Source organism: Haliotis cracherodii, unplaced genomic scaffold (genome assembly GCF_022045235.1).
Source record: "Haliotis cracherodii isolate W230 unplaced genomic scaffold, xgHalCrac1.p SCAF_1, whole genome shotgun sequence".
In the NCBI taxonomy this organism is placed as follows: domain Eukaryota; kingdom Metazoa; phylum Mollusca; class Gastropoda; order Lepetellida; family Haliotidae; genus Haliotis; species Haliotis cracherodii.
The window spans coordinates 86045174-86167069 of NW_027266264.1; the positions used below are offsets into that span (position 1 = coordinate 86045174).

General features: G+C 42.6%; 8 protein-coding genes, 1 long non-coding RNA gene and 1 other non-coding gene across 13 annotated transcripts in view; 6 read left to right on the forward strand and 4 right to left on the reverse strand.

The window, feature by feature from the left end:
* Nucleotides 1-9882, forward strand: part of LOC139470254 (uncharacterized) — a 16648-nt gene extending 6766 nt beyond the window's left edge. Inside the window, exons 2-3 of the long non-coding RNA XR_011653765.1 lie at nucleotides 6961-7112; nucleotides 9223-9882. This is a non-coding gene — a long non-coding RNA (uncharacterized lncRNA). The remainder of the gene's footprint in view (nucleotides 1-6960; nucleotides 7113-9222) is intronic.
* Nucleotides 9883-12771: 2889 nt separating this feature from the next.
* On the reverse strand, nucleotides 12772-20646 carry LOC139470260 (uncharacterized). Its single transcript, XM_071252609.1, has 3 exons — nucleotides 20133-20646; nucleotides 18330-18476; nucleotides 12772-13532 (listed from the first exon to the last, which is right to left on the reverse strand). Exons 1-3 carry the CDS (start codon nucleotides 20344-20346, stop codon nucleotides 13372-13374), a joined length of 522 nt encoding a protein of 173 aa, XP_071108710.1. The 5' UTR covers nucleotides 20347-20646; the 3' UTR covers nucleotides 12772-13371.
* A 5405-nt stretch (nucleotides 20647-26051) lies between these two features.
* Nucleotides 26052-29766, forward strand: LOC139470269 (uncharacterized). Of its 2 annotated transcripts, XM_071252619.1 has the most exons (5): nucleotides 26052-26085; nucleotides 26867-26943; nucleotides 28340-28480; nucleotides 28749-28857; nucleotides 29598-29766. In XM_071252619.1, the coding sequence occupies exons 2-5, from the start codon at nucleotides 26904-26906 to the stop codon at nucleotides 29710-29712; spliced, it is 405 nt and encodes a 134-aa protein (XP_071108720.1). In that variant the 5' UTR covers nucleotides 26052-26085; nucleotides 26867-26903; the 3' UTR covers nucleotides 29713-29766. The 2 variants fall into 2 exon arrangements, 1 of the variants encoding a protein (XP_071108720.1); XR_011653767.1 differs by lacking the exons at nucleotides 26052-26085; nucleotides 26867-26943; nucleotides 28340-28480 and having other exon boundaries at nucleotides 28709-28864; nucleotides 29598-29654.
* A 166-nt stretch (nucleotides 29767-29932) lies between these two features.
* Nucleotides 29933-58865, reverse strand: LOC139458219 (uncharacterized). The gene is made up of 14 exons (XM_071239565.1): nucleotides 58614-58865; nucleotides 54923-55074; nucleotides 53713-53882; nucleotides 52441-52601; nucleotides 46752-46916; nucleotides 45555-45657; nucleotides 44969-45098; nucleotides 41127-41445; nucleotides 39363-39523; nucleotides 35146-35315; nucleotides 32692-32852; nucleotides 32005-32157; nucleotides 31324-31414; nucleotides 29933-30607 (listed from the first exon to the last, which is right to left on the reverse strand). The coding sequence occupies exons 1-14, from the start codon at nucleotides 58859-58861 to the stop codon at nucleotides 30413-30415; spliced, it is 2379 nt and encodes a 792-aa protein (XP_071095666.1). The 5' UTR covers nucleotides 58862-58865; the 3' UTR covers nucleotides 29933-30412.
* A 133-nt stretch (nucleotides 58866-58998) lies between these two features.
* On the forward strand, nucleotides 58999-66810 carry LOC139470279 (bifunctional peptidase and (3S)-lysyl hydroxylase JMJD7-like). Of its 2 annotated transcripts, XM_071252643.1 has the most exons (8): nucleotides 58999-59025; nucleotides 60053-60487; nucleotides 60832-60998; nucleotides 61580-61749; nucleotides 62899-63059; nucleotides 64044-64208; nucleotides 65301-65403; nucleotides 66385-66810. In XM_071252643.1, the coding sequence occupies exons 2-8, from the start codon at nucleotides 60201-60203 to the stop codon at nucleotides 66526-66528; spliced, it is 1197 nt and encodes a 398-aa protein (XP_071108744.1). In that variant the 5' UTR covers nucleotides 58999-59025; nucleotides 60053-60200; the 3' UTR covers nucleotides 66529-66810. The 2 variants fall into 2 exon arrangements, with proteins under 2 accessions (XP_071108744.1, XP_071108736.1); XM_071252635.1 differs by lacking the exon at nucleotides 58999-59025 and having other exon boundaries at nucleotides 59908-60487.
* A 619-nt stretch (nucleotides 66811-67429) lies between these two features.
* Nucleotides 67430-67873, forward strand: LOC139458223 (uncharacterized). The gene has a single exon (XM_071239580.1). The coding sequence runs from the start codon at nucleotides 67430-67432 to the stop codon at nucleotides 67871-67873; it is 444 nt and encodes a 147-aa protein (XP_071095681.1).
* Nucleotides 67874-71117: 3244 nt separating this feature from the next.
* On the reverse strand, nucleotides 71118-84562 carry LOC139452652 (bifunctional peptidase and arginyl-hydroxylase JMJD5-like). Its single transcript, XM_071234229.1, has 7 exons — nucleotides 83970-84562; nucleotides 82732-82883; nucleotides 78749-78918; nucleotides 76243-76403; nucleotides 75841-76014; nucleotides 72579-72672; nucleotides 71118-71551 (listed from the first exon to the last, which is right to left on the reverse strand). The coding sequence occupies exons 1-7, from the start codon at nucleotides 84206-84208 to the stop codon at nucleotides 71129-71131; spliced, it is 1413 nt and encodes a 470-aa protein (XP_071090330.1). The 5' UTR covers nucleotides 84209-84562; the 3' UTR covers nucleotides 71118-71128.
* Nucleotides 78418-78526, reverse strand: LOC139480088 (Z30 small nucleolar RNA). The gene has a single exon (XR_011654396.1). It is a non-coding gene; the product is annotated as a Z30 small nucleolar RNA (small nucleolar RNA).
* A 74-nt stretch (nucleotides 84563-84636) lies between the features above and the next one.
* On the forward strand, nucleotides 84637-100711 carry LOC139452733 (zinc finger protein Xfin-like). 2 transcript variants are annotated; one of them, XM_071234435.1, is made up of 2 exons: nucleotides 84637-84660; nucleotides 93823-100711. In XM_071234435.1, exon 2 carries the CDS (start codon nucleotides 93842-93844, stop codon nucleotides 99701-99703), a length of 5862 nt encoding a protein of 1953 aa, XP_071090536.1. In that variant the 5' UTR covers nucleotides 84637-84660; nucleotides 93823-93841; the 3' UTR covers nucleotides 99704-100711. The 2 variants fall into 2 exon arrangements, with proteins under 2 accessions (XP_071090536.1, XP_071090455.1); XM_071234354.1 differs by lacking the exon at nucleotides 84637-84660 and adding an exon at nucleotides 91835-91907.
* Nucleotides 100712-113055: 12344 nt separating this feature from the next.
* On the forward strand, nucleotides 113056-119321 carry LOC139470290 (uncharacterized). The gene has a single exon (XM_071252653.1). The coding sequence runs from the start codon at nucleotides 113056-113058 to the stop codon at nucleotides 119008-119010; it is 5955 nt and encodes a 1984-aa protein (XP_071108754.1). The 3' UTR covers nucleotides 119011-119321.
* Nucleotides 119322-121896: the final 2575 nt, after the last annotated feature.

Below are 121896 nucleotides of genomic sequence, written 5' to 3' on the forward strand. Positions count from 1 at the left end.
TGCGGTGGAGGGGAGGTGAAAATGGGTTTAATGTCGCGTCCAATAATTATTGCACTTATAAGACAACTGTACAAGTCAGGACTGATATCGATTTTTAGACCTAGCCCACTGAGATACCATGCCGCAGTTTAACATGAATACCCCACTCAGGCACAGTATACTGACTCCGAGCCAACCAGTCCTTGTTTTAGCCCCGTAATGCCGAGCGCCAGACACGGTAACAACAAGTACCATCTTTTAACGTCTTTTGGTATGACGCGGCTGGGATCGAACCCCGGACCTTCAGCTCTTCGGGCCGACGCTCTACCGATCGACCACGAAGACGGTCGTTTGGGTGGAGATTCAATATGAGGTCAATGTCATATGTAGATATTTCCAGACATGGCAGTTTATGGTATGCGAAACGTATTTCCAGGTGTTTATATGTGGTTTTCTTTAATCAAGCAACACTACACACAAGGAGAAGTGATTTATACATGGGAGCGTTATCGGTTTACCTTGTTACAGAAAGTGCATCATTTCATTTACCTTTACAAACGTGTGTTGACCACGCCGTTGTTGGGTGATGCCAGCATCTGTAGGTGATTCAAGTATCTATCTGCGAAAAGTAACCAGCATTAGGTATATAGCAGTAGATGTGAGTCGTGCACTGAATAGTATCGAGTCGTCGTTGTCGTCGTTGTCACCTGCTTCACGGCAGGAACTGAGCAATTACTTTCACGGGAGTCATGGCGCTCCCTCTCGGAGATTTAAATAGCCCACTGAGGGCCGTGCTCTCTTATTGACCTAATTGGTGTTAGTTAATAACCTCTTTGTTTACATTAAACAAGATTGAGTGGTGTTTCCATCAGCTGTAATAGACAAGGCATAAACAGGAAAGAACGTAAACAGTGACATGTGTAAAATCTCCTTCCTATACATTTGCAAAAGACTGATTAAATACCTTTGCCATGTAACGTGTAATTAGACGATCAATCATCAAGCGGTCGCCCATTCATTTAGAAAAAGGTAGAAACGTGAAATCAACGTCTATGCGGTTCCTGTCACAACCCCTTTCTCCTCTAGATAGCTTGTTATATAAGACCATTTAACGCCCCTGCCACCCTTCCCCTTCCCGACCCCCTTCACTTCCCCCTTTAAAAAATGAACAAAACAAAAAGTGAACATACTCGAGCTTCCGTGACAATCTGCGCCATCTGGATACAGACGAGACTTAACGAGAGTTACCAAGTCCAGTAGACAGTAACGTCGCCCGCAGCATGGTGTCTGCATCACCGTGACAGTGATAGTTTTTTATATTATTTTTTATATTTATTTAGGGCGGAGAAGAGGGTGAATACGGCACGAGATGTTGTCTTGTACGTTGATTGTGGCGTAGCGCTAGCTTCTTTTCTCTCTCCTCAAAACTCAACTGTCCTTCATTAAAGAAGATGGATATTCCACACCGATAAGACTTTCGTGTCACCCATTCCATGTGTAACACTTTTGAAATATCAAACTTTAATTAATGCAAAGGAAATAGTTTAAACTTGGAATCAGAGAAAATTGGGTTATATACAATATATTGCGCTTTTAAAGGACTTGTGTTAGAATTCCTAATCCATGAAGATTAACATTGCCATCTGGATTTACTCCGACTCAAGCAACTATTTACTGTATCGATGCGCCACGAAAAGCGTAATTGTCGAGAACATCACGTTCGTCGTTTCAAATAAACATCACGCATATGGCAACACTTGGTTACTCTTGCCTCAACCTAATTCTGAAAGTTTACAATTTGGTTTGGGAGCTCTCATGCTTTGTATAAACAGAGAGTCTGTATAACGATAGGAGGGTCAAACTGGACTCCTCTTCCTTAATATCTGGGTCCCCTCTGACGCTACCATTTGATGATGTTGTTGCTGCCGCTGCAGAAGCTGTTGTTTGCGTTGCTCTTAATGTTTTTTGTGTACGGATCTCATAATATTCACGCGCGTAATATGTGTTTTGAGATATTATGGCTCCGTTTTCAGAGTGGGACAAATAACCATTTCACGTTATATTCAGCGACATAAGGCTTTCATGTGTTTAGGGATGAAGTAAAACACTATTTCAGTTGTGTTCATCTTGTGTTTAGTGTATGTATACCATGGACTGTTTCATATCACATCTGATCCCGGTAGCACAATGTTTGAGTACGCCATGTCCGTGTTCTCCGCGCAGTGGACCAAGTGTGCGGAGCTTGCAACACTGTTTGTGGGAAAATCTACAAAACAAGCTTGTATTGTTTGCACCGGATGGGTGTGCGAAGGGATTATCAATGTTTGGACATATAAAACAAAGCTCCAGCAAGGGGTGCTAAAGACGGGCAGCGAGCACAGCCTGTACATAGGATTATTGACATAAACTCGGCGGCCGACAGGGATGCGCTCTTTGTCCTATACCATTAATTGTGTGGCTCCAAAAATCATACTTGTCTTTTGTGATGTGGTATACCACTGACATCAACATGAATGTAAGCTTGACAGACATGTTTTATTGGTGTGTATCAAATGTTTATATTTAACAGGTGCATCGTTTCGAAAATGCGGCAAAAGGGTGTTCGACTTGTGTCCTTCTTAAAAACTCCCCATGAACATTTCTCTTGAGATTTCCTCCCTTAAACACAACGTTCTCACCACCTCTGCCTGTCGCTATGATACGTATCACTGGCAATACCTTACAAGCTAGGAACTGTAAAAGTGCTCAACAATAGAAATATGTTGGACATTAATCTCACAAAACATTTTTGAGGCTGATATCTTCCCTATTTGATAGTGAATCATCAACACATGTCACATGGACACCCTGCGCTCACTTACTGGACGCTAAGAACAAGGTGTCTCAAACAGACATCCTGTACTCGCGCACAAGACACTAAGAACAAGTCGTCTCATGTGGACACCCTGTAAAGAAGCACCAGTCTTTGACAAGCGCTGGCCTATTGGGCGAGTAGCGCTGACCGCTGTCTGCAATATGTACTCGCCCGCTAGTCACAAAGAACACCGACCGCTTGTCTTCACTGTGCACTCGCCCGCTAGTCCCGTCTTCACTGTGGACTCGCCCGCTGGACGTGTAGGCGCCAGACCTATTGGACTTGTATCGACTGATACGGCAAACGGCATGTGCAGGAGATAAATCGTATACACGATGTTATGACCGTTTTTGTAACAGTTGCCTAACTGTACTAAAACAGCCTGGTTCAAAGCGCAGGTCGTTGTGCTGGGGGAGTGTGCATCTGTCCTCATCTTTCACTCGCAGATTAAACCAATCAGACGGGTCGGAGAGGAATCTGCTGACTCATCTGTAATCTGAAACATTTGTTTAAGAGATGTGTGTGTATCATACACGAATGCTATTGCCTTTGTTAAGGGGAGTTTACGGGTTCAGTTAGCAGCTGATGTTTTCCGTTCTAAAGACAGTTCATGGATAACACGTCACTCTCCGAGGATAGATCATACTCATGTAGGTGTCAAGTATCACTGATTAGGAACCGACAATTTATATTCTCTGGAGGGGGGGATAGAAAAAACATCAACTGTTCCAGAAAATACTGTAAAAAATAATTTTGCCTCAGGTTATACAGCCACATAAAATGTTGGCTGGTCGTCTGGGGAGAAGTTTTTATGTCTTAAAGTCGGGGATCCTGTGATGATAGTACTTGGTATCTGACAGGGACCCCGTGGTGATAGTACATAGTATCAGACAGACCACGTGGTGATAGTACTTGGTATCTGACAGGGATCCGTGGTGATAGTACTTGGTAACTGACATAGACCACGTGATGATAGTACATAGTATCAGACAGAGATCCAGGGTGATAGTACTTGGTATCTGACAGGGACCCCGTGGTGATAGTACTTGGTATCAGACAGACCACGGGATGATAGTACTTGGTATCTGACAGGGATCCGTGGTGATAGTACTTGGTAACTGACATAGACCACGTGATGATAGTACTTGGTATCAGACAGAGACCACGTGATGATAATACTTGGTATCTGATAATGGCTCCGTGATGATAGTACTTGGTATCTGACAGGGCTTCAGTGCTGATAGTACATGGCATATGGTTTCTCTGAGGCGTGGAGGGGTGCTCTAGAAACTGAACTTTAATCATCTAACTTTGCACATTCTTGGCTTAGATGTTTACGCAGTGTGATAAAAGCTTGCTTGTAAGTACCTTCACAGGCAGACAAACACAGATCGAGTTGCGGGAGGAATGCGGAAGGGGTACGATACCGCTAGCACCGTGGAGAATTTGGCTCATTCAAGCTCTTTCTTACTATTAGCATCACAGCTAATACTGCAGCAGAGATCGACAGAAGGTGTCGGGTCTGCTTAAAGCGTTAACATAGCAGGCATCAGCTAGACAACTTCAACTAGATATACAAGTCTTCACTGATACATGCATGTACCAGGGCACAACAGCAGGGTATGCACAGATAACCATGGCCGGGAAATATAGACAGATATCACACATAGCAGCACGGATATAGGTGAAAGTATTTTCAGGAATCCTCACTGAGAACTGCAATTTTTGCTTCTTGCTGATTGGCTAGTTCGTTCCTGAAGGTCTATTGTTTTCGTCGTTTGCGAGGAGGCCCATGGTAACGTTACGTCACATAAACGCATATTCACAAATAATTGATCATCACTGTTCATAATCTCACAGACTATTTGTGATTGTGATTGTGCTGATGTCTTCAAATGAAATCAGGAAACCCACATTTTTTCTTAGTTTACTCAGTAGTGAGTGAGTGAGTGAGTGAGTGAGTGAGTGAGTTGGGTTTAACGCCGCTTTTAACAGTGTTCCAGATATATCACGGCTTGTCACCTTAATGTGGGAGGAAAGCCCGAAGTGATGCAGGTCTCGGACGTTTACCACTTCGGTGAAACCCACGAGCAAGGGTATGGTGCTGACAAACCTAGAAACATAATCGGAATTCGAACCCACAATCATAGGTTTCTGGCGTGCCCAAGGAACGCAACTCTGCAAAGCGAATCGCGGCGCCTTTGACGACTGGGCCACTCGTGCCCGCGGTTTCCTCAGTAAAAGGGATTATGAGTATTGAAAAGAATAATCAATTCGGAATGACGGATTATCTATCCCACGTGAATTAATGTTAAAAGTTCCTCACAAAATTATTTCATTCAAGACATCTGCATCTTTCATCTGCAGTTTTTCAAATCTCAGAGGTGATTCTGTAATTATGGTGTGTCTTTGAGCTATTGCAAACGATGGGACAACGACTGTAATGTGACGGCTATAGCACGCCCTTTCTGTTGTACAATTTGATCCCTTTAGTATGACGCCCTTTCTGTTGTACAATTTGATCCCTCACGTATGACGCCCTTTCTGTTGCACAATTTAATCCCTTTCGTATTACGCCCTTTCTGTTGCACAATTTGATCCCTTTCGTATGACGCCCTTTCTGTCGTACAATTTGATCCCTCACGTATGACGCCCTTTCTGTCGTACAATTTGATCCCTTTCGTATGACGCCCTTTCTGTTGCACAATTTGATCCCTTTCGTATTACGCCCTTTCTGTCGTACAATTTGATCCCTTTTGTATTACGCCCTTTCTGTTGCACAATTTGATCCCTTTCGTATGACGCCCTTTCTGTCGTACAATTTGATCCCTCTCGTATGACGCCCTTTCTGTTGCACAATTTGATCCCTTTCGTATGACACCCTTTCTGTCGTACAATTTGATCCCTCTCGTATGACGCCCTTTCTGTCGAGCACGTTCATCTGTCGAGCACGGCCTGTGTGTCGCACAAGAAGATCTCTTTGGTGTGATGGCTATATGATCAATGTCGTTCCATACCCTTTACATTTCAAAATAAATTAAAAGAACATTCCTCCTGGAAAAGACTAATATCTACAGCCAGGGACGCTGCCAGCCATATATGTGAACATTCCATGCACCGTTTATGTTAGCTGTGCTACTAATGGCTGCTGATACCGTACACGTCACATTTAGACGTTCATAGTTAAAATAATACCTCCAGTGTCGAAAAAAATTGTATATATATTCATCAATGAAACCAAAATATTTGACATGTAAATGATAAATAGAGTCATTAATGCCTCGTCAATCAATTACATTCTTGAACGCTCTCACGTGGTGGGTCTTCCTCGGTCACCCTCGGCATCTGTCATCTTCTCAGGGGTCAGCTCAAGAATGTTAATCATCTTATGACTCCTCCTTCATCAATACCGTTATAGACATAAATTATATGCATGGGTTTGAGACGCTCCCCGGAAATCCACGTTCAATCAATTATGATGTATAATAGTGTGATGAGCCTAATTAGAAGGTCACGGTGTCATAATTTGGCCATATATACTAGCGATATATGTACGACGGGCAGATGTGCCCAGGGCATCGAAGTGGACGCTCTCCTGACCAAGCCCTACCCTCGAACATACACTCCTGCCGTAGGTAACTGTTGGAAGATATGTTTGGGATATTTCCTCATTTAGAAATTGGATGTATATTGTCCCATGGTGTACGGCAATCTATGGTACAGTTGTAAAAACGGGCGTGACTCATTGTACAGAGTTGCACCCCTTGTCCGGGTTAGGATCCGAAATATGAACACCAGATACGATCCAGTTATGATCCTCGATCTGTCAGATTCTCGTGCTTTTGGTTTCACCAAAGTGGCAACGTCTAAGACCTGCATCCTGTGCACGTTTCTCCCATATTAAGATAACATGCGGTGATGTCATACTTTTCAAAAGTCGTTAAACCCTACGAACTCGCCTGTTTTTCTTAATCATACATATCTTTGCAATGACTTTAGCTGTAAGGGGTGATCGTGCACTGTTGACGTTCAAACATCAGGGTGACACTGAATCGTGGACGACCATCCCGGGGTTCGTTCGTTACTTCACATCTTCCTTCTTTCATTCCAAGCTGTTTGTTTTCCAGGTGTGAGCGACAGACAAGCTTGATGATGCGACCGTGGTTGTTAGCCCTGTTCCTCATGATTGTAGGAGGGGCCTACTTGGTGCGCGCGCAGGATGAGGTTCAGCCGGAACCCGTCACCTCCACCGCCGAACCGGAACCAGTCTTCAATGCCAGTAAGTTGACGCCACACGGTAAACGTCCTGGTCGTACATATGGAATGGGATCTGTGCAGTGTTCAAAATAGACATGAGCCCGTAGGCCCGAGGCCAACAAATTTGTTCACGGGCTGAAAGTTTTAAATTTCGGCAGCCCTCACAGCCTCCAGTTTATTTAAGTAATTATTTATTGAGCATTAGTTAAGTAATTTGAAAAACATAACTTTCATATTATAAACAGTAGATTTAGACCTTTGAAATGGTGTATGACATGTAGTCGGAGAAATGTTTTACAAGCTGATTACTTCCTGATAAATGTTGTAAATCATAAATTTGAAGATAAATCAATATCAATGTATCAAATATATCTCATTTTCTTCCATTAGCCACATGTTATTCAACATTTCACTTTTATGCGTCATGATCACTCAATATAAACTGCCTTTTGAAAAGATAGAGCGGATCAAAATTGGTATTTTACGAGTGCTTCAATGACTTACTTGCATGGCATAGTTGCTATTGAATGAAGTAGTTCCGTTAATACAAGCGTTCACTTTCTCACGATCTGAACTGCACTGCTTGCCATGTGGTCTTACGTATCCAAATGAGAAACGTTTCTAATTGTTGCTACACGAGTTGGCAGGGCCTTTGAACGCAAAGGAACAAATTTGAAGTATTAATTTTTTTTAAATAATTGAGCATCTCATAATACTGTACTGAGTTTTTATACTCTGTGGACCTGAGCGTTGCCTATAATTAGTAGATTATTTAACAAGGTCACCCAAAGCAAAGACGCCTTTATAGTGGCTGCCGAAACGGGCACTGAATTAATGTGTTTATCGGGAGTTGTGTCGTGTGGTTTGTGTCGCGGTGTCCGGCATGTCATATTGAACAGGCCTGTTGGCCTATTGCTGTCTCAGCCTGTGTAGTGAGTGAGTATGGTTTTACGCCGCTTTTAGCAATATTCCAGCAATGTCACGGCGGGGGACACCAGAAAATGCTTCACACTTTGTGCCCATGTCGGGAATCGAACCCGGGTTTTCGGCGTGACGAGCGAACGCTTTAACCACTAGGCTACCCGACCGCCCTCTCAGCCTGTGTAACAGTGACATACAGTTGTATGTTATATCAGCAATAACGCTCCGTATTTCGGGGTTCCTGCTGTCTTCCCTCATCCTGACAAGTGCATAAACCTCGTGATGCCTTTTCTTAAACCCTTCCACAGAGTACATGAAACTGAAGCTCTTTGAATTATAGAATCACAGCTATGTTAGCATTAAAATACTAACCAAACCAAGCTATTAACGTGGTCATATGTGCATATATTCTGGAAAACAAGTTAGGCCCCATCCCTTCTGTATTTCAATTTATGCCGAACCATCTCTTGGACTTTTACAGATGACATTTATCTGATGTTTATTAGTAGCTAATATGTCACTGATACCTGATAAACAGTTGGGTTTTTTATAAGAACGCTGCCTGTTCCTCCAGATGTCACTAGGACTGAGTCATATCACATGATGGCAAGGGGCAGGGGATAATCAAATAGCTATTGCCATGGTTACACTGCATCTCATTGGCTCAGTACTTTTTCTGTATGTTAATAGGCGTATGTCACTGTATGACATTAAATACAAGATTCTACTTTTACAACGTACACAGGCTATTTTACGTGGATATATTACAAAGAGTGAACATGATTGTGGAATGTTGGTTCCTGTCGCTTTGTGTCAGCTTCACTATAAGGCTGTAATGACGTTTTGTCCTTGTCATTTTGGACCAATCTGAATGATTCACTCAGTTTCTGATAGTATGACCAATCGGTAACTGCTGCTTATCATCCTGACCCGTGAACATCCGGGTTAGAATAGGTCTTCAGCAACCAGTGCTTGTCGTAAGAGGCGACTAACGGGATCAGGTGTCAGGTTCGCTGAGTTGGTGGATGCATGTCATTGTATCCCAATTGCGTAGACCAATGCTCATTGGGGCGGTCGGGTAGCCCAGTGGTTAAAGCCCTGAATTGTGAGGTCCAGACTCGATTATTTACAGACCTCCGTCATAAAGCTGGACTATTGCTGAGTGCGGCGTTAAACAACAAACAAACTTATTATCCAAATTTATGTTGCAGCCGAACCAGAACCGGAATCGACGGCTGAGACGGTTGCCGAGACAACGCCCAGCTCCACCGCGCATGCGTGTTTACACATGCTCAGCTACGTCGTGGTCTTCGTTGTCATGGTGATGGCACAGTAAACCATTTCAGCAGCTACGTCATCGCTTCAAATGTGAAACATATCGCAACAATGTCCTTGCTCATCGAGGAGAGTCGACAATTTCGGAACAGTAATGACGTCATAGGAAGACATCCCGAAATGTCAGAGACGTCACTTGACCTGATCCGGCCTTGAACTCTGACCTCCAAGGAATATCATTCATCTTGTACGACCATCATCGCGCCCATTGAGCCATTCCTTGTCATCACGATATATCCTGTCATGTTGATGTTTGAGTATTTGATCGCACACGTGCCTTTACTTCACGACATCGACAGGCGATAGAAATAGGTACCAGTGTCATTCCGCCATTGTAAATGTGTACTCGATTGTGTCTTGTGTTTAACTTATTGTCCAAGCTATGTGTTTCTGATTGGTTCGTTGACGTGTTGTCGGTGTCACGTGTTCTTTGTAGTAGAAGATCCCATCAACCTGGCCCACGCGGGAAGCCTATGTGTTCAAATGTAAAAAAATATATATACATCTTTTAGATACCTAATAAAGTCAGCTCTTGTGAACTCGTCTCTGACTTGTCCCAGTTCTTTGTGCGGTATCGGGCACTGCGTCTGATGCATGTGTTTTGTGAAAATAGCTGCATCTTTAACCAATGCAGACACATAGCCTTTGCACACACATCTTAAGCAGTTGCATAATCATTATTTTAGCCAATTGGCGCGCGCAAACAGACACACACGAAGCTACGCACGCACGCACGCACGCACGCACGCACGCACACATATACAACTCTCCGGGGACTTGTACACACAGACGAATCTCACTGTATGAACTTAAACACGTACGGTGACACATTCATTTCAGGTACATGTAACTGCTTCCCTGCTCTGCTTAAAAGACGCGCGTATTTATACATATATCTATGTTAACATATATACATTTCTTAGCGGCACGTTCGATGATATATATTTAGATATATTTATAGATATATATTTATTATAAAAAATAAAAATTTATCTCTAGGATCATTTCATGACTGACGTCACTTTTGTAACGCACACGCACACACGCGCACACGCACGCTCATGTTATTGCATATAGTGATTCTGGCAATGAATTTACGATCATCAAACAAACTTATGAAAAATACATTTAATACTGAAAGTCTTGATGATAACAGAGTTATCATAAATAAAATACCGAGGGAAATCGATAATACGTGTGTCTGACTACAGCACGGCGGAACGTAGTGTGTACAAGACCGGGAAGTACAGGCGATGAATAAAATGTTGTGCATATAATGAACACATAATGAACTAACAAAAACATCAACAACAACGTCATTCCTAAGCTAACAATTGAACATCACAATGTACATAAAATATATCACAGTGTTGTTTATGAAAAGAGCATTTAAAGGGCAAGTAAAGTGAAAAGAATAATCGCGATTTTCTTGAGAAAATCAATATTCCGAAATTACTAACATTCTGTGTGGGTAACGAAACACCAGCTGGCCTCTACCCAATACCAGACAATAAATTCAGCGATTAATCCCCTGAGTAAACAACTGAAGGAATTAAATTGTGGTCACGGAAACCAAATGGATGAACAGACAGAACAAAGAAATTGTGTATGAAAAAATCCTAGACAGCGCGTCAAACACAAGGAACCCGTTTTGACCCCATAAAGGAGAATTCCCTCAGTGGCGGAATTGTTCGTTTGGAGGACTATTTCGCCTGTCACTTGTATGGTCTGTTTTACGCTTTTTCCGTTTTTCAAATTTGTGATTACGTATACCCGAAATTATAAGAATAAGCATAGTTGCTATGTTGACTCTACTTGCCCTTCAAGTTTCATCGGAGATGGATTCATGGTAAGTCAGTGACACTGTCGCATGTCCCAGATCATATACCCTAGAATGCCCCATTATATCACATATCTACACAAACTGTAATGTCGGCTTGTTTCCAGGAACCAGGAACAGCGTTACTCTGCATATCACAGCTAATATGATAGATAATAAGCATAGTCTCCGCCCCACACAGAACGTGCTACCATATAGAATCAAAGCACAGCTTAAAGGTAGACATAGACCGCTCATCCCAATCGCAGCTCTCTCCCCAAACGTGACTTACATCATCATGCTATTTGACTTTCTAAACATGTCATAACTGGTAGTGACAATACTGGTGTCACGTACAGGAGGGAATACCACTGTGACGTATTAGGTTACATGTTGATTTCATAGGTCTTCCAGCTTTTGGGCATCGGTTGATGTCTACCTTTAATATAAAGCCTTATCCAATGAGAGTTCGACATTTGAACAAGTTGAGTGCAGTACCGCTCTGATAATGTACCGGCGGTATTAAACACAGCAGGGTGAGCAGCACCTATATTTTATACGCCCTCCTTTTTGAGGGGTTGTCCATACCCTCAATACAGTCGAGTCGGACCATTGTGCAAATTGTCAGATACATAAGGACACACAGTTACCCTGTTTTATGGGTCCGTGGGCTAGGGGATTGGACGTCGTGTCCTGGCCAGCGTCATGTACCTGTGTATGCTCTGCGCAAACATTGATTCAATACTTGTATAAGTACGTTCCAACATATCACATTGGCTTTGACAAGAGAGTGCGTCTGGCACCTGTGGGTTATGTAACACGCTTCACATCTAGATTCTACACTACATGTGCGAACATACTTCAGTAATTGATTATACACATCGCATATTCATAATAAATAAATAAACACTTCTACACGTACCAGATATTCTGAGGAAATCAACAACAAGATGAAAGTTAAATTCAATTAATAGTATTACCATGGTATTATTCAACGGAGAGAACGTTTCTTCAGAAGGGGGATTCCAGTAGTCTTCTCCACGGTATCCGGGAAGCCTTGTTTAACAGATTGAGAAACAATGGCGGAACGTTCCGAGAAGCTTGTGTACCGACATTGTTTGTCCGTCCGTGCTAGGGATTCACTGTTGATTGGTATTGCCGTTCAACTCATTAATTACCACAATTTTTCAATTTCCACACTTTCATGAAAATATGACATCATTTTCCGTGTCACGTGACATCATAGCCCGTGTCATGTGACATCATAGCCCGTGTCATGTGAAGACGTCCTACTTCAATCCACTCGGCTTATTCCGTTACATAAGATTCACGTGATATGAACACGTGACAGTTGGGATTTACCGAGTGACAACATCTATGTCCGTCAAGAATTGTCGGCTCGAAAATATTTACATTATCCTATTATGAAACATGCCTATAAGTTGTGTTTTTTTACATCAATTTAAGATAAGAAAGGCTTACGCCCGTGTTCCCTAACAGAAACAGCTGCCTTAACAGTGGTCTAGGGTAGTACTTACTAAGTCATCCCGATTTACTCAGTCCACCGTGCTCACTAAGTTACATACATGTGATGAGTAAGTGAGTGAGTGAGTGGGTTTAAGGCCGACTAGAACAGTATTTCAGTTATATCCCGGCGCGTCAGCTTGATGTGGGGGAAAAGCCAGTGATGCACAGTTTCGACAAGGGACACCTGTATGGTGCTGACAAACATATGAATATAATCGGGGGAAACCGTGATTCGATCCCAGGATCATAGGTTTCTGGCATATCCAAGGGACGCAACTCTGCAAACTGGGCCACCACCCCAGTAGTGACCACATGGTGGCAAAGGAACAAACATCCACTCTGGCTAAATGACACAACACGGAGCAAGATGTACGTTAAGCGTACTCCACGTGCTTATGTCAAGGTCAAGAAATATAAACGTGTTTTTAATTCGAATTCGAGACGAAATCGCAGGATCCCTTTCCATCAGTTCATTATATCCGAAGTTTGTTGCAAGTGCGGATAACGCCGAATCGTCTTAATATACCCCGTAACACTCGGAGCTGATTCGCACGACATTCCCGACACATTCTCAAATCCATCAATGTTTCTAAAGCATTGGTGCAGTTGTCGAGTAATATATAGCACTGTACAAATATCCAGAGACGTCTACTGGTCACGGCACGATCGCGCTGCCCCTTCAGTCGTAGTCCCTGGGTTCACAGGAGTCGGGGATGAGCAGGGCGCCTGCGATGAGGATGAGGAGGTAGCCGAGGACGGTGAGGCCCATGGAGAAGGAGACAACGTACGGGAAGGGTACATAGGCGAGGCACAGGCACATCCCGATGAAGATTATTATACCTGAAAGTAGGATAAAACAGCTAGGAATCATCACCAGTATCCCCGCTAACATCATCATCATCATCATCATCATCATCATCATCATCATCATCATCATCATCAATCATCATCATCATCATCATCATCATCAATCATCATCATCATCATGATAACCAACCGCCATCATCAGTGTCATCGCAAACATCATCAATAGGTGCGGTAGGGTAGCCTAGAGCCTAAGGTGGTCACTTTGCCGACTGATGCCCAGGATCGATTCCCTCACATTACACGTACAACGTGTTAAACCCGTTGCTGGGGTATTGATAGATTCAAAACGCAACGCGTTCAAAACGTTGCTGACAACGGCGTGAAACAATAGGCACTCATCATCATCACCATCGTCATCAAAACAATAATTATCATCAGTGAGACCATGATCGTCGATTAGGGGAATGGGTAGTGCAGTGGCGTAAAGAACAGTTATAGCCGTATGGTTTAGTGGTAGTGATTTCGAATCCCATTTTAACCACCAACGTCCGGAGATATCAGACAACGGCAGGAACATCGCTACACCACAGAGTGAATCAGAGGTGCGATGTAACTGTCATTACGCTGTGGGGACATAAGATTTGTACACAGGACGTCACTGTTTCTTTTTTAACCAGAATACTCCCGAAACTAAGACAGCTTGAGGGTTGATTATGGTCGATATGGATTTAAATGTTGAAGGTTGTTTAAATATCAGTACTTGTATATAAGTAAATCCTGAGCTAAGCCTGTAAAATATTTATTTACGTAGCAAGCATGAACAAAGAAAAGCGTTCCTTGCTTGTCGGTGGAGGGGCATTTACAGTCCATGCTGATCTGTTGGAGGGGGGGGGGGGGCTGTCGGTGGAGGGGCATTTACAGTCCATGCTGATCTGTTGGAGGGGGGGGGGGGGGCTGTCGGTGGAGGGGCATTTACAGTCCATGCTGATCTGTTGGAGGGGGGGGGGGGGCTGTCGGTGGAGGGGCATTTACAGTCCATGCTGATCTGTTGGAGGGGGGGGGGGGGGGGGGGGGCTGTCGGTGGAGGGGCATTTACAGTCCATGCTGATCTGTTGGAGGGGGGGGGGGGGGGGGGGGCTGTCGGTGGAGGGGCATTTACAGTCCATGCTGATCTGTTGGAATCGGAAACAAAGAGCAAAATCAGTGTCACTTGAACGCAACCTTTTCATCCATCAGTAACGAAGACGTACAGAGACGTCATGGCCAGCTGGTGATAGTGTTCATGCTGCTGTGAATGCCCATGCATGCTCTTCCTAGAATGTCCTATGCATGCTCTCCCTATAATAATGTCCATGCATGCTCTCCCTATAAGAATGTCCCATGCATGCTCTCCCTATAAGAATGTCCTATGCATGCTCTCCCTATAAGAATGTCCCATGCATGCTCTCCCCAGAATGTCCCATGCATGCTCTCCCTATAAGAATGTCCTATGCATGCTCTCCCTATAAGAATGTCCTATGCATGCTCTCCCTATAAGAATGTCCTATGCATGCTCTTCCTAGAATATCCCCTGAATGCTCTCCCTATAAGAATGTCCTATGCATGCTCTCCCCAGAATGTCCAATGCATGCTCTCCCTATAAGAGTGTCCTATGCATGCTCTTCCTCGAATGTCCCATGCATGCTCTCCCTATAAGAGTGTCATATGCATGCTCTCCCCAGAATGTCCCATGCATGCTCTTCCTATAAGGATGTCCCATGCATGGACTCCCTATAAGAATGTCCTATGCATGCTCTTCCTATAAGAATGTCCTATGCATGCTCTTCCCAGAATGTCCCATACATGCTCTCCCCAGAATGTCCCATGCATGACTCTCCCCAGAATGTCCCATGCATGCTCTCCCTATAAGAATGTCCCATGCATGGACCCCCTATAAGAATGTCCTATGCATGCTCTTCCTATAAGAATGTCCTATGCATGCTCTTCCCAGAATGTCCCATGCATGCTCTCCCCAGAATGTCCCATGCATGCTCTCCCCAGAATGTCCCATGCATGCTCTCCCTATAAGAATGTCCTATGCAAGCTCTTCCTCGAATGTCCCATGCATGCTCTCCCTATAAGAGTGTCATATGCATGCTCTCCCTATAAGAATGTCCCATGCATGCTCTTCCTATAAGAATGTCCCATGCATGGACTCCCTATAAGAATGTCCTATGCATGCTCTTCCCAGAATGTCCCATGCATGCTCTCCCCAGAATGTCCCATGCATGCTCTCCCTATAAGAATGTCCTATGCATGCTCTCCCTATAAGAATGTCCCATGCATTCTCTCCCTATAAGAATGTCCTATGAATGTTCTCCCTATAAGAATGTCCTATGCATGCTCTCCCTATAAGAGTGTCCTATGCATGCTCTCCCTATAAGAATGTCAAATCATGCTGAACATTCATGCCACAGAGGAGACATCTGATTGACTTTGGAAGAGGACGGGCTATTGCTCGGATTCAGGATGATATATCTTACGTCTGGAGAGCTGGAGATGCATGTATCCACTTATGTATATCATTCACGCCCTTTGACACCTGTTTACAGCCACTGGCAGACTGCATGGCGTCCCCATTCTGGACGTTCTGGCAGACCTCCCAATAACATGTCTACACATACATACTACACCCTCAGGTTAAGAATAAGGACTGCGAATAACACCGTGGATAGTGACAAGACTAAAGGAATCGTTTCAGACCATCGAACCTGAGAAGTCGACCACCTACACGACCAGTTCACAGACCATCTGCGGTGGAACATACTACAATGGGCAGGACAGTTGGTTACAGACGAGTTCAGATTCTGACTCCAGTTCAATGATGGCAGGATACGGAAAGTTCAGATTCTGACTCCAGTTCAATGATGGCAGGATACGGAAGGTCCAGATTCTGACTCCAGTTCAATGATGGCAGGATACGGAAGGTCCAGATTCTGACTCCATTCAGTGATGGCAGGATACGGAAGGTCCAGATTCTGACTCCAGTTCAATGATGGCAGGATACGGAAGGTCCAGATTCTGACTCCAGTTCAGTGATGGCAGGATACGGAAGGTCCAGATTCTGACTGCAGTTCAGTGATGGCAGGATACGGAAGGTCCAGATTCTGACTCCAGTTCAATGATGGCAGGATACGGAAGGTCCAGATTCTGACTCCAGTTCAGTGATGGCAGGATACGGAAGGTCCAGATTCTGACTCCAGTTCAGTGATGACAGGATACGGAAGGTCCAGATTCTGACTCCAGTTCAGTGATGGCAGGAGAAGGGTGTGGTGTCGTCCTGGTGGGGGATTTACTGATGCAAGCATAAGGGTAAATCTTCCTTTTGGTGGAGAATCCGTGATGGGGAGTGACCAGTTGGCATCATAGAACTCCTCTGTACCATACTGCAGGGACTCTGAATGGTGTCCGGTGTCGTGGCGAGTTTCATGAACCTTTTGTGTTGCCTCTTGTGATCGGCCAAGTTTCAACCCTTCAGGACAGTAATGCCAGGCCACATCGCGCTTGTGTTGTCACTGACTGTCTCAGACACATGCACGTTCCCGTTATGCAGGGGCCTGCATATTCCGCAGACCTAGTGTCCATATTGTTATATGGCAGTGTAATGTATTGCTAAACAATGTTCTAATGGTTCATAGCAATGTGTTTTGACAATGGTAAGTTGTCAGGAATGTAATACTATTTAATGGAAGCAGTGATGTGGAAGCTTCTACATGTAGAATTATGCTTTTGGAGACAAGAGTAATCTAGAATGTTCTGGAACAGCTAGACTTATCCGGCACTGTATAGAAACTACCAGAAGGTATTTCGAATATATAAAGGGGGACGAAGCATGCCTTTTGCATCTCACATTACACCAAGACCAGGGCCTAATTTGAAGTCTGGCTACTGTTGCTGCTAGGTGAATATTATTACCAGTGATATTATACTGTATACTGCCATTGTAATTGTACGGCAATTGAATTTTATACTGCCTCTGTATTGTGACATGCCAGTAAATTACTTTGCAGTAATTTGTATAGATCTGTAAACCTACATAATCTTGAAATACAATTGTTAATTGTATATCACTTCCGTGCTTGTCAGTTCTATGGGCAGCAGATGTCAGGGTGGTGTTGCTGACAAAGGCGGTCATTCCCGGTATTGAATCAGGCCTGAACCTAAACAAGCGTTAGTTTGTGACAAAGTGACCGCGCATGGAGCACATTTCTCTGTTGGACGGTTTGCCAGTGTAAATTCCTCCTTTAGAATTGAAGGGATTAAATGTATACCTCCTGATTTTGGCTGTGTTTTGGGTCCACACATGTTTGGTGTGATGTTTTTGTCTGTTCTTCATGACACGTTTGGATGTTCCTTTACTTGTTTTGAGCAATATACGCAAAACCACATGTTAACGTAAATTAGAGTAAGTGAGTGAGTGAGTTTGGTTTTACGCCGCTTTTAGCAATATTCCAGCAATATCACGGCGGGTGACACCAGAAATGGGCTTCACACATTGTACCCATGTCGGGATTCGAACCCGGGTCTTCGGCGTGACGAGCGAACGCTTTAATCACAAGGCTACCCGACCGCCCCCGTAAATTAGAAAGGATGCTGGAACATGCACGATGCGCCCGTGTTCACTGAACCAGAATCTTGAAAGACATACAATATGGTGCCTGCATTTGAACACTGTGTTAACAAAAACTGATTTGCTGGTTAAGGAAATGAATATGGTTATGAAACGATGAAATACTTAGGTCAACAGAAACATTAGTTCCTTGAAGTACCGCTTTCTGTGTATCATATTACCTGCCAGGAAGCAGAGGACCATGGCCGTCCTCACGATTGTAGACGTCTTCATGGAGTCGATGAACACGTAGACGGCGACGAAGAAGCATAGGAAAACGGCGATGATGAGGCCGATAGTCTCCATTATCCGCATCACGTTGAATAACGCTGAAATAGAACATGCAGCTCTCAGTAAGACATTGGCTGGCATTGGATATTGTGTGTCTAGTGACGACCATGGGGTGTTTGTTTAACGCCGCACTCAGCAATATTCCAGCTATATGATGGCTGTCTGTAAACAATCGAGTCTGGACCTGACAATCCAGTGATTGACATCATGTGCATCGATCCACGCAAAAGGGATACGATGACATGCATCAACCAACCCAGCGAGCCTGACCACCTGATCCCATTAGTCGAATCTAATGACAAGCATGGGTTGCTGAAGACCCGGATCTTCACTTGTCGATAACCTGGAAAGGTTCTACACTGCCTGTAGCAATATTCCAGCTATATCACGGCTGGGGTACGTGAATGGGAATCGAACCTCGATGACAAGCGGATGGTTAAACCACTAGGCTACCCACCGGGTCCGTGGCTTCCACCAAAGTGGTTAACTTCTAAGAGTGAGTATGGTTTTACGTCGCTTGTAGCAATATTCAAGCAATATCACGGCTGGGGACACCAGAAATGGACTTCACACATTGTACCCATGTGGGGAATGGAATGGCGTGACGAGCGAACGCTTTACCAACTAGGCTACCCCACCGCCCCTAACATCTCAGACACTTCTAGCTAACACATCGTGATATAACTTACATACGGCGTTAAACCCAACACACACTCCGGTGATATACCATGTATGTCGGGGGTAACGGGTGGTACAGTCGTATAAGGCGTCTCGTGGCAGAGTTGCTTACAAGAAACATATGACTGTGGGTTCGAGTCCTACATTAGTCCTGTTTCTAGGTTTATCAGAACCAAACCCGTGGATTTCACGTAAGTGGTAAACATGTAAGACCTGCATCACTTCAGGCTATCCTAATCATGACATACCGCGACATAACTTAAATACTGTTACAAACGGCGTCAACCAAATATATGTAAAACGCCAAAGCCAGAACATAACGGGCCACGGTTTAAAGTACACGGTGAAAAGTACACGAATCGATCACTGAAAATCAGTGATGACACCAGGTGTTCGCAGAAAGGGTAAGCATGTCCTGCCCTACAGGTAGAACCCGGCACTCGCACAAAAATATACATATGCTTGGATGACAAAGACCTCACATAATCAGACAGGCGTCATATAGTTGTCTGTGTTTTTGGCCAAGCATATTTTCGTATGAGCCCGGGCCGTGGCATGTGGGAGGAAAACTTATGGGGATGCGGGTTCACAACTTTTATGAAACTCACAAACATTAGCGTAGACATTAATCTGAAACTAGCGTGAATCGTGATAACAAAAGGGCAAGCATGTCCGCCATACCGATACCACCCGTCACTCACACAATTGGCATAAAAAAGTATGTCTTTGTTGCCTGACGCCGCACTGCAGTACTTCGGCCATGGCATGTAAACAAACCAGACGATCAAGTGATGGGCCAGAAATCCATGCACACTACTGCGCATGCACTTATTTATTTCTTTAAAAACTAACACCGATAATTTTGAATTACGTCTGCTGTGAAAAGTGCAGAGATTCTGCAGTTTATAAGTAAAGAAAAACGTTCAAGAAATATGTTCGTTTTGCCAAGCTCATGCACTCACTACATCAACAGAACACAACACAACACAACACAACTATAAAGTGAAAATACTAACTGTTCACATAGGCGTCCGTCACGGCGGCTGTTTGACAGACAGAAGACTGACACGCGGTGATAGTCCACAGGCCGAGGTTGACTTTAGTCGCCCCATCACTAGACTGGTACACCACCCAGCTTGTGGTAGCATAGCCCGCGATGTCCAGCACTGCCCCCAGGATCAGAACAAACAGGGCCAGTTTGGCCCACCCTGAAGCGTTAGCGAAACCCATGGCGCTCTCCAATGTCCCCAATACCACAGTAGATCCTCCACGGAGATAAATCCAACTGTCCTATTCCACGGTACACTTTACTAAGTTGTCTACTCAGAAAGATGGCCGAGGATATTTACAGTTGGTGATCGGCACTGTCACTATTCCGTGTTACAATCCCTTTCAAGCGAATTCATTTATCACCTATAACGTTCCCGCTGTCACAGAAGACTGTCACATAATATGACGGATTTCTCAGCTCTCGCACAGCTCAATACGTCATCTATATTAGAATGTAAATAGATCTCTTCTGAACGCTTTATGATCGTTTGTATATTCCAGCAGGGTCATGCATTGTGTGTTGTTTATCTACAGCCGTTATGAATAGTCGTGAGTCGTCTCGCGCGGGGAGACGGGGTACACTAAAGAAAATATCCGAGCCCTTCGTTTGTACGTGGGGCCGATTAATGCGTTGTTTATGTTTAGACACCTCGAGCTTGACAACGCGTTCGTGCGAATGTGGCTCAGCGTGTAATTCGGAACCAAATGTGAACCTCGTTCACTACAAACACTATTCCCTTGTAGCTTGAGTTATAACCAGTATTCCCTTGTTATTTGGGGTATAAACAATATCCCTGTGTCACTTGGGTATAAGCAGTATTCCCTTGCTACTTTGGTTATAAACAGTATCCCCGTGTTACTTGAGTTATAAACAATATCCCCGTGTTACTTGGGTTATAAACAGTATTCCCTTGTTACTTGGGTTATAAACACTGTATTCTCCTTGTTACTTGAGTTATAACAATATCCATGTGTTACTTGAGTTATAAACAATATCCCCGTGTTACTTGGGTATTAAACACTATTCCCTTGTTACTTGGGTTATAAACAGTATTCCCGTGTTACTTGGGTTATAAACAGTATTCCCTTGTTACTTGGGTTATAAACAGTATTCCCTTGTTTCTTGAGTTATAAACAATATCCATGTGTTACTTGAGTTATAAACAACATCCCCGTGATATTTGGGTTATAACCAATATTCCCGTGTTACTTGGGTTATAAACAGTATTCCCTTGTTTCTTGAGTTATAAACAATATCCATGTGTTACTTGAGTTATAAACAATATCCCCGTGTTACTTGGGTTATAAACAGTATTCCCTTGTTACTTGGGTTTTAAACAGTATTCCCTTGTTTCTTGAGTTATAAACAATATCCATGTGTTACGTGAGTTATAAACAATATCCCCGTGTTACTTGGGTATTAAACAGTATTCCCGTGTTACTTGGGTTATAAACAGTATTCCCGTGTTACTTGGGTTATAAACAGTGTTCCCTTGTTACTTGAGTTCTATACAGTATTTCCTGTGTTACTTGGTAGAAAAGAGTATTCTCTTGTCATTTGGGTTATAAACAATGTCCATGTGTTACTTGGGTTATAAACACTGTATTCTCCTTGTTACTTGAGTTATAAACAATATCCCCGTGTTACTTGGGTTATAAACAGTATTCCCGTGTTACTTGGGTTATAAAAACTGTATTCTCCTTGTTACTTGAGTTATAAACAATATCTATGTGTTACTTGAGTTATAAACAATATCCCCGTGTTACTTGGGTTATAAACAGTATTCCCTTGCTACTTGAGTTATAAACACTGTATTCTCCTTGTTACTTGAGTTATAAACAATATCCCCGTGTTACTTGAGTTATAAACATTATTCCCGTGTTACTTGGGTTATAAAAACTGTATTCTCCTTGTTACTTGAGTTATAAACAATATCTATGTGTTACTTGAGTTATAAACAATATCCCCGTGTTACTTGGGTTATAAACAGTATTCCCTTGTTACTTGGGCTATAAACAGTGCTCCCTTGTTACTTGAGTTATAAACAATATCCCCGTGTTACTTGGGTTATAAACAATATCCCCTTGTTACTTGGGTTATAAACAGTATTCCCGTGTTACTTGGGTTATAAACAGTATTCCCGTGTTACTTGGGTTATAAACAGTACTCCCTTGTTACTTGGGTTATATACAATATCCCCGTGTTACTTGGGTTATATACAATATCCCCGTGTTACTTGGGTTATAAACAGTACTCCCTTGTTACTTGGGTTATATACAATATCCATGTGTTACTTGAGTTATAACCAATATTCCCGTGTTACTTGGGTTATAAACAGTATTACCTTGTTACTTAGGTTATATACAGTATTTCCTGTGTTACTTGGTAGAACACATGTGTTACTTGGGTTATAAACATTGTATTCCCTTGTTACTTGGATAATAAACATTATTCCCGTGTTACTTGGGCTATAAACAGTATCCGCTTGATACTTGGGTAATAAACAGTATTTCCTTGTTACTTGGGTAATAAACAACATCCCCGTGTTACTTATGTTATAAACAGTATCCCCTTGTGGCGTGGGTAATAAACAGTATTCCCTTGTTACTAGGGTTATAAACAGTATTCCTTTGTTACATGGGTTATAAACAATATCCCCGCGTTACTCCGGTTATAAACATTATCCCCAGTGAACTAATCACTTCAGTCGTTAAAGTCAAGAACACGTTGTGAAAGTCGTCAGAATGCAACCTGTATACCTGAAGAGCTTTGCACCTCCTTGAACTACCCGTGGAGACACTGAGGAGGTATAAAAGCGATCTATAGAGAGACGCAGGCAACACTCCCTTTGTGCGGACAATGCCAGTAAACTCTCTACATACGGCCAAATAGGACGATATTGCCTAAGCAAACAGTACTCCATGAAGGAGGACATCATCAACCTTGACTCGGGTATAAAATTGGCGAGGTTTGATTAATGCAGTAATGCGTCACCTCGCCCGATGTCTGAATGTGCCACGAGATAAACTTGCTTTTACCAGGCCTCTATTGCTACTGCCCAGGGCCCGCCCTGGTCAAGCATTATCTGGCCGTGTCAATGACACACTCTCCAAGTAATTTGGTCCTATGATATTAGGAATGGACACGTGGGATCAATAGAGAGTCAGTAAAGAGTCAATATATGTGGGTTTACTGTATTAGTGGGAATCAGTGAGCGGAAGACTTCTTTGGATTTGTAATATGGCTTCTTTTTAACTTATTATACTATTCTGTGAATATATTCAATGCCTCTCAGAAACATTCTCCATATTGATGTGGTTAGTAATTAGCTGAAATCCTAGATACGACAACATGCACATCTAGTTAATTAATTTCTCATTCAATGAAAGAAGTCCATATGTCGATACCGACAGAACCATTGCTTTCAAACGGCCATTCCTATGCTGAAGAGAGCCCTCCTCCCCTTAGTGCCACACCCATGTTAAACAGACCCCACTACTCATGTGTGAGGGTTGTCACGATACGACTTTCTCCCGATACGATACGCGTCGCGATACTTTGTCCACTATACGATACGTATCGCGATACTTTGTTCAATTTTCGTGTCAATTTTGTGTAATTTTATATATTTCTTAGGGCATACATACCATTAAAAGGGCTTGAAACAACCTGAATTCCTGGTCCCATATTTGAAATAAAAATGTATCATTTTAATCAATAATTAATTTCAGATAAAACTGGAGTGGCAACATAAGTACTCTTATATTTTATAATGCAATAATGAACCCCGCGAAATACCTCAGATGCACACCTTCTAATTTAATAAATGAAATATGAATGAATAGGTCCATATGTGAAACGATTCGGGATTAAAATATTAATCGATACAGGTAAGTGTGTATCGCGTATCGTTTCGTTTGAGGGGGCACGGGTGGCCCAGTCGTCTAAGGCGCCGCGATTCGCTGTGCAGAGTTGCGTCCCTTGGGCACGCCTGAAACCTATGATTGTGGGTTCGAATCCCGGTTCGCCCCGATTATGTTTCTAGGTTTGTCAGCACCATACCCGTGCTCGTGGGTTTCACCGAAGTGGTAAACGTCTGAGACCTGCATCACTTGGGGCTTTCCTCCCACATTAAGCTGACACGCCGTGATATAACTGGAATACTGTTAAAAGCGGCGTTAAACCCAACTCACTCACTCACTCACTCGTTTCGTTTGAGAGTATCATTGATTCATGTACTGGTGAACTGTGACATCGCCACCATATGTACACTACCGTATTTCCCAGCAACGCGAGCAAAGTCCTGCTACCCGTATTCCACCCAGATATAAGTCATGCTGAACTTGAGCCAATCCACCCGATTTATCCCCTAATTCTCACATACCAATGAAGCCCACCCTTCTTGCCCGCACCAAAACAAGAATCACCCTTCTACCCTTGCACAATCTTAAAAAAACCGATTACGATTCCTTAGCCTTTTATTATCGACGTATATTATCAACTCCTCCAAGATTGTCTGTACAGGCGAAGGCCCCCTAATGTATATTTACAATGCACTGACTCGTAGCCGTCAAACAAGGATGACGAGTCAATACAGCTATCTACAGTGTTGGCAGTACGCCAACTGTGATTCAATCCACCTTGAAGTGACACACCCCACAATAAGTAACGAATTTACTTAGTTAATAGAGTTCATTGCAGAAGTTGAACTTAGTTTGTACTATATATGAAAACGTTCTAACAGGTGTAATGTCTAATATGTTTGAACGCAACTTTGGTCTGTGCAAAGGGTGTATATTGAGTCCGTTTCTATTTTCATTATTCATACATGAATTAGCACAAGCACGGTTGTGCAAACGTTATTCAATTGCATCTACATGTTGTTGAACATTTCTTTTTATTGGCAAATTATATAATCATGTTCTGAAGCACAGCTGGTGACTTGCAAAAGCAAATAAATGTATTAGTATGAATGGAAACTCACTGTTTTAAAAATCTAGTTGTAAACTTGCCAAAATGTGACATGTTCCTTTAAAGGTGAAACTTTGGATGTAATTACGCACAATAAATGTTCGGTCTGTCTATCAGGATTGTTCTTACATCGATGAAGTTCAGTGTCAGTGTTCTGCAGTCCTCGTTCAGTCTCGGCAGGGACGAGGCTGTACGCTCGGAGCTAGGACAGTGACCTTCACCTTGGGACGGTCACAGTGACACAGTTACGTGAGGCGTATTCATGGATGTGTGAGTAAGCGAAATAAAACAAGAATACCAATATTTTATCAGTTGAGCGACCTCCCAAGGTAACGACTTGTTACAGCGGGGAGATAACTCCCGAGACAGGCCGCCACCGCTTGAACGGTTTCTTCACCATTTCCGACAGGTCACGTGGATCATGATAACATATAAGATAGTTACACGTTTCAAAGAGATGGCCGCCTACATAGATACCTTTTGTTTGTTTTAACGCCGCACTCAGCAGTCCTGTGACTAACAATTGAGATACAATGGTATACATCAACCAAGTCAGCAAGCCCGGCCGCCTCTTACGACAAGCATAGTCGCCTCTTACGGCAAGAATGGGTTGCTGAAGACCTTTTCCTACCCGGATCTTCGCGGGCCACCTGCTACCTGCTTATGAAGACAGGGTGACGGCCGTCTAACACAAAGGTCACGAAGGTCGTAGCTGAAACCCTGGCACCAAGTACTGATGTAGTGGACAAACATCACCATGGCTGGGGCTGGTGTTGAGGCACAGGACAGATTCGCCGTGACAAGCGCCAAGTAATGCAGGATCAGGTGTGTCTGGAGGCCACGGGGGTAATGGCTCTCGACCTGCGTGGGAAGACGTAGGACGCAGGGAATCACAGGTGAGGTGTAGCAGTGTACGTAACTGTATGAAGGGGTGCAGGTACGCCCAGGTAGGTTGCACGTGTAGCGTTGTATTTGTTTGTTGTCTTAGGTGCAGGCTTCATTTAGCCTGATCTGCACTGAATCAGACCAGGAATACTAGATAATTGCCGCATGGTTCAGCGTGTTAGTTTACAGATATAGTGTAACTACCATAACATAGTTAGGGCATACCTACTGTAGTCAGCGCATACCTACAGTTGTCAGCGCATACCTAACGTAGTCAGCGCATACCTACAGTAAGCGCATACCTACAGTAGTCAGCGCATACCTATCGTAGTCAGCGCATACCTACAGTAGTCAGCGCATACCTGCAGTGTAACTATACAGGTGATGTGAAATCGGGTTTAACGTCGCGTCCAAGTTTATTGCACTTATATAGCATGCACGTGTCTGTGTCTGTGTGTGTGTGTGTGTGTGTGTGTCTGCATGTACTAGTCCAGACTGATGCCGATTTATAGTGCTAGCCCACTGAGATACCATGCCGCAGTTTAACATGAATACCCCACTCAGACACAGTATACTGACTCTGAGCCGACAGGTCCTTGTTTTAGCCCATTAATACAGGGTAACAACAAGTACAACCTTTTAACGTCTTTAGGTATGATGCGGCCGGGGATCGAACCCCGGACCTTCCGCTCCCTGGGCGGACGCTCTTCCTGCAGATCACAGAGGCGGTCTGTAACTTTACAGAGGGATATAGAGTGTAAGGATATTGTGCAAATATTGTGGGAGGAAAAAGTGGATGTTGTATTGTGTAAAAATTCAGAACTATCGTTTTGTGTGTTTTAGTCTAGGTTTTGACCTTTAGAGGCCCTGTGTAGCGAGGATGGAGCTGGTCGTCTTCTTCACTCTTCTGACGCTGCCAGGTAAACTCTCTCCAGGTCTCTCAAACCACACGCCACTACAACAACCACACGCCACCACAACCACACGTCGCTACAACAACCAAACGTTGTCACTACAACATTCACACCCTTGCAACATCAACACGACGTTATCTGTTACCTCTTCACAGCAAGAGAAGGTTTGCAAGAGGAAAACATGTCCATTGTTCTCCATGTTTAAATAACACGCCGTGACGGTTGCTACACCTAGTAATTACCCTGATGCGTGCATGTACATATAGTTTCTCCCTACAGTGGCAGGGATAGCAGGAACATTTAATATACTGGCAGGTAGTGTTCTAATGAAGTGTGTCAACTGATTCACACACGCTACTTAAGGGCCAATTACAATCACTCATTCAACAAACGAACCCATAGATACCGCGTGTAAACATAGTAATCACCCACATTCAACCTCCATGGAATCCACATTCAACCTCCAGGGGATTCCACATTCAACCTGCAGTAACACCCACATTCAACCTGCAGTAACACCCATGGAATCCACATTCAACCCCAGGGGATTCCACATTCAACCTTCCAGTGTGTCCACATTCAACCTGCAGTAACACCCACATTCAACCTCCAGGGGAATCCACATTCAACCTCCAAGTGTGTCCACATTCAACCTGCAGTTACATCCACATTCAACCTCCAGGGGATTCCACATCCAACCTGCAGTAACACCCACATTCAACCTGCAGTTACACCCACGGAATCCACATTCAACCTCCAGGAGATTCCACATTCAACCTCCAAGTACGTCCACATTCAACCTGCAGTAACACCCACATTCAACTTCCAGGGGAATTCACATTCAACCTCCAAGGGCGTCCCCATTCAACCTGCAGTTACATCCACATTCAACCTCCAGGGGATTCCACATTCAACCTGCAGTAATACCCACATTCAACCTGCAGTTACATCCACATTCAACCTCCAAGTACGTCCACATTCAACCTGCAGTTACATCCACATTCAACCTCCAGTGGATTCCACATTCACCTCGCAAGAACGTCCACATTCACCCCCCAAGAACGTCCACATTCAGCCTGCAGGAACGTCCAAATTAAATTTGCAAAGACATCCACATTCAACTTTCAGGAACATTCACATTTAACAAGCAGGGATGACGAACCACTATCAGTGACTTATGTTAGGTGCAATATGTGAAACACCGTCTGCCCAAGGTGAGTGCGTGGGTGCGTGCGTGCGTGCGTGCTTGTGTGTATGTGTGTGTGTGTGTATGTGTTTGTATGTATGTGTATGTGTTCAATCTTTGATTCCTGTCTGCCCAGGTGTGGCATCTCTGTGTGAGGGGGCGCATTGTCATGTGTGTGCATGTGTGTGTGTTCAATCTGTGTTCATGTTTGTCCAGGTGTGGCTCCTCTCTGTGAGGGAGACAAGCTGTGTATGGCCGCCTGCTCCACCCAGCCCCGGGACCACGTGGACGACTGTCTGGACATGTGCAGACAACATAGTTGTAACCAGACTGAAATCCTGACACCCACTAACACAGGTACAAGCGAATGGGTAGGGTGGAGCTCCTCCTTCTTACCCTTGTCGCCCCGGATACACCATTTCTAAAGGTGGAAGAGTGCCTAGCATAAAGATCCCATATTCACGACCATTCCACTGTTGGAAATAGAACATCAAAGATACTACTGATTGTGTGTAATCTCGAGATGGTTTGGTCAGCTGGTTTGTTTCCATTTTCAAGAATGCGTTTAATCTGCCACATGTTAATGTCTGTTACCCATGCATGATAATGACAACTCTGTTTTCAGGAGGTCCTGTTGTCAGTGATCCTATCTCTTTCCCCACAAGATGGCTGCCCACCATCATAGGAGCGCTCGTCGGTGTAGGAGTCCTGGCTGCCGTCGTCTACTACTTCCGGTAAGAGGTAGGTTGTGTACTTCTTCCGGTAAGAGAGTACACTGTACACTGTGTCGTCGTCTACTACTTCTGGAAAAAGGGTACACTGAGTCGTCGTCGTCGTCTACTATTTCCGGTAAGAAGGAACACTGTGTCGCCGTCTACTACTTCGGTTAGCAGGCCACACTGTGTCGCCGTCTACTACTTCCGTTAACAGGGCGCACTCTGTCGTTGTTTACTACTTCCGGTAAGAGTGTACCCTGTGTTGTCTTCATCTACCACTTCCGGTAAGAGGGAACGCTGTGTTGTCGTCTACTACTTCCGGTAAGAGGTAACACTGTGTCGCCCTTGCCATCTACTGCTTAACAGGGCACACAGAGTTGCCGTCTACTGCTTCCGTTAACAGGGCACACAGAGTTGCCATCTACTGCTTCCGTTAACAGGGCACACAGAGTTGCCATCTACTGCTTCCGTTAACAGGGCACACAGAGTTGCCATCTACTGCTTCCGTTAACAGGGCACACAGAGTTGCCATCTACTGCTTCCGTTAACAGGGCACATTGTGTCGTCTTGTCTGTCGTCGTCCACAATTTCTAGTAACAGAGTATACTTTGTGATCTACTACCGATAAGACGTGGTCTCGTATTCCTGCCTTTGGGTGATGCTGAATAGCTTCGTGTAAATGTGACATAAAAGCCTGTATTAAACCTGCAGTATTTACCATGCTATATTACATCTAACATTGTGTCTTCCCCTGACAGGAGGAGCTGGCAGCGGCGGGACAGGTTCCCAGGGTACGGCTTCTCCCGACTACGGAGGGGGCGCGGCAGGGACACAGACGTCGCGCTTAGAGAGATGTCCTCAGTCGCCACCTAGTGTCAGCGTCCAGCAGCAGGCGATTAACACATCTGTGTGTGTCACAACACCATTTGTCTGTATGTTGTAGAATAAACCGTTTGTTAATAAAGATATTTCCGATTTAGTTGCCTTTTTATGAATCCGTGACTGTTTAGTCCATCCAGTCAATCTATAAATAAACATCCTTAAATGAAAAGTAATGATACGTCCATGAGTTTATTTCTCCAAATAATTATTCAAACTCTAGAAACATGACAGTGGAAAATTATTTAAAACAAAGCCATGGTAGCAAGCCCTTAAATTAAGAAATGACAAAATATGATATTGCCAAACTCCCTGTAGGATTTCACACACACATATTAAAATGTAACATATATTATATAGTGTGGTAACCATTTCTTCCTGAGGTCAAGGTCAATATCTTGTCTTTGGCTGTCAGCATTTGCTGGGTAGATTGTGATGCCTCATATAAATAATCAAAATCAATAATAATCAACATACATGGTTTTTTTAACAAATATGTGAAGACTTGTAGAAACAGCAAAAGCTATTATCTGTGAAGGATAATTTAACAACCTGATCATGTCAACATATATACCTTTAGGAAACAGCTATTCACTGATATGAAACCCGTTATAATACAATGCATTTCACAGTTACCATCTGTAAGACAACTGAAGTCAAGGAGTACATGTTCATTGTTGTAAATGTACAGGTGTCAAAGTTCTTCCTTGGCCTGGCTTTGATCCTGGTTCTCTCCGTCGATGAGGTCGTAGGGGTAGCCGCTCATGATCGTCTCGGCGTTGTCCCTTAACATGTCCTTAAACCTGGTGAAGAAGTCGTCCACGTCGGCCTGGTACAGTTCCTCCCAGGTGACATGGTCGTCGCCGTCAGTGTTGAAGTAGTCGTACACCTGAAACACATTAGGTCAGGTGAGGCGAAATGGGGTTTAACATAGAGTTCAAAATTGTTGAACTTTTAGTGAGAATTGCGTGCATGCGTGCGTGCGTGCGTGCGTGCTTGTACTAGTCCAGATTAACGTTGTTAAGATACAATGCCGCAGTTTAACATGGAAACCAAAGTCAGACACAAAATGCTGACTCCGCGGCGTACCTTAATGCGTACCTTAATTTCGACGGATTTCCGTTAACGTCATCATGCGTTTGACGTCGTCGTTGCGGGGACGTGTTGTGGCCTGCATTGATTCACGAGGTGGACATAGTCAATGTTCAACCGGTGATTTGTGACTTTGCAGTGACTTACGAGTCTGTTGTTACACATGTGTTTTAACAATGACAATGTGAATGGTCTCAGTTTGACCTCCTGTTTCTTCTTAATACTAAAACATGATGCTAAAACGACACTCTCATAAAATATGTTTTCACATGTTCAACATGTTTTAGCTTTAATGTCGCTCAAACGTCAGTTTATATAATATAAAATTATATAGTATGCCCAACAAACATCGCGTTTCTGTTCCTAACATATAATGTAATGTTGGGCCATTTACCTGATTTAAAGTTCCACAAGAAAAATGATACCCCCAGAATACTTGCCATCAAGAGGACCACTACTGTGCTTAAAAGGTATAGAACATACACTGGTACAAGAGGGAAGGAGGACACGCACCTGCTTGGTATACTGTACGTCCTTCACCATGTAGTGCAAATTGTCCTGGTAGATTCGGTCCTTTCCTTCCAGTTCCGAAAACAGGTTAAGTCTGAAGAGGGAAATACAGAAAACTAACACTGTGTGCAGACAAAGACACAGATACAGACACAGACTCAGGCACAGACACAGACACACACAATTAGACACAGACACACACAATTAGACACAGACACACACAATAAGACACAGACAAAGACATAGACTCACACTGACACTCACACAGTCAGTCAGACAGACACAGATACATATACAGACTTACACTGAGACAAAGACAGACACACACAGACTCAGACTCAGACAGACACATTCACAAACACAGACTCAGACAGACACACATAGACACAGACAAACTCTCAGACATAGACTTAGACGCAGCCACAGACACACACTCAGACATAGACTCTTTACGTGGTTCATAAGATGATCCCGGGCCTGACCTCAAAGACAGAGGCTCACATGCAGACACAGAATCAGACTCAGGCTAAGACACAGACACACTCAGACACGGACATAGACACAGACACACTCAGACACAAACATAATCACAGACACACTCAGACACAGACATAGACACAGACACACTCAGACACAGACACACGCTTTACGTGGTTCTTGACCTGCCCCTGGGCCTGACCTCACCTGAGGAAGTTCTGTGGGGTTATTGGTGGAACCTCACTAAGGGGGAGTTGGGTTGTCCTCTCACAGTCGGTGGTGTTGAACCACAGAGGGTGTTCGAACCAAACGTTAGAAGCCAGATTCCGGCCTTGGTGTGAGTGAACCTGATGATACCAGCTGAAACACAGAGGGAGGGAGTGTCAGTGACTTCATCATTACAAGATACGTGCAACGGCTATAAGGATTGAGCTATGAGCGTGCCCCAACACCTCCACACACACACACACACACACACACACACACACATACAACAACACAGCCACCCCACCCGCCCACCCACCTCTTCTAAACTAACGAATGATTTCAGTGCGTGGAACATGGACCCGAAGCATGCGTGAAGCATTCGCGCGCTCAACAGGACTACCCAGCTGTGTCTGTCCCTGGGGGAAACAACTTCTCCAAGCATTTAACTATCTCACCATAACAAAATATGTCACAACACAATAAGCGTGTGTAAGTTCTTTTCGAAATGCTATATTAATAACCACGTGGCAATATTCCCTGGACACATTCCCTATTCAATCAGAATAGCACGACGACTGCAGTACGTGCAGCACACTGTTTCACGTGACAATTGTACAATGTTACGCGGGATTTATCTCGAGGTATGTACAATGATTTTCCATTTTTGTGCACGATATCGTTACTTACTTGGTTGGTATAAAGAGACAATCTCCTTTTTTCATCTGAGCCCTGAGCCAGGGAATGGATTTGAACTCAGGAAACGTGTCAAGGTCGACTCGGTCCACGTCCACTGTGCTAAAGCCTCGTTCATCGTTGAACCCGGAAGCTTCTATTTGTGGCATATATCTCTGTATAAAAGTAAAACAATGTGTGGTCAATCCAAATGTCTGAATCAGAAATATGAAACCTCTGTTGTTAAGAAATAAGGGTGAACGGGTTGTCAAGTCGTCTTCGGCGCCGCAATTCGCTGGGTCGAGTTGCGTCCCTTAGGGCACGAAAACAATCTATGATTGTGGGTTCGAATCCCGATTATGTTTCAAGGTCTGTCAGCACCATACACGTGGTCGTTAGTTTCACAAAAGTAAAGCGGCCTCAAACCCAACTAACTCACTCCTCTTAAGAAAGAAACAATGAGTGGGCAAGTTGTTCCGCCGCAGTCAGCAACAGTTCATCAATACCACGTAAGCACTGGTCTAGGCAAATCAGTAAAACTGTGTGAGCAATGATCCCCATCGTCGGGGTAAGATGCAACACCACAAGCCAAGACACAGCAACCACTATTCATCAAAAGTGAATTTACAAAAAGGAATCCAGAACGAAAACAAGAAACTGCTGCCATCTTGTTTTCAAAAACCGGTACTGTCTTTTTGTTATTGGATCTGTTGTTATCTTTAGACGAAGTTCAGCTATTGGTTAAGGAAGAGATTGTCATATAGATTTTATAAATATACTGAACCGCAAAAGAAACGTCACCCCAAGTAACATTGCATGAAAAGTTGTCATATCTGGGTAGTTTTCTTCAAAGTTTTCTAAATTTAACATTACCTTGTTTGAAAAATGAAATTTGATGAACAAAATACAAAGCAGATGACAATAAAACCGATCGCCCAAACTCATCACGGCAACGGTCATGGCAACCCGATGCAAGTGAGTTCCGTGCAAATTGAAATGCACATGCGTTCTCCCATTTCTTGCCCTATAAAAATCCACTCAGATCGGATAACATTCATTCGTTTTTGAATTGCTACCACATGCCAAGATTGACAAGAAATCAGCGACACCAAGCCCTTGGATGAATTGCAAGCTGGACAAACCGCCCGGCAAGTAGCCAAAGCATTTCAAGTCCACGTACAGGCTCCAGCAACGGTAACAGCTTTGTTACTGCTGCGGAAACTGCTCGACACACCTTGCTGACACACGCGATACATTAGTGCGGACACCGTGCGTCGACGAGCAGACACCTCCACTGTCACAGGCCACTCCGAGGACCCATTCTGACACCACGTCATCGCCGGGACCGTCTTCAGTGAGCAACACAGCACCGGCATTGGCGCCACCAGCAGTGGCTCTTCTCAGACGAGAGCCGTTACTGTATCTCATCGGCAGAGGCAGAGAGAGAGAGTCAGGCGACGCCGTGGGGAACGTTATTCGGATGCTTGTGTTGTTGAGAGAAACTCGTAGGGCGGTCCGAACATTATGGTGTGGGGTGGAATTCGTCTTTCCCAGGCGGTCGGCCCTGTGGTCTTTCAGAACATCGGTCCAGGGAGAGGCATTGGTGTCACAGCAAGTTGGTACATCGATCAAATCTTGAGACCACACGCCATACCTCATTTGGCCCGTCGCCGTAACCACGAGTTTCAGCATGATAACGCCCGTGTACACTGCGAGAGCAATATGAGACTTCCTCCAGCAGAATGGCATCAGAACCATGCAGTGGCCTGCCCTCAGTCCCGATTTAAATCCCACTGGGCACCTATGGGACGAGATTCAAAGATGGCTGAATGACGTCCGACCGGACGTGCCGACAACTGCAGCTGAACTGCGTCAGGCGTTCCTCAGAGTGCGGGCTTAAGTGCCTATGGCCTTCATCGACCGCCTCTTCCATTCCATGTATCGACGTTGCACAGCAGTCATCAATGCACATGACCGACACACGAGATACTGACTTGTTTGCGGTTCAGTATATTTATAGCAAATCGGAAATGTGGAAGTGACTCAAACAGCGGACAATGGTTGACGTTTCTAACGGGACGTCCCGTAGAGCGAAAAGAAACACTTCTATTGAACGATGATCGCCGTACACCATACCGTGCTCGAAAGTTTCACCGAAGTCAAAACACATTCCTCCCAATGTGAAGATTCGGGGTAGAATAGGTCTTCGGCAACCCATGTTGGCCGCAAGACGCGACTAACGGGATCTGGTGGTCAGGCTCGTTGCACTTGGTTGGTGCATGTCATCGTATCCCAACTGCATAGTTCGATGCACTTGATTATTTACAGGCCACGGTCATTTAGTTGGAATATTGCTGGGTGCGGCTTTAAACAACAAACAAAACCAAAATCAGACTTTCCTCCCGCCTTGCGCTGCGAAGTGATATAACTAATATAATGTACATAACGACGTTCAACTCACTCACTCACTTTGTCAATGAAAATAAAATCTTTGGTGCCGTCCATGAGGCAGTTGATGTTGTCCATGGAGTCCGAATGGAGCACGGACTTCGTCCCGCCACTGCTGAACCAAAGGTGGTATAACGTCATCAGTTTCTGCGTTCCTCCACACGTCACAAATGGCGGCAGGAATATGTCCTCTGAACGAAAGAAAAGCACGAAATGATTATTTTAAGACAAATAGTAACGCTTTAATTGGTGAAGTAGTGTGAACAGTCCCATACGTCCATTCTTACACGGTCCGGGGACGCTGTCCTCGAGATGACACTTGGACAGAAAGAGTCGCAAGGTTGAGGATTCGTTTGTAACGCCGAAGGCCCAGGTTTGATTCCCCACATGGGGACAATGTGTGAAGCCCATGTCTAGTGTCCCCCGATATTGCGCCTGAAGACGGCATAACTCCGTACTCACTCACTCACTCACTCACTCCCTCTTCTAACAAGTCGTACTGGTACCAGTTGTTGCGTTTTTGCATGAGAATTGCAAAGCTACAGCTAGAATAACGACAGACTGTCTTCAGCAACATCACTGCCATATCAAGATAGTTACTAGTATTACTAGTATTAATGAGCAATATTACAACTATAGCACTACAGACTAACATCAAGTCTACAACTCTATATTGGGGGCATAATAAAAAATGATTAGGTTTTAACAAGTTAAATGACCGTTCTCTAGAAGCATACTAGAACAGACCGTTCCTACCACCACCCGTAGAAGATACGAACGTTCTCTGAACACCATTAAGTAGTAGTAGTCATCCATTCATCCAGTGACCGTTCTCTTACCATCTTCGAGTTCTAGTACCCATTCATATATCAAATGCACGTATTCTTACAATCTGTGAGTTCTAGTACCCACGCGGGGCGGTGGGCCCTGGGACAAATGTAACGCGGGGCATTTGTAACAAGGGCCATTACTCTCAGAAGAATAGCTAAAGCAAGTGTTAGGTAATGTAGAGTTACTTCCCTTAGCCTTCCCGCCAAGGACATCTGGCCATGATGGAGCAGTCGCCACAAGGCAAAGAGCAGTGAACAAAAAAATTAATTTTATGTAAAAAAATCAAAAAAGATCATAATGGTTCTTTCACTGGACGTATGTGGATAGTTGTGTGATTAAACCACTGAAATTGAAACACCATATTTTGAAGTAGAAATTGTGTAACTGCCCTAAGCAGTAGATCTATGAGACGAGATGAAACATGGACGTCATCATTCGGGGCAATTGCAACAATACGCCCAATGCAGTTTTACTAGATGTTACAATTGCCCTCGTCATTTATATGTACTAAATGCTTAAATCTGTGCATATATTTTGCTGTATGCATGATGATGGCCTGGATTGACTAATAAATCCCATTTAGGAGTGATGTCTGCCTACATTTTGAAGGACATTATCTGGTTGTATGAGAATCTAGAGGAACCTCTATCTGTGCTTCAATGTGCTCTGCTTTACTTGAAAAAGATCGAGCCACTTGCAACCTGTGACGACGTCCATGTTTGCCAGGAATACCACTTAATAGAGTCTTGTGTGGAAGATCTCAGAACTTACTCGTGAGTGTGAGCAATATAGTTCGTGAGAGGAGAAGAAAAATGGAACGGGGCAAAAACTTGGATAAGTTATTTGAAGCTTCGAATGCTGTTTCTTATGGGCAGTCAGTCAGGAGCGTAGCTAGTGACTTCGATCTATGTCGCGTTACTCTGGCGCGCCATTGCAACAAAATTAAACTGAGTAAACCAGATCAACCACCTCCAGAAATGGGATATAAACCTCACAACAAGGTATTTTCGAATGGAAACGAAATGGAACTAGTCAAACACCCGAAGCGCGCAGTAGATAGATATATATATATATTACGGATTAACCCCATATGTATATTACGGATTAACCCCAAAAGATGTTCAGAAATTAGCCGAAATTGAATGTGCAGTAGCGCATGGGGTAAAATATCCAGACGTTTGGAATGAGACCAAAATGGCGGGCAGTGACTGGTTCGCAGCATTTATGAAGCGTAACAACACACTAGCAATAAGAAAACCACAAGCCACTAGTCCAGCACGAGCTACTTCGTTCAACAAAGAAACTGTCGGTGAATTCTTTGGCAACCTTGCTAAGATGCTGGAACTACCACTTTCCTCCACAAAACATCTACAACATGAGCGAACCTGGTATTACAACCGTACAGCGTCCGAATCACGTTGTTGCCGAGAAAGGAAAGAAGCAAGTCGGCGCTCTGACATCACAAGAGAGGGGAACATTGGTTACATGCGCTGTAGCAATTAATGCAAGTGGGAACAGCATACCTCCCATGCTAAGCTTCCGGAGAAAAATCTTCAAACAACACTTTATACGAGATGGACCGCCTAGATGTATGGGAATTGCCAGTGGTTCGGGGTGAATGAAAGAAGACGACTTCTAAACCAAGTTAAGACAACCCAAGTTAAGACAGCAATGATTCTCACCGTTCCATTCGATCTCAGCAAAGAAATGGGCATTTTACTTCTTTCACTCCCTCAGCATACGTCCCATAAACTGCAGCCGCTTGACAGGGCCGTCTTTAGTCCGTTTAAAAAGGCTACAAGCAGATGGTGCGATTCCTGGATGCTAAATACTCCTGGTCAAACAATGAGTGAGTGAGTTAACGCCGCTTTTAACAGTGTTCCAGTTATGTCACGGCGTGTCAGCTTAATGTGGGAGGAAAGCCCGAAGTGATTGATCGGTGAAACCCACGAGCACGGATATGGTGCTGACAAAGCAAGAAACATAATCGGGGCGAACCGGGATTCGAACCCACAATCATAGGTTCCTGGGGTGCCCAAGGGACGCAACTCTGCACAGCGAATCGCTGCGCCCTAGACGACTGGGCCAGCCGTGCCCCCTGGTCAAACAATGACCGTTTACAACATTCCTGAGATTGTCCGTGAAGCATGGCGCTTGGCGGCTACACCAAACAGTATTATGTCTGGATTTCGATGTACTGGGATTGTGCCTTGCAATAGGGCCAATACTCCTTGGACTTTAGCTGTTTCCGATGATCCTGACCATGGGAATTCAGCTGCTTCCAATATTCCTTGGACTTCAGCCGTTCCTGACGACCCTATCCCTGGGCGTTCAGCTGCTTCCAGTATTCCTTGGACTTCAGCCGTTCCTGATGACCCTATCCCTGGGCTTTCAACTGCTTCCAGTATTCCTTGGACTTCAGCCGTTCCTGATGACCCTATCCCTGGGCTTTCAACTGCTTCCAATATTCCTGTCCCAGATAGGACGAAAAAGATATCATCTGGGAGTTTTCGAGGATAAGACGTTAAAACGAGTCATCACTAAGAAGATGAAAGCTATCGTCGTAGATGAAGTGGAATCGGTTTAAGTGACTGACTACATGTTGTCGTTACCCACTCGTACATCAAATTTACGCCCCCTTACCATCTACGAGTTCTAATATCCATCCATACATCAAATGGACGCCCCCTTACCATCTACGAGTTCTAATATCCATACAAACATCAAATGGACGCCCCCTTACCATCTACGAGTTCTAATATCCATCCATACATCAAATGGACACCCCCTTACCATCTGGGAGTTATCGTACCCACTCGTACATCAAATGGACGCCCCCTTACCATCTGGGAGTTCTCGTACCCACTCGTACATCAAATGGACGCCCCCTTACCATCTGGGAGTTCTCGTACCCACTCGTACATCAAATGGACGCCCCCTTACCATCTACGAGTTCTAATATCCATCCATACATCAAATGGACGCCCCCTTACCATCTGGAAGTTCTCGTACCCACTCGTACATCAAATGGACGCCCCCTTATCATCTGGGAGTTCTCGTACCCACTCGTACATCAAATGGACGCCCCCTTACCATCTGGGAGTTCTAATATCCATCCATACATCAAATGGACGCCCCCTTACCATCTGGGAGTTCTAATATCCATCCATACATCAAATGGACGCCCCCTTACCATCTGGGAGTTCTAATATCCATCCATACATCAAATGGACGCCCCCTTACCATCTGGGAGTTCTAATATCCATCCATACATCAAATGGACGCCACCTTACCATCTGGGAGTTCTCGTACCCACTCGTACATCAAATGGACGCCCCCTTACCATCTGAGAGATATCGTACCCACCCGTACATCCAGTGACCGTGCCTACCCGTACTGGTACCTACCCGCCATGCCGCTGATCTGCGCCACGTTCATCACCAGGTACACATCGGACGTGTTGTATTGGTTCAGGAACGCGCGGAACACCCCCGTGTCACCGTCTGTCACCTTCCGCGTCTCCTTCTTGTGGTGCTCGAATGTAACGACAAGGTCACCAAACCTCCGCCTGTAGAGGAAGGCGCGAGTATATAGGCAAGTGCAAGTCAGAAATTATCTATTTTATATTGCAGTGTAGATGTAGACTTGTAAACTCTACACACGACACTTGCATAAATGCACACGTGAGATCTCACCTGTGAAGATCCGGGCTAGAAAAGGTCTTCAGCAACCCATGCTTGTCGTAAGAGGCGACCAGCGGGATCGGTTGGTCTAGCCCACATACTCGTAATTAGAGCACAAACACCTTGATCAGCCCTCTCTGGTCGTAGCCAGCGAAGTGTTTGTGTTTGAACCAGGTGCAACGTAGTGCCACACATCACTGCTCGATAATGTCGTGTGACTGCGAGAAGCACTCTTATAATCGCTGTGTAAAACCGAAGAGAGTTCGGTTTTGGTTTGGCTTATAACACCTGCAGGTATCATGGATGCCTCCAACCTGAGGGTGTAACAACCCCAACCAACACCAAGAGGGAGTGTCCATCTTGCCTAGATGCAGACAATAACGATCACATATGTCAGGTTTAATCATAAAATATGTCAAATATCGAGCAAAACCAATACTTTCGTGGTTTGTCCCACAATTCACTGGCGCTAGTCACTTTCGCACGTGCAACACATGACAATACTGAGTACGGAGAATTCTTTGTTGTTGTTTTTAGTTTGTTGTTTAATGTTGCATTAGTAATATTCCACCTGTATGGCGGCGGTCAGTGAAAGTAATCGAGTCTGGACCAGACAATCCAGCGATTGATGTCATGAGGCACGATGACATGCATCAACCAAGTCAGCGAGTCTGACCACCCGATCCCGTTAGTCGCCTCTTACGACAAGGATGGGTTGTTGAGGACCAGCTCTAACCCGAATCTTCACGGGTGCAGAACTCTTTGACAACTTTTGAAGACAATAAGTATGTTTCTTAAAGTCATTCAGATGCGACTTCGTGTTTTGTGATCAATTTACAAGAGCAAAACCTGCAAACATATTTAGTTGCAGACTTTGAACAACATGTTGAAACTATTTCTTCAGTAACGATAGGAAAGACCTAGACTGACAATTAGAAATAAAGTTATCTTTTTCAACAATATACAAAATAAAACGAATAAAATCCAAATGGAGCCCAGAACAATCCTTATCTGATAGCTGAGGCAATCTAGACTTCTTGACTCAAGTTGGATTCCTTTTGAAAAAATTCTGTAGGGTTTGAGAGACTAGGAATTGCCAATATGCCATGATATGTCATGTGGTATACGGGTTCGGCTCCGATGAATGAGAACTATTTAAATAAAAATTAATTCAGGAATGATATTTGGAGGTTTGTAAAGTCCCAGAAAAGTAGAAACAAGTTATAATAGTTCAGTGGGTATAAGGTAATTGAAACCTCGCAAACAAGTTTGTGAAAGAAACATGAGAAGCGGCGAGTATAGAGTATGAAATAACGCACTATAGGGGTCTTTATAAAATAGGGGGCGGGGGGGAGTGTATATTCAGTTTAAGAGTTACACGGCTAGGTGTTAAAAAGTTCGATTCCAGGTTTTATGCCTTGATGTACCCGCATAAATTTTAATACGCTATTTTCAAAAGAGACGTTAAACTAACTCACGCACTCTTACCTGAGATAGTCATCGTTCCAGAGTTTGTATGCCGGGTACTTGAAACTAGGGTTGTTTAACGCCGATCTCAATAACACAGGTTGACCTGGCCTCACAAACCACTCGTAGAAATACTGCGGCGTGGGTATACCCTCCATTACTGGGATGTCGTGCAAAGGGGGATAACTCCCAAGGGGTTTCAAGTGACCTTGGAATTGGACACCTTCAGTTGCACAGAACGTCATCAGTGTCGCATACACCATCGTTGTTACAACACAGGACACCGTCAACGTCGATGCCGACACATACACCATTGTTGCTGAAATAGGCGCTGCAGTTGCTGATCGTGTCTAAATCTATTTCCCTCTTTTGTCGAGATTCAATACTGCATTTGTATAAAAGCGGGGTATCTGTTTAACAACCCCTGTCAACTGCTAGCAAACGCTGGCCACAATCATCCCACTCAGTAAATCACAACGTTTTAGTCACCCTAGACAATAAATGCATTTTAGATAATACAGTTTGGCTTTATGACGCCGATCTTTGCACGACCTTCCCCATGTGAGGCGGATGTGCCGCCAGATGGCGCTGAACAAGGTGTGATGCTCCGTGATGACGTTTCTGGCGCATCAGCCGCAGGTGTCGCTTCTGATGGTTTCGCCAAGTTCACTGTGAGTGATGTTGCTGTCTGTTCACGTGTACCCGAGCTCCTATTTTAGCAGCATGTCTGATGAATTAGAGAGCAACACTAACAATATAAATACAGGTCTATTAGGCGACGTTTTACTGTTTAATCCTTACGTAATTATATCATTTTGTTACTTTTACAAATGAATTATTGATATCACAATCCAATTAATGGTTAGTTATCTACTACTAATGCATTTTATTTATGATGTCATAAATACACACACACACACACACACACACACACACACACACTTCGTCCTACACTAACCATGCAGTGAAGTGTGGAAAATACATCAGCAACAATAAACATATCAATTGAAATGAACATCGTCACGTGAACCTGAGTCAAGTGGGCGAGAGGCGGGGTCGCCACGTGTGTACTATTAGTGACGGAGATGTATTAGCTGTTGTCGCCCCCGGGGTTACGCTCACACACGTTGTCAGACACATGTTGCCTGGGTGGGGGAGAGACGACACCTAGCTGGGCTGGGAGTGTCCAATACTTGTGTCAGGCTGACACATCGACGACAGTTCCTGGTAGGATCTTCACAAACGCACGTACACCGCATCTGTTTGTCGAGATTATAAAAACAATATTGATGTTCTCGTAAACATATGGTGATTGTGTGTGTTTTGATTCTAATTTGAAATTTCAAGGGGAACAGAAAGATTTCTGCATGTTTGTTTGTTTTCTCAATGTTTTAATTTCCCAAAATAACACTAGTCCGAGATATATTTACCCGTGAAGATCCGGGTTAGAATAGGTCTTCAGCAACTCCTGCTTGCTGAAAAAGGACTATGCTTGTCATTAGTCGTGACTAACGAGATCGGGTGGTCAGGCTCGCTGACTTGGTTGAGGCATGTCATCGTATCCCAATTGCGTGGATCAACGCTCATGACATCACTCATTTGATTGTCTGGTCCAGACTCGCTTATTTACAGACCGCCATCATAAAGCTGGAATATTGCTGAGTGTGGCGTTAAACAACAAACAAAACAATATATATTAAAGTGTACCTAAAACACCGTCTAAATAATTGTGATACAAAACAGAAATTACGTATTCTCATATTACGAGCATCTCACATCACACGAGCATTAGCACCAAACTACAATTTGAACAAGTTATAAATCTTGTCATTTCATAATATTTGATTTTTCTATGAAAATTGTTTTTTCCAAAACCTCTGCACCTTGTGCATTACTGTTATATTTACTGATGCAATATTCTCAATATCGCCATTTCTGTTATATTTACTGATGTAGTATTCTCAATATCCCCATTACTGTTATATTTACTGATGCAATATTCTCAATATCCCCATTACTGTTATATTTACTGATGTAGTATTCTCAATATCCCCATTACTGTTATATTTACTGATGCAATATTCTCAATATCCCCATTACTGTTATATTTACTGATGCAATATTCTCAATATCCCCATTACTGTTATATTTACTGATGCAATATTCTCAATATCCCCATTACTGTTATATTTACTGATGCAATATTTTCAATATCCCCATTACGGCTATGTTTACTGATGCAATATTCTCAATATCCCCATAACTGTATATTTACTGATGCAATATTCTCAATATCCCCATTACTGTTATATTTACTGATGCACTATTCTCCATATCCCAATTACTGTTGCATATGCTAATGCACTATTCTCGATATCCCCATTACTGTTGCATATGCTAATGCACTATTCTCAATATCCCCAAACACCTTCATGTTTTTCTCTAACCGAAGCCTTCATAGTTATATGTTTGTTTGTTGTTTAACGCCACACTCAGCAATATTCCAGCTATATGACGGCGGTCTGGACCAGATAATCCAGTGATTGACATCATGAGCATCGATCCACGCAGTTGGGACACGATGACATGCATCAACCAAGTCAGCGAGCCTGACCACCCGATCCCGTTAGTCGCCTACTTACTACAAGCAGAGTCGATTTTTTACGGCAAGCATTGGTTGCTGAAGACCTATTCTAACCCCGTTTTATATGTACTGACATGCAAGCCCTAATATATTCTCAAAGAAAATATATCTACCTGTTTAAACACCACACCAAACGGTACGCCATTAGTTTCCAATGTAAATAGCTGTTGGTGTTGGCACATTCATGAAGATCAGACATACATGACATATGGGCGAATGTGTTGTCTTAAGTTTCACGAAGTTATTGAACGTATTTCTACTGTAAGGTTAATAAAAACAACAAAATTCGTTTTTTAGTGAATGTTTTATTTTCAGATACGTGGTCTTGCAAAAACAGGTGTAGATCTGTATGAAGAGATCTTTCAGCTGGAGTAAAGAAATACCCCGTGGATCTGAATCGTGAGAATCAATGTAACCCGGAAGTAGAATTAAAGAGCCCCATGTTATGTTGATGTTTCATTTTCTCTGTAACTTTGCATAATGACCAATAGTTGCATCACTTTTACTGTTTAAAATGCCCGTTCAGAATGGCCAGTGAATTCCTAGCTCAGAATCAACCTCAAGAACAATGCTGATGTTCTTTATTCCCCAGGAACGAACCCAGAATTGAGCTGATTGAAAGTCAAACTTAATTACATTGATATGCTACAATTCTAAATAGCAAAACACACTTCACCGCCGTGTATGCATCAACACGATATACCTGATCGAGACGGTGCAAAATTCATTTAAACTAAAGTTTTGTGATTTTTATGCCTCAACACGACTTCCTGATATAATTGACTTCCTTGTCGGTGGAAGTACAGTTTATTGATTCCGCTCGGTTGTGCAATATATGACGTTATACAATCTTTAAAAGAATGTTATGAATCTGTGATTTGAGTTGTTTAACGCTGTTTTAAACATTATTTCAGGTAGAAAACGGCGAGTAAGCTTCATGTGAAATAAATACACCGGACCCCTTTTGCCACTGTAGTGAAACATGGGTTCGTGTGTGTGTTGCGCGCATGTGATAGTGTGATACTGAGTGTTATTTCTGCGCCATGCAGACACAGATAAATACAGCAAACCGCTTGAAATGCTTGAACGGAACTTCCAGTGACTGACTTGTAGATGGTATTACAAACTGTTAGCGATATCTTCTAAAGTTCGTCTCTTGTCATGGCGTTCTCCTGTTGGTCGTTCGATGTGAGAAACGTTTCCATCATGTCTTTCTTGCTCCGATATTCTTCCCGGAAGTCGTTGCCGAAACCTTTGGGATACATCGTGAACACCTGCTCCACGTCGAAGGTGTACACCTCGTCCCACGTCCACACGCCGTCCCCGTTGACGTCAATATGATGGAATATCTGAAACCACGACGTCAAGGTAAGTCTGCTTGCAGGGAACCGATTAAGAAAACGAGCGAAACTCTACGAGTGTCGTAACTCTCTTTGTTTAAAATAGGCTTACAACAGTCGTATGGCTAAAAGCACTTTGTGACTGGTTCGTAATTAACACATTTGGATTTATCCCATTATCATCATCATCAGTAGTAGTAGTAGTAGTAGTAGTAGTAGTAGTAGTAGTAGTAGTACCACATCGTGCCAGATTGACGTGGGACGAAATGTTACAGGTCTTAGACATTTACAACTTTTCTGAAACCCACAAGCACGGCTCTAACAAACCGAAACCAATAATGAGGCTGAAGCTTGGATTCGATCCCGTGATTATAGATTAGTGGCGCGTCTAAGGGACGCAACTCTGCACAGCGAACTCTGGTGCGTTCCGCGACTGGGCCAAGGTATATACAGAAAGGTCATGACCTTTGAACTGGCGTCCCGGTCAGTTGAGATCTCCTTCCATCTCTCCAGAAACTCCTCCTCCGTCAGACTCTCCTCCATGTGCAACGGCTCAAACACCAGTTCCCTGCAACATCGACAACACGCACATGCTTTATAGTCTACCGGGCTTATGTGGAGTTTGTTAGTGTACGGCATTTACGTATTCGTGGAGGAAGTGAAAAATACCTCTCGTCATATGAACAGGTAAAGACTATACCGTAAATTATATAATAAATCTGGAAGAAACCTGCAAAACTTGTGAACATGCGAGTGACCGACCATTTGATATTCTGGGGATGGAGTGTGTGGGATTTTGTATTGAGATTAGATATTTTTCAGATACGGCTGCAAATCCTGATGGGTTTTTTAATTAACACTGTGAGAAAATCCCAAGGCTCAGTAAAGCTTTCAAAACGTTGCCTGGTAGGCGTGTGAAGTACAGGTTTTCAAATTTGTCGCATCAGAGACAAAACTGATGGATGATGCAATTCCATATTTCGACGTGTACCGAATGTTCCCGTGTGGTTTTCAGGTGAATAATTTACTTTCCTTTGCATGGAAAGCCACCGTGTGAGAGTATTTGGAAAAGTCAATCTGTAGCGGGGAAGGAGGCTTTTCCATTTAAAACCTGAGCGTGTGGACCTTAACTGAGACCGTGGACCTCACCTGAGACCACTGACCTAACCTGAGGTCGTCGACCTTACCCGAGATCGTGGATCTTACCTGAGACCGTGGACCGTAGCTGAGACCACTGACCTAACATGAGGTCGTCGACCTTACCCGAGATCGTGGATCTTACCTGAGACCGTGGACCGTAGCTGAGATCGTAGACTTTACCTGAGACCGTGGACCGTAGCTGAGATCGTAGACCTTACCTGAGACCATGGACCTTACCTGAGACCGAGGACCGTAGCTGAGATCGTAGACCGTACCTAAGAACGTGGACCCTACCTGAGACCGTGGACCTTACCTGAGGTCGTCGACCTTACCCGAGATCGTGGATCTTACCTGAGACCGTGGACCGTAGCTGAGATCGTAGACCTTACCTGAGAACGTGGACCGTAGCTGAGATCGTAGACCGTACCTAAGAACGTGGACCCTACATGAGACCGTGGACCTTACCTGAGGTCGTCGACCTTACCCGAGATCATGGATCTTACCCGAGATCGTGGACCATACCTGAGCGACTCCTGGAGCTGTGCAAAGCCGTACTTCGTGAGGGAGCCCTGCGTCTTCCACGTCTCATCGGCAGTGCAGTCGGTGGTGTTGAACCACTGTAGATGGTGCAGCCAGATGTTGACCGCCAAGTTCCGACTGCCGAATGAGTTTACTTGGTGGTACCATCTAAGACAAGATGAGAATTACAAATACACAGGCGACCAACTTCAGTGTGTTTGTTTCTCTGGCTGTATTGAAGATATTATCTAATACCTGACATCCAATACCAGCAGGTTTCCTTGGCTGTAGTGATCCACATCTTATACCTGTATATGTCGACACATCTTATACCCGTATATGTCGACACATCTTATACCCGTATATGTCGACACATCTTATACCTGTTTATGTCGACACATCTTATACCTGTATATGTCGACACATCCTATACCTGTATATGTCGACACATCTTATACCTGCATATGTCGACACATCTTATACCTGTATATGTCGACACATCTTATACCTGTATATGTCGACACATCTTATATCTGTATATGTCGACACATCATCCCTGTATATGTACATTCTCCTAACGATTCCCCTTTCTGGGACTTGTGGTTTCTAAGGAGATTCTCAAACATGTTTCACAATATTATTTTCTGTGAATGTCAGCCCTTATATCCTAGACACATGCCAACGTTTGTAAACACGTGTACATCGCAGTTCTAGATGTATACTTACAATACGCTGCCGTCACTGCACAATCCAAACCTAGACACTTGGTCTGTACATCCGTGCGTATGTCTGTCTGCCTGTCTATGTCTGTCTGCCTGTCTATATCTGTCTGTCTGTCTATATCTGTCTGCCTGCCTATCTATGTCTGTCTGTCTGCCTGTCTACATCTGTATGTCTGACTGTATATGTCTGTCTGTCTGCCTGTCTATATCTGTCTGTCTGCATGTCTATATCTGTCTGTCTGCCTGTCTATGTCTGTCTGTCTGCCTGTCTATATCTGTCTGTCTGCCTGTCTATGTCTGTCTGTCTGTCTATGTCTGTCTGTCTGCCTGTCTATATCTGTCTGTCTGCCTGTCTATGTCTGTCTGTCTGTATGTCTATATCTGTCTGTCTGCCTGTCTATATCTGTCTGTCTGCATGTCCATATCTGTCTGTCTGCCTGTCTATGTCTGTATGTCTGTATGTCTATATCTGTCTGCCTGCCTGTCTATATCTGTCTGTCTGCCTGTCTATATCTGTCTGCCTGCCTGTCTATATCTGTCTGTCTGCCTGTCTATATCTGTCTGTCTGCCTGTCTATATCTGTCTGCCTGCCTGTCTATATCTGTCTGTCTGCCTGTCTATGTCTGTCTGTCTGTATGTCTATATCTGTCTGTCTGCCTGTCTATATCTGTCTGCCTGTCTATATCTGTCTGTCTGCCTGTCTATATCTGTCTGTCTGCCTGTCTATATCTGTCTGTAAGCCTGTCTATGTCTGTCTGTCTGCCTGTCTATATCTGTCTGTCTGCCTGTCTATATCTGTCTGCCTGTCTATATCTGTCTGTCTGCCTGTCTATATCTGTCTGTCTGCCTGTCTATATCTGTCTGTCTGCCTGTCTATATCTGTCTGCCTGCCTGTCTATATCTGTCTGTCTGCCTGTCTATATCTGTCTGCCTGCCTGTCTATATCTGTCTGTCTGCCTGTCTATTTCTGTCTGCCTGCCTGTCTGTCTCTGTCTGTCCGTCTGTCTTCCTGTCTGTCTGTCTGTCAGTCTGTATCGGTCTGTGTTGAATAGGTTTATTAAAAAGTCGTAGTAGTTTTTCGCGACTATAACCGTCACATTGAGAAGACGTGTATATATTCTAGTCGGATCAGACAAACCAAAGCCATGTCAATTTTAGTAACAACACATACACCTTGGCTACTTCCCCACCATCGTCAGTAGTTAGCTGTGCATCATAATATCACTGAACCAGGAAGTGGCACGGTGTTAAACCACCGGTAACACCATGCTAGCGGGACTGCAGTACGTTTCCTCCAAACCTGTGCGTAAGCCCACGTTAACCCGCTATGTCGGTCGCCACTGCTGGGGCGGCAATCTCCTTACAGGAACCAGGTGAGTTAAACACACTGGGACACTTCAGGTTTACACACCGCATGCGCATTGCACGAGGAAAACCACTGATGTTGTATTTCACAATCGTCACAACCAAATGACGACAGTAGGAGGGTGTTGAATATTGTCAGGAATGCTACCTGTAATCGGTGGGATTGGTCCTGAATGTCTTGGTACACTAATCCTCCATGTGTTCTCAATTAAACTTGACCCGTGAAGATAAGGGTAGAATAGGGCTCCGGCAAGCCATGCTTGCCATAAAAGGCGACAATGCTTTTCACCACTGTGTATTTATTCGGGCAAGATTATTGTTGTTAAACTCTTCCCAACGAAAGGTATTTTTGGTCAGGCAATACATATATTTGCATCAGCTGAATGTCCACATATGGCGCTGGAGTCGAACGAAAGCGCTGATTGTCATTCTTTTCAAGATGTCATTTGCTGAACATATTCACGTCTCAGACGCGGAAGGACAGCTATGATCGTAGTATTAATGTGGTACAAGGTCTGGAGGCAGGAAGATAACGATTCATGAACACTGTCTGACCAAGCCCGGAGTAACCGAGAGAGCGCGCGAACATCAACGCTGTGCCGTGATGTTTGTTTGTTTGTTTATTTGTTTGTTTGTTTGTTTGTTTAACGCCGCACAATGTTCCGGCTATATGACGGCGTGATTGACATCATGAGCATCGATCCTCGCAAATGGGAAACGATGACATGCAGCAACCAATTCAGCCAGACTGACCACCCGATCCCGTTAGTCTCCTCTTACGACAAGCATGCATGTGTACAGTGGGCGTACTACAGTTGGTTTCCTCTTCTGAATATATATATTATCTACTGAACACTTTAAATTGCATCAGGGAAAATAGAATATCTAACAGAATAAGATAGCCTGCTTACTTCCAACATTCTACATTGGATATTAATATTGAATTAACAAATTATTGATGGAGATGGTACTCTCCACAATAAAATAATAATATATCACAAGTCTTTTATTTGATTTGTTATTTGTTGTGTCAGCAGTGGGTAAAGCCTATGTATTTTTCATGCAATGACGTTACAATATGCATGTCTGTCTGTGTGGGCTAATAGGCAGTCGAATTCCTACCACTGTGAAATTGTCGCCTGGACAGGTGCGTGTGGTGTGACTCAGCGTGTATTGATTTTAGTTGTTGTAAAAATCATCTTCCGGTTGTGATTACTATAGTCATGATCTAGTTGAGCAATGCAACTCTAAATTTTGGAAACAATAAACAATTCATGTTTAGAGCCGAAAGCCATAAACAGTTTTTCTTGGTTTGTTTTCGCATTTCAATCGTAACAATTATTTATAAAGCCTTCTGATTTCCTGTTGGGAAATTTTAATTTTATGTATTCCATTTATTCCTTTTTAATTAGTATTTATTTTCAAACAGATAAACACAATTCCAAAAATTTTCGTATTTGATCAAAACAATATGAAAGTGAAAGGTTTACATTTTACAATAAAGCAGTTTGGGCGCTGGTTCAATTAAGGCGCTACAAAACCTTCCATTGCCTGAAAATAATACACCCAAGTAGAGATACCGTTTAACAATCTCAATCTCACAACCTTGCAGTGTAACCTTAAGGGTTTTTTCTCACGTATCCTTTTGAAAATATCACAACCTTTGTTTTATTTATATTGACTTTTAGCTTCCATGCTTCACAATAATTTCCAAAAGTATGTAAAGCTTTCTGTAAGTCTGCAGCAGTCTCCGACAGTAAAACAGTGGCATCTGCGTAAAGAAGCAGGAATAACTTCATAAGAACACCAAGATGACGCTCGATGTAATTATTCACAAAATCCAATCCCTTGACCTCGTTTTCTCTCAGAAAACATTCCAAATCGTTAATATACAGCGCAAACAGAAACGGAGACAGATTTTCACCTTGGCGAACTCCGGCATGGCATGTGAAAAAAGATGTTATGTCATTATCATACATAACACACGACTGAATATTCTGATATATGTTGTAAATTAACCTAAAACATTTCCCACTAATATCACTTTTAATCATTTTAAGCCGTTACCCAGATCTCCACACTGTGTCGAACGCTTCACTAGAATCAATGAAAGCAAAAATTAACTTTTTTTTACCAGATGATTGATAGATATTGATAAGGGACTTAAGGACGTTTTGTGATCAATAGTTGAATGTTTTTTCCTTAAGCCGGCTTGTGTTTCCCCAATTAGACCCGTGATTTCTGAATAAGCTTCAGTGAGATACCGCGGTTGTTCTTCGGGCTCAGTGGGATTGCCTTTGTTTTTAGAGATTGGCTTCATGTAACCGAGAAGCCAGGCTTCTGGGATAACACCATGCAAAAATATTACATTAAATAGTTACAAGTGCCTTTGATATATTCGTTACATACGTTATCTAATCCACAACCTTTATTACATTTCCACCTATTGCAAGCAGATCTTATCTCTTCTTATGTAGTGGGTATATGAAGATTATCATTACTTGGTAGATCATCAATATCAATATCGACTGCTCCTATTGACTGTTCATTCAAACTTTTAAAATATTCATACAAAGTGTCAATACTTATACTTTCATGATATTCTTTTTCACGAAATGATTTTAAGATATTCCAAAATGTTTTGCGGTCCTTGTTCTTGGTCAGTCTGTATCTTCCCGCACACTTCTGCTTGTATGCATAGCGCGATCGTTTTAACACTTTACTGTACGTTTTAGCAGCAGTTTCAAAGCATTGTCTATTGTGTTGAGTATTTATTTTTACATTTGTGGTAATATTTGCGAACTGTATGGCACTTTGCGTCGAACCAAGGCTGAGATGATTCTTCAGATTTTATTTTCTTGTTAATCGTTTTAAAGCCAAATGTGTTTCCTGATGAGGAGCTAAATTTATCTTTTAGGCTAGGATCCCATTTTCTACTTCGTTTTTGGCATGCTTTTTCACTACTAGATTGTGTACTGTCACAATTCGCATGATGTGAGGTATCTGATTGGATGTGTACAAGAAGTTCAATTCGACAATGGGCGTCTGAGAAAATGGGATCGAACTCTTTAACGATAAATTCCTTAAAGAAAGGAAACAAGTATGCAGAGGATAGGATGTAATCGACTACGCTAGAATTTTGTACAAGTCAGTTTTACTTTCTTATTTGTACCAACTGGACTGTTAACGGTAAATGTTTCATTCATGACACTGGTGACCTTTGACCTACAACGTGTGTACTGACCTATGACCTGCAACATGTGTACAACGTGGAATGTCTCCGGCTTTGATACATTCAATCATCTGTAGCCAATGGCGTATGTACAGTCACGGGCCATTTGTTCCTAATCCTCCAAGAATCCTCCGTGCATGTTTATCCGCTCCTTTGTAACCCGCCGTCTCTCTCTTGTGCGGCCCGCATATTGTGAGGATTCCCCTGTTGTTTTCACAGAGTTCTACATTTTCCACTACTGATAGATGTTGAGTTGAGACCGGAAAGTAGACAGTTCACTACAGCCATGGGGGTGCTGTGGTAGACTGTTCCAGGCCATGGTGGCTGAGTGTGAAAACGTGAGCTCGATATAAAGGGGTATTGTCACACTTACCTATATGGTATAAAGAGACAGTCCCCCTTCTCCATGTGTGCCTTGACCCAGGGGAGATCACTCAAGCGGGGAAACTTGTACATATCTACTCGGTCCACGTCTACCGAACTGTAGGACCCATCCCACACATAGCCGTCAGCCTCGATATCAGGGCCGTATTTCTGGTGCCAAAACAACAGATCTGTTACACAGGATTGCTAATGTTCTAAAAAGTAAAAATGTAACTGAACAATTGCTAGGGATTAATGTCCATTATGTATATCGTCAACACTAAACAACACGAAAGTGAAACGTTTAGCTTAATATCAACTCAAAGGCGGTTGTGGGCACCGACGTGGCTCAATCGTCCATGCCGTGGTCTGATCTGACGGTCATGGTTTGGAATCATAGCCTCACCCTGATTACTCCTCTAAGGTGAGGTGAAATGGGGTTTAACGTCGTGTCCAAGATTATTCAATCTCATTAAAATCAGGTCCTTGTTTTCGCTACCGCTTAACAAAGATCTGAGGACATCCCATTACGGGTCACGTCACGACGACCTTTCGCGAATTTTGACCGACCAATGAAATGACTGACAAGAAATCGACATTAGCAAATCAGAAGGCAGCTTTTTCGAGCTTTGCGACACAAGTTTCAAACTGGCGACTACGCTTCGAAACATATTTTGACGTATTCTCGATTAAAAAATTAAAACTGACACGAAGACCATTCTGGATTGGCTTATAGATGGCCTAGATTGTATGGATATAATCATAAAACCCGTGACTGTCGTTTGGAATACCCCGTGTTAAATATTTCGTCGTTGCATGATTAGAAAACACATTCCGACTGTCACTTTCATGATCTGGTAAGCGACGCTCTGATTGGTTGGATGAAAGGTCGTTCTGACGTGACCCTTAATGGGATGTCCTCAGATCTAGCATAGCGAGAACTAAGATCTGATTTTAATGAGATTGAAGATTATTGTACTTATATGTGTGCGTCTGTCTGTACCAGCCCGGACTGATGCCGATCTCCGAGCCGATCAGTCCTTGTTTTAGCCTCTTAATGCCGAGCGCCAGACAGGGTAACAACAAGCACCATCTTTTAACATTTTTTGGTACGAAGTGGCCGGGCATCGAACCCCGGACCTTCCACTCTAAGACCTGCATCACTTGGGACACCCTCCCACGTGACCTCACACAAGGTGATGTAGATATAACACTGTTTCAGTGGTGTTCTTCACAACTCACTCACTCACTCACTCACTCAGAGGTGGTAGAGGCTGTTTACCTTGTCGTAGAAGACGAGGTCCTTGGTGCCGTCCAGGAGACAGTTGATGTTGTCGAACTCGTCCATGTGGAGGACGGACTTGGTGCCGCCGCTGCTGAACCACGCTATCGTCTTCGTGAACAGCTTCTGGAAACCTCCACAGCGTAGACTGTAAGGGACATCCACGTCCTCTGTAACACACATGCAGGTTACACTCGACAGTAAGGCAGACCAGATCGCCATGTATGAGTGCTCATAATGTGTGGAATAAACTGGCAGCGCCTTATTCGTGCTTATTGAAACCTAGGTAATTCCAGCTATCTGTGAATAATCGAGTCTGGACCAGACAATCCAGTGATCGACATCGTGAGCATCGATCTTCGCAACTGGGATACGATGACATGCATCTACCAAGTCGGCGAGGCCACCACATATTCTAGCCCGGATCTTCACGGGTCTGAGAACTAAGAGAGAAATCTGTGAACCGAGTCCGAGTAAACGTCCTCAACAGATAGCTGAATTTATTATATATAGTTCAGTGTGAAAGACTTTTTTGAAACTGAGAAAGGTGATATTTTCATTGCATTGAACATAACACTTGATATTTCACTGCAGTGAACATAACGCTTGCTATTTCATTGCATTGAACATAACACTGGATATTTCACTGCAGTGAACATAACACTTTGACGGAACTATTTTCATACAAAAGTTACCTCCCCGCAGATTGTCCCCCTTTATAGTAAGTGTCTGGCACGTACACAAACTGTTGACTTCCTTTTAACGTTAGTTCCATATTGACAAGGCAACATAATGACAGCTGGTCATTTATGGAGTTAATGTCGCTTCTTGCAGTTTGTTATTCCCTTGAAAATGTTTCGTTATAACCTGTAATTCTCTCATTTAATTCATCAATCGAGACTGTTCGTTTCGCTGAGCGCCATTTTGTTACTTGACCAACGTGTATTCCTTCACTTCCAAAAGCTGTCTCGTAGCTTGAAATATATTTTTAAAGCTGATTTTGTATAAATTCATATCCAAACGTATGCTAAAGAATTTTAGAGACCTCAAATATTTTTATTACTTCTGTTTATAGTGTTTACGATTGTACGACTACACAAAAAGTACATAATAAATACGATATTCCATGTGTCTCGTGAAATATCACGTTTCTCTCATCTCGTGACGGGGGAAGGAGCTACCGAGAGAAAGGGGAGGGAAGCTACAGTACCTTTCATGGCGGCAGTGAGGTCCTGCACCAGGTACACGTCCGCCTTGCGGTACTCGTCCAGGAAGTGACGCAGGGTCTGGGACTTCAGCTCCTTGGTACGATCCTCCTTCTTCCCCGTCTCCACGTCCACCTCGTAGTGCCCGAACCTCTCCCTGCACGGGACCAATAGCAGTAGAACATACTGATGACACAAGTGCACGGAGTAATCCAGCGAAACATAGAAGTACACACTACGGGGTGCAGAATACTACAGGAACGGGGTAGAAAGTACAGCAGACACGTGGGAAAGGGTACTGCAGGGTCGGAATACCTGACGGGGAGCAGAATACTACAGGAACGGGGTAGAAAGTACAGCAGACACGTGGGAAAGGGCACTGAAGGGTCGGAATACCTGACGGGGAGCAGAATACTACTCGGGGAACAGAATACTATACCAGGAACAGATTACTACATCAGGAACAGATTACTACATCAGGAACAGAATACTACACCAGGACCAGTATACTACATCACCAACAGAATACTACATCAAACAAAATACTACTTTAGGAACAGAATACTACATCAGGAACAGAATACTACATCAGCAACAGAATACTACTTTAGGAACAGAATACTACCTCAGCAACAGAATACTACATCAGCAACAGAATACTACATTAGGAACAGAATACTGCACCAGAAACAGAATACTACATCAAGAGCAGAATACTACATCAGGAACAGAATACTACACCAAGAACAGAATACCATACCAAGGTCAGAATACTACACCAGGAACATAATACTACACCAGGAACAGAATACTACACCAGGAACAGAATACTACACTAGCAACAGAACACTACACCATGAACAGAATACTACCTCAGCAACAGAATACTACATAAGGAACATAATACTACCTCAGCAACAGAATACTACATTGGAAACAGAACACTAGATCGGGAACAAAATACTATATCAGGAACAGAATACTATATAAGAAACAGAATACTAGATCAGGAAAATGACATTAAAAACAGAATAAATACACCCCGCACACCCACACAACACGTCCAGATCCACACCCACACCCACACCTACACCCAAACCAACACACCACACCACACACACACCTGACACACACATACGCATAAACCACATACACACACACCCAAACCAACACACCACACCACACACCTCTCTCTCTCACACCCACACATACACACACACCCAAACCAACACACCACACACACACACCTCACACACACACATACGCATACACCACATACACACACACAAACCAACACCCCACACACCCACACACCACATACACACACACATACACCCAAACCAACACACCACACCACACCACACACCTCTCTCTCTCTCTCTAACACACACACAAACACTCACACCGCACACATACACCCACACCCAAACCAACACACCACACCACACACCTCACACACGCACACACAGACACCTCACACACCACATACACCCACACCCACACCCAAACACACCACACCTCGCTCTCTCACACACACACAGACACCCACACCCATACAAACACACTACACATCACACATACACAGACGCACACCACACATACACCCACATCCAAACCAACACACCACACCACACCTCTCTCTCTCTCTCACACACACACACACGTACACACACACACCCCACACATACACCCAAACCAACACACCACATTTCACACACACACATACACAAACACACTCCACACCACACCTCTCTCTCTCTCTCTCTCTCTCTCTCTCTCTCTCTCTCTCTCTCTCTCTCTCTCTCTCTCTAACACACATACACTCACACCGCACACATACACCCACACCCAAACCAACACACCACACCACACACCTCACACACGCACGCACAGACACCCACACACCACATACACCCACACCCACACCCAAACACACCACACCTCGCTCTCTCACACACACACATACACCCACACCCATACAAACACACTACACATCACACATACACACACGCACACCACACATACACCCACACCCAAACCAACACACCACATTTCACACACACACATACACAAACACACTCCACACATCCAGCCACACCCAAACCAACACACCACACACACACACACATACACACACACAAACCAACACACCACACACCTCACACACGCACACACACAGACACCCACACACCACATACACCCACACCCACACCCAAACCAACACACCACACCTCGCTCTCTCACACACACATACACCCACACCCATACAAACACACTACACATCACACATACACACACGCACACCACACATACACCCACACCCAAACCAACACACCACACCACACCTCTCTCTCTCACACACACATACACGTACACACACACACCCCACACATACACCCAAACCAACACACCACATTTCACACACACACACATACACAAACACACTCCACACATCCAGCCACACCCAAACCAACACACCACACACACACACACAAACACACACACACACCACATCCCACATTCCACAACCACAATCAGAACGCATGTTGGGGAGCACATGTGTAAAAGGTGGACACTTCTAATCAGCTGTTCCACTCGTTACCTCTGTCATTGTAGCGGGGACATAAGGAACAACAGCTGGCGGCAGGGCCTGTGACAACTATCTACATGACAACATCACTCGCACATGTGCAAACATCACGAAATGACAATGAATCAAACCTCAGTCTATCTGGACGCAACAAAGACATATGTTGCTCTAAAGTAAAAGCATCTCCTGCCCCAGAGGACAAGTCATGTACAATCTCGTCAGGCATGGTATGTGCTAAAGAAGACTATTAATATTTTTGAAAAACGTAACGTTCATGTTGAAATCGTTGACAGGGTGCATTTTTATGTTTAACGCCGCAATATTCCAGCTATATGACGGCGCAGTTTGCAACAGATGTATACGATTCTTCATGCAATGGGTTATAGTTTTAGTTTACTTTGATGTTGTTTGTTCAAATTGTTATGTTTCAAGTCCGTGCATAGTTATCTGAGCAAACACCGAGCGAGCACGCACCTGTCTTTTTATTATTGAATAGTTAGGTCACTGCAGTCAAAGTCTCGTAATATTTTACATGTCTGTCACAATCAAACACGTCAGACTTGTCTTATTATAAATGACGTCTTATTATTCATCGTGTTCATCGTTTACCGTAAACACATTTTAGAAGGATAATTTTAGCTTCTTTTTAATCAACCTTTAAAATCACATATATTATTGTCAATGCATTTAAAAATCTTTTCCCGTCTCCCTTTACATGAACGGCACCCCCTGTTACACAATCAGACCCCACTGATCTAAGAGTGCATGCAGGCAGGGTGTCAAGTCTGCACCTGTTGTCGTGGGATATATCATGATGATAATGATGATCGATATTGTCTCACCAAACACGCAGGGGAAACACAGGTTTTAGTAAAGAAGTAACACGTGCTGAACTTCAAACTATCCAGATAATGAAGTCAAAAAGGGAACAAGTAATCTAAATGTTTCCTTTGGGCAAAATGTCCCCGGAACATATACCTTGGCATATTTATGTTTGTGAGGCTCGTGACAAGCCTTGACCAAGATGGAGATGTGTATGTTTTACACTGACAGTTATGACACAATTTTCTTACATTAACATTTTCAAATATAGAATATTTACTTACCTCAAGTACTCGTCAGTCCAAGCCTTGTATGGTTTATAATCAATGTTCTCCAAAATGGACTTAAAAAGTACAGGTTTTCCTGGTTTAACATAGTTGGCAAAAAAATCGGAGGGGTGTGGAAAATCACGTAGAATTTCCAAGGTTTGGGGAGGGGCGTGGCTCCCGATTGGCTGCATGTGTCCCGGGGGGTCGGCGCCGCCAGACAGTAACGCGAGGGAGAGAACACACACGAACACCCACACGTCCATGTCCACTGCTTGGTAATAATGCGCCAGACTGTTGCCTGTTGATTACATTGACCCGGAAACAACGTCATCTCGTTTATCCAGTCGTAGAAATCGGATTATGGCATCAGCGAAACGGACGTCGCGTCACACAAGCGTCGGTGTAAGTCAAGTCGAACTTGTCAAAGGTATCACCCCAGTAGACGTTGTGTACGCTTGAAACGAACTGACGGATATAACGATTTGGTGTTTTTTTTGTTCCGACCATTTGCTGTACATATGTTGTATATATGTTCATGACGAACTACGGTTATATAACTAAAATTAGTTCGTTATAACCGTAGTTTACTGCAGTGGAATATATTTGAAAATGTGAACATTAATGGTTTCCTACACCTTTGTAGAGGGGTGGGACTGTATCTGGATTTATGTTTACAACCTGTTCTAGACGTCCACGTGGTACTGCTTTGAGATTTCTCTCTATAACTTGCTGTAGAGGTACGCGGAATTTGTTTAAAGTCTCACAATATAGCTTATTGTTGAGGTCCGTGGCACAATGATCTACCTCCATATATCGCGGGACAGATCTGCGAGACTATTTTCTGATCTACCTCTATATATCGTGGTAAAGGTCTGTGTGACTGTGAGTGAGAGAGGAAGGGTTTTCTTCCCGTGGACACCAGATTCATAGTGTTTCATGTAGGGAAGCGAACCCTGGTCTTCTACGTGACGAGCGAACGCTCTTTGACAAAAAGCATCAGTGGAGAAACGTTAATAGCAAAACAAACTGCCATACTTTGCCTGTGACGTCAGGAATGCCAAATCAGTCGTTCCGGCGACAGCGTACCATCTGCAAGTGACAGCTGTGAGCCCACAGTTAATGAATGTATATCGACGCTGTGAGATGCACAATCAAACCTCTCTATTAAAGACGAGATTATTGATGGTTATACGGCTGAATACGTTGCCTCAGAATAATTTCTGATTTGATCTGATGCGGTGAACGCTGTGAGAGTGTAAGTTGGAAATCATCACTAGATAACGAGTGGTATCGAAGGCGTATGGTCGTATATGGAGATATATACGTTGGTATATGCTTAGTACCTACCTTGACTAGTGGTTGTTTAAATAATCACTTCTTCGGACGGTCTCTTTACAAATGAATGTGTAATTTGTAATTGTACAGTCACTCATGAACGGCAGGTAATATTTCAGACGTCAACGACGCCGTCAGTAGCAGCAGGCGACGCGGAAATAATCTATAGCAAATACGTTTGCTGTAACAACAGGTTTACGACTTGTCACACGCAGAAAAAAATCTGCTGTTACTTTGTCAAAGTTGTTGAAGATACAGGCAGGTGAAATGAAGGCTGTCACATTCTGTTGGTTTGTGAATGTCTTGATTCTACTGGACACTACGACCTGTAGCAATGGTGAGAAGAAAGATGGAAGTACGATAACGCCACCGGGACATAATCTGCCCTTTGGATCACATACCACTCCCTTTGAAGTGCCTGTCGTCGACAAGTTTCCAACGCCAAATGTGTTCTTTGAGGAATACATGCATAAAAGTAGGCCTTTGGTGATACGGTCGATTTTGAACTTGACAACATTTCCTGCAGTTGTGAAATGGACGGACGACTTCTTCAGGTACGGAAAACCATACGTTTAATTGTGATGTTTGTTCTTTGTTAACGCCCCTCTCGGAAATATTCCGAGTATGACAGTCATGCACATCCGGTTTAAAATAGATCTTCAGAAAGCCCTGCTTGCCGTAACAGGCGACTATGCTTGTAAGAGGCGACTAACGGGATCGGGTGGTCGGGCTCGCTGACTTGGTTGATGCATGTCATCGTATCCCAATTGCGTAGGTCAATACTCATGATATGAATCACTGGATTGTCTGGTCCAGACTTGATTATTTAGACCGAATATTGCTGAGTGCGGCGTTAAACGACAAACAAACAAGCAAGTCTCAATGTTTTGTGCGCTAGGAAGGAGGTGGGGGAGGAGTACATCGACGCAGAGCCGGCCCGGAAGGAAAACCGGAACCTGACTCCCGAACAGATGACGATGCGGTCCTTCCTGCAGCAATACGCTGACAGGGAGCTCTACCTCGTTAGCGGCATCGATGTGTTCCGGGCCAAGGACAAGCTCAAGGGTGAGGAGCGCCATTGTGACAACGTTAAATCAACTCTATGTCAGCAAAATGTCAATGTGAGGGAGTTGGGTTTAACGCCGATTTTAACAGTTTTCCAGTTATATCACGGAGTGTCACCTTAATGTGGAAGGAAAGCCCGAAGTGATGCAGGTCTTAGACGTTTACCGCTTCGGTGAAACCCACGAGCACGGGTATGGTGCTGACAAACCTAGATACATAATCGGAGGCGAACCGGGATTCGAACCCACAATCATAGGTTTCTGGCGTGTTCAAGGGACGCAACTCCGCCTTAGACGACTGGGCCACCCGTGCCACCAGCAAAATATCAATACCATGGCAGAATTATGTCAATGCTTTAGACATAGTCCTTTGTTATTCTGTTAAAAATAATGTAATAAAATGTGAAGAGTTATGCCCCTTGGCTGCAAGAATCTTCTCGTTGCGAGTTCGAGTCTCACTATGGAGGCCGTGACGGAGCACATGGCGTGTATACCACGATGCCAAATACCTCACCATGGCATACATTTTCAGTGATCATGTCAAAGTTAACGGTAAACATCCTCCGAACGCTCTGTCCGCAGATGACCTGTATGTGCCCCGGTCACTGCACTGTGGTGGGCTCCAGTACCTCATCGAGTCTCTGGTCATGTGGTTCAGCAGCGGCGGCACCAAGTCCGTCCTCCACAACGACGACTACGAGAACTTCAACTGCGTCCTGGACGGGACCAAGGAGCTGATATTCGTAGACACGGTATTATTATCGATAGACACGTTGTTCTTATTCTTGACATGGCGTTCTTATTTATAGACACGGTGTTTTAATTATAGACACGATGTGCTTATTCAAAGGCACGACATCTTATTCACAGACACTGTATACTTATTCGTAGACACGGTACTATTATTGATAGAAACGTTGTTCTTATTCTTGACACGGTGTTCATATTCATAGACACGGTATCCGTATTCATAGACACTGTATACTTATTCATAGACAAGTTGTTCTTATTCATAGACACTGTATACATATTCATAGACACGTTGTTCTTATTCATAGACACGATGATCTTATTCATAGACACTGTATACTTATTCATAGACACGTTGTTCTTATCCATAGACACGATGTGCTTATTCATAGACACGTTGTTCTTATCCATAGACACGGTGTGCTTATTCATAGATACGGTGTTCTTATTCATAGACACGGTGTGCTTATTCATAGACATGGTGTGCTTATTCATAGACACGGTGTGCTGATTCATAGACACGATGTGCTTATTCATAGACACGATGTTCTTATTCATAGACACGGTGTTCTTATTCATAGACACTATAAGCTTATCCATAGACACAGTGTGCTTATTCATAGACACGGTGTTCTTATTCATAGACACGGTGTGCTTATTCATAGACACGGTGTGCTTATTCATAGACACGGTGTTCTTATTCATAGACACTATAAGCTTATCCATAGACACAGTGTGCTTATTCATAGACACGGTGTTCTTATTCATAGACACGGTGTGCTTATTCCTAGACACGGTGTGCTTATCCATAGACACGGTGTTCTTATTCATAGACACTATAAGCTTATCCATAGACGCGGTGCTCTTAGTCATAGACACTGTATGCTCACCATAGACACAGTGTGCTTATTCATAGACACGGTGTGCTTATTCATAGACACGGTGTTCTTATTCACAGATACGGTATGCTTATTCGAAGACACGTTACGTTTATTCAATGTGTCGACCAGCCCCTACCAACACCCCCGCACACACCGCCCCGTTATAGGAGGGAAAGTTGAGTGATGTGTAGCAACATCATCAACTGCCCTTTAGAGCTAGCAGTCACCAGCTTCATGTCACATACATCCGGGTGCTTACTCTACCTCCAGAAACACCGCGAGCAGGTACAAGCGGACGGTTACCATGAGGATGGTAGCTATAGTGACGTGGATGTGGACAAAGTGGACATGCACAAGTTCCCGCGTCTAGGGGAGGTGCCCGTCTACAAGGCTGTGTTGCATAAGGGGGACTGCCTCTACATACCCTACCAGTAAGTGGGAACGTTTATAACAGTACATTTCCTCAACATATTGTTTTCTGTTACTAGTGTGTTTCAAATGCTTTGTTTTGTCTGTTTGTTTAACGCCACAATATCCCAGCTATATGACAGCGGTTTGTAAATAATCGAGTCTGGACCAGGCAATCCAGTGATTACCACCATGAGCATAGATCCACGCAATTGGGATCGATGACATGCATCAACCAAGTCAGCGAGCCTGACCACCCGATCCCGTTAGTCGCCTCATACACAAGCATAGTCGCCTTTTACGGCAAGCATGGGTTGCTAAAGACCTATTCTAACCCGGATCTTCAAGGGTCTGTTTCAAATCCAAATAAACCCAGATGTCACAAAACAGGTGTTTATGTTCGGGTTTACGTCCTCCTAATATTCCACTCTTTTCATCACACAACCTTCAGGTACCCATGGTGATTCTCTGGGTGGGCGCCATATCTCGATTATACCAGTGTTACGGTGAATTTTGTGAAACGCAACAGTCCGTAATATTCTTTCTATATCGGCTAATAATCGAGTCTGGATCAGTATCACCAGTGACTGAAAGCATGAAGTATGATGACGCCATTGAGTCATGATTCCACAATACTACGCAGTCACCGGACCCGTGAAGATTCGGGGTAGAATAGGTCTTCGACAACCCATGCTTGCCGTAAATGGCGTCTAGGCTTGTCGCAAGAGGCGACTAAGGGGATCGGGTGGTCAGGCTCGCTGACTTGGTTGATGCATGTCATAGTATCCCCATTGCGTTGATCGATGCTCATGATATTAATCACTGGATTGTCTGGTCCAGATTATTTACAGACCGCCGTCATGTAGCTGAAATATTGCTGAGTGCGGCGTTAAACAATAAACAAACAAAGCAAAACGCAGTCACCGAAATTATTATTCGGCGTGTTTTTTAAACGAGTTTTGCGCATTCCGGAGTTGTACGGGTGTGAGTAGGTTCTCTGTGTTCAGGTGGTACCATCAAGTCAACTCCCCCGGGGGCCGGAGCCTCGCCATCAACTTCTGGTTCCTGCCCACCCGCTGGTTCAACACCTCCGACTGTCAGAACAAGGACCTCCAACATCAAACACAACCAAGTTCAAAGTTCGGCATCGGACAGAACCAAATACAGGCCTGGTAACACTGTTTTTGTTGTTTTTTTGTTGATGTGTGTGTGTGTGTGTGTGTGTGTGTGTGTGTGTGTGTGTGTGTGTGTGTGTGTGTGTGTGTGTGTGTGTTGTTGTTGTTGTTGTGTGTGTGTGTTGTTTGTGTGTGTGTGTTTGTGTGTGTGTTGTTTGTGTGTGTGTGTTTGTGTGTGCGTGCGTGCGTGCGTGCGGCGTGCGTGCGGCGTGCGTGTTTTGGGGATGGGGTTGGGTGGTTTTAGTTAATAGTTTTTACAAGAATCATTTGTTCCGGAAAAGCTCGAAAAAGCTCCTAGATCCTTCACTGGATATGCTGGAAAAATGTAATGAGTTGTGAATAAAAGTCTGTTTGTTTTTGTGTGTTTTGAAGCCAGCACAACGTGTCACACCTGTGACCACTGGCCTCTAACTAGTTTGGTTATGCCCGACTTAATGTCTGTTAACACTTTTTTAACTTATATACATTTTAACTAAACTGAAGAGCAAAAGAAACTATACCTCACCGTTGGCTTTATCAATTGAAAATATTTAAAGTTAGCGATATTATACAATAAAACAGTTCATTTTAACTGTACCGGAGCTTATTCGGAACTCAAAGAATAGTTCTACATGGTTTTATTTTTTTTTAAATAATTTGAGTTAAACCTTTTCAAAATTCGAAAAAACATATTTCGTATCATTACTGATGGGTATCTTAGACATACTATCCTTGAAAATCAATTAGTTTGCTTTTGTTTCGTCACAAATTTACATTTCAAACATGATAGGGTCATGTGGTTGCAAGCTTAATTTGGAAATCAATTTGTAATCAAATTTAACAACAGTTCTTTCAATTTTTCAATTACACGTATCACAAGGTCGGTAGTCTTTCCTTTGCCCTCAGTTTATATTAGCCTATAGTTGTCATTCCATCACACAAGTGGGATAGCAATGCAGTCTTTTCAACATATAAATCACAAGAAACAATCCTTAAATGTTGTAATAGTGAGTGGTTCAGTGGGTTTTAGGCCGCTTTAAGCATTAATCCAGCCCCGTCATGACCCACCCTATACATACGTACAGACGTACATGCCTTATACATTTTCAGGAACAAATTCACATGGTCCTTTCAAGAGAAAGAAACGTCTAAAGCTAAATACAAAGAAGCAATTTCAACAGATTTTCCCAAGTCTCAATTTCTTCAAGATGAGGTAAGTTAAACCAAGTGTACAGGACTGATTTAGGATTCACTTCAGTCACTGTATGACTCCACCCACTTTGTCTCACTTTACTGTATGACTCCACCCACTTTGTCTCACTTTACTGTATGACTCCACCCACTTTGTCTCACTTTACTGTATGACTCCACCCACTTAGTCACACTTTACTGTATGACCCCACCCACTTTGTCTCACTTTACTGTATGACTCCACCCACTTTACTGTATGACTCCACCCAATTTGTCTCACTTTACTGTATGACTCCACCCACTTTGTCTCACTTTACTGTATGACTCTACCCACTTTGTCTCACTTTACTGTATGACTCCACCCAATTTGTCTCACTTTACTGTATGACTCCACCCACTTTACTGTATGACTCTACCCACTTTGTCTCACTTTACTGTATGACTCCACCCATTTTGTCTCACTTTACTGTATGACTCCACCCACTTTGTCTCACTTTACTGTATGACTCTACCCACTTTGTCTCACTTTACTGTATGACTCTACCCACTTTGTCTCACTTTACTGTATGACTCCACCCACTTTGTCTCACTTTACTGTATGACTCTACCCACTTTGTCTCACTTTACTGTATGACTCCACCCACTTTGTCACACTTTACTGTATGACACCACCCACTTCAGCCACATGCCTCCACCCATGTTGACTCACTGTACGGCTCCACCCACTTTGCCTAACGTCAGGCACTGTATGAATCCACCCACATGTCAGTCAATGTATGACTCCACCCACATTGACTCACTGTATGACAACACCCACTTTAGCCACATTGCCCCACCCACTTTACCCTACTTGTGTCTTCCCTGTATATGAATATGTTCCATGGAGTTCAGGGTTCAGTGCAATACTGTGTAAAGTGCTATGCGTTCATAATCCACCTGGTGTAAAATAGACTTTTGATATGAATTCAATATCCCCTTTGCATCATCACTCAACTTGTTTCAGTTATTCAAGGACCTTGACAAAGACGGAAGCTTGTCGCTGTCGGTGGAGGAATTGTACAATGTGGACATCAACAAGATTCTGCAGAAGTATCCCAGCCTTGATGCAGCACTAACTGCAGAGGACATTACACATGATGAACTTTAGCAGCTGAGTAACTTTGACAGGGGTAAACATTGACCCTGGTGTAAAGTGGCAACAAACTCTTGCTAGGGATACTGGCGTATTTAATCCTGTTTACCTGTACATATAATGATATGAATCTCTAGAAGTTAAGTAGTAGTATGTTATTCTGGGATCCAGAGGCCTAGAAAACTTTTTGTGCAATTGAGTTTTTACTCCAGGGTTTCTATTTAAATATTGGGTTATCACATTTTTCATTGGATAACCAATATTTTTTCACTCATCTATTCATCACTCTTTGGGGGTTTTCCCCAAATTAAAGTAAACTATGGTTATAATGAAGTTGCTTAAAACGAACTGACCAATATAACAAACTTATTTTTTAGTCCTGGGCATTTGTTGTATATATGCTGTATACGCTTATAACGAACAACAGTTATAATGAACTAAAATAAGTGGTCCCTTTGAGTTCATTATAACTGTAGTTTACTGTAGTGAACATTTTAAGATTTAAAAATGAAATAATGTTTTAGATGTATATAACTGTTCTAAATATAAAGGCTTGGCTTGGAAAATAAATTAGCTTGTAATTGTGTTTCAGAAATTAGCTCCTTTGTACACATGCTGAAAAAGCTTCTTTGGGTATTTACGCGTGCTGTTTTTATACATTTGAGTTTTGCATTTAAAGCATGCGTTTCTGTGCGCAAGTTAATTGAAAGTAATTGGGGTTTGAATATTTTTTGCGGGGTATTTTACACAAAGACGCTGCTTTTCTGTAGCTCTGGCGATCACCATGTATGTTGGTTGGCCTGCAGCAGTAATGACATGATGGACCAGGACAGGGCGGACATAATGGTCCAGGAGGGGGCGGACATGATGGCCCAGGACAGGGCGGACATGATGGCCCAGGACGGGGGCGGACAAGATGGCCCAGGAGGGGGCGGACATGATGGCCCAGGAGGGGGCGGACATGATGGCCCAGGAGGGGGCGGACAAGATGGTCCAGGAGGGGGCGGACATGATGGCCCAGGAGGGGGCGGACATGATGGCCCAGGAGGGGGCGGACAAGATGGTCCAGGAGGGGGCGGACAAGATGGTCCAGGAGGGGGCGGACATGATGGTCCAGGAGGGGGCGGACATGATGGCCCAGGAGGGGGCGGACATGATGGCCCAGGAGGGGGCGGACATGATGGCCCAGGAGGGGGCGGAAGGGGGCGGACATGACGGTCCAGGAGGGGGCGGACATGACGGTCCAGGCGGGACGGACATGACGGCCCAGGACTGGGCGGACATGATGGCCCAGGACGGGGGCGGACATGATGGCCCAGGACAGGGCGGACATGATGGCCCAGGACGGGGGCGGACATGATGGTCCAGGAGGGGGCGGACATGAAGGTCCAGGAGGGGGCGGACATGATGGCCCAGGACGGGGGGGCATGATGGTCCAGGACGAGGCGGACATGACAGTCCAGGAGGGGGCGGACATGATGGCCCAGGAGGGGGCGGACATGATGGTCCAAAACGGGGGCGGACATGATGGCCCAGGACGGGGGCAGACAAGATGGCCCAGGACGGGGGCAGACAAGATGGTCCAAGAGGGGGCGGACATGATGCCACACTAAATGAAGGGGGGGGGGGGGGGGGGGGGGGGGGGGGAGAGACTTGCTTTATATCATGGTTGCCATATGGCTGAGATATTGCAATTACAACATTGACAAACACACTTTATATAATTAGTTTACAAAAAGTTGCAATAAACACAAGCAATGACTGGTAAAACGTGTGATCTGTGAAACACCATAGTGAGCATCTGTCACAGCCATGGATGTAGAATGACATAATCCAGCTGGCAGGAACTGATCACTTGATCTCAGTGTCTGTCTACTTACAAGTGAGTGAGTGAGTTTGGTTAAACGCCACTTTAAACAGTATTCAGAGTGTCAGCTTAATGTGTGAGGAAACCCAAAGTGATGCAGTTCTCAGACTTTTACTACTTGTGAAACCCACGAGGCACAGTTACTGTGGCAAGTGACCTAGAAAAATAATCAAACTTAACCGGGATTCGAACCCACAATCATAGCCCCCATAGGACCTGGAAGTTTTAAAGTGTTGGGCACATTAATGTCAGCTCACTGTTTCATATGGATCATTATTAAGACAACTTGGTATATGAGAGAGTGCTTATCAGAGTACCTTAGCACAAAAGTGTCAATCTAGACACATGTCCATCTGTCACCAGTGAGTGTGGGGGTGAGTGAGTGAGTGAGTGAGTGAGTTGGGTTTAACGCCCCTTTTAACAGTATTACAGTTATATCGTGGCATATCAGCTTAATGTGGGAGGAAAGCCCGAAGTGATGCAGGTCTCAGACATTTGCCTCTTCGGTGAAACCCACTAGCACGGGTATGGTGCTGACAAACCTAGAAACATAATCAGGGCGAACCGGGATTCAAACCCACAATCATAGGTTTCTGGCGTGCCCAAGGGACGTAACTCTGCACAGCAAATTGTGGCACCTTAGACAACTGGAGCTTTGTAACTGAGCAAATGTCAGTATTCACTGAGAAGTGACATACTTTATTGCTTGCATTCAGAATAAAGACTCCAGACATTTCTGTATACTTGGACATGACAGACTTAACATCTTGCACCTTATTTACTGTGTCAAACTATCAACACAAACTCTTACCACAAAAGTAGTTTATTACAATATGGTTGTAATTCCCCTTGTATAATAATCAACATTTTAACAACTCATTGTATTAATTCAATAAACATAGACATGGCAATGATAAATGGAAGATGTATTAAACAGGGTATAGCTCTAGGAATGGGGGAGTAACATTTACCACAGACAGGGCACAACAGACAGGGCACAACCTACAGGGCACAACCTACAGGACATGGCCAGCAACGCACATGAACACTGACCACAGTAACACCAGACACAACTCAGTCTATGTACCTCCTGGATACATACAAGACTCAGTCTATGTACCTCCTGGATACATACAACAAGACTCAGTCTATGTACCTCCTGGATACATACAACAAGACTCAGTCTATGTACCTCCTGGATACATACAACAAGACTCAGTCTATGTACCTCCTGGATACATACAACAAGACTCAGTCTATGTACCTCCTGGATACATACAACAAGACTCAGTCTATGTACCTCCTGGATACATACAACAAGACTCAGTCTATGTACCTCCTGGATACATACAACAAGACTCAGTCTATGTACCTCCTGGATACATACGACAAGACTCACACAACACTCACTGTCTAAACAGACAATGTTATAACACTCAACATTCAAGCAATATAGATCAGAGAACATATCATCTTCCTGAGGCAAGGGAGTTAACCGACTATAAAAGTCCAGTTTCCATCCTTGCCAAACTAGGCTGGAATTATGGAGTTACATTTGGGCTGGACTAACAAGTCAATACATAGTCTAATCAAACTCCCTCAACAAAATCGACATTCGGTTCAAAAACAACATGGATTATAACGTGCAGATTTCGGTTGACTGCAGGATTTGCAAAAGATGTGTCCCGTTAGCTAGGCTTTGACATATTTTCCAAATGTTCTCATGTCTCTAATCAAGGTGCACTTCGCGAGGTAAGACCTGTTTTATTTCAATATATATCTTGATCACCGATCAGATCATGTCGACCTGGCGCCATCATTTTATATATACATAAGTGATATGACAGGTGGAATCTCATTGGTCAATAGGAGGGGCTAAGAAGGGACATAACTTGTGTGGTGCTAGAAATTCCAGCCTTGTTCGGCAAGGGTGGAAACTGGACTTTGAGAGTCAGTTAACTCCCTTGCCTCGGGAAGTAGGGAACGTATATGAAGCTATTAAGTAGGGATGCCATTGTAAATGGCTATTATGATGTACATGTATTATCAATTTTTTAATGTTGACACTGTAGTGACAAAAACCGATGGATATTCACAATTCACTCACATTAGAAACAATTACTATAATTAAGATTAACCTGGCTAAGATGGACAATGAAAGGGCAGAAAGTTCAATTCTAAATACTAGATAATAGATCAATACTAAAATTTCAGTGACACCCTGACTTTTAGTAATGGCATCTACCTCTTCAACATTTAGGTTGAAACATGACTCAATATTTTGTGACAACCCCTCTAAAGCACCACAGAAACTGATGAACAAGCTCATCTTGTATGATCAGTCGATTACCTGTACATATACTATATATCAAAGTACTAAAACCTCATATCTGTAACATGTATTATGAATGCATTTTAACACTTATATATCAATAATATATTAAAAATCTTTTGCTGAAATAAAATGTCTGCAGTCAATCCACCATGTTCGTTCTAATACACATGTCCAGGGCTGTAATTTGTGTTTAATTGCGTACTCAACCACATTATATTCAGAATGGAAAATCTAAAATATACAATTCAAAAGAAGTAAAAGAACACCCTATTCTTTCATATTACATGTCGTGCCATGACACATTAATCATAGTAATATGAAAGAATCGGATGTTTTTTAACTTCTTTTTGAGTAGTGTACATTAACTAAACCTTTAATCTTTCTTAAAGTTCATCCAAGGTCATCCAAGGTCATCAAAACTCATCATGCCTATGGCTAGAACCTTTTTCTTTATCAGTGTCAAGTTTTGTCTCCTGCTTCTGTCCCTTACTAGTGACCTTGACCTTGACATCATTAATCACTGGTCTTTCGTCATTGGCTGTTCTGTGAGCTGAGCCTCCATGCTTGGCGACCTCCTCCAACATTTTCTCAAACTCCTCGTCATCAGGAGTGATCATGGGGATGTTGATCTTACGATCGGATTCCTCTTGAAAGTCATCCTGGACTTTTATTGGCTCCTTTTTGGGTTTTTTCTTATGAACTTTCTCCTTCTGAAGCTTCACACCAGCAGCAAACAACTCTGGGAACTTCATGACAGCATCGTCAATGTCAAAGGCGTAGAGCTGCGCCCATGATAGGACCTCAGTCGTTTGATTCTTGCTGATGTAATGGAAAAACTGAAAACAGGAGTGAGTGAGTGAGTGAGTGAGTGAGTGAGTGAGTGAGTGAGTGAGTGAGTGAGTGAGTGAGTGAGTGACATTCACCTTCTTGATGAAACCAAGAGCAGCAGTATGAGAGATCACGCATGCAAATCTTGTAAAAAGGTTAAACTCATAAGGTGTATAATCTGTCTGGTAACCATAGTAACTCATTGGATTGGCATTTGTGGTATTTTCCAAAACATGTTTTCAATCTTTAAGAATATACTTGGCAAGGGACCTCCATACATAATAGAATTTCAAGTATGTTTAATAAGAAATTTGAATGGGAACATCTGGGATAAGACCCCAAAAGCCCAGATGGGACTCAACCCCAAAAAGTACTTGAATCTGTACTTTACTAAGAATGTGTTATCCCAAAACATAACACTTGTTACATGTGTGCAATGATATTGCCTACTTCACAGTGACTAGATGACCGGAACCTGCGATTTCTGTAATGATGGTGAAAATGTAAAAGTTCACAATGGACTGGCAGGTCGGGGAGAAAACAGCATATTGATAAGCTAACCATTCTGAAGTTTACGGGAATCTGAGCATTCCATATGTTACATAGTTCACTTGAGAATGGTTAGCCTGTGAGATTACCCACATGTGCAACACTTGGCTTTGAGTGTGGTGCAATGTGGGTGGGTACCAGGCAGCGCGACAGCGGCAGTCGAAGAACTGGTTTCTGGTTTCATTGAGAAGGTTGGGAAATCACATCAACTGGGCCAGTAAGATGGAACAAAAGGCAGTCGGAGGCTCTTGTTGATCTGATTAAACAATATATCATGTGACTACCACATGTCCAGGTAGTCCTGTGGGTACCCGGGTCCGACTCAGGCCCCAACTGACCTGAGTACCTGAGCTACTCGTCTCAGCCCTAGTGTGTGCAATGTGATAATGACTGCAAAGCTCAGGATTAGATCTCTGCAAAGCTCTTGTCTAGGAATATCCAAAGAACCTGTAAACACATGATAAAGGGGGTCTACTGCAGACTTACCTCCCCTGCTAGAGTTGCCTCAGCCAGGAACACAGACACAAAGTCAGCCTTGCTAATGCTGTCCATCTCACTGAACGGCTCCAGTATATGGCTCCTGTACACCACAAACAAATCAGGAAGTGTTAGTTGGGTAGTCACCATGGTTCCAGTCTACGTATCGTATGTGAGACAGAACCACACAGAACACATAATACATAACTATTACATGCAGAGCAACTTGTTTGTGCAGCGAGTGATGTGTGAGTAAGTGAGTTATTTGTTTGTGTATAGTGTGATATGTGAGTTATTATTGTGTATAGCATGATGTGTGAGTGAGTTATTTGTGAATAGCGTGATGTGTGAGTAAGTGAGTTATTTGTTTGAGTATAGTGTGATATGTGAGTTATTTGTTTGAGTATAGTGTGATATGTGAGTTATTTGTTTGTGTATAGTGTGATATGTGAGTTATTTGTTTGAGTATAGTGTGATGTGTGAGTTATTTGTTTGAGTATAGTGTGATATGTGAGTTATTTGTTTGAGTATAGTGTGATATGTGAGTTATTTGTTTGCGTATAGTGTGATTTATTTGTTTGAGTATGGTGTGATATGTGAGTTATTTGTTTGAGTATAGTGTGATGTGTGAGTTATTTGTTTGAGTATAGTGTGATGTGTGAGTTATTTGTTTGAGTATAGTGTGATATGTGAGTTATTTGTTTGTGTATAGTGTGATGTGTGAGTTATTTGTTTGTGTATAGTGTGATATGTGAGTTATTTGTTTGTGTATAGTGTGATGTGTGAGTTATTTGTTTGAGTATAGTGTGATATGTGAGTTATTTGTTTGTGTATAGTGTGATGTGTGAGTTATTTGTTTGTGTATAGTGTGATATGTGAGTTATTTGTTTGTGTATAGTGTGATGTGTGAGTGAGTGAGTTATTTGTTTGTGTATAGTGTGATGTATGAGTTATTTGTTTGTGTATAGCGTGATGTGTGAGTGAGTGAGTTATTTGTTTGTGTATAGTGTGATATGTGAGTGAGTGAGTTATTTGTTTGTGTATAGTGTGATGTGTGAGTTATTTGTTTGTGTATAGTGTGATATGTGAGTTATTTGTTTGTGTATAGTGTGATGTGTGAGTGAGTGAGTTATTTGTTTGTGTATAGTGTGATGTATGAGTTATTTGTTTGTGTATAGCGTGATGTGTGAGTGAGTGAGTTATTTGTTTGTGTATAGTGTGATGTATGAGTTATTTGTTTGTGTATAGCGTGATGTGTGAGTGAGTGAGTTATTTGTTTGTGTATAGCGTGATGTGTGAGTGAGTGAGTTATTTGTTTGTGTATAGTGTGATGTATGAGTTATTTGTTTGTGTATAGCCTGATGTGTGGGTGAGTGAGTTATTTGTTTGTGTATAGCGTGATGTGTGAGTGAGTGAGTTATTTGTTTGTGTATAGTGTGATGTATGAGTTATTTGTTTGTGTATAGCGTGATGTGTGAGTGAGTGAGTTATTTGTTTGTGTATAGCGTGATGTGTGAGTGAGTGAGTTATTTGTTTGTGTATAGCGTGATGTGTGAGTGAGTGAGTTATTTGTTTGTGTATAGTGTGATGTATGAGTTATTTGTTTGTGTATAGCGTGATGTGTGAGTGAGTGAGTTATTTGTTTGTGTATAGCATGATGTGTGAGTGAGTGAGTTATTTGTTTGTGTATAGCGTGATGTGTGAGTGAGTGAGTTATTTGTTTGTGTATAGTGTGATGTATGAGTTATTTGTTTGTGTATAGCGTGATGTGTGAGTGAGTGAGTTATTTTTTGTGTATAGCGTGATGTGTGAGTGAGTGAGTTATTTGTTTGTGTATAGTGTGATGTATGAGTTATTTGTTTGTGTATAGCCTGATGTGTGGGTGAGTGAGTCATTTGTTTGTGTATAGCGTGATGTGTGAGTGAGTGAGTTATTTGTTTGTGTATAGTGTGATGTATGAGTTATTTGTTTGTGTATAGCCTGATGTGTGGGTGAGTGAGTTATTTGCTTGTGTATAGTGTGATGTATGAGTTATTTGTTTGTGTATAGCCTGATGTGTGGGTGAGTGAGTTATTTGTTTGTGTATAGTGTGATGTATAAGTTATTTGTTTGTGTATAGCCTGATGTGTGGGTGAGTGAGTTATTTGCTTGTGTTTAGCCTGATGTGTGGATGAGTGAGTCATTTGTTTGTGTATAGCGTGATATGTGAGTTATTTGTTTGTGTATAGCCTGATGTGTGGGTGAGTGAGTTATTTGCTTGTGTATAGCCTGATGTGTGGGTGAGTGAGTTATTTGCTTGTGTATAGTGTGATGTATGAGTTATTTGTTTGTGTATAGCGTGATGTGTGGGTGAGTGAGTTATTTGTTTGTGTATAGCCTGATGTGTGGGTGAGTGAGTTATTTGCTTGTGTATAGCCTGATGTGTGGGTGAGTGAGTCATTTGTTTGTGTATAGCGTGATGTGTGGGTGAGTGAGTTATTTGCTTGTGTATAGCCTGATGTGTGGGTGAGTGAGTCATTTGTTTGTGTATAGCGTGATATGTGAGTCATTTGTTTGTGTATAGCCTGATGTGTGGGTGAGTGAGTTATTTGTTTGTGTATAGTGTGATGTATGAGTTATTTGTTTGTGTATAGCCTGATGTGTGGGTGAGTGAGTTATTTGCTTGTGTATAGCCTGATGTGTGGGTGAGTGAGTTATTTGTTTGTGTATAGCCTGATGTGTGGGTGAGTGAGTTATTTGTTTGTGTATAGCCTGATGTGTGAGTGAGTGAGTTATTTGCTTGTGTATAGCCTGATGTGTGAGTGAGTGAGTTATTTGTTTTGTGTATAGCCTGATGTGTGGGTGAGTGAGTTATTTGCTTGTGTATAGCCTGATGTGTGGGTGAGTGAGTCATTTGTTTGTGTATACCCTGATGTGTGGGTGAGTGAGTTATTTGTTTGCGTTTGGAGTGTCACTGGAGTGTGGTCAGCGAGTGATAGCACAGATATGGTGCAGACAGGCCAAGGATCACAACGAGAACGAAACTCAGACTTGAATCAATAGTTATTGCAAAAGTTTCTTTCAATATCAATAGTTATTGCAAAAGTGATTTCCAATAGTCACCCGTACTTTCAACACTGATTGGCCGATGTCCACCTGATCTGACCAATTGAAGGGTTGTCAGATCTGAACAGAGTCGTATCAACTGACAGCAAACATCTGATCTGGGTGCAGACATTTCAACTAATTCAAACCGTATCGTCATCCTGAAGTTGCCACAGAAGCAACCTACCTGATCTGCTCATTGGGCGACGCGAAAGTGAACTTGGAGAGTGGTTCTGTGATGTTGAAAAGATGGAATGCTCGACAGTCAGTCGCGTTGTGCCACCATCGGTGTGAGAACCAGTAGTTAACAGCGACATTGCGATTCTTGTCCCCTCCGCCCGAGTTGATCTGATGGTACCATCTGCAATACAACCAACTCAGTAATGGCACACAGCAGCTGCAGAAATGAGAAGTTGTTAAACAATGACTCCCTACAACAGGTATAAAAAAGAATGGTCCCTATACTTGATTATCTCCCTTTGATTAAAGTTTGAATGATCAATGTCATTAACTGAAATTCCGAAATATACAACAGTCAGAATATCTGAGTGGGGCAATGGTCTTGTGAGGCAGAGAGATGCAGTCTTACTTGTAAGGTATATAGATGCAGTCTCCAGCCTCGAGGTGAGCGCGATGCCAGGGTACAGCCTTCAGCCTGGGGTACTGCTGCAAGTTGACACTATCAACGTCCACCGTGCTGTATGTCCCTTCCTGCACAAACCCATGCGCCTCCACATCAGATTGGTGGGCCTGTCACAAAAGAAGTAAATTGTTGCTATTACAAACTCGACACACAGGGAGTAAAGCTGATTTTTTTTAGGACATTGTTAAAAACCACAATCAGAAATACTCCACTGACAACACTGTGGTTAACAATGAACACTGGCTCGGACAAACCCTTGTTTGAAAGCAGAGTCCAACTAAGGAACGGGTCATTTACTACAGGGAGAGAGAGGGGGATTGGCTTGGGACGCCACAACCACCACAACCACAACCACCCAACCCTTATTATGCAACATTTTATCACACACAACACACAACCAATGCATGCAACATTTTTTCATGACCCTATCATGAATTACCAGTCTCTAAATAATATTCAAATTATGAAAAAAATATTTTTAAAAAAAATACAATTGTGTCATACTGTCATGTCCCCTCCATATAGTTGGGATAAATTTTGGTGACCTCAACCCTTCAATGTTTTGTTCCATTTTTTCCATTTGTTTCACCCTGGTAACCTGTTCACCCAGTACCTTCCCCACCCTGTTAGCCCAGTACCTTCCCCACCCTGATCATCCAGTACCTTCCCCACCCTGGTCACCCAGTACCTTCTGCACCCTGATCACCCAGTACCTTCCCCACCCTGATCACCCAGTACCTTCCCCACCCTGGTCACCCAGTACCTTCCCCACCCTGATCACCCAGTACCTTCCCCACCCTGATCACCCAGTACCTTCCCCACCCTGGTCACCCAGTACCTTCTGCACCCTGATCACCCAGTACCTTCCCCACCCTGATCACCCAGTACCTTCCCCACCCTGGTCACCCAGTACCTTCCCCACCCTGATCACCCAGTACCTTCCCCACCCTGATCACCCAGTACCTTCTGCACCCTGATCACCCAGTACCTTCCCCACCCTGATCACCCAGTACCTTCCCCACCCTGGTCACCCAGTACCTTCCCCACCCTGATCACCCAGTACCTTCCCCACCCTGATCACCCAGTACCTTCACCACCCTGGTCATCCAGTACCTTCCCCACCCTGGTCACCCAGTACCTTCACCACCCTGATCATCCAGTACCTTCACCACCCTGATCACCCAGTACCTTCACCACCCTGATCACCCAGTACCTTCCCCACCCTGATCACCCAGTACCTTCCCCACCCTGATCACCCAGTACCTTCACCACCCTGATCACCCAGTACCTTCCCCACCCTGATCACCCAGTACCTTCACCACCCTGATCATCCAGTACCTTCCCCACCCTGATCATCCAGTACCTTCCCCACCCTGGTCACCCAGTACCTTCCCCACCCTGATCACCCAGTACCTACCCCACCCTGATCACCCAGTACCTTCACCACCCTGATCACCCAGTACCTACCCCACCCTGGTCACCCAGTACTTACTCCATCCTGGTCACCCAGTACCCATCCCACCCTGTTAACCCAGTACCTTCCCCACCCTGGCCACCCAGTACCTACCCCACCCTGGTCACCCAGTACTTACTCCATCCTGGTCACCCAGTACCCATCCCACCCTGTTAACCCAGTACCTTCCCCACCCTGGTCACCCAGTACTTACCCCACCGTGGTCACCCAGTACCTACCCCACCCTGATCACCCAGTACCTACCCCATCCTGGTCACCGCGGTCGCCCAGTACCCACCTTGGTCACCCAGCACCCACCCCACCCTGGTCACCCAGTACCTTCCCCACCCTGATCACCCAGTACCTTCCCCACCCTGATCACCCAGTACCTTCACCACCCTGATCACCCAGCACCCACCCCACCCTCGTCACCCAGGACCCACCCCACCCTGGTCACCCGGTACCTACCCCACCCTGATCACCCAGGACCTACCCAACCCATCCCACCCTAGTCACCCTGTACCTACCCCACCCTGGTCACACGGTACCTACCCCACCCTGGTCACATGGTACCTACCCTGGTCACCCAGGACCCACCCCACCCTGGTCACCCGGTACCTAGCCCACCCTGATCACCCAGTAACCACTCCACCCTGCCATTCTTAGTTCTGCTCAGAGAGAAGATTCATGTGATCCTGCCTTGGTCAGAGTCATGGCCTATGTAAACAGCCACATCCAGACAATACCAAGTCACAACATTCTACATCATCACTGCAGAACACATGCCCCCCTCAGTACACCACTGCCTCGGTACACCACTGCCTCGGTACACCACTGCCTCAGTACACCACTGCCTCGGTACACCACTGCCTCGGTACACCACTGCCTCAGTACACCACTGCCTCAGTACACCACTGCCTCGGTACACCACTGCCTCGGTACACCACTGCCTCAGTACACCACTGCCTCGGTACACCACTGCCTCTGTACACCACACACCTTATCAATGAGGATGACATCCTTGGTTCCGCTGAGCACACACAGCAGATTATCCAGCTTGTCACTGTGCAGCACGGACTTGGTGCCCCCGCTGCTCATCCACAGAACGGCATCATGCAGCACATGCTGGGTTCCCCCACACTGGAGAGTGATGGGAAGGTGGACATCGTCTGTAACCATGGTAACAAAAGCCTACAAAAGCTGCAAACCATCCGCCATTTCTGTAAGGGACATACCTAAGCTGATGTCTTATGGTTTCAAAGATTTCCAGCTACTATTTTAAGCTGCATCACTTAATAAACAGGGGGTATGAGTAGTTTGCCCCTAACACATCACGATATTCTTGTGAAGAAGTTCTTTTATTAGTATCACTGTTGCAGTTTAAGTCTTGTCGGTTATGAATTGATTTTAACAGTTGATAGGTAGAGTCAAGGTTCAATCACATAAAACCATACACATATAAATATACTTTTTTCTGCAAAGTTTGATCTCAATAATTCACCTATTTTTGAAATAACCCCACTGTCTCATTCTGCCCAATAAGCATAACTGAACAAATATGGCTGACAGGTATCAGATAATGAAAACAATTGTTTGTGTAACAAAACGGTGTCGTCACTCCAGAGTGACATTTGAATTTTTAGACTGAACGCGAGAGCAACATGCGGTAATGCTTTGAAGTTTTAATCTGTTTACGTAAAGGATTAGTATGTTTTAACATAGGATTAGTATGTTCACCTAGGATTGACCATGACCACATCTTAGTAATTAATTATGATTTGGTATTCATAGTGGCATGTTCAATCAGTGTCAATCTTAATTAATTAAGTGAGCGTTATTACCGCGATTTTGATAGCGTTATTAGATAACAGATATAAATAAAGAAGAAGTTAAACCTTCTTGTGGATCCCCGCCCACGTAGGAATTTACGGCAACGAAAGCGCCGATAAAGCAGCTAAATTATCTCTCAAAATACCAGAAATAAGCCTAAACCTACCCATCTCAAAATCAGAAATTAAAAGTGTAAACAAACCAAAAATAACCAAAAATGGCATAATCAATATCAAAACTCAAATAGCCAAATCAAAAAAGTGCTCAGAAAACCATTAGCCAAACCTAAAATCCTACACCCCTTAAAAAAAATTGACAGATTAATTACAAAACTCCAAACAGGACACACTAACCTAAATAACCACCTAAAAAATCTTAAAAGGCACACCACAGGCAACTGCCCCCACTGCAAACAACCAGAAACCACAGAACATGCACTCATCCACTGCACCAACTACCAAACACACAGAACCACACTACAAACCACCCTCAATCTAAATAAGGTTCCGACTCTAGATGAAATACTAAACCCTAAAAAAATAAATTAGAAAACGTAGGCGTATTCCTAATCAAAACAGACCTAATTAAGCGCATCTAAAAAATAATTAATCTACCAATCCAAAATCCAATAAACATACAAACACCCACCTCACCCGGCTCCCTTAGTTCCCTCCTCCACCAACCTCGGCATTTATTCCAAATTTAAAATTCCAAAAATTCAATATAATTATGCAACCCCTAAAAGCCCCCTCTTGGATTGCACACACCGCTTTCACCCTTTTCGGAATACACTAAATGGTCTGGCCAGGCCCGTGTGCGAAATACGCTACAGTCGGAAAGCGCACGTTAAATCTTCTATATCAGTCAGTCAGTCAGTCAGTCAATGTGAAGTTAGTTGCCAAATGGCAAACGCTCAAGTTGACATCAATTTCCCCATCCCCTCATGGAGGTAGGATTCTTCGTTTTCAAAGGTTTATGTTCCGTTGCAATAAGAGAGACACATGGCAGTCTTGGCAGTGTCTTGAAAAGACATGTCCTGTACGTGTTTCGACTAAAGATGACCAAGTCACCATTATTAACCGGGAACACAACCATCACCCCAAACCAGGTGATATTAAGGTATTTTTTTCCTATTCCTAATTCCTATTTATAAATTCAAAGTTATAGTATAATAATAGTCCATTAAATAACTATATTCTTAGTATTAGAGTATTATTTTGTTTTCTTTCTTAAGACAATTTATGTATTTCAGGTGTAAGAGACAATCGAGAAGGTAAAAAAAAAGTCAAAAGAGACCACAACATCCTTGCCAAGGCCTATCCCCAATTGTTTCAGTTTCTTGCCTTCCTAACGAAGGAGCAGCTCAACAATGAGTGTTGATGGTGCAGCATGAAGCTGGAGGAAAGCGACCTACAAAGAGGAGGAGATATACCAACATCAACAACCGACTCTTAGAGCGCGACTGATGGATGGTGCCGTATCCAGAATGGAGTATGCCGACCATTGCAGTGAATTGCTTCACTTGAAGTAATGTAAAATGACATTGTTGTGACATTGTTGATGGTTGTTTAGTGAATAAAATGAGAGTGACAAAACATTTTATTATCTTATTTTATTATTAAAAGAAGAAAGATATCTTATTTATGTGTCATAATGGGTGGTGATGTGAAATATGATTTGGATTACTGTATTGTTTTAAAACCCTTAATGTGTTTTCATTTGGATTAGGCATGGGGGCTTAAACGCATTGTGCACTAAATCCGGCACTTAACTGGTTTGTTAGCAAACCTAACGCTAGAGCGACATACAAGTCGAGTCAAATTGAGCTATTTTCACCCCAATGTCCATGATGTCGCTCTGGCGTGCATAAACCAACAAAAAATGAAAACTGCTAAATAAATAAAGACATTGTCCAGGGCTGCTACTCGGCACTAGACTGAGTTAGTTTATCAAATTTAGTAGAATGTCAGGCTATTTCGGGGATGTCCTTATACATTATCACTATTCAGCTTTCAAAATGTTTCAGTTCAGTTGCATCCCAGATTTGTAAGTACAAATTTGTGCTAGTCTGCTGTCCTGAGACAACTAAATTGTGCTGAAGACAATAAAAAATCCAATGATAGTAGTCCTCATTGACTTATAGCACTTGAGGCCGAGAATGTGAACCAGTTCTCAATGTCTTAATATTGCTACAAATTGGAACTGAATAAAATGGACGAAAATGTAAACACAGTGAACACTTATCTCTTGTTCAAGTAGGACTAGCTACAAACACTGAGGACAACAGACCTAAGGTTTCCACTAGTCCTCTAGACTGGGCTCTTCTTCCCACGGCAAGGGTGTTAACTGACTATAAAACTTTCCAACTTTGCCAAACAAGGCTGGAATTTCCAGGCACAATCGTAGTGCCACCAGTGGCTATTATGAGTCATGTCTTTTCTATGTTCCTCCTACTGACCAATCATATTTCATCTCTCATATCACTTGCATTTGCTTCAAACAAAATGACGGTACCCAGTCAAGACCATCTGATTGATAATCAAGATCTATATTGTTATAAAACGGGTCTACCCCACGAAGTGCATTAAATAACTTGAGCACCTTGATTAAAAACATGAAAAGAATTGCAAAAAGCCCATTTGACGGTACACATGCGTTGCAAATCCTGCAGTCAACCAACAACTGCAGTTGAAATCCATGTTTTTTTATGAACCAGGTATCTAGTTCGTTACTCGATTTTGATTTGACTATGCATACAAATGTTAGTCCAGCCAAAATGTAACTCCGGAATTCCAGCCTAGTTCAGCAAGGATGGAAACTGGACATTCATAGTCAGTTAATGCCCTTACCTCAGGAAGATGGACTAGCTTTCATTTGGTTTGGGGTAGCACTCAGCAATATTCTAGCTAAATTATGGTTGTCTGTAAATAATCAAGTCTGGACCACACAATCCAGTGATTTATACCATGAGCATCGATCCACGCAATTGGGATCGATGACATGCATCAACCAAGTCAGCGAACCTGACAACCCAATCCAGTTAGTCGCTTCTTACGACAAGCATAGTCGCCCTTTAACATGTTTAAGGCAAGCATGGGTTGCTGAAGATCTATTCTAGACTTTAAAAAGACAAATTCTAAGGCTGGGAGGACCTTTCATGCTGCTGGGAAGTGACTGAACCATGTAGACATTTTTCTTCTGATAGAGGTCAAGGAACTCATGGAGGGTCATTGTAGATGGGCGCAGATTCCTCTTTTCCTTTTTAGACTGTTCCACTGACACCACCTCACTACCGTATTCCTCCCTGAAACATGTACAGACACAGATATGGTAAAACATGCATGTAAACCACTCCCAGTGTTTGATGAGGTTTGCCATAAGTAAATCTAGGGACCACCTTCACATTTTTATCATTGGGATTATAGGGACCCCTTGACTTAATTCCAAACACTGAACACCCATGTTTGCTTACCATGATATGGACAAGCATGGATGTCACCATATCACTGCACTCCCACACTACTAGTACATGTAGTATGATGTAGCAACATTTAGAGATAAAGTTTCAATCTAAAATGCACTTTCATCATGTTAATTCATTCTAACAGAAATTTATCAAGACCTGTTCAGAAACCAATATTTTGCCCTACATCTGCAGCAAAAGTCAGAAAACATTCCCAAATTAGAATTTATATTTTCCAATTCATGGTTAACATGTATGTTCAATATATCAACCATGGCAGTGTCACTGACAGCTTTTATGACAGAGCTGGTTGTCACCTTGACCCATACGCAGATAAGCTGCATGGACTCCATATAATACTCAGTCAATGCTATTTCACCATGATCGAGGTAAGCAGTTGTAATATTGTGGAGTGCAGCGTACAACAACAAACCAACTTTGGAAATTTTTCCTTCTTCCTTTTCATGAAAACTGATACACTTTTCTTTATACATTTATTTTTTAATCGTACTGTACATTAACTGATTAAGAGTCTTCAGTGTTCATTTCCCATGTGATTGGCCTGTTTACTTTTACAAAAGTACATTCTGCATAGGCTTCATGCCAATAAACATATAAGCAAACTTCAGGCACAAAATATATATAATTTCTAAGGTGCCTCATATAACAAACTTTGAACCCCACTGTAATTGCAATAATAAGTTAATGTAACGTTAAGGTCATTGCGATAAATTTTGCAAAACATGCTACATTAATAACATTGCCACAACACGTAGATCTGCACTAAATTACCAGTGATTACTGATCTCTAAGGGCCAAATTGTTCGCCAAGGAAGAATCGTGACATTGACAGAATTAAATGATATTCCCCATCATAACGCCAAATTATCTAAGCTCTATTCACTTAGTTTTTCAACCTTTTCTTACCTAAGAAAATCATCTGTCCATTTTTCAAATGCTGGGAAAGGAGTGTCCAGGAGGGGTGACTTCATTAACAGTGGTTGACTTTCCTTCACAAAATTTTCATAAAACACACCTGGTGAAGAGAATTTGCCTATGAATGTCACGCCAAGAGGAGGTGCATGAGAGCCTAAAGGCTGCTGGTGACCTTTGAGAGTCTCTCCTGCAGCAAACTTCAGTATAAAAACAAAGTAGAGGGGACACATTATCAGAATCTGAATTGCAACGTACACCACTGTTGTTTATCAGTATCTCGGTATTAACGGGTGGTTACATCAGTGTCACTATACGTAAAACGATAGAATAGTTGGTTACTGCAGTATCTGTGTGTCGTGGTATTATTCACACCATCTCATCGTGATGCATCTCCGTCAAATCGAAATCCACGGAATGATTCCTTGCATGTGCGAACACAAATATTTGTATTGAATTAAAAAGAACTCAAAAGAAGTTAGATCAGTCGATGAGTGAAGAAGAAGCCGCAGCTAGTGCTTACTGCTGCACAAGAGAAATATATCCGCTTTCAGAAACAACTAAGAGTGCATCAAGCACTCATTCATGGGGGCCGCCATTTTCAAAGTGGTGCATCATGGTATAGCGGCGTCACGTGATATGTCCCCGGTAACATCGACATGTGCAGTAACAAAGTTGATTAAAGGTGACTTTAGGTTTGAAATTCTGCTTGATAGAGTTTGCCAACTCATTTTGTTCAACAAATACACATTCAGTTTATATTGCAGCCCAGTTCAACGTTTTAACAGCTTACCAGCCTCTTTTTCAGACTAGGGATGTCAGCCATTTTGTACACATAGCATTGTGTGAGTTTCACAGTGAGAGAACCTTGACAGATTGGTCAAATTTATATTTCTCTATGAGAGAGAATTTTCTTTTGCAAATTGAAGTATGTGCAACCACAGACTTTTTCCAAGAAAAAACTCCACACTGAAGTGTAAGTAAAGCAACAAAATTGTAGGAAATATTAGTCATATTTCCTAACCAAGAATAATCTCAGTGTGACCTGACCTTCATGGTAAATGTGATTTCTCAAGTGCTAAAGTGTAATTGTTGTCATTTCTGTTTCAACTAAGTGTTCTGTTTAACTACATTTAAGTGCGGCTTATACATGACACAATGTATTTGTGTCATTGTGAATGATACCAGAGAGTAACTATCGGTGTATGGTCTCTGATGATACATATCCTCGAAAAGCTATTATAGTATTGCTTCATCAATTGTATTTCAGAACAGCAACATTGGGGAGAAATTAACGTGGAAAGTTATAACAAATCAAGTTGGCCTTAACTTTGAAAAGTCATCCCCTAATGGTCAATAAGTATTCTTTTCTGATTTGCATCTGAGGACAACTTTTCGTTTAGAGTTCTACATTGAAACATGTTTAGATGGTGTGAAGAGTTCAGCGACGAGGAAAGTGTGAACAAACAATAGCTTCAACTGTGTGTAACTGTTTATCAGTATCGATAACATCATACCCGCAGTTAGACTCTTGTCGTAAGTAAACATGTCTGTTGCATTAGGATCAAGGTCAGGAAAATGCCCTGACGAAAATATCAAATTTGTTAGATCACTCAAAATGTTTTTTTCATTTCAAGAAAAAGATAAATGTTCAATTTATTATGTAAATTCCAACTGTCATCTAAAAACCATAGTGTCGAAATGTCAGTGAAATAACAATTTTATTTAGTATGAGATTTGTTGATGATAGTTGTTTCAAATAAACTTGTCAAATTAATGCACATGAATATTGTATGACTGATCGAAAAATGTCTTCACATTCTGTAGGAACGATCTCATGTAGTAGGTCAATAGCTTTCGTCCCCAAATATCAAGTGTATATTAAATCGCCAATCTATTATGATAAACACCCTGGACCACAATCGCCATCACACCTATAATTTGTGCCCGTTCAAGTGACACAACCGTACAAATAGAAGTCCAATCAAATTCCACTCTTATTTCCATCTGAAATACAACCAGAACATCTTGTATCATTAGGACACCCCTCTCCTGTCTAAGTACTCAGTGAGTCAGCTTTTCCAGCTACAAATGACTGTTTCCTGATATGTCCAGGTCATTATTTGTTTAATAAAATGATATTTTTAAAGTTTTTATTTTCTAAATTTAGGAGATGTTTTATGTTGCGTTCAATGCAGTAATGTACTATTAAGCATTCAAGCCTCTTCTTTTTTATTGGTTCTGTTCATCTGTGAAAAACAAATTTCCTCTGCAAAGCCGTAACAGTGTTCCCGTTTACCAGTAGTTACAATATTTTACTGGTAAAATTAGGGTTGGACCGGTAATTCAGGTGATTGCCAGTCCCTCTGGACCGGCAAATAAAGTACCTTATGAATCTTTGTTGTTGAACAAAACATCGGCGATATTCATATAGGTACATTTTTCGAACTTTGGTAAGCTTGTCTTTTACCATCAGGGTTTTACCTTGTTTATTTTTATTGCAAGGAAATAACATTTTGCTTTGAGGTTAAATATCCATTTGTAGTGACTTCGTCTCGAAATATTTTTAAAAAAGGACAAAATTGTGACTGAAGTTAGTGTGAATGATGTATACTTCAGAGATGATGTTTTTGCACTGAACGTGATGTTGAAAGAATTAAAACCAGGTAATTTTCATACATTTTTTTATTTGTTGAAAGTTGGGACTGGCAAAAATTAGGCTGGGACTGGTAATTATTAGAGCTGCTAGGCCACAAGAACTGGCAGTTTCAAAAGCCAGCGGGAACACTGGCCGTAACATGTATTTTTATGCGACAGTTTAGAAACTGTAGTATTAATAAAGACATAGTTGACATACTATAGGGATTTCCATTTCTTTTTTTCAATGCAACGTTTCAGTGCAGATGCTACATCATACCTTTGGCATGTTTGGCACCAATCTCAATTACTGATACTCAGCTTAACACAATGTCCATCTGGTCTTTCTTTTGTCATGATCAATACCATATGTTTTATGCCATATTGAATGAGAAGATATGCTGTTTTATATAATATTGAATGAGAAGATATGCTGTTTTGTATCATTCTGAATGAGAAGATACGCTGTTTTATATAATATTGAATGAGAAGATATGCTGTTTTGTATCATTCTGAATGAGAAGATACGCTGTTTAATCTCATTCTGAATGAGAAGATATGCTGTTTTATCTCATTCTGAATTAGAAGATATGCTTTTTTATATCATATTAAATGAGAAGATACACTGTTTTATATCATTGAATGAGAAGATGAGCTGTTATATATCATGTAAAATAAGGGATATGCAATTTAATACCTTATTGAATGAAGACATATACTGTTATGTGTATGTTATTATTCCTTGGTACTAGAACACTATTTGAGTAGATAAATGAGATGGCAGGTAGGACAGTAGTTGTTACAAGGATGACACAAGGCCGGTTTCTCTGTTGTCCCTGCGTACATACGGCCGATAAACAGTGTAGATGCTATGTTTTGCTAACAGATCAAGCCATGGCCTGGTTTCAGTGAGAGGGGAATCAATTTGTGCTAGCTAGATTGTCTCATGTTTCAGGTATCATGTGGCATAATGTCACAGGTATCCTGTGGCCTAATGTCACATGTATCCTGTGGCCTAATGTCACAGGGATCCTGTGGCTGGGCTATTAGAAGTTAGGGCTCAAGATGAGTGTTCTTATTTGTTATCACTATTCAGACTAGTTTCAGATTAATGTCTACTGCTTTCTGTTTGTGAGTTTCATGAAAGCTGTGAACCTGCATCACCTTAAGGCTTCCTCATACATGCCGTAGTCTGGGCTCATGCAAAAATATGCATGTCCAGAAAGACAGACAAGTATGTGACGCCTGTCTGATTATGTGAGGACTTTGTCATCCAAGCATTAGTACATTTATATGCAGTTTGTGCAAGTGCTGGTTGCTACGGTAGCGTAAGACATGCTTGATAACAGTGTTTAGAACCTACAACGAAACGTCACTCTTAAATGTAATAAAGAAGTTGTTCATCCATTAATCCTATCCTTACTTGGACGTCTGAGACCTGCATCACTTCGGGCTTTCCTCCCACATTAAGCTGACACGCCGCGATATAACTGGAATACTGTTAAAAGCGGCGTTAAACCAAACTCACTCACTCACTCACCTTACTTGGACCATGTTCGTTTAACAAGTGCATATATATATAGACCATACATCTACCCAGTAATTCTGGGCAATCTATGTTAATCAGTAATGAATTAGATATTTGATTTTCATAACCTTGCCGAACTACCAAACACCAATTCATTGTTCCAAAGTTGCGATAAATAAAATATGAATATATCCTACATCCCACCTTACATTTTTTACAAATATGGATAAAAATCAAATAATTAAATCATTGTGGCTTTGCACTATTCAAGTACGTGTATTCAGTTTTCAAGGTCAACACTTCTGGTTAATTTTTATCATGAAACTGCTCGTTACAACTTCCAAACTGAGTCAAAACATGGCCAGTGCATTAGCTATGTTATGCTCAGTTATACTCACTACATGTATACATAATATACTCTTTGGTTGATCACAGTTTGATTACTTTTGTTGTTATTTGAAACTTGACCTATTAATAGTTCAGATTGTGCTACAGTTAGGCAGATATCCAGTTGAACAAGCCTTATGCATAGATTTACGTTTCAGATGTTATGACCTTGACCTTGGGAACTATTTGTTTCCTCCATATTGATCTTGGATGGTGTGGAGTTCCCTCCCTTTGACCATGTTTACTTCTGCCTGCTTTTTTATCATGAGCATATAGTAAGGCATTTGTTTCTGAAGATGATCACTACACTGGTCCTGTATACCCTTCTGTAGATTCATCAATGTATAGGTCACTACGTATTGGGACTCTGAAGTGATTTGTGTGAGAAAATGCGAAAAACAAATCCATTGATGTTTAGTGCTTACTTGAGGCGATTAGCTCAACACCAAAGTTTCCGACTGATTTCAATATGACCCATTTCCTGTGACAGAGATTAACCTTATCCTTGTTAATCAGAAACTGGGAGTCATGATTCTAAGAATCGATGGTTCAGTGCATCCTTGGGGAGGGGGAGGGGACAGTTGGGTAGCCTAGTGGTTAAAGCATTCGCCCATCACGCTGAAGACCTGGGTTTGATTGGGTACAATGTGTGAAGCCCATTTCTGGTGTCCCCCGCAGTGATATTGCTGGAATATTGCTAAAATCGGCAGAAAACCTCACTCACTCACTCATTCACTCACTCACTCCTGGTAATCTGGTGGTCCTCAGCGGTTTTTCGTTGTATAATAAAGCTGTCATTGCATGACAGATTAGTTGTGTTAATATGGAAGAATTGGGTGGTCATTAGTGATTTTAGTTTTATGATAACGCTGTCATTGCATGAAAGATTAGGTGTGTTAATATGGAAGAATTGGGTGGTCCTTAACGTTATTTAGTTGTACAATACAGGCCATCATCATATTGATTTGAAAGTTCTGATTTAGATGTTAAGCAGTGTCTCAATTACACCATCTTTATGTTGTCATACTCCTGTTCCAAGGATTAATGTGTCAGTGGGTTAGTAGCGTGGTATGGAGGAAATGAGATCATACTGTAGTCTCCCCGTGGAGATTTTTGGTAAGGATCGGTCACAAGCTACCTATGCTGGTCCTACTTTAAAGAGGCGACCAAATGGATCTGATGGTAAGGCTTGGTACCTGGTTGATGGTGTGACATTACACCAGGGCTATATCTGGACCTGCTCAAAGGCCAATATTCAGCCCCAAGTCCACAGCAAATGACAATTTGTATTCCCAATTTAAATTTTTAGATTCCTATTTCCTCAGGATTTACGAAATTATAACCCTGAAAAAAAATCCTATTTGGAACAATATCATCTTTTTTTCAATTTGCCAGCCAAGGGCACTTAGTTCAGAATCCTAGGTAAATCTCTGCATACCCCGACAACGTGGATCATTGCTCCCAGTATCATTGACTGGATTGTCTGGTGCAGGCACGGTTAGTTACAGGCCAGGTCTGGTCAAGTGATGGTGTGTGGAGATTATCAGTATTTCCGATGACTTTTTTAAATGGCAGTTTATACAGCCAAAGACAACAACAAAAACTACCAGGCCTGGCAACTTTTCTTAACTCTTTATTTCCAAATACTACTTGGTACTGGAGAAACATTAAACAAATGCCTAGAGACTTCAGTCTTGTTAGCAATTGTGACTTTGTATCTTTCTATGCTTTTGCAATCAAAGAAAGATGTGGCATCTTCGCTGATGTCAGCCACCAGTCCAGGCTGTTTGGGGTCACTGGATATGCTGAACAAAGTGTTGTTGTAGGGTCCGGAGCATGTCATCATGTGACATAACTTGGATGAACTCCTTGAACATCCTCATTTGTCCTCTCTATAAAAAACTGGGTAATTAAATAGAGATAATTCATGTATAACAACTTCTGTACTTATTGTAAATGTGGCGTTTCAGTATAGGTCCTTACACCGTTGTCAAGCCTTGCCGAAACATCACCTACACAGTAAATAAAGATATCCATATCCATAAATTAATTATCTCTGCTTTAGTACCCTGGGTCCCGTTCCACAAAACGATCTTAGCGCTAAGATGATTGTAACTCCCATACTTTAACATAGGCTTACAACAGTCGTAGCACTAAGATTGCATTGTGGACGGGGCCCTGGACTCATTTGCTACCATAGCTTGCTTTGAGTTTGTTTCCAATTACAATATTTCACTCCTGCGTGTACTAAGAGTGATGGAGATGGAGATGTCACTTCCGAAACAAAGCTATGGGTCCAGGGCATGTATCACAACCAAATAGTGGTGTAAGACACTGGTCCAAACAGACTCCAGTCTCCATGTCACTATAGGATGTATAGTTTCTTCAAATGATGCTTAACGACACTACATAATGTGATGAAACAAGCACCTGCAGTGAGGTCCGTACATGATAGAACCTCACAAGGAGGAAGTGCTGGCTGGTTATAGCATCACCTGTTGATGGAGGCTAGTTTGAAAAGGACAGGGCAGTCAAAGTAGGTTGATTCATGACTGGAAGCTTCAGTTTTATCTGCAGCAAATACCTACCAAAATTGTTACACATAGACCAGGTCACAATTTCTCGGTAATTACAACAATGATTGTGAATGTGCACCATAGAACTTAGTCCCCCTGTAATGAGTATTTACAAACTGTCTATATATACCTGAAATATTGCTGACTGTGAACCAGCAAACACATTTCATGGCTGTGATACATGTGCAATATCCAGACTGAGAACTCTGGTCAGAAACATGTAAATGAATGGATTTTCAGTAACAAATTATTTGAATTTATGAGTCATGATAAGAAATACATGTTAGGAAATCATGTAGCTTGGCTCGACAGGATGACTGCCACTTCAGACAATAAATGAACAATACATGTAAAAACAGGATGAATTATTGGATCTGAATTTGCAGAATAGAAAAGCATTGAATATGTGTCTGTGTCATGGTGATGTGTAAGATAGCGACATAAGCTGAACAGCATAATGGAAACAGTTTTTCACCTGGGTTTGCTTGTCAGTAATATGTAAGAATTTACAGTTTATGTTTTGACTAGTTTATTCCATCTTGTGTGGTTGATACTGCTAGTTATGTGGCCACAGCCTGTAGTGGATGGGTGAGTTGAGCTGTCGGGATCTAGGTCAGCGAGGACAGCTGAACACCATGATAGGAGTAGGCAGCTCAGGCAGCTTGCTGCTCATTATGTAGGTCATGCAGGAAGTGACCTCTGACCTCCATGTTCTGCATGTGTGTGAGAAGATTGCAGTTGCATTGTAAGCAACAACAGACTAATGCTAGTTGCTTTTGTGGGCTGTTGCAATATGACAACTGGGTAATATGAGTTTGTGTTCCTCAGAAGATGTTTGATATTGATTTGTGCAACCGAGGGTTGTCAGCCATGTTTGAGACTATCTCCCATTAGGGTGGTATTATCTGAAGCTAGATTCCATGTGTGCTGGTAAAGGCCTTCATGTAGATTTGTTTTAGTACAGTACACTGTAAGATAAGGTTGTAATGTAAACTGGAAACTTCTTCCCTCTTCATGGCTCCCTTTCTTTGATGTCTCTGTCACATTTTGCCTACATAATGTCAGCTACAGAGGTAACAGTACTCAATAGAACCGTACCTCTATGTGGCATTTTGGAAGCTGTAGACTATGAAGAGAGAGTAGTCTTATGGATTATCTTTTCTTTTTTCTTTCATTGCAATGTACTGACGCTATTATACCTTTTGTACCAAAACATCAAATTGAAAGAATTATGAAGTTGAATTCCGCAAGTGGATATTGTCTTCAGTGAAGCCTTGGTAACATCAATCTCCAATACCTTATACTCAGCTTGCGACAATGTCAATCTAGTATTTCTCATGTTATTATCTATACCATATTGAACAAGGCCTTAAGATGTTTTATGCCATATTGAATAAGATATTTGGCTTTATATCATATTGAACGAGGGCTATGGTGTTTTATATCGAGGAGGATTGTTGATGTGCTGTTTTATGTCATATAGCATGAAAAGATATGCTGTTCTATACAACATTGAATTATGGATACAGTGTTTTATACCATATTGAATTATAGTGGTGGGACAATACACCGATGCATCGGTGGATCGCGATCTTTTACTTCCCGATACAAGTATCGATCACACTCACACACTAAGTAATAAACATCGATTCATACCTTAAATGTTCACTTTAATGGCTGTTACACCAACATTAATTAGTAGTGAAAAAGGAAATAATTTCATCCACTGCACCATACTTGACAGTGCTATCTGTAAATCGTCAGTGTGCCAGGTATTTGACTATCATGGCCTCTCTATGAACAAAATGGCTTACGCACCACAGATCAGAGCATATACATGTATCTTGATAAGTATCATATCGGAAACAAGGTATCATGATACATATCGGATTGCACAGTTGGTGTGTCGTCCCAGCCCTATTGAATTAGGAAAATGATGTTTTATACCACAGTGAATTAGGGATATGATGTTTTATACCATATTGAATTATGATATGCTGTTTTGCTGTCTTCTGAAAAACAATCTATCTGTCTGATTAGCCAGTTGCCATCTTGTAAAAACCCGTACAGGATGGCTACAGATTCCTTTACATCATAATGTTTGAACTCACATCGCTTGTTTGTCTCGGCACATTCAACTCAGGTCACACTTTGAGTTATATGTACCATACTAATAGTCTGATTACAAATGGATGGAATTGTCAAACACTCAAATAATTTGTTACTGAAAATATGTCTTTGTTGTTTGTGAACTGATAAATTTGTTCGTGTACACCCCTGGCATAGTGTATTATTGCACAAGCCCAGTCAGGTGGTAAGATCCTGTATGAATCCACAAGTTCAGTGAGTTTTTTGTTGCTTCTATCAGCAGACGCTGAATATGATATTTTAAGGTCTGAATAGAGTCAGTTGTAATCAAACATAATGACATCACAGCCCTAGAAACTAACTGTTTTCGTCTACTGGTCCATATTATAATAACGTATTGCAAAACCATTAAAAATGGCAAATATCTAATAGTCTTTACCTCACCCGCTAGGCCGTTTGGCAAGGACCTTAGGATTTTTGTCAGTTTCTAACCTTGTGTCATGGTGTTCACGATGGCCAGTCATCTTGTATCAGTTTTGAGAAGGCAGCAACCAGTCTGATATCTAGATTTTATTATGAATAATGATAGTTGACAGTCCATGGGTGCTTATAGTTGTGACTTATTTTGCAGATGACGAAGATGAACTAGAATGATGAATGGTGAAGCTGGGTCTTCGGGTTACTCTGGGGCCAGCCAGGCACAACACAGCAGTGCTCTCCCTTCTCCTACAGATGGCAGCACCGCAGATGTTAATGGGTGTACAAAGGAAGACAGACCAGATCAGCTTATGTTCAAACAGTGCCAGGAATCTGTGAACAATGTTGTAAAACATGATGGAGCTGTGTTCACTGGACCGTCTCCTCCCTTGATCTGTAATGGTGGTACTCGGTGTCAAGACCACAGTGATGCAAAGTCTCCTGACAAAAGGGTACGACAGCTTTCTGCTGTCTGTAGAAGCCATGATGTGGTAGTGGATGGTGTAAATCCATCAGATAAAGATGAACAGCAATCAAGGGAAGTTGTACAGAAAGTAGCTTCAGATGACACTGGCGGTACGACACATGTATCGGTTAAGGGTCAGAAAACATTTGTCAAAAGTGAAAGTGAAAAAGACACAATAGACTCAAACCAGACTGTCTGTGAGTCTCTGACACTTCCAGAAGGCAGGAGTGAAACATTATTAAATGTAAGTGATAAAAGTATGGAAATGGATGTGATTAACAATGGAAGTAAGATTGAGTCTGAAGACACACCAATGGAGGTTGATAGAGAAAATGTAGAACTAGAAGGTGAAACAGTGTCAAGTATTGGCAGCTCACAAGACCCGGAGGACACCAGCTGGAGTGGAATGGCAGACCAAGAGAGTGGGCCTGACAGTGATGCAGAACTAAGAATTGAGATCAGTGATGTCCGGACTGTCAACTTTGATGAGGAAGTTGATCTAGATTCAAGTGATCCCCTCGCAATAATTGATCTTGAAAACTCCGAAGGCCTGTCCAGGGGTAACAACTCCCAAGAAGATTTCACCAGCCCCATCACAGGAGACACATCACAAGCTTTTGAAGAGGAAGGGGATTCTTCACCACAGAATGGTGGCAATATGGAAGATGGTGAACGTCAAGCCAGCCCACATGGCCCCACTGCAGGAGAAGCATCACAAGTTAATCAAGAGGAAGGGGATTCTCCACCACAGAATGGTGGCAATATGGAAGATGGTGAACGTCAAGCCAGGTCAAATGGCACCACGGCAGGAGAAACATCACAAGTTAATCAAGAGGAAGGGGACTCTTCACAACAGAATGGTGGCAATATGGAAGATGGTGAACGTCAAGCCAGCCCACATGGCCCCACGGCAGGAGAAGCATCACAAGTTAATACAGAGGAAGAAGAATCTTCACCGAAGCATGATGGCAATATGGAAGACGGTGAAGACCAAGCCAGCCCACATGGCCCCACAGTGGGAGTGAATGATAGATACACACTCTGTGAGAGTTCAGAGAATGGTCATGAGGAGAGGCCTTATTTGACAGGAAGTACTGAGGGAGACTCGTTAGTCACCAAGAACCAGAATGGTGAGAGCCCCAGCACTGAGACCCAGACCCAAGAAGCTGATATCCTGCATGATCTATACCAACAAACGTCCTCTCTACATGACCCAGAGCTGAACACACTGAAAGCATCAGATGCTGTGAAAAAAGCAGATATGGAGTCGGCACCAACAACAACTCAAGCAAGTACTCTTCTTTCCAACATCGCTGAAACAGTTCAGAAGATAAAATCCGAGCCACAGGATCAGGGGTATGAAGATGCTCAGACTTCTGTTCAAGAAGCCCGGGTTGGCAGCTGCAGCAAGACACAGGATATGACGGAGCGGTTCCGTCTGCCAGAGAGTATGTGTAGGACAGAACCAAGTACTGTATCTCATACCGTCATAACACAGCCAGCATCCCTGATCACCACGCTGCCATCTCCGAAAGTCCTGCCTTATATGGCCATGAAGACCATGGTTACTCCGACACTGCCAAGTCGCGTGATCAGCACCACATCTGTGGCGCCCATGTCACAGGCCCTTGTTGCCACGGGGATGGAAGGAGCTCAGACAAAAACTGTGGCATTACTAGTTCCCTTTAGAACACAGGGGAATGACAGGGGTCCCATGTTTGCTTCACTTCCCACTGTCTCAAGCAAAGATACAAGTTCCGCCACTGCCCATTCGGAGATTGCAACAAGTGTGACAGTCAGTGTTGCATCTTTGGAGCCTGTCATGTCAACAAATACTCTTGTGTCAAAAAGTGAGGAAGAAGTAGAAAGTTTTGAAAAGCTTGTTTATGATAAGTGCATGCAACATGAAGTGAAGTCTATTGAATTGGGAAAAGTGTCAGAATTTCTTCAGCGGAGAAATACCATGAAGTGTTATAAGGGGTCAAAACACCCTTCATTCGCGGACAAGAAACAACAGGGTTGTCTCGAGTGTGGTGACAGCTACGTACTGAAGACCAGTCTGGATCATCACATGACGCGCTGCAGCATTGTAATCAAGTACCACTGTGACAAATGCAAAGGAGATTTTAAGTTTACGAATAAATGTCAGCTCTTGACTCATCTGAGACTGCATGTTGATGCATCAAGTACATCTAAAGTTCCCCCACCACTGAAAATAAACTCTGACAACTTATCTATTGTGACTCCGTCTGAAGAGGATCTTCAGAAGGCAACAGATAAGTTTAATGTTCCACCAAAGGACCCTGACAAAGTTATGGTCCGCTGTTTGGAATGCAGGCAGGTTTTTGCAAATGAAAAAATCCTCAAGATCCATTTTGGTGCTAATGAATTAGTTTGCTCCTTTGCCTTCCAGTGTCTTGTTTGTTCTAAAGTCCTACCGAGACTCTGTGCCTTGAATGCCCACATGAAGATCCACTCAAACATGTCAGATTATGTCTGTCCGGAATGTGGCAAGCCTTTTACAAACAAGAGTATGTCGTTTGTGAGGCATCTCAATGATGAATGCTACCACCAAAACAGAATCTTCCTTCTTCAATGCCCAGTGTGCAACATCCATCTGGAAAGTCTCCCCAAGATCAAGGAACATTGTATGAAAGAGCATGTAAAGAGCATTATCAAATGCAGTTCATGCAATGAAGGGTTCCAAACGGCAGAACTTTTAAAGTTTCATATTCAAAATACCCATGGCCTTGAAGCTGTTCCTCAGCATGGCACCAGTAGGACCATGTGTGGACTGTGCATGATCTTGCTCAAGTCAAGTTGTCTGTTGGAGAAGCACATGGATCACCACATGCAGGAGCTGAAGAAGAACGCAAAGTTCGGGTATCAGTGCAGCGACTGCTCCCCGAAGATGCCCGTTTTCACTTCAAAGCAGCTGCTCATTCAACACATGCAAGCAGTTCATAGGAAACTGCAGACAGTGTCCTGCAACTGCTGTGACCTGATGTTCAACTGTGTCCTTGCCTTGGAGAAACATCGTCAGAAGGTACATCCTGTACAGCCACACTCAGTGGGGCGCCATGAACACACCAAGGTCACCTACCAGTGTGGAAAATGTAAAGTGACCAACCCATCAGCTGCTGCTTTGAAGAAGCATGATTGCAAGCCACAGACTCAGTCCATACCCACGGTGCCCATCACGGTAGCAATGTGTGCTAGATGTAAGTATATCATGGCAAGTGATTACTCGAAACATAAGTGCCCAATGGCTACTAAGAGTCCAGACAAAGCCTCATCAGAGTCATCTGTGGGCCTTAAGGGTCCGTCCAAACCTTTCCCCGTGCAGCTGATCACAATCTCGAAACAGTCCCTCGTGCCTCTATCAGGGAACACAATTCGCTTGAAGAAGGTTAAAGACTTCAGTTGCAAGCACTGCAAAAAGTGTTTAGATTCGGCAGGAGAATTAGCAGCTCATCTACAGAGCTGTGAAAGTAATCTTCCCATGAAGAGAACTTTCAAGGCATCTCTGAAAAGTAGAAGCACTCTCAGTAGTTCCCAATATGTGTTTTCGTGCAACTTGTGTCATGCCAAGTTTCCTTCAAAAGACAGGCTATTAATCCACATCCAAGATCACAGCCACAATGGTGATAAGATGTGTTCGGTCTGCAAGGTGATGGTCTTCAAGACGAGAGCCCAACTGGAAGGGCATACTCCGTCTTGTAAGGGGCCTGATCTCGTAGCTGATCCAGACACCAAGGTTCAGTGCCGAGTATGCTGCCAATTCATCCAGCGGGTTTACTTGAAGAATCATATCCTCACACACATTACCAAGGGGAAGATGATGTGTCGCCATTGTCAGAGGATGCAGTTTCAAAGTCGAGAGGAGTTCAAATCTCATGAGTATGCATGTGGTTTCACGGACTACCCCTTAGAGCACAATTACTGCTATGTCTGTGCGATGACGTTTGACTACCTCGAGCAGCTCGTTGTCCACCTTCAGCAGCATGTGAAGGAGGGAACACTCGTGTGCTGTAAGTGTCAGAGATCCAATTTCAGTACAAAGGAGGAGTTGGAGGGTCACCACGAGACGTGTGGACAAGACTACATGAACATCCTGCCCGGCGAGATGTGCAGCCTCTGTCGGTGTTCATTGCAATATCGGCCAACAAGCTACTTGCACCGCCACATAACGCAGCATGTTACAAAAGGAGCTCTCATTTGCTGCCGGTGTCAGAAGATGGGATGGGAGAGCTTTGGTGAAGTGAAATCCCATCAAATAGGCTGTGGAATGTTCACGGAGAACTCAGCACTTCCGTTCCACCAACAAGACAGGAAGTGTGTGTGCACCATCTGCAACAGGGACTGCAGCGACATGAACGCTTTAATAGCTCACCTGAAACGGCATGTAGCTAATGGACAGCTTATTTGTACAAAATGTCAGAAGAGGGGATGGAAGAATGCATCCACGTTGATGAACCATGAAGTAACCTGTGGCGTCACTCTTGCTAAGTCAGTCAAAGCTGGTTACAAGACAATGGATCATGTGTGTGAGCACTGTGGTAAGATGTTCCGCAAGTTCAACCTCCTGACAGAACATGTGAAGAAGGAACATGTCAGTTTTCCGTGCCACCTCTGTGGTCTGTCATATGACACCAAATCAGCCCTGGTGAGTCATGTCGGTGTGGTTCATGACGGTAAACGGTCTCTTTTCTCTTGTAATATATGTAAAGAGAAGAAAATTGAAAAGAGTTTTGCAAGTCAGTCGGGTTTAGAGAAACACATGAGGAAAATGCACAAACACCATCGTCGTCGCTCTGATAGCTCTGACATCAGTAATACAGAAAGGCACAGCTCTGGTACTTCATCCAAGCCATCGTCCCCCCCACCTGTGAAGCGACTTCGAGTTGAGGGGGACTTGCATTATACTTGTGCCAAATGTCCTGTCGTCACGGAGGATGCTGTTCACTTTGCTGAACACATCAAGGAGCACAACTCTGACAATGCCAACCAGTGTCCTGACTGTGGCCTCTGTTTCGCAATCCTGGCCACTCTCAAGAAGCACCTGTTCCTTGTCCACAAGATCCGAGACTCGTACAAGTACTTGCGAGACAAGGGCATGAAGACGGAAGAGGAGGAAATAATTTCTGACTCGGAGGAACTGTCCCCACCACCAATAAAGAAATCCAGATGGACGAACCATTCTATGGCGACAAGGAAGTCTGACAATCCACTTGAATGTACTGTATGTTCAACAACGTTTGATACTGACAAGCAGTTGAAGACACACATGAGAATACATGGCATGGCATTCATTTGCTCCAACAAGAGAGCTGGTTCCGTTAAGTCTAGTCCCAGTGGAGATGCATCGCCAAAAGTGGCCCTATCGCCAGCCAAGTCATCAATTAGTTCAAGTTCTGACAGAAAGATTTCAAATAATGCTGGGAGCCAGGATGTGGAGAAGAAGACAGAGACTGATTCGGAGACCTTGGCAGACACTCCACTGCCTGAGGACACACAGCAGACGCAGAGGCTTGTCAAGGTCAAACAGGAACCCATGGATTATGATTGACGCGACAGACACATCTTCAGCCGCATCCCTCAGTCATGATACTGTTGTGCTAGGTGACCTTCAGCTGATGTTTTCGTTATGACTGAGCATATCTTTGGTTGTTGTAGAATCTTGATTTGAATTATCTCTCTGTGGAGGCCAGCCAGCCTGGTCTTTTGATTTTGTAGAAGCTGAGTATGCAGAGAAATGGCTTTCCATCTATGGATGGAACAGTTCACTGATGGGATGATATGTAATGATGCCTTGTCATGCTATAGGCCAAGGTTTGGTTCCCCATCTGATGTGTAAAGCCCATTTCCCCTGTTGTTATGAAACCGCTTAGCAAGCAACTGTCTGTGTCAAGAGACATTTCAGCATTGATCCCAGCATGTTTATCAAGCATACATGCTTGTTGTATTCTCTTGAGGGATATAATACCGTTCTTTTTTTTGTTTTGGCTAGTGCGTTCTTGAAAATGCACTGTACTTTTTATGATTTTATTTTGTATAGAGTGAGTACCTGTCCTATAAGAAAGCTTCCTCAGCTGTTTCAGCCCATAGCAGGACAGTATGACATCGTGGTTTCAGGAAGACTTCACCCCATTTCACGGTAATCACATCCTCGCAGTGTGTATCTCCATTGTTATGATAAGTACCCTGGATCCACCTTAGCTTTATTTTGAACCTGCGTTCGAAATGGCTGCCTGCTTTCTAGCCAAATGCCAGAGACGTTTGAATTGGGCTAGTGACATTTCTGTAAAGATTGACCGACTGTCTAAGCGTCATTTAATGTCAAAGTCTGTTGTCATCTTTTCCAGCTGAAATATCTTTATTACGATCTTGTGATTCCTCTAAATACATCTAGTAACTAAGATGAGGCTGAAATTTTGAATGTAGATCCATCCAGAACTGACGTTCAGAATAGGCATTTTGATTGGTTGTTAACTGATATCAAGCTAGGGAAATTGTGTGCTCTGTTAGTGATATGGGAGCTGGAGCTGGTGACATCACGTTCAGCATGAAGCTCTGGTGGTGTGTGGGTCCAGGGTAGTCATCACTGGATGAACGAGGACCAGCTGTTCTTGGGTGTCACGGTTCCTTCTCTGTGGGACCAGGGTTACGTTTTAAATAATGTTTACTTTTTATTCCTCTTCTACACAAATATTTTCGGTAAGAAATCAATAATTTATACAAGGAAATATGAACTGTCATGCAAATGTTCGGTCTCAGTAGGGGCGCAAAGACTATACTTACAAATTGTTTTAGAAGTTGGTCAGGGTGCTTATTTAAAGCAGTGCGTTTAATAAGGCAAATACGATACATGTTTTGTCCCTACTTCTGTAATTTGGCAACTGCGGGAATTCCAGGGCAGAACAGTCTCCAGTCTCCATTGCTTGAGCTGGGACAATGTATGACCTAGCTGATGAGTCGTCATACTCCAGCAAGGAACAGCGGTCTTGCTGTTAATCTGTGCCTTTCCTGGCCCAGACTCAACTATTTACAGTCCGGGTGATACAGCTGGAATATTGCTGACTGGTGAAAAAACTTGCACTAACTTTATGATGCAGCACTGTTGACTGTTCAGTGTATGTGTGATCTAGTCATGAGAAATTATATAATATGAATGTTGACATTACTTGGAAAATGAAGTCTTCAAATCTACTTCCTGCTGCTATTTTTGTATATCCAAGATATTTGTGCTCAATGATATGCATTTATAACATTGCCTGGGTTTCAGTCATATATTTTGAGGTTATGGATATAGTGTACAGTTTGTGAAACCAACATGTATCCTGTCAGCTTTGTTAGGCTGGACAAACTTTCATTTCTCACCATTGCCAAAGTGGTCAGAGTGTGCAGGGCTGGGACGAGTCCAAATTTTTACTACCCCGATACCTGACCCCCTTTATCCAGACCCCTCTGTGGTACCTGCTGTAGGTCTCAAGAGTTGGATAGAAAATGTCCAACTGAAATTGTTTTACCGGAGCCCTGTAAAACAATATTTAGATGCATGTTAAAAACGATCTGATCATGCATACACAAGAGTTGACTGAAGCTTTATCTTTACTCAAAAATAAGGAAGTCCGAAGTAATGCTTGCAGCTTTAGAGTAACCATGCAGTTTTATTGGGGGGTTTTGTCATTAGACAATATATCACAGGACTACCCGTACCACAGGTCCAGGACTAGTCCTGCACCATGACCATGGAATATATTTATTTTATGAAAAAAAATAATCTAGAAATGCATACAAAAGCAAGTCTAGCCAGTTCAAGCTAGCTCTATTCCACAATATTCTGAAATCAGCATAGGGAATTTTATTTTATTTTTAGAATCAAGAAGTATATTGTGTAATATAATATTTCCGAGACTAAATGTTAGTCTAGTCCTGGCCTTCAGTTACTCCGGTGTGCCGGGTCCAGAGTTACTCGGCCCAGCCCTAGTCTGCTCACATGTTCAATTACAGGGAGGCTGATTGTTATTCTTGGTCTGTTTACGGAAAGTTTTGTTCTGCAGATTTTTTTTCATTTGATTTATAGTGACTGTTTGGTCTACATCAAGATTGTTGGTCAAGAGATCCTTTTCATTGTATTTATGATGAAAGGCAAAGATTTACAGGGTCCCCAGAAAAAGGCACCACTAATCCCCAGAAACTCAGAAACCACCTTCATTTCAACAGGAAATTGATGGGATAAGAGATTATTGTTCCCTGCCATGAAGGGGAAGTGGGATATAGGAATGGGTGCTGTCCGTCACATTTTGTTTCCGGGGCAGAACTCACGACCCATAAGAGATACCTTGAGCAAACTTGGCACATAGATAGGTCTAGTGGTGAACTGGTGCCTTTTGATAGTTTGGGATTTTTTAAACATTTATCTTCCGAGTTTCCATGGCAAAGACTTTGACTTGAACTGAATATGGCGGTATTGGCGGGGAGATACAAGTATTTCATGCTTGTTTTGTTTTGAAGAAAGTGCTCAGATAAGCATTATGGCCTAAACTGGTCAGTCTGCATGTTTTCATGTCCTATTATATCTAGAATAAATTTGATTGTAAATTAATTCATTTACTTGGAATATTGATATTGCAGACTTGTGAATAGCTTGAATAAAGTGTGCAACACTGTCTACAAGTTGTTTTGTTTCCTGGCATGCAATGCAGAGTCATGAATCATCATGTCGATCTTTTCAGCCATCTGTTGGAGCCACGGATGGCCCAATCATCTAAGCTGTCACAATTGACTGTGCAGAGTGGTGTCCCTTAGGTGTGCAAGGATCCTATAATTGTAAGGTGGCCCTGATCATTATCCTTGGTATTTCAGCAGCATAACTGCTGGTGAATTTCTTTTGGGTTTACTCACAGATTAATCTGATGCGCCGGCATGTGACTGAAAGTAGAGTTAAACCTGACTCACTCACTCACTCAGCTTTACACAATTATAATAAAGTGGTCAAATTGCATTATTAACCTTTCATGGCAATGATATCAAATCTGTGTGACATTTTTTACATTTATCCATAAATCCTCACACACACACACACACACACACACACACACATTGACTTCAGGATTTCCTATCTTTCAGCACTAGTTTTAGAATATCATTTGGGGGGATTTCCTTTTTTAACATGTATCAGATACGAACTATAATTTCGCTGGGCCTGTTTCTGGAGCAGAAAAGAAATGACTTCCGATAACTTAATGCATCAAGTCCTTAAAGGGTTAAAATCGGCCCCAGTCAACCTATACAGGTTGTAAAAGGCGATGAATGGATCAGGTGTGATTTGTTTGTTTGTTTTTTTAAATGCCTCACTCAGCAATATGGCAGTCTAAATAATCAAGTCAATCCAGTGATTGGCATCATGAGCATTGATCCACGCCAGTGGGATATGATGACATGCATCAACCAAGTCAGCAAGACTGACTGCCCAATCCCATAACAAGCATAGTTGCCTCTTACTGCATGCATGTGTTGCTGAAGACCTTTTCTCTTCCTGGATCTTCCTGGCACGGGTCGGATCGGGTGTGAAACCTGGTGACTTGGTTGATTGTGTCCTAGTACATAAGCTGCATGGACTGTTCCTCATAATATTGTGACTGGAAAGAACAACAACATCCAATACAGGTTACTAGAGAGTCTTTATTGCCAGTAAAATTAACAGATAATGACACTGCAATGTACACATACATCCATATTCCGAACACAAATTTCATAATCAGTGACAAATGAGATCATTAGTCCTTACACAACGTAAACAAACAATTCAAGTCTTTGAAAGCATTTAGAAGTGATACACATGAGGAAGAGAATATATGAATGTCAACGTCTTTATTATGAGGAACACAACGTTTCGGAGTATATGCTTACTCCATCACATTATTGCTTTGATCATTGTGGGTGCTAATTACCTAGCTGGCTTCCATTTGTCCATTCTTTCACCTGTCAGCGCTTATTACCATCGGCCTCCTGTTTGTCCAGTGTCCATTGCCTATTACCTATCTATGATAACTTAAGTACTGGCTTCCATACTATCAGCGCTAATTACTGTAAAGTGTTGGCTTCCATTGTTAGTTTCTACCCTTTGTCAGTTTCCACCTTTTGTTATCTTATTAATGTTGTTGTCCCTAAATGTGTATATACATCTCTGCCTCATGGCATTCATTCACCCGAAGAAGGAGTAAGCATATACTCCGAAATGTTGTGTTCCTCATAATAAAGAAGTTGACATCCATAAACTCTCTTCCTTAAACAATTCAAGGTCGATAAGTCGTCCTGATAATACTTACAGGTAACACTATGGACTGTATGCTGGTTGTTCAGTACTTTGGATAATATAAGTACAATTACACTTTCTGGTAAGTATCGTTGTAATTACAGTAAATGATCACACACTTGGCATGACACGCTATCTACAATAGACATAGACACATGACAAACATGTTGCCTGTACCCTGTGGGGGACCCTGGGGTGTTGACGCTCTAAAGGCAGCCGCCTTGCGTGGCATTACTTACCAACTGAAACCGGATGCTGGTCTGATATCCCAAGAGTGGAACATTTGAGTAATTTATGAAGGTCTCTCGCAGTTGGTGGCGAGTTTCATTACCTATTCAGATGTGAAGCTCTTCTCTAGTGGCAGTCTATGTACATACCTAAAGATCTCTCCAAATGGCCTTCTATGTATAAATTGAAAAAGTAAAAGATAAGAAAAACTTTTCCAAATTCATCAATACCATCTTTAGAAATGTTGATGCTTTTAAAAAACATGTATGAGATTCTTGTCACTTTAATTTGTCATATTTCATTGTGACTTATGACCTCTATATGCATTTGACAATATCCCTGTCATCTTGATATTAATATTATGTATGAATTAATATTATAATTTTTCTCATGTACCACCATTGGTGGGTCTTTCTGAGAATCAACTAAACTGATCTACAGTTATCGGCACCTCCATACTAGGGGTGTCATGATATATTGAAATATTGATACATGTATATTGCTATTGGTAAGCACTTAAAGTCAATAAATTGATAGTAAAATCAGTTTCCGATCAATAGTATCAGTTTCAGTTAGGAATATCGATAGTTGCGATTGTACATGCAATGCTGTTCAAATTTGTTTTTCTTTTGATCATGAGTGGTAGTAATTTACACATGGTAATGTGGAAGTTTCTTTTTCTTAAATTATTAGCGTCAAGAAAAGACAAATCAGGCATATCTCAAGCTTTACTTTTTATTTGTTGTTATGGTTATCAAATTCAAAGGAAACTTCAGTTCCAAGGTTTAATTCAACTCTAAAATCCATCTAAAATGATACACTGAAAACTATCAATATTTATCGCAATAATTGCTTGCAATATCAATAGTTATCGCAATAGTAATTTCCAGACCAATAGTCACCCCTACTCCATACACAATCAACTAAGAATGAATAGACTGAATATAATACAAGTAGTAATTGCAAACATCACAGAATCCTAACATGCTAACCACATACTACTATGCAATGTTTGACTACTATGCAATGTTTGACATTGCATATGAATCCTGTATTTACTCAATTAGGAAAATGTAGCATTCACTCAAACATTCATAATAAGAAATATAAAAGAAAGGTGAGAAGCACCTAAAAAATTAACTTAGGCCTAATTAATTATTTTATTAAGAACAAAGCGATGTGATCACCGTACAAGATATAAACATTTTACTAATACTGGAATAACATTAAACATAATTCTGGTCACATAAGTTATACAACACATACAAAGATAGTATCTAGCACCTCTACATATTAATCACCTTAACAATCTAATGGTTTGTCCAAAGATCTGTCACTTGTGTTTTGCCAAGCGCAACATGGATGAAAGTGCAGTTAAAACAAGTTGATGTAATCAAGGTATGGGTTACAGTAGAACAAGGAAAGCCATTAACACGGACCAAACCCATCCGTCTTTTACTTTCAGAAGCCCAAAATTGATGCTGAGGTAAGAAACTACTTTACCAACAACTTAAAAATAATGCCAGAGAAATAAAAGAACCTGAAATAGATAAGTATATTTACAAGAAAACTATATATGATCACTGCCACAATCTCTGGATTGATGATTATTTACATGCTGTCATCATTTGAAGGAGTGAGTGAGAGGTTTTATGCTACTTTTAGCAATATTCCAGCAATATCACAAAATGGGAACAACAGAAATGGCCTCACACAATATGTACACATGAGGGCACTAGGCCACACCTTTTAAATTTTATGTTTCACACATTTATTCCAACTTTTCCATACAAGGTTGGTCAAAATCAAAATAAATATAAATAGCTATGTCAATCATTTATTTATTTATATGAAAGTCAGTCTGCCATGGAGTTAAAACTGCAGGTGGCCTCTTGAATCACTGATAGTGCTGGAGATATCCAATTTATATATAACATTTTTCATTGTACATAAGAGGGACTAAATACTACTAGCAGGAGACATATTAATTTTTATAAAAAAAATTCTGTTTCATTTATTTCTTTTCCAGCTGCTTTTCAGTAGAGACAGCTGGCTATGAAATGAAAAATACAAAATGAGTGGCCTTAATGTGGATGTCAACTTCTTTATATTGAGGAACATATTATGTTTCGGAGTGTAGGTTGTAATAAAGAAGTGCCTCATTATAAAGAAGTTGACATCCATATATTCTCTGTCTTATGTGAATTCACTTCTAAATGCCATTCAAAGACTTGTCATAATTTAGCTTGAGTGTGGCGACAATAAACATCATAAAGCTAATTCAATAATTCACATACCTTGGGGTATAGATATTATGTGTAATCGGTCACAATCAAGTGAACATATTCTGGGGTAGTTTGGCAGTTAGCCTGGAGGTATAAGCATTGCTGGTCAGGATCATGGCCTCGCTTTGATTTTGACCTTGACATTGCTGGAGCAGCTTTACGATTGCTCTACATATGATTACTTGGGAGTCTTGCCCTTTATAAATGTTTCAAATGCCATTCTCGACTTGAACCCTTAAAATGGTTTCACAAAATACTTGGCACACAACTATAAGTGGTCTTTAGACCATAAGATGTTCCATTTTAATAAAATAAAGCTTCCTAAATGGAGTAAGATCCTATAACTCAGAGAGGAGATTAAGATAACTAATTGAAATCCTGGCATTAAACAAAAGCATCAACTTTCAAAAACCAAGAAAACAGAGTCGGGGCATTTATCAGATTATCGTCTGGCTTATTGTCATGAAAGGTCAAGGTTATCATAAGCCATGAATACCACCTCTGCGGTATCAATTACTCTTGGAAAAAGTATGGGTAAGGCAATTTAACAATATCAGCCACTTGTTCAAAATTGTTTCATTCATCTTTGGATTAATGAAATAGACCCAGAGCAAATGAATAAAAACTAGGATGTAGAATCTAGTTACAGAATCTAGATCTGCTATATATTTATACTTTTCGATGTGGCCATTTTGACTTTCTTTTCCCACATGATGCATCTTTGACAAAGATTTATAAGGCCGTTTTCACGTGGCTGTCGGTGGAAATGTTGATTAGTGTCCACTTTGACCCGTTTCCCGCCAAAAATGGCGGATTTCGTCCTGTGGTTTTGAGAAGTTACTCAACTGCGTTAGGTGACAAGTCTTATCAACAGAACATGTTGTGTTGGCGAAAGCAAGTGACCCAGAGTAAACCTAAGTATACACAATAACACTGTTTGTACCGGATTCTGAGGTAAAACTGCGTCAACTCGTACAAGTCAAATGGTGTGTATTGAACCTAACGTTAGGAAAATGTAACCACTTAGTTTGAACGCAAATACGCGCCTGCCTTCCTGGTGAATTATGTCAACGTGTACGATTTCATTGGATGACGTTGTATCTATGCACACAAATATAGGTCGAAAATGTACAATGTTCTGTTTTCAGATCATACACATATTATGTAAAAACCTAAGCCATTATCAATATGAGTTTTAGCCCAATATCGTATTATTTGCTTAGAGGAATGGAAAATAGTTTTAAAGAAGATACTATGTTTTGAATGCGGGATCGACTTGAATGTAAAGACGAAGAACGTAATCATCATTGAACTAAATGTCCGAATTGATGTCCTTGCAATCTTAACATTATGTTGAAAAGCCTGTGCTTAAGATCAGGTAAAATAGTGAAACAAGCCTGATGACATTTACTGGCTTAGATCAAGAACTCAAACGTTCAAGCCAAACAACAAAAATTGTGATTGTATTTTCTTGACGACTATCCGCGGGAATAGTTGTTACAGTGAGCATGAAATGTTGCGAAAGACATTTTTATTATTGTGATATATTTTGTACACAAAGTATTTTATTATCAAAACGTTGATAATTTATTGGATTGTTGAAATTGAGTTGAGTCAGTAATGTAAATAACCTTTATAAAAAAAATGTTCATCTGCAGCAGAGACCAAATAAATTAGGATAGATTTTGACTGTTATTTACAATTACAAAATGAAAAATTGGCACCAGGCTATTTTAATTTCACCTTTGTGGTCCCTGAAGTCCCTTTCTTAAATAAATCATGACATAGCAGTAACAGAAAATTTATAAAGTGAAACTCGAGTCAATCAATGAAAGTCTATACCTGTATTATTTTATCTTTGTGTTTTAATTATTATAAGGATGTAGTACATTGGTTGAAGGGCCAGTTACCAACGGTTCAGAGTGTTTTGAAATCATGCATGAAATCATTTTCAAGTGTGACATCACACCTTTTAATTCATGAACGATTTGATTCTCAAATAATAGAAATAATAGAGCTCCGCACAGGGAAGCCAACACCCTAAGAGCTGCTCAGAATAATTGGCTTGGGTCATGTTTTTGTTGTAGGCAAATTAATGAGAAAGCTTGTGTGGTATTTGTATGGATGAGTTGCGCGATACTAATTGCCAGCTGGATTGGATGAGAAGCCAGTGTTTATCAAAGCCTAAATTACATTATAAATGCCATGGTCATATGAAGCCAATCACGTTGCAGAACACTCTTTTACTCAGAGGTCCTAGCAGCCAGCTTAGTACCTCCGCCACATCATTACATCTTACACAGTCCATTCAAGATATTACATGGCAGACACAATTTTATGGATAACAACTTCTTTAATACCGACATTTCGGTATAGATCCTTATACCGTTGTCAAGCCAGGTATAAGTATCTATACCAAAACATGGGCATTACAGTATTAAAGAAGTTGTTATCCATAAAATTGTGTCTACCTTGTCATCCGTCAACTTCTAAGTAATGCCTATCAAACAATTCAAGATATTACATGTTTTATATTTGTATTTGACAAGTCTTCACATTTAAATAGGGGCGGTCGGGTAGCCTAGTGGTTAAAGCGTTAGCTCGTCAAGCCGAAGACCCGGGTTCGATTCCCGACATGGTTACAATGTGTGAAGCCCATTTCTGGTGTCCCCCGCCGTGATATTGCTGGAATATTGCTAAAAGCGGCATAAAACCATACTCATTCATTCATTCACATTTAGATAAATATGAACATGTCATGAATGTTTTACTTTCAGTGAGAAAGTATCCTCAAATGTAAAAAACTATTTCCATTTGCGTTGTTATCCTTTGTTTACATTGGTTGTATGTCGTAAAAGCCCTACACGAAGGTGGCGATATGGTCACTGTGATTTGTTTGTAAAAAAGACCAAAATCTATTCATATTAGGCAAGCAGAGCAGAGTAGGCAAGGTTATCACGTATTGTTAGCAAACAATGTTTTAAAAGTTGAGAAATTAATTTTTTGTAATGGCTTTGATTTTAATGTTTCTTCTGAAGCATGAGATTTCGGCATGACCATGTTTATTTAACGTGTGACTGATTGGCAGTTGGCAGGAATGTTTTTTCTTTGAAATTGAGGGGAGGTGAAATGGGGTTTATCGTCGCGTCCAATATTATTGCTCTTATATAGCGACATGCATGCACATGTTCTAGTCCGGACTAATGCTGATTTATAGTGATAGCACACTGAGATACCATGCTGCAGTTAAACATGAATACCTGACTCAGACACAGTATACTGACTCCGAGCTGACTCGCCCCTTGATGCCAAGCGCCAGACAGGGTAACAACAAGTACCATCTTTTAACGTCTTTTGGTAGGACGATCGAACCCGGAACTTTCCGCGGATGCTCTACCACTAGACCACAGAGGCGGTCTCTCTTTAACAGAACTGCATGTTCAAGTTAAAAAGGGGACACACATTCCTTGGCAATAGCGTCTTCATCTGACCCCCAAGATGTTCCTTGACTTTGTTGATACATGTCATCATATCCCAATTGCATAGATCAGTGCTCATGATATCAATCACCGGATTGTCTGGTCCAGTCCCGATTATTTACAGACTGTTGTCATGTAGCTGGAAAACTGATGAGTGTGGCGTTCAACAGCAAACTAACAAAACAAAAATATTCTGTTTTCAGCAAAACTTGTGTTCTGGCAACGACCCTCTACCATCCATCCCATGTCCATCAGAAACAAACATTCCATTTTTTCCACAGCAAGAAAGTGAATCTGCAATGCTTTTTTTGGTTGTTGCTTACAAAATAGCTGTATTAAAAATATTTCGAAGGCCCCTCTTTTCCAAGTGATTCATGAACCAAAGTATACAGATAACTATTCATTTTGCAGGAATATACATTCTTTGACTTTTGTGACTATGGAATCTCATTGAAAATCATTCAAAATTTACCCATATATGAAGGAAAATGTTTTGTAATGATGTGTTGAATAGTATGCAATAACATTACAAGGGGTGTCGGGAAGGTTTTGAGCCTAACTATGAAGGATGTATTGTACACCCCAATAACAGTTTCCATTTATCATGTACAATACACCTTACTTCAGGCTGTATGGGAACTGAATACACAACCAGGCAGCATCTTTCTGCCGACATCAAAGTGACTAGATATTGTTTGTTGATGAAAATGGACAAAATTGTCATCAAGTATCTCCGACTGAAAGGGTTAACATGCATGCAGACATGGTTTCAACTTTAGGGATGGTGCTCCTTCCTTCCAGAGTCCAAGAAGGGAACAAGAAAGCCTCGAAGATGACCACGATCAGGAAGACCTTCAGTTGCCGCCATTACGGAAAATGTTGATAAAACACATGATATGATTATGTATGATCAACGACCTGTCCCACGTCAAGTGTCCAATTCAGTAGGCATCTCTCGTGAGAGAGTTGAGAACATTGAGGAAGGAACTGGGCATGACAAGGGTTTCAGCACACTGGGTTCCAAGGCTTCCGACCCCAGATCAGAACTACTCCAGGGTCATCATATCTTGTGAGAAATTGCGTTATTTTGAAGCAGACCCAGCTGAATGTTTTGCAATTTCTAACCACAAATGAGTCATGTGTGTCTGCCACTATCAAACGGAGACTGTCAGGTGATATATTGTTTAATGGCACAAATTATCTGGAACTCTATGGTTATACTATAAGTTACTAATGTTCGTATTTCTTTCTGACTATGCGCCCATTCCTTCCGACTTTATATGTTTGAATAAAGATAAAACCTCTGTCAACTTCAGTGTATGCATGACCAGATGGTTTTATACAAGTATTTTGCCAGCGCAACGGTCAAACTATTCCCAATCGGACATTTTGACCTATCTCTTGGGATCTACAGTTTGTACTCTAGTAGGGTCGGGTAACGGGGGTGGGTATCGGGTAGTACTTTTGGACTCTGTAGCATCTCTTCTTCCGAAGAAGACAAAGTCTGTTCCATTAGCTGGCAAGGTGATGGCTTTGGTATTCTGGAATTCAAGAGGAATCCTACTGGTGGACTACTAGGGGTGAAACAATACATCGGTGCATCGTGAGTTTAATGTGATGATACAATACACGATACATTATTTTCTGTATCGATACTAGACGATGCACTTGCTGAAATACATTACTAACTTCCTGTTTAATGACCTCAGTGTTTTCATTAGTCAGATGTAGCAGATGTCAGATCTGTGTTGTAATTAGCGTTTCAAGAAAATTCCATGTGATTTGAAGTAAATATGCGTATAGCGATACGAATCGTGACCTAAGTATCGTGATACGTATCGTATCATGGCGGTATCGTTTCACCCCTATGGACTACTTCCCAAATGGTCAGACCATTAAAGGCCAATATTATGCTGATCTGTTAAACCATCTGCAGGAGAATACCAAAGCAATTCTACATGGAAAAGTCAGAAAAGGTGTGTTGTCCGACCATTAGCACAAATTTCCAGTCGCATAGTTGCAATGCATGACTATGGCTTTGAACTCATTAGAACATCCTTCGTATTTACCAGATTTGGTCAGATTTCCACCTCTTCCCAAACACGAAGAAAGAATTGTCTGGCAAGCATTATGCAAATGATGATGTTATTTCTGCCATGAAAGACTTTTTACACCACCAGGAGGAAGCCTTCTATACCAATTGGATCCAGGCACTCCATCATCGTTGGCAGAAGTTTGTGGGCCTCAGAGGGGATTATGATGAAAAGTAATTGGTAACCAACACCATCAATGTAGCCCATCATGGTTCGGCTCAGAACTTTTCAGCCACCCGTCATATTTTAGACAGATGAAAAACACTTATGTCTCCTGTACACCAGGAGACACGATTTGAGTCATCTTTATAACACCTGTTTAGTTTTATTAAGACAACTTATATGTCCATAAGAGCCTTTATCTGAAGCCCAGTGTTTTTTTGCCTGATATATAGACCATGTAGATTAGTTCTAGGAAGATCAGAGCTGTGATGGTAAATGTTTATTTTCATTTTACAGATGACTGTGGTGCCAAGGTAACCTGACCAGGACATATCCAGAGTCTGGTGTTTGTCATGATGTGTGAAGTACGGACATCTATGGAAGTTGATGAGACAGCTGTGTCCAAGACATGCAATATGGTCATCAAGACGGAACAGATCGCTCCTGATGAGGCCAGGGGATCACGTACACATCGTAGTAATGAGATGGATACTGAAGATGATGTCACAGGGCCATATACTGATCGAACTGATCATGAAGTCGCGGCAGAGTCACATTGTAGTGATTACAGAGAAAGTGCACACCCTTCAGAAACACATGATAAACATATCGTGGAAGTCCTTCCAGTTGAACAGTCGAGAAGAAAACAATCAATCAGAAAGTCTTCAGTGTGTATGTATACAAATCAATTAGACAAAAGAGCCAAGGAGCCAATGAGGGAACGAGACAGTGAGCCTGGGTGTTGGAGGAAGATGAGCACTGGTATGCCTGTGATCAAGGAGGAAGAATGTGATCCAGTTGATGCCAACAAACTTGTATATGAGGAGCATTGGGGGACAGAGTGTGAAGATCAGTTTGCTGTCTACTTGAATGATAACGCAGACATGAAGTTTGACAACAAGACGGATTCACCTGTGTCTTGGAATACTGGAGAATACCAGGTTGATTCACCAATGGTGTATGTTCCTTACCAGTGTGAAGAGGACCAGATGGAGGGTGTCACTGAGCAGGTGAAGGTGGAACCAGTGGATGTACTGTCAGAAGCAGCAGCAGCAGCAGCAGCAGGTGGAGGACACAGGACCCTGACAACACCACCGCTACGTTCTATGTCCAATCCTACACCTGTATTTCATGTCAATAGCTCCAGAAATGATCAATTGAAACCAGGGGTCATCTTTCAAAATGTCTCGGATCAAGTTAAAAGTGGAGAATTTGATGTGTCAGGTGATTCTGAATCAAATGTTGAGGATGAGTCTCCGTGCGGGACAAGGGAGAGCCCTGTTGACCAAGAAATCCAACTTAACCAAGCAAGTGATTCTGATTCAGCTGACATGGCAATTCCATGTAAAGAATGTGAGATGGAGTACTCCTCTCGTGCTGAGTTTGAGAAGCATCAGGAATTGTACAGTGGGGCCAGTGTCAAGTACTATTGTCCAACCTGTAAGCAGCAGTTGATGTCCAAGTGCCAGTTACTTCAGCATTCACACAGACATGGAGGCATCAGCGGGAAGTTATGTCGTGACAGCCACTTCTCATCATCCAAACCAGCATATGGGGGAAAGCGTAATGTAAGAACATGCCGCTACCTTGAAAAACTGAAAACACAATTGCACTTGAGACATGGTGAGATTCTTGTGTGTTTGGTGTGCAAGAAAAGGTTTGAAGGAAAAGCCATGTTGGTGAAACACTTGGGTGAAGATGTGGACTGCAATCCAGACTTTAGTTGCCTGGAGTGCCACGCAGTATTAGCTTCCGAGTGTGCGCTTGTCACCCATCTTACGCTCCACAAGCAGCCTGAACAAGGTGATGAGTATTTCATGTGCCCAGAGTGTGGCAAGTTCTTCTTCACATCTTGGGATGCGTATCTTAGACATGTGAGAAACGAGTGTCTTCACTTCTGCCGAGTCAGTGTCTTCACGTGTAGGGTGTGTGGAAATAAGCTGAAGAGCTTTACTCAATTCTTAGCCCATTTTGAATCCCACTTTGTCAACTTTCCATACTGTAAAGAGTGTTGCTTCAGAAGCAACTACAAAGGCAAGCATTACCCTGTGTCAAAACATTCCACTGTGACAAATTGTGTTGTCTGTAATGAAAGACTTGAGACGGATTGTCAAAGAGGAAAACATGTGAAGAAGCATGGGAATGAAGTGAAGGACTCTGCTGTCTCTGAATACAAATGTCCTGACTGTGCAGAGGAGACACTGTTTGAAACCAAGAACATCTTGTGGTATCACAGAGTGGTCAGTCACAAGGTAGTGGAACAGTTCTCTTGTAATCACTGTGACTGTGTTCTGTCCTCCCGACACATGCTACAAGCACATATCAGGGCAGTGCACGTCAAACAGGTGTGGCTTGCTGGAGATAGACCAAAAACGTGCAAGGGAAAAACCTTAAAGGCTATCACTTCAACTATTGGGAAACACGCTGCTGAATCTGATGCAAAAGACGTCAATCCTGAAAGAGATCCCCAAGGTCACCTTGAACTTGAAGGGCAAGAAAATGTAAAACTTTGGAATGAAACAAACCAGACATCAAAAATGAAAACAAATACTGTGAATTCTTCCGCTCCTTCACCGAAAACTCTTCCAGCTATTTTAGACAGGAAAAGGAAACACAGGCCAACATCATTAAGCAGCAAGAACAGGAAAGCAGTCACAACTAAGATCTGGAATACAGTTACAACTAAGATTGGGAATGCAGTCACAACTAAGATCGGGAATGCAATCATAACTAAGATCGGGAATGCAGTCACAACTAAGATCGGGAATGCGGTCACAACTAAGAATGGGAATGCGGTCACAACTAAGCCTCCACTGAAGTCATATGGGGAGCCGGCTGTTGAAATAGATGTAGCAGATGAAGCACTGGCTCAAGAAGACAATACTTCAGCGGGTTGTACACAAAGTCAACCTCAAGGTCCTCTTGAAGGAGAACAGAAGCTTCCAGTTAAGAAGAAAAGAAAACCAAGGAAACAGGTAATTAAAATAGCTCCTCTGCTCCCTGAGGTGGAGACAGAAGACCCTCTGATTTATCCTCAAGGTCACCTTGGAGAAGACCAGAGTGTAACAAGGGAGATAACTGGACCTGTGATTCCAGTCAGCCATGGGATAATCCAAGTGAGACAGAAGATGGATTTGGTTATGAACACTGATCCATATCAACCTGAGCATAAAAATAGAAGTAAAGCGTTTGTGGAGAAAGACATTGGTGAACCTGCTGCTGAAAAGAATTTGGCCACCCCTGTGATTGTAAATGAAATCGAGGGAGATGTTCACTTAGGATGTGAATCAGAAGATGTCTCAAAGGCTCCACTCATGATGAAGCAGAAGAAAGAAAACCATCAAAATCGTCATAAGTGCCTTGGTTGTATGATCCGATTTGAATCAGAAGATGATTTAAAGGCTCACATATCTCATCACTCGTATGAGAAAGTCCCACTGATCAGGTGCAGTACTTGCAACATGGTGCTCCCAACAAGTTGCTCTCTACAAGCTCATTATAAAATACATTCCGGTAACAGGAGCATGACACCATCAGCTTGCCCTGAATGTGGTCTTGTATTTACAAATGACATGAGCTCATTTAGAAGGCATGTCGACAGAGAATGTCTGCACTTTAGCCGTGAGAGTTACATTCCATGTTGTCATTGTGATGAGTTGATTGAGATTTTTAAGTTTCTGGTTCATATCGTTAATATACATGCGCCAATCTGGACTAGAATTTCTAACAGCTGTCCTATTTGTGGGCCTGATGTCCCCATCACACCACATCATCAATATACCAAGCATTTTCTCCGACTGCAGATGGAAGATGTGGTGTTCAGATTCAGCTGTGCAGTCTGCAAACAGTATAACAATGAAAGACTCTTTTCAGAGTTTGACAGTCTGTGGGACCACATGTGTTCATCACACATGAGAATTAGAACTTTCTCGTGCACTTTCTGCAACCTGAAGTTCCCAGATGCACTGAGTCGGAATGCCCATGTTACCTCCTGCCACTATGACACTCCAAAACAGCTACAAAAACAAGGGAAGGATGCTCGCCCCAAAGATGCAGAGACAAGCAAATCTGAAACTGTGTTGCAACCAATCAATGAAGTGTCCACAAGCTTTAAGGAAGGAGCAGACGTCATGTTGAAAGAGGGAAACACCACGTCTAGCCCTGCACCATCTGTGTGTGAGGGTGATGCTGGAGGTACCTCCATCACCAGCAGACCCAAGATGTCCCCATCTGTCATTGTTCTCAGAAGACAAAACCTTGATGGTCATACTGGCAGCAGATCTGAACAACTGCTATTGTCTGCATCAGTTGTTACTTCTTCCAAACCGATTTCTGCGTCACCTCCCAGCGAGCACAAACAGCTACCAGCGTCAGTCATTGCCAAGGCAACGGAACAACCTGCTGCACATCTAAGCTTCTATCCAAAATTAGCGTCTGTTCAAAAACCATCAGCTGCAGCAGGAAATAATTCTTGTTCCATCATATATACCCATCAGCAACCAGCTGAATCTGTACCCATCCCGGAACCCATTGCATTTGTCACTCCAGACCTACCTCTTGAAGCAGCTGGTAGTTCTTCCACTAACAAACCCCAGCAACCACAAGTAACTTCAGAATCTGTCAGAAGTCTTAACTCTGATGGACACAGTGCTGAAGCTTGTGAAGTCAGCAAGGAGAATATGGAGAAACTTTGCAACAAGTTGTCTTCAGAAAGAGCATCAGTACATCACTTTTTGGATTCAAATCCATTTGAACCTGTGAGTCCGGAAGATGGCCCACCAGCAACTTCAGAATCTGTGACAAGTCTTAACTCTGATGGACACAGTGTTGAAGCTTGTGAAGTCAGCAAGGAGAGTGTCTTGTGCAGACACTGTGGAGAAGACATCCCTGTTGCTGAGCTGAAGGCACACATAACACACCAGCATCCAGTGAACAACAAATTGTGTGATCATATTCATTTCTCTCAGGATTTGCTCCAGGTGGAAGTCCTGAATATTTATGATGGAAAGTATTTCTTCTGCCCTTACTTAGAAAAGGGGAAATATTGCACCAAGTTGTCTTCAGAAAGAGCATTAATGAAGCACTTACTGGACACACATCCATCTGAATCGGTGAGTCTGGAAGATAGCCCATTATTTGTGAAGAAGTTCCACACAGGCTACAGAAGGCTGAGGACAATGAAGGATAAAGGCAACATGGCCAAACAACACCAAGAGTCTACAGTGACTCTTTCTATGAACAGTGTGGACACTCTACTTCAACAAGAGATTGTCTTGGTAAGGAACAAGGATCAAACTGATGGCTCCATGTCTGAAACCACAGCGTGCCCTGGTGATGCAATACTCACTGCAGGAACAGGATTTACTGGTTTATTGAAGCATCAGCCTGATCAAACACTGCAGGATCAGCCCCATCAAGCACTGCAGCAGATTATAAAGATTGGGTCTACAGGGATGCCATGTCCTCCTTTGTACAGAGCAGCTCCTGGCCCGAGTGTATTGTCCTGTCCCTTCTGTGGGCTGACCTGTAAGACAGAGTTCCATGTATTGAATCACGTCAGTGAATGTCACTGTGGTTATCTTCCAGTCTTGATCTGTCCTTTCTGTGCAGAGAAAAACTTTGAAACAGAATTTTCGACTCTGAAGGAACTTCGTCTTCATCTGTTTGATCTCTCTGAAGTGCCTCAACACACACAACCTGAGAAGGATGGCAATGCGACTCATCTGGAAGAAGGTAAGAATACTGACCACAGTGAAACAGTAAGAGAGGTATACACAAAAGGTGGAAATAAAACACATGGCAGAATGAGGTGTGTAAGGGTGTTGAAAAGAAAATCAAAGGTGATTTATTTCCCATGTGACCGTTGTGAAAGGGTCTTTGCCAGTTGGAATTGTCTTGAGAAGCACAGGTGGATGCTGCACCACTGTGATAGCCCTGACATTATCTATGTTTCTGAGAACTCTAGCTCTGATAGTTCTGACAGTCCCTTTAACGTACCATCGTCCTTCCCACCTGTGAAGAGACTTCGAGTTGAAGGGGACTTGCATTATACTTGTGCCAAATGTCCTGTCGTCACGAAGGATGCTGTTCACTTTGCTGAACACATCAAGGAGCACAACTCTGACAATGCCAACCAGTGTCCTGACTGTGGCCTCTGTTTCGAAATCCTGGCCACTCTCAAGAAGCACCTGTTTCTGGTCCACAAGATCCGAGACTCGTACAAGTACTTGCAAGACAGGGGCATGAAGACGGAAGAGGAGGAACTAGACTTTGATTCTGACAATGACACTTTTCATCCGATGCAGTGACTCACCATGAAATGTTTTGGACCGTTTGGGTATGTCTTCCTCGTATTAAGAATAATGCCATCTCAGAAAAAGTATTTTGACTGCCCTATCATCTTGCAAATACTACCGGTATGTCTCCATAGTCACAGGATATTTTTGAATATTCCAAGTTCATTTTTTTAGAAAATGCCATGCAGGGATTTCAAAAATATAGCTCATAGATCAAGAGATTCAGAACCTGTGGAAAATCGAGACTTTATGAAGGGCTAACACATTACAGTGAAGGCTGGGCAGAAGGGAAAATAATGTTTTAGAGAGTGTGAGATGGACGAGGTGATGCACATGCTTTTGTAATAACATGGATATATTGGTGTCTTGACTTTCAGGTTCTTAGTAAAAAATATTGATTCATTCCTTAAATGTTTACTTCAATGGCTGTTACACTACTAATTAGTTGTGAAAATAAAGAATTGAAAAAGTAAATATTTTCATCCATTGTGTCATACTTGACACTGCCAACTGTAAATCGTCAGTGTGCCAGGTATTTGAATATCCTGTCTGTGAAAAAGATGGTTTACACACCACAGATATGAGTACATGCAAGTATCGTGATACGTATCGAATCATGAACAAGGTATCGTGATACGTATCAGACAGTGAACAAGGTATTGGGATATGTATCGGATCGCATAGTTGTGTATCGTCCCAACCCTACTACGCAATTAGATTGCTGAACCAGGTTATTATTGGAAGAACTGGTCAATCTCTCTATGAATTCATCTCATTAATTGGTTCTGTTGTGTGCAATAGCTATGAAATACATAAACATCATTTGGTTAGTCATCAGGAAAATGTGAAATGTCCAGTTTGCTAAATGTGTGCATGTGTGAGACTTTACATGTACTCAGTTGACCAGTTTGGCCCTTCTATTGATCTAATAAAGACGTGAAGGATGCAATTCATGTCTGTTGATTCTCACTGAAGGGGTCTGCCAGCTGTTCCTGAAGTCTGTGGGTCACTGACCATGTGACCAAAACACAATGATGATTTTTATCGCTAAGAGAATGGATATTTCTTGAAAAGCACACTGTGCAAATTTTGTCATTACTGTAAGTAATATTCCTTATCTGCGGAATGGCTTGTTTACACTTTATTAGCACAAGTGCAGCTATCTTTGTTAATTCATCATTGCGATGTTTCATGATTCTATTTCAAGTAGCGAGAACTATAGCTGCCGTCACCATATCTCTGTGGGTCACAGGAGGACGTTGCTGCCGTCACCATATCTCTGTGGGTGACACGAGGACGTAGCTACCGTCACCATATCTCTGTGGGTGACACGAGGACGTAGCTGCCGTCACCATATCTCTGTGGGTGACACGAGGACGTAGCTGCCGTCACCATATCTCTGTGGGTCACAGGAGGACGTAGCTGCCGTCACCATATCTCTGTGGGTGACACGAGGATGTAGCTGCCGTCACCATATCTCTGTGGGCGACACGAGGAAGTAGCTGCCGTCACCATATCTCTGTGGGTGACACCAGGACGTAGCTGCCGTCACCATATCTCTGTGGGTCACAGGAGGACGTAGCTGCCGTCACCATATCTCTGTGGGTGACACGAGGACGTAGCTGCTGTCACCATATCTCTGTGGGTGACACGAGGACGTAGCTGCCGTCACCATATCTCTGTGGGTGACACGAGGACGTAGCTGCCGTCACCATATCTATGTGGGTGACACGAGGACGTAGCTGCCGTCACCATATCTCCGTGGGTGACACGAGGATGTAGTTGCCGTCACCATATCTCTGTGGGTCACAGGAGGACGGAGCTGCCGTCACCATATCTCTGTGGGTCACAGGAGGACGTAGCTGCCGTCACCACATCTCTGTGGGTCACAGGAGGACATTGCTGCCGTCACCACATCTCTCTAGGTCACAGGAGGACATTGCTGCCGTCACCACATCTCTCTAGGTCACAGGAGGACGTAGCTGCCGTCACCACATCTCTGTGGGTCACAGGAGGACATAGCTGCCGTCACCATATCTCTCTGGGTGACAGGAGGACATAGCTGCATTAACCGTTGCTATGTGGTTGACACTGTGTCATTGTACCTCAGTGATGTGTGTCGTGATAGATGGAGATACTGTCAAGACACTGGTTGTGGTATAAATCAAGTATTTGAGCAGCAATGAAATAGCTGGAATATTGCTCATTGAGGCGACAAACAATATTCACTCACTCAACATGGGTACTGAAGCTCAACTATGTCCATTAAATGTAAACAGAAGCAGTCATTTATGATTGTTTTATTTTGTACTACTTTTATGGATGGGTGACACAAAAATCGTATTGCAATATACATTGGGGCTCAAATTATATATATTTGAACTCTTTAAATAGTATTTTGTACCATTTTTGTAATATTTCATGTCCAAATAAAAGTACTTTCTTCCAAGTTATGTAACTTAATGGCCACTGACACTTTCAAAGGACCACCTTCGTGGTCTGGAGGTAGAGCGTCCGTCTGGAGAGCATACCAAAAGACTTTTAAAGATGGAAACTTGTTGTTACCCTACCTGGTGCTCGGGATTAAGAGACTAAAACAAGGACTAGTCGGCTCGGAGTCAGTATACTGTGTCTGAGTGGGGTATTCATGTTAAACTGCGGCATGGTATCTCAGTGTGCTAGCACTATAAATCGGCATCAGTCCGGACTAGTACAAGCAGCCACACAAATACACACACGTGCATGCACGTCGCTATATAAGTGCAATAATCTTGGACGCGATGTAAACCCCATTTCACCTCACCTCACCTCTATCTCAAGGGAGATAACTTCTAAAGATGATCTGTCATTCCAAGCAACATCCAACAGGTACATCCTTCATTATAAATAACAATAACA

Bases quoted from the DNA above. Each gene is read 5' to 3' on its own strand.
- LOC139470260 (XM_071252609.1), bottom strand. From the start codon at position 20,346: ATGGGTTTCGCTAACGCTTCAGGGTGGGCCAAACTGGCCCTGTTTGTT. The intron at 18,477-20,132 runs GTTAGTATTTTC...GTTCTATTTCAG, and splicing joins GACGGACGCCTATGTGAACA to CGTTATTCAACGTGATGCGG. The intron at 13,533-18,329 runs GTAATATGATAC...TCCTACTTTCAG, and splicing joins GGTCCTCTGCTTCCTGGCAG to GTATAATAATCTTCATCGGG.
- LOC139470269 (XM_071252619.1), top strand. From the start codon at position 26,904: ATGGAGCTGGTCGTCTTCTTCACTCTTCTGACGCTGCCAG. The intron at 26,944-28,339 runs GTAAACTCTCTC...ATGTTTGTCCAG, and splicing joins CACTCTTCTGACGCTGCCAG to GTGTGGCTCCTCTCTGTGAG. The intron at 28,858-29,597 runs GTAAGAGGTAGG...TTCCCCTGACAG, and splicing joins GCCGTCGTCTACTACTTCCG to GAGGAGCTGGCAGCGGCGGG.
- LOC139458219 (XM_071239565.1), bottom strand. From the start codon at position 58,861: ATGGACGTGTGGGTGTTCGTGTGTGTTCTCTCCCTCGCGTTACTGTCT. The intron at 52,602-53,712 runs GTAAACAGCCTC...TTTTGGCACCAG, and splicing joins ACCTCGTCTTCTACGACAAG to AAATACGGCCCTGATATCGA. The intron at 30,608-31,323 runs GTGCGTGTCCTC...AATGTGTTTCAG, and splicing joins ACGTACAGTATACCAAGCAG to GTGTACGACTACTTCAACAC.
- LOC139470279 (XM_071252643.1), top strand. From the start codon at position 60,201: ATGAAGGCTGTCACATTCTGTTGGTTTGTGAATGTCTTGATTCTACTG. The intron at 60,488-60,831 runs GTACGGAAAACC...TTTGTGCGCTAG, and splicing joins TGGACGGACGACTTCTTCAG to GAAGGAGGTGGGGGAGGAGT. The intron at 60,999-61,579 runs GTGAGGAGCGCC...CTCTGTCCGCAG, and splicing joins GGCCAAGGACAAGCTCAAGG to ATGACCTGTATGTGCCCCGG.
- LOC139458223 (XM_071239580.1), top strand. From the start codon at position 67,430: ATGGCCCAGGAGGGGGCGGACATGATGGCCCAGGAGGGGGCGGACATG.
- LOC139452652 (XM_071234229.1), bottom strand. From the start codon at position 84,208: ATGTGTCCCCTCTACTTTGTTTTTATACTGAAGTTTGCTGCAGGAGAG. The intron at 78,919-82,731 runs GTCCTCCCAGCC...CCATGGTTACAG, and splicing joins ACTTCCCAGCAGCATGAAAG to ACGATGTCCACCTTCCCATC. The intron at 72,673-75,840 runs GTAGGTTGCTTC...TGTGGTGTACAG, and splicing joins TCGCCCAATGAGCAGATCAG to GAGCCATATACTGGAGCCGT.
- LOC139452733 (XM_071234435.1), top strand. From the start codon at position 93,842: ATGATGAATGGTGAAGCTGGGTCTTCGGGTTACTCTGGGGCCAGCCAG.
- LOC139470290 (XM_071252653.1), top strand. From the start codon at position 113,056: ATGATGTGTGAAGTACGGACATCTATGGAAGTTGATGAGACAGCTGTG.